Source organism: Aythya fuligula, chromosome 4 (assembly GCF_009819795.1).
Source record: "Aythya fuligula isolate bAytFul2 chromosome 4, bAytFul2.pri, whole genome shotgun sequence".
Lineage (NCBI taxonomy): Eukaryota > Metazoa > Chordata > Aves > Anseriformes > Anatidae > Aythya > Aythya fuligula.
This window is the reverse complement of record NC_045562.1, coordinates 14,012,069-14,156,247: the sequence shown is the minus strand read 5'-3', so window position 1 is coordinate 14,156,247 and position 144,179 is coordinate 14,012,069. Positions and strand designations below refer to the sequence as shown.

General features: G+C 42.0%; 1 protein-coding gene and 1 long non-coding RNA gene across 2 annotated transcripts; one reads left to right on the top strand and one right to left on the bottom strand.

Moving 5' to 3' along the window:
- Nucleotides 1-60,610: 60,610 nt before the first annotated feature.
- TECRL (trans-2,3-enoyl-CoA reductase like) lies at nt 60,611-118,917 on the top strand. Its single transcript, XM_032187546.1, has 12 exons — nt 60,611-60,844; nt 74,463-74,514; nt 93,741-93,785; nt 95,126-95,229; nt 106,436-106,551; nt 108,820-108,925; nt 110,640-110,712; nt 112,077-112,120; nt 115,250-115,307; nt 116,603-116,688; nt 117,094-117,139; nt 118,790-118,917. The coding sequence occupies exons 1-12, from the start codon at nt 60,611-60,613 to the stop codon at nt 118,915-118,917; spliced, it is 1,092 nt and encodes a 363-aa protein (XP_032043437.1).
- On the bottom strand, nt 60,709-68,520 carry LOC116489301. Its single transcript, XR_004253266.1, has 4 exons — nt 68,435-68,520; nt 64,073-64,260; nt 61,385-63,307; nt 60,709-61,023 (listed from the first exon to the last, which is right to left on the bottom strand). It is a non-coding gene; the product is annotated as an uncharacterized LOC116489301 (long non-coding RNA).
- Nucleotides 118,918-144,179: the final 25,262 nt, after the last annotated feature.

Here is a 144,179-nt window from a genome sequence, read left to right as displayed (position 1 = left end):
TAACAAAGTGATGGTGTTGATGGAAGTATTTAGGTCACTATTTCATTAGGAAACATTTGCTGATTATGCTTTACCAATTTCTGCAACAGAGGCCAGTAAGACTAGCCTGATTTGCACCAGCATAAAATTGGTCTGGTTTCACAAAAATTTGCTAGTAGTCCTGGGTGCCTTGAGTCCCCTTGAGTGCCTGGTACTTCTTGAACCCATTGAAACTGAAGTTAACATCCGCATCAACTTCTGTTGAGCATATACACCATAAAGAGCACTGCTATGATGAATCTTGACAAACCTAACATTTCAAGATCTACTCCCTCTTCAGCAGTGGAATATCATCTTTTATTAGCACCTGTTCTATCAGCTCTCAAAGGGTTCTGGGTGCTCTGCACCTCTGATGCTTTTGGAAATCTTGTCATGAAATTATAAGACTTACTGACCTCTTGACTGAATTTTTTAAGCACCTAATTGTTGGAAGAGTTATTCCTCCACCCCAAAACATGATAATCTCTAAAAGACATTTTAAAACCACTGGTCCTCCATGAGCCGTCTGGTTGTGATTGGCATTAATAATCTAGCCAGAAGATATGGATCCTTCTCCTTCTCACTGAAACTCTTCCCTTCAGTGTTTGGTTTGGCTGTCATTACATTAATGACACCTCCTACGTATAAACTTAAGAGTTCTCGTTAATCACTGCTTGCAAACAGTCTTGCACTCAGGCACATAGAAAAGTTAAGTTGCACTCAAATCACATGATACCACCTTCTCCAAAATGCCCAAATCACTGCTAAAAGGGGCCTCACACTTCTCAGTATTCCCAACACTTCAAAATGCTGCTTTTAACCAAGGTAACAAGACATCCTTTTGGATGTTTTCTACTTACCACCACCTTCAGCTTTACTAACAGTAGAAGTTACATGTGTTACATGTCATCATTGTACTCCAACAAAATGTGAAAGACAGATTTTAATTATAGCATGACAAAGCATGACACAGTATGAACAGATTCAAGATTCAAACGAGCCTTAGCAATTACTTCATGTAGGCTGAAATATAGCTGCAGAAAATATTTGCTTAATAATTCGGTATGATGGAAAAACACAGTCTTGTTTGCAAACAATGCAGTACAGAAGTGTAAAGAGGCTAAATTAATCAAATGAATTATTAATTACACTTAGCTCATCCATTGGTGTTATAGTAGCATCTAAATACACCAGCCAGCATAAGGGCTCTTTGCTCTGGCCCGCAAAAGAACTTGCACAAAGGCAATCCTCTAGGTACTAGGTGACAGGACTGTCTGTGACTGAAAGCCCCACCACTGGTCTGTCAAAGTAAAAAAATAAAAAATAAAAATAAAAATCCCTTCTTACCTGGCCCAGTAAATGATTATTTTATGTATGCGAGAACACTCACTCAGCAAGATTGGCTGAGAACGTTGCTTAGCCAGACCCTGCAACCCTGAGGTCAGGCATATTCTGGAAATTGGAACAGGGAGGGCAAGAAGAATAATATTTCAGGCAAGATCTGAACTGAACTGAGCCTGTTCGTTGCTTCTGTAAACGCTTTAACCACTGAATTGGAGCAGTTATGGGGGAGTGGGGTGCTTTCTTCCTACAACATGCTTCAGAAGAAAAAGCCTTTTGGAAGGGAGGGAACAAACATTTCTCTTCCAAATATTGCATATATAGAGTGGGAAGATGTGCCCTGGAAGCAGTAAGTCACCCAAGACCTGTGAAGGCTGGGTTCACATGTTATTTCTCATTCTGACATCCTTGGTTCTCTGCAACCAATACACGCAGCCAAATGACAGGATGCTGCATGGTGCCCTGCGAAGGGATCTCAAGATCTCAGATCTCACAGTCAGCATTACAGCATTCGGCCTGGAGGAACTCAGAGCAGCAGCTCAGAGTTTCAATGACAGAGCAAGGACCAGGGTGTGGGTCCCACAAGTCACAGTCCAGTGCCTGATTCACTGGACCACAAACCAGGTTGCTTAAAAAAGCCTTAAAATATACATAGCATGAAGCTATTACCTATTACTCTATCAGGATCAATAGGACAATTCCATTCTGCAGAACTATGGTCTACTAAAACTCAAAAGACTGATTAGAACAAAAGTTTCAATAGTATATTTTTGTGATACCATTTATTATCCCACATGGTTTGACACAGTGTAGTATATTGAACCTATAAATCAGTTCCAGCAAATTATTTAATGATGCATTAACTGTGGAATTTCACATATATTACAGTTCTTTAGCTAATGTTGAATGCTTTTTCAATAGCTTAATCCATCCCAGAAGTACCGAAGCAGGCATATTCATCCATCATCAGAGTGCACAGAGTCTTCTCTTTGCTCTTTTTATTTTATTAAAGCCCTCGATCTACAGGCATGGCATTAAATAATATCCCAGAGCTTTTTCTGCACCATATTCCCACCACTACCCTCACCCTTCTCTTGCAAAAAACTTTTCATTCTCTATTAGATGCTTGCTGTCTTCTGACACAGCTTAAGCCTGGTTTAGCACTGACTTGGGCAGCCCTGCTGAGAACTCAGAGATGACACCACAGTGTCATCACCATACCACACGTGTGAAGGTGTTAAAACAAATTACTTTCAGATTAGAGAAATGACATGCTCAAAAGCTTGAAAATAAAAGCAGTGGGTCTACCTAGAACAGGACACCGTGGAGGAAAAGATCCAAGAAGGGATGATTATAGAAGGGATATATGAATATATATTTAACTTCCATGGTAAACCTTGATGAAGATTCCTCTGAGGTCCTGGAGACATACAGAATTGGGATTTTTTTGGGGGGGAAGAGAATTGCTCTCTAAGCATCCCAGACATCAAAATAACCTTATTTAGTTTTATGATATTCAATTTATGGTGCTGAATTCAAACAGCACTCTCACAGGGAGAAACCCAGACGTTTTGCTCCTGAGCACTACATTAGACACCTACATAAGAGGCAGAGCACTCCAGACTTCCATGGAGTTCTAACTTTGCACCTCAGCAAGTTTCTTCATTTGGGGAAAATCAACGGTTCTAGATGTGCCCTAGCCGATCATTCCTTTAATGTACTCAGCTTGCTGAAAGGCACTGAGATTATTATTGGGAAACTTACCATTTGAGTCATCTCTCCCCCTAATAAAATGACTTTATAGTTCTGCAAACAGGAAGATTTAGTTTCCCCTCAAGATAAATATTGATAGACCTACTTTAGTCAATATTTACTATCTGCTTTTGGGAAGGAGCAAAGAAAGCCTAGCCTGAAGTTTAATAGAGTTTGAGAACTGATTTTTATCTACACTACAAACAATATCATATTGCTGTCTTGGCAGACAAAGGAAAACTAGTTTTTATTCATATTACTGAAATGCTACGGGGCTTTTTGTGCTAGGAGAAGGATGGGAGCCTAGGGTTTGTGCACCAAATATAACCACATTGCTTACAGCTGGCAGTGCTCTGTTGGATTTGGTTTTGAGGGGACTACTGTGGTGCAGCTTAGATGTGACCTGCCACTTCTGTTATAAAAGGCTGCATCCCCACAACATAGAGGCTCTCCTCTAACTCTTAAAGTAGAATTAGCTGCTTTACAAGCACCCAAAATGCAACAGCACTCACTTAGGGAGCTCTTCACCGTGCTGTGTGAAAATATGCATTAATTTGGCTTGGCATGAATTGGTAATTCTTGACACTTAGAAAATTAACATATTACCTTATTAAATGCTGTTCACTCACGAATGTGCAGACCAGCTGTTTCCTCCCTCCATTATTGAACTGTAGCAAGCATTTTCTAGAAGAAAATTAAAAGTAATGATTACAATCCATTTAAAAAAAATCAATTTAAATTCTTCAGCTACAGAGGGAGCCACAGCATATTTTCAAGAACGTTGTATTCCACTTTGTCAAAAAGTTCCTACATGTTATGTAGGGCCTCCTATAGATAAAAATTCCTCCTTCAAAATTACCCGTTTGCTTACTTTAGACAATGTGCATGCACCCAGGCAGAAAAAGAAAACCTGACCAGAGATATATAGGACAACCCTCATCCAAAAACACTCTGAAATTGTGCTGAATTATAAACACAAATGTTTCATCAGGCAAGGAGGTGGATGACAACTAAACTCTCTAAAATACACTTGGAATTCAGACATCCCCTAAACCTGACAGTTCCGCTCAAATTGTAAGGGAAAATTCAAGCCATGTCAGCCAGGATGTAGTAATTACTCTCCTTCGCCAGCTCAGGTAGTTTTCCATGGGTCAACGTGGAATACTAATTTTCCCTGCACATGAAGTGCTCTTATACACCGCTTACATTGAACTGCACCCAAAGAATATTTTCAGTGAAGGCATGGGATGAAAATGACTCTCTTTTAGGGTTATTGAAGAAGACAGGCAGCAGGTACCATTGCCTCCATTTTATCTTGCACTGTAAAGCACTTGTTCTTATTGGTTACTTTTCCTCATGTATTTTAGCAGCCTTGATTGCCAAAAGCAGAAAGCAAGCCTTGATAAGCATGCGTTCTGCAAGAGCGTTTTACCTGGCAGAACAAATCACTAGCACTGGAGCGAGCATGAAAATCTTGATTTACGACCACCATCAACACTTGTCAAGTGAAGGCACTGATGAAAGGAGCCAGAACGAGCTTTGTTTGCTGTGCTGCCTGAGACACAGCCTTCCTTCCTGCTGCAATTTTGCTTTTGCATGCATGCGTGCATGAAAATGTGCATTCACTAACATCTGTGCTCCAATTATTCATTGGGTTCCTCTCACGTAGTGATCACTGCTGGTCCAGAATGCTGACAGCTTCTTCTGGGTGCTATCTTCCCACTCCTTTGACATTTAGGTGACCTCGGCTGCATTGGTATTCAGTCAGTGTCAGAGATGTGCTTGCTTCAGCTGCTTGGGCCTGGGTGAGCAGGTGGGGGAATGACCGGTTGAAAATGAGTTGTTAAGACCACTACAGCAAAACGATTGGTGCAATTAATTTTTCATTACGTACCGTCTCTCTGGATTGTAATCAGCTTGGATTCTTCTTCCTCTGAGGCACAAATAAAATGCAAATGTTTTTTGAACGAAAGAAAATGTTATGAGCTACTGTGCTATTGAGAGCAGCAAAATGGCTTGAAGTAAGTGGGGATTATGAGGAATGTTTTATGAATCCACCTAGAAGAACTTAATATAAGCTTCATGCAGGGAAAACCACAGGTGAGTTTTCCATCAGATGATCATATTACTGCTCAAGCAACTGGAAACAAGGAAGAGCTGAAGGCTTTGAGTCTTATTTAACAATACTAATACCTAGCTCTTTTCATGAGGAGATTTCAATGCTCTTTACAGAGAAGACACTTATCTTACAAATGGGTTTAAATTAATTATCTTCTTCAAGGCTTCTCTTCCCATCTACAGCAAAGACTAGGAGGCATGTTTGCCAAAGCCTTCCCCAACCCGTAGCCATACATTGGATCAGAACAGGGGCCAGATCAGTTCTGAACAAGGCTGTTCACACTGCGAAGCCTTCAGCCAGACAAAGCAGATGCACCATACAGTTGTTTCAGAAGTCTGGCCACACAGTCAGCAGGCAAATGCTCTCCAGACCAGGAACGTGGTACCTAGAGACTGCTGTATAGCACACCTACCCTTCAGAGTCAGAGCTCCTGCTGTACAGAGTAGACACCAGCTTGGCAGTAAGGCCAAGTTCCAGCTACTGAGTGGTCCCACACCCCAGGCTAAATGAACTATTTCTCAGCTGGGCCAGTAGGCCCAGGGCTCAGCCCACTAACAGCTTCCCAAGTAAAGGAGGATGGAGTTTAACTGCAGGGAAAAAGGCCCTTGGTGTTAGCAGCAGCACTGAAGGCCTGTGTGTCTCCTGGAGGTTGTGTGGTACTAGTCAGAGGTGGATTGAGAGAGTAAGGTGCTAGATCCGATAACAAAACGCAAACTGGGGATTTCACCCAAAACAGAGTGAAACAGAGATCCAGGTAGCAAGACACAGACAGTTTCCCTCGTGGTTTAACTACAACTGTATGCAAGAATGGGCTCAGCATCTTATGACCAGTCGAGACCTAGGCTGCCCCGTATGTGTAAGACGGCACACCACTTGAGTATCTTCATCACTCGGCGAAGCCACTTCATTGTGAGGCTTCAAATCCTCTTTCCAGGTCTTTTCCATTACGTGAGACACAGTCCTCAGGGCGTGTGAGGTAACCAGTGTGCTACGACCAGAACAAAGGGTTCCTCGCCCCTACCTGCCCGTTATGCTTACCCATTGCCTGCAGAACATGATGCCATACAGTCAACAGCAACAAAACAAGGGTCTTTCTTCATTTCCACAGCAGGGGTCTTCTTTCTGGGTATCATTGTAATAGATGTACACGTTATGATTCCTATGGCAGAGGGACCACAAGCATATACCAGTCAGTTCTGAGTGTCCCATTACCAGTGCCCCCAACAAATGCCACAGGAACCCCAACAAATGCTGTCGTTGCACCTTCAGAACTGTGAAGTGACAGGATCCCCAAAGTCATATGCTAGCACATGTGCTTAATCAAGCCCTGCTGATAATAGTGGCCATGCAACTTGAGTCCCAGGCTGGGGACTGTCTTCTCCTTTAGCTTTCTAAGAATTAAGCTAGGCTGCCATGCTATGAGATGAAGACTCTGACAGCTACATGCACCAACGGCTCCTGCCGGAGAAGCCCAAGTTGTATGCCATTGCTCAGGTCAAATGCAACTGGCAATGTGTACTCAAGTGTGCAGTAAGGGTTACAACTGTTCAGCAGTAACCGAGACGTCTGATCCACTGAAGTCAGTGTTAATTTTGTTGACATGATTCACAGAACGGTTCCACCAAAGTCAACTGACTTGGAAAATCTCAGCCCAAGAATCACAGCTGTTCCCTGGTTTTCATTTTAAGGCTCTGCTGCTTGGCAGTTCTGTTTTGTTTGTTTCTTTTTTTTTTTTTTTTTTCATTATTATTATTTTTTTGTTTTCAGTGCACATCAATTTAAATATGAGGATTTCATTTCAGGATGATCAGGCCAGCTGTTTACCTGAAATCTGATGTTTTATGTTTCACAACTGCAGTAGGAACATTTAAACACATGAACACATTGCAATGCTTTGCTGCCCTTGTTTACATTCTCAAACCCTGATGCAAAAACATGGGTATCAGCTGATACCAGGAGACATATTTTCATGAGCCCTTAATGCCTGTCAACAAAAAGATTGCATTTGAAAGATCTCACTTTACTGAGCAGACTTATCCTTTGGGATCAGTGTTACTTCAGCTCTTGTTAAAGTTTGAACAAACCTAGGAACCAAAACATACCCAGGACATTTCAGCACAATGCAGCCCTCTTCTGGTTCAGAATCTCTAGCATAACAACATAACATATAGACTATCTTGACCAAAAACGTAAACATCTAAGCACAAGACTTTCAAGGTGCTTTTGGCTTGCATAGTACACATTCTCTAGCATATCGAAGACTCATCACGCTCTACATGCCAAAACTATTCTATGTCCTGCAAAGGATGTGTTTGGCAAAGTCAGTTCACTGCTTAAAAAAAAAAAAAAAGAAAAAAAAAAAAAAGAAAAAAGCATCTATTACATAGATCAAAGGAAAGGGGATGGGCAATAAGTCTGAATTGCTTCATGTTTTCATCTGAAACTGCGCACAGCATACGTTTTTTCACAATGCCCTTGCAGGATATATGGCATTGTGCTAAATGGGAAGAAATGAACGTTCAGGAGAATAAAGGCAGTATGAGCCAGATGAAACTGTTAATGGCTTTGAAATCGGAAAGGCACACTGTCAGTCAGCCTAGGTCAAGTCAGGGTGGTAAAGTGTGACAAAGCCCCACCTCTACCCTGCTAATCAGTCAGTCTCTCAGCAAGGCCACTGGTCTTTTCCTCTTGGAATTGGTTTTTAATGTGCTGGTCCCGATTTTATTTTTTAAGCACACCTCTGACCATCTGAAATTTTCCTTCCCTTCACTCTCTCTCCACTTTCTTTTATGCTCTCCCCTTTGCCTTTCAAAACCTCATTTTATCCTCTTTCTGGTCTTAACTGGAGAGACTTAGAATAGCTTTTTCTTGATGTGCCTGTTCAGGAGGCACTTCCTAAAAATCTTTTGTCACAGTGTCTGCTTGTACGATATTAATTCAGAGCAAGCATGCCAACGTGCATGAAAGTCCCAGACCTGAAAGGCTAAACAGTTAAGAACTATAAGCTCTTCAGGGCAGGAAGGATATTTTGAGCGGAGTTTTCCCCAAATTGGAAAACTCCTGTGTCACTGCACTGTTTTTGAAATTAAGTCCAGAAATCCTACAGGAAGCGCGTGGATTTCACCCTAAAGAAAATAACATGTTACACTGAATAAATAAATAAATAAGAAACCTGGCCCTGCCATTCAGTAATCCTGCAGTTTGCATGAAGAATTCCTGACTGACTGCATGTAAAATGATTCTATGTGGCATGAGTGTTTACTTTTGGTTTAAGGATCTAACTACACAGCAAATATCTGTGAAGTTCCTTGCTCTCTCTGATGCAAACACTGTGCCCAAGGATTGCTCTGGAGAGTGGCCAGTAGCAGGTGTCTCTGTAAGAGGGTAAGACCAAAGCAAGCTCAGAGCAGTACTTCCCAGCTACATACTTCAGCAACCCAAGACATAAGGCCCTTTGAAGGTGATGTGTTGATAGGGACTAGCACTCTGGAGTGGCTTCCTGTTTTGCCTGAGTTTATTCAGTCACTTTTTGAAGCCTTGCAAGTTTCTAGCATCCACACCGCCCTATGGTGACAAGTTCCACAGACAAACTGCATATTGTACAAGAAAGCATTTCCTTATGCGTGCTTTGAACCTGCTCATCTGCCAGGTTGCTGCTCCTACAGCACCTGTTCCATACCCTGATCAGACTGTACACTTTTTCCTGCCTGCTAGATTTCAGAGGCTGGTACGTCAACTGAGCTCTTGCTACATCCCCAGGCTCATGATATTAATATTTATTAGTGGCATTTCTGGTTGGGCTTGGCAAATTTGCTCTGAAAAGACAATATGCCAACACATCTTCCTAAAACACAGAATACGTTTAAGTGCCTCGCCCTGATCTGACAGTGTCAGCAGCATAAAGCACAAGAAAAAAAGGACACTGTTGGCAAAACAGCCAATTGCCAGCAGCTTTAAAAGATATTGTCTACAGTCATATTCCTACTTTATTGCTTTACATGCATTCGTAGCCCTCCAAACTGATAAAAGGAAATGTAAGCCCTCAATGTCACAATCTATAAGCTAATCTTACTAACAAAGAACAGAAAAGGACGAGTTCAAGAGGATCAGAACTTCTCTTTCTGTTCCTAGGAAGCAGCCAAGCAGCATAGCTGTGACCTTTCCCTAGCCATTTGCTTCTCTCTGCTTCTCCCTCAGTTGTGTTTCTGTGTCACTTAGCAGTCGCATACATAATGTCAAGAGGCCTCAGCCATGGAAAGCTGCAGTGAGCCATGAGCCATTCCAGCTTTAATTAGGTACACAAACTAAAGCCAGCAGTAATGTGTCTGAGGTACCGCTAATATCACAATCACAAGTGCTTGTAGTTAGTGAGAGCAAAACATTTCATGAGACATAGGGAAATCTACTATGTCATAAAGAAGCAGATTCAGCTTTCACTGGTGCTGTTTCAATTGGCAGATGCCCACTCTGTTCATCAAAGACCTCAGGGTTTTCCTTTCTCCACCCTGCCTTTCCCACCTAACAGTTCTTGAGGTTTTCGAAAAGGTGCTGAGCTGCAAACATGATGTAACTATCCAAGCAGCTCCAGCAGCACTCTCTGCATAGGAAATACATGTACTTTGGAAGAGTTTCTGGCTTTGTGAATAATTCAAATATGCATAATTGAATAATTATTCTAATAACGCACGGAATCTTGATGATATATCAGGCTAGGCAGTAAGGTGCTCAGCTAGGCCTCACTCTGCTCACAGAGAAATAGTAAGCCAAATTCAACCCATGTTCAGTTATCACAGATGGTAACTGTTTTTAAAACCATGGCTCTATAGCATATCTTTTAAAGGACATTTTTAAGAGTTACAAAGGAACTTCAGGCCAGCTGTCGTCCCTGTCACTTGTCTGGCAGGCTGCTGGCCAAATGCTTTTGGAGATGCGCTCTCAGATGGCAAAGAAGGTGGCGAAAGGGAAGTGGGTAACTGAATCCATTCTCCTCAGCCTCCAGCTTCAACTAGATTAAGGTGACAAAAGCAGAAAAGTCTAGACTTAGCTCCTGGCTAGTCTGTGGTTTGGCTGCACTTCCAATGAACTCATTAGAGACGTATTCATATGAAATAGGCTCTTTGGTTTGGAACGTCACTAGCAGTTTAATCAAACTAGTTTGGCATCTTGCTAATGATAAGCTAACTCCTCAAACCCTCAAGAGGGTGAGCAGATCAGGTTACCCTCATCTCATAGGTACGTACAGCCAAAGTTGCTCCTGCTCAGCTTCATTTTTTCCCAATTCATCATTCATCCCTTGTGCTTTATCTTACTGAGGACTCTTTATCTCATCTTTGGTACTGGGTCACAATCAGATGCACATTAGGGTCAAAAAATATAAATACTGAGAAACCATTCTCTGCAAAATAATTTGGGGCTTCTACAATACTTCATGTTAGTGGAGAAAAGTACAATAAAATATATATTTTTTTTCAATGTTGCAGCTGTTTTTGCCCACGGAAAAACAGCCTGAACTTCCAAGAGATGATTTGAAGGTGGACTCACACTGTGGCAGGAGGGACTCAGAATATAAATGTGTATTCTTGTTTTCCAAAACAGTTTTTCATCTTAGCAGTTTTAGGATTGAATCAGTTCTTGTACTTTTGCAGAATTTTATTTTTTTCAAAATGAGGCATTAATGAAGCATGATTTTCCTTGTTTTGCTTTTGTTTTCCTGAAGAATTTTGATGCCAAGAAATTTTTACTCTGTAAACAATGATGCAAGTGAGGACAATTCAGATGCTTTTGTGAATTAACGAAATTAATTGACAGGTGTGGCCAATACTGACACAAACCTAATGGGTCCCAGCAAAAGCAGCTGAAAAAATATCCAGAAAAGTCTTCACTAGTCCTTTCATCATTTTTGGTAGCCCATAGAAGATTCTTAAGCAACAATATTTTAGAGCTCATTAAATGGCATGGGGTTTATAGTTTCTGTAAAAGCCATAGACCATTTTTAAAAAATCAAAATCTGAAATACCAATGAAAAAATCTTATTTCAGTGTTTGTTCCTGACAGGCCTAAGTGAAAAGAATTGAAATTTCATGACTCACTGCAGATGAACTGCACAATGTTTCTTATCCACCAGATTCAATTCAGATTTAGCTTCTATGGTTTGACCAGACATTCATTCCTGCAGCTGAAAAACACAGGTAACATTACAATTTTTCCACTTCATTTTCCTGGTCAGTTGCGTGTGTGAGATTTGGTCTCAGTTGTGTGTGAAGGACTTGTTTGCGTACTAAACTGACTTTTCTGTCCAGGTCTGCCCCTCTGGAATTCATCATGAGTCTTTAGTGATACACAAAGAGAATATAAGAAGTGACACAAGGGGGCTAGGTGCACAAGGTAGGAAGGAGACTCTACTCTAACATCCTCTATACTGTGATTCAGGACACAGAAGGCTAGGTCATATATTCTTTTTATTTATTTATTTATTTATTTATTTCCTTCCAGAAGTGGAATTTAATCACATTTAAGCCATGGCATGCAGCACATGTTTAATAATACTGTTGTCCAAAAGAAAGGGTTTCACTGAAAAATTAGTTTCGCATAGGAAAAATATTCCTGGTGAAACTGCTTATAGAAGGGAAAGTGTTTAAATGTTTGTTGTTGTTGTTGTTTGTTTGTTTTGTTTTTAAGCAGAAGACAAAAAATTACATGAAATGATGATTCAGCATTTGGAAACACCAAAAAAAAAAAAAAAAAAAAAAAAAAAAAGCTATGTTTAGAAGCAACTGTCTCTTTATTAAGATAACAGACTTTAAGCGCATTTTTTTCTCTTCCCTTGCAGAAAGGTCACAATTTAATCTCATTTTGGATTTTTTTTCTCAGCTCACTGAACAGATACACAATATACCACCTCAGCTTTCTATGTTTAAGGATCAACACCACTTACTGTTCAATGTAATCTCAAAGGCTGAGCATGTCTTAACTGATCTGGCAAATTACCTGCCACTTCCCACCAATTTTCTATTAAAGCAAATCCTGATTCAGCAAGGTAATTAAAGCTTGTACTACTAAGCACATGCCAAACATTAAGTATTTGTCAAGTTCCACTATGACCAATAGTGAACTAGGGTTTCAGAGTACAAAAACATTCTCTGATTTCAATATAGAAACAACCAGTCTTTAACAGAACTTCTCTTTGGTATTGGTTCAGCTCAAAAACTGAATATGGATTGTCACAGAACCAAGTAACAGAGCTGGTCCTAATCTCAGTGAGAAACCCACTGCTTGATAAAAGGCATCAGGAGAGAATTTGCCTCAGCATTGGCTATGTAAGAGGTGCACTCTAGCGGCACAGACACTGAAACACATGCTCTGGACTGCCTCCACACCTCAGCCCTGCTGCTTGCACGCAGATCTGCCGAGATGTTTTGGGTGCCTGGCAGATTTGACAGGCTGGAAGTCACTTAGCATGCCCTCCAGCCTGAGGTCATCCCAAATGACATTCCTGTGTGTGATTAAGGCAGAAGTCTGCCTGCAGTTTCTACTGTATTACTTCTATTTATTCTTATATTTATTACTGTATTATTTTACTTGCCTCGCTGGGTCAGAGAGCAAAGGCATGCACAGGCTGCACTGCAGACTGTTAAACCACCACAAAGTCTGGGCTGTCAAGATTACAAACAGCTTATTTTCTCAAGACAACACAGCTCTGCAGACCCCACTTCTTTTTAGACCACTAAAAAGTTACCACTAGTGACCCCTGACATCTAAAATTTTCCTAGATATTAAGTGCCTTAACAGGACCTGAACCTCCTAACATCTGTCCCAAGAGCACCTGAACGTCAAGCTAGTTAAATCTGCACTGATGCAGAGAAGTCATCAGCAGAGCCACAGCTGGAATTACTGCCCATAACAAAGTTAAAGTGAGGCTGAAGATCAGTCCCTGTATTTGAATAACCCCAAAAGGACCTTGGATAAAGTCCAAATCTCCCCTGATAGAAGAATAAACTAGAAATGAAGGGCTTCTGGGTGCCACATATAACCAGTAGACACCAGAAGGAACTCATTCACGTTAGCTTAACCTACTCACATCGACTGCACATCCTGAACCAAAGCCAAAGGTGATCTGAGAACATTACAGAACAAGGTTTGTGGAGGTCATGGCCCGTGCCATGTTTTTGATGCTGGTATGCCCTCACTGTGTAGAAAAGATGCACCAGGCAAGTCATGGTTGCCTCTGATTTATCCTTGTCATCTGCTCTGCAGAGACCTTCTGAATCTTCCCAACTAGGCGTGTGCACAGCACCAAGCACAAAGGGACTATGACCTTGGTTGAAAGGTCTAGGATCCACATTAGACAGCTAATGTTTGTTTATTAGCAGTACTATAGCAAGACCTCATCTTGTGTGTAACATTTTAACCTGCACACTGAAAGCAGATTTTATGATACAGGTAGCACTTCAAGATACTTGCTTCAAAAAAAAAAAAAATTAAAAGCCGTTCACAAATGATTTGGGGAAAAAAAATAATGCAAAGGACCACTTCTATGACAGTCACCTGCATCTCAATTGTCAACGTGATTCTGCCACTGCTTTCTTTTCAAAACATCAAAACATCTCTTTACGGGGTAAGCATTAGCCATCTTTTTGAAATGGCATCAAGGGAACATGTTCTTCTAACTTCAGTTACCCCAGGGAAAAGCTAAGGTTGAACTCTTCTGCTGGCATTCAAGAACCAAAGTGACCTCTGTCTTCTGCTTCAGAGAAGACTCTCTTTTTGTGCTTAGTATTCCATGGTCGTGATCATTACACTTTAAAAACAAACAAACAACAGCAAAACAGATTTTTTTTCCTATTACCATACAGCTGTAGATCAAACATCAGTCAGGTGCACAAACAAAGCATTCTGAAGCAATTCTTCACGCACCTTGTACTGTTTGCAACTATTCAAGCTGTTGGCTTCAGGCAATAATTTGCTTATGCAGGTGCATCAGGTTTTCCTGGGACTGCACAGGCTGGAAAGTGACTTTGAATAAAGGAGAGATGAAATCCTACAGCTGTAACAGAGCTGGGCCAAAAGGTAAGGCTCTGGACTGACAGGGACTATCGCCTTCCAGCCATGCCTGTAGAAAGACCTATCTTCAAATATCACAGGAGAGTTTTCATTTCAGTAATTGATTGATACATAGCAATGCATTCAGTAGAGGCAAAGGTGATAAAATGGCTGAGGATATAGCTTCATGGCTGTCGTACTAATCTAAACACAGGTATTTTTCCCTCGAAGGAAGGAAAACCGTTGAAAGAAAATAGGAGGAGAAAGGGAGAATATCAAAGATATCCCCATTTAAATAAAGCCTATTCTGCAGATGCTAGAGTGAAGGTGCATAACAATCCGGACAGCTGACATGTTTTCCTCTAATTGTCATCCTTGTTGTTCTTTTATATCAAGCTCACATGCCATGAGAAGCAGTGAGGAGAATTTCATATCTGCTAATTATTACCATGATGTTATTAATTTAGACTAAGGATAATAAGATAGGGTGTGTGCAGGAAGAATTCATTATGAAATTAATTGCTCTGACTAGGGTCAACACATAAGATAAGGTTTATAAAGCATTTCAGAAACAATTAGTTTTGAGGGCTATTTGGCTTCCTAAGACATGTAAATCTGCAGCATGTAGTTTACATTTCTCCCCCTCCCCATTCATATGCTAAGTCCTCTGATAAACGCCACTTGTTCAAAAGAAAATTGAAATCAGTGGATTGAAGCAAAGCTGGATAATGAGGTATTATTGATATATTCTGTAAATGCTTCAATTATTCCTGCCTTCGGTTTTGAAATTATTTCACAGAAGCAAAAAATAAAAAATGGCTTTTTACAAAGTCAATTTTAATCTCTCCATTGCATTTGTGGTTGTTGTCTTTTCCCCTTAATAGCCATGGAAAGGACTTGATTATAGTTATCTTTCTGAATATACTGTGGCTCTTTGTAATTTCTTTCTCTTGACTCTCAAGGGCTCTCTCAGAATGGTACCCCTCAGTTATGTGAAACACCTGTTTCCAATTCATCTCCATAAATGAAACTTAACATGGCTTTGTGTCCTTGCATCTCAAATACACTTTTCTTTCACTCCTCTCAAGTCTTAAAAAAAAAAAAAACTGACAGAAGGAGTTTGCAAAAATATACCTTACACAAGAGGTTGCGCATTCAGGATGTTCTTTACCACGATGTCTGCAGCACTCTGACTCCATTCCCTCCCTAAAGCAGTCGAGGTTGGCCCCCGATTTCCCATGTGATCCCATTCAGTCAATCCTGACAGTGTTCACAGAGCCTGTCCCAAGGATGGGCTGCTTACAGCAGGCAGACAGTTTAGTTAAGTGGCTGGTTCTGGCCCAACAGCAGTCTGCTCTCTGCCACGACACACGGGCACGACACAGAGCAGCAGCATTCCCCACAGAGTTGCCATTCACCACATAGCTGCCCATTCACCACACAGTTCCCAACCATCACCTTCACCCACCACTCTGCCTTCCAGCACTGTATGAACAGCCTCGAGGCACCAATGCTGTGCAAAGAAAGCATCCCTGATATTGCATTTCATTATTCTATGCCACAGTTTCTCCCTTTGTTTTTTCCACCTGATGTCACCCCATGGAATCTGGAGTACCCATTCCAGCACTTGGCAACATAAATGGGGGGGGATGAAGCCCCAGTGCCTTCACATAATAAAGGCAAAATCACCTTTTGGGATGGATCAGCATGGGAGTGACTGATGTATCCCCATGGCACAAGGAACACCCCCCAAAACTTCCCATGTCAGTGCTCTGTCCTTTGGATGCGATGGGAATTTTGGAGAGCAACAGCAATGCAGTGCACTGCAGCAGGGGATATGCCACTCAAACAATGCCCCATATCACAGCAGGCTAGGCTCTTTTCATGAGTCCAGTACAATGAAAAGAAAAGAAAACATGGCTTATACAAGAGCAGGCAGCCCTGCCGCTCAATACCAAGCAATAAAAATCAACTGAATGATCAATAGGCTTTTCTGTCCACTGGGGCTTTGAAGAGTCTGCTGTCGTGCTTTCTGCTATAAATAGCACTCGACAAACTTAAAATGGTTAATCACTGTGAAATAGTCTCCTACAGAGACAATGCACATCTGGAATAACAGCATGCAATTCAGGGTCTGCGGGGTCCCATGCCATTAAACACAGAACTTCAAATTGAGTTTTCACCGCAAAAATGGAGCCGTCTCTTTGACATGCTCGCTTCAGCTCTGGTCCACTTGCTTCCCACATTGCTGACAGCAGACAAACTCCAAAGAGCTCAGGGCATGCCTTAAATCAACCACAGCGTTTGCTTGTTTAGGGATGAACGTATTCTCCTGGTGGTAGAGAAAGAGTGCTGGACCACCCTCACCTCAACTTCACCTTCAAACCCAGAATGAAGGCTGGATGGCATACAGGAGAGAGGGAAGAGGAAAAAATGACCAATCGACCCATTCCAGGCTATGAGGGCTCCAGCGTAAACTGCTTTGTGACATAGAGCAGAAAAGAAAATCTTCTGCAGGGGAAGAAAAAGGAAGAAATTAATTGCAAACATGACCAACTCCAACTGACAGCTTTGCAAGGCTGAGGATGCAATGGAGATGTACAGGAAAGTAAATGCATCCTTTGTTATCAAGGCATTGTTCACCGCACATATTTCATCCTTGCCTGCTAAATGAAAGCAGCAGTCTTGCCTAAGCTGGGGACACATACCTGAAAAGGAAAAACTGAAACAACAAACCAGGACAAAGGGCAAGGAGAGGCTGATGTTTTCTCTACCACATTCTTCAAAAGCTTGGCCGTGATCCCAGTTTAGAACCGATACCTTCACAGGGCCAGGATAACCTGGACTAATGCTTCTAGCTCAGCTATTTATAACTCATGCTGGCAACCACCAGCACCAGAAAAGAAGACCCCCTTGTATCAGACTGCTATTTCCAAAGAATATACACACAACATGGATCAGATGGTGCCATCAACCTTGCTTGAAGGGCTAATGCCACAAAGACAATGTACTTGACTTTAACAAAACATTCACCCTGAGGAGTTGGCCATCTCAAAAAGAGGACCCATGGCACAGGAGCACTACGTGGCAGCTCTACCTGGCCTAAGTTGCCTTACACTCTGTGAAGAGTCTAACAAAGGAAAGCATGCAAATAGATTTTGTCCTTTGGGGGCCTTTCAGGGCCAGTCCTCAGGACCAAATCCCACCTTTTTTATGCTTTCTCTTCAATTTTTGAAAGACTGCTGTGGAAGTCTTGCCATGAACTTGTGAAGAACTAACAGTAGATTTGTTAGCACTATGCTATCTTTCATTATGTGGACAAGAATGTAAGATGTGAGGGCTGGAAAAGAATCTGTAGGGCATGATCTCAGCATTCAAGCTGGGTTGCTTAAAAGCTAAGCCTGTGCTGACACTGCCAGAACATGCCAAATCACTCCTGTTTCCTATCTGTAAGGTCTGGGAGCTATCAGTGCTCTGCAACACCCAAACACAGTAAGAATTGTTTGTTGCTGAAACGGAACAGTATCTCATTAAAAATGCACAACTATGCACAAATGCAGATTAAAAACAAAAATCTGAGAAGTACCAGTGGGCATTTTCAGTCTGCTTTTGTAAGACGCATGTATAACCTTTTAAAGCAAAGGGTTAAACATTCGACCTTTACTTTGAGCTTTCCCATCTCTGAAGTGTTTCCACAGACACCTAATACATGAGCCAACCTGACCTTTGAAGAGTGCCCTATTGAGTTTTCAAATATTATCTAACTGCAGCACTTTATCCCTAACCTGTTCTTGGCTTCTGTTTCCTATTAGTATGATGAATCCAGAGTTCTCTCACTGTACAGGCAAGGTCTTTGCATTTTTCCTTAAAACTTCAGGAGATCAGCAATGCAGCCTGCCTTTGCTCTCACCAGTCCTTTGGGCACCTGAGCTCTGACAACAGAACCACAACAAAAGCACAAGCACTACAACAGCTTTTTCAACCAATTCCCTACTGCTCTTAACACCCCAATCTCCCATATCTGTTTCTAGAAAGACTGCACGTGTAATAACCTTATCTTTAGCATTTCAGTGATGACAAGCTGGAAGACAACCCAAACACGTGGGAGAGCTTTGCTCAGCTACCTCTCAGCCTGCTACATGGGTAGCAAAGGCCATGACAAATTGCTCCCCTGACCTACAAACATATCCCAGCACACTGCCAGGGATTTCACCTCTACAGGGACATTAGATCTACTGGACCTGTGTTGTTATTCACATTGAAAACGCCTGGATTATGGTTTACATTTCAGGGAAACACCCCAAGTTACAAGAGCTGGAAGTGCTGGGCCAATGACCTCAAATGAAGAGATGATAATTTACAGCAGCCACAGCAGCAGCTTGGCAGAACATTACTGATTTAAACCAGTGGAAGATTTCATCCATTATCCCTAGAAGTATTCCACAAAAATACAACATTCCCTTTGGTCATCATCATCTCAAGCAATTACTGCACTAAATTCCCAAGAAAGGATTTAGCAATATATATTTTAATCTCAAGGTGACTTACTGCCTGTTTTTCCATAACTGGAGATGAGCAGTTTACTTCAACAGCTGTTATTAGTGGTGAAAAAGAATAGGCAGTGATCAGACTTTGTAATTGAATGGAGAAGGTAATTCACACTCCAGTCATCTTGGAAATTAAGCTTTTCATTAGAAAAAGGAAAAGGTCTGGAAGGAATAACTAGCTTCTGTGCACAGTGATACATAAAGTAATCTGGAGAATAATAGGGGCTATTCCTTTTTCCTTTGTTTTGTGGGGAAACAGAGCTAAACCCCAGCCAGATCTCTGGCACTTCCCGGTTACTTGGCTTATTTTTCATGACATCTGATTTTAGTAGGAGCACTGTGTACTCTGGCTATAGATCAGGTGACTGTCTGAAGAAGTAGAAAGCCTAAATTTTAAACAAAAGGCTTCGATTTCGATACAGTCAGGAATTTCAAGGGTGAGACTGAAGTCAGTGGCCCACAAAGCTAGGCTTCCAAATGAATAGATGGGAAGTTGTTTCAAAGCCCAAAGATTTGTTTCACAAAGAAAAAAATAACAGTTTTGATACTTTTCAATAAAGTTCCTGAATAAAGAAAGAAAGACCACTTACATTTTAAGCTCCACTTCTGTACATACAAAATTTTACATTTTGAAGTAACTTGGAGGGGTGATCTTCAAGGCAGGAAAGGAAATTGAACTGTGGATTTTCAGAAACTGGTGTGGTTTAGTTTCTTCTTCTACTTTATCTGGTTGCTAAGTTTATGGCAAGAATAAATGAAGACGGATAACCTAAGGGGAAAAAAACTGCATTGCAAAAACACTTGAGCCAAATGAAAAAATAAAGTTTGTCTGAATAAAAAGCTTCTAAACTTAATATGACCTAGAAACTGCACATTCCCCTGTAGTCCCAGCAGCTCTAATTAGTTGAAGAAACTGTGCATTATACCACATAACCTTCAAATCATCTCTTTGAATTCACTCTTTGCCTCTAAATCTCAATGGTTTCCCAAGTGTTTCCTTGTCTCATTTCATAGAACTAATGAAACAACTCAATCAAGCAGTAGGCTTTCATACGTGAGCAGGTTTTGCCTGGATTCTAGACTGAAATTAGAAATAAATTACAACTCCTTGCTTTGTTCCTTGAAATAAAATAAGCGTCAGTGCCACGTCCTCTTTCTGACTCATAAATGTTTTGTCAGGTACTCCTCTTTACTCAAAATAGCATTTTCACATCTCAGGAAAAGAGTTTTGGCACGGGAATCCAAAATACTTTGTTTCTGATGCACAGCTATTTGAAATGTGTAGCCCCTCTCCAGCTTTACTTTTGGAGAGGGAGTATTTTGCTTTGGAATTTGTGTGGCATTTTTAGAGTTTCGTCTGCCCTTCCCCTTGTTTTCTTCCACTCATTTTAATTAAAAGTAGTAAAGTACAGTTAAAAATCACTATTTATTGGAGTTATTACCATTGCCAAGTCTTCTTCTGGGAAAGAAGCTCTGGGAGTTTAATATTTTTGAAATATCAATCAGTAGGATTCAGGTTGTTAGGGAGACATAAGGAACCTAACTTCCTTCTAAATTTAGGATCTAGGTGGCTCAGTTAGCTATCCAGAATTGTCAGTCTCATCACTGTTTATCTTTCTCCCTTACTCACCAAAAATTGACCCTAGTTAACAACAGAAAGCAGTCGTAGAGATTTGTCAGCTTTACTAATCAGTGGCTTGAGAATAGATGTTAAGTGAAGAAAAATTAAGTCTGCTTTTCCACAAAAAATAATTTAACATCGCTTCTCTAAAAAATAGTCAATTAAATGCTTTAAAACTAAGGTTTTAAAACACCACTAGGTTTTTGCTAAAAAAAAATAAAATAAAATCCTGCAAAATTTGTGATTTTTTACTTAAACTAAAGAATACCGGGCAAAAGATTCACTGAAAGAATGTGGTCAGCCCCAGATGCCAAGAGAACTTCTATGTTTGTCTTACTGTTACTGATGTAGGGATAAATACATAATAGGGTAAAGGAATTATATATCAGCAAAGACTTGTCTGTCTGCTTTCTGAAACAAACAAACATCTTGTAATGGATGACAAGAACTACAAGAATGCGAGCTCACTGTCTGCAGCATTATAACCCATTAGTGCCACAGCAGAACGAAGAACAAAGGAAAGCAGAAAAGGAAGAGATGAAAAGTGCACAGAAACCTGAACTAAAGGACCTGCTAGGAATTTTCCACCAGGAGAATTCTTCAATGGAAAGCAACTTCCACAAACATCCAAATTGCATTTTTAAAGTAACTATTTCAGCTCCACAGTAAGGGAAATCGCCATGAAGTTACCCAATTTTGCCAATTTCAGGCACACAAAGGATCCTTGTTTTAACTTGTATACCACAATTATTTCATTTTAAATCTGTTTTTGTCAAAATCCATTCAGTAATATGTCCAAACAGGCCAGGGAATTCATGCTGCAGCCCAAGAGATACAGCTCACTTGAATACTTCAGCTGGTGGCACTGGGTCTTAAGTTCCCAGAGGGCTGCACTCAGGTTGATTACAACTCCATGCTCCTTTAGTTCAAGAGTATACTCATCAATTATCTCCAAGAACACACCACGTTATTTTAGAGAGACCAAAGACTATTTGGCAATTTATAACTGCAATACACCAGTTTTGGACTCAAAAGTTTTCAACATTTCAAATTCTACTTTAGGGCAAAGACAAATGCTCAAAGACTGGAACATCCCTTAGGAAAAAAAAAAAAAAAAAAGCAAGCAAGCAACAACAAAACCAACAGATTTTGCTTAACCATACCCTTAATTTGACCTTCTTGGGTAAGCTTTTCTTTTGACAACCAAACACCCATCAAATGGAAGCAAACCCAATGGTTCAGAACCAACTGAAATGCACACAGCTTTGACAGCTTCTGCTTTCCTCAACGTTCTTGGAGGAGTGTTATTCAGAGAAAGTGCAGAGGGTAAATTTGCTCCAGGTTGCATTCATTTCCTTTTCAGATTAATCAGAGATAAAGTGAAACTGACATCACCATCAATAAACCATCTATCCCTGTTACTCTGTACCATGTTCTGACTCCTCATGATGGGGGTAACAGAGCAGGTGTTTTGCTGGGCCTGTTCAGCATCACATATGGATTATATACCTCTTTTGCTCCAGTTGTCATTCCCTTCGTAACAGCTGCTATTTTTCCATATGTGAAGTTTTACAGCTGCTTGAAAATCCTAAGTGCTATGTTTCTGACAGTGTTTGCCTAGCTCTATCTGCTCACAAAAAATAGACACCTGACTCAAGACTTAGCTCCTAGCTAGCCTTTGGTTTGGCCATACTTCCAATGAACACATCAGAGATGCGAATACAAAATAGACTCTTCATTTTGCAGTGTCACTAGCAGTTTAATCAAATTAGTTTGGCACCTCACTGATAACACAAGCTACTCCTCAAACCCTCAACAAAGCGAACAGATCTGGTTACCGTTATCTACTAGGTAGGTACAGCCAAGTGTGCTCTTGCTAGGCTTCATTTTTCCCAACTCATCATTCATCCATTCGGTTTTGTCTTACTGAAGACTCTTGTTATCACAAGATTATTAGGGTCTAAAAATACAAATGCTCGAGTATATTGCCTGCAAAAACAGCCTTGGGCTTGTGCAAGTTACTTCATGTAACTACATGATATTTTTTTTCTTCCTAAGTTGTAGCCACTTTTCAGTCACAGAAAAACACATGCATGAAGAAACAGCCTGAACTTCCAGTAGATGATTTCAAGCTGCAGTCTGCCTATGGCGAAAGAGACAGAATACAAATGTGGATTTTTGTTTTCCAAAACAGATTTTCATTCCAGTGGTTTTAAGAATTAATTAGTTTTCACAGAGTCACAGCTTCTGCTTTCCTCAGTGTTCCTGGAGGAGTGTTTTTTCAGAGAAAGTACAAAGGGTAAATTTGCTCCATATTGCATTCATTTCCTTTTTGGGTTAATTAGTGACAAACCAAAACTGACACACCATTAATGAACAACCTATCCCTGTTCTGTACCATATTCTGACTCCTCATGATGGGGGTAACTGAGCAGGTTGCTTGCTGGGCCTGTTCAGCATCACATACATGCATCATATACCTCTTTTGCTACACTTAGTATTCCCTTCTTAAGAGTTGTTCTTTTTCATGCACACAATTTTGCAGCTGCTTGAAAATCCCAGTAGAAAATATGTGCTCCTGTGTTTCTGACTCTGCCTAGCAAGATAGGCACTGTCACCCAGCTAGCCAGAGACCTGACTGAGAATTTTGCCTGAAATGCAACTGATTCGAGGTTGTTACCTTAAAGAATTAAAAATAGCAGATGTTATCAGTCATTTCACAGGCATATCTAAAAACTAGCCTCTCCTGGAAAGTTAGCTGTATGCTGCTGAGCTGATGATGTACCAGATGGTTAATTGATAGACCACAAGGCATTTCTGCAGGGCAATAAACTGCTCATGCATTTCCAGAGCTCACCTTTCCTCTGCTTGACACTGACACCTTTCGAGCTAACCAGAATGTTTCTTACTGTTTCACCACGAGAAAACTTCTGCAGAAACTTTTTCTAACCCATTTCAAAACGGATCTGTAGTGTGAAGCAGGACCAATTTGAGGGTACACAACACCGCAGTTTCTCTTTCACTAATTCAAAGCACTTCAGCTTTTCCTACCTGTGCTGCTGCAGGCTGGCCCTGGTGTCTTCCCCCAGGCCAGCCCTGGGAGCTGTGCACTCTCCTGGCTGGGGGAGCAGGGCTCAGGCTGGCGGGCGGCGTGCACCACCTAGGGATGGCTGCAGGCTGGCAGCTCCTCTTGCTTTCCTGCAGTGTCCGGTGCTGGGGATCTCTGGAGGAAGGAAGGAAAAACAAGGAAACTGCTTATCACTAAAACAGTGACAAGGGCTAGTGCTCTCTCCTCAGCATCACAACTTTTTAATGGGCTTTTTCCCTAATACATTATGTAACACCAGGTTAAGGGCATCTGCATCACATTTGTATGGATAACACATGGGGTTTAGAGGGCACAAGGCACTGGTACTGGCCTCACCTAGAGGAAGCAGGATGCAATGGGGAGGGCCCTGAACATTTCCACATGCATTTTTTTTTCTGTAAATCCAAAGTTTTCAGACAAAAAGAAAGTTCACGAAGGTCATTTATATTCCCCAGAAAATAAAAACAAACAAAAGAAACACAACACCTTCTAGTTCCAGAGGCTGGTGACATTTGCTTCAGTGGTGAAAATCAAGTGCCTAAAGGGGGCCTACAGGAAAACTGGGAGGGATTCTGTACCAGGGAGTGTAGCAATAGGACAAGAGGTAATGGCTTTAAACTGAAAGAGGGTAGATTTAGATTAGGTATAGGGAAAAACGTCTTTACCATGAGGGTGCTGAGGCCCTGGCACAGGCTGCCCAGAGAAGCTGTGGCTGTCCTGTCCCTGGAGGTGCTCAAGGCCAGGCTGGATGGGGCTGTGGGCAACCTGGTCTGGGGTCAGATGTCCCTGCCCGTGGCAGGGCAGTGGAACTAGAGGACCTTTAAGGTCCCTCCCAACTCAACCCCTTCTGTGATTGTATGAACAGAGCCCCCTTGCCCAGCAGGGCACAGCTTGGCAGGTCCTGGGACATCTCTGCTGGAGCCTCAGCGAGCTCTCAGCCCCGCTCCTCACGGAGCACCCCCAGCCTGTTCCCCTCAGCACTTTTCTGCCTGGCACCAAGTTCCTGCCACACACACACGCTTGTCCTGTGTGCTGCCAGAGGTCATCTTTGCATCTCCTAAATACCAGAGCAGGTCTGCAATAACCCTAAAGGCCAACTCCAGATTTCATGTGTGGAAATGACAACAGAGTTGGGCTAAATAGTTTAGTTTCAGGTCCTCGCTGCAAGCCACTAAGGATTGACCAGCAAACCCCTTAACCGTAGGGAAGGCATTATCCTTACTCTTCTCACTAGAGAGCCAGATCATTGAGCAACGCTTCAAAAAGGCCATAGGAGGAAGAATTGCATCTTTGGCAAGAGGGTGCAAGGGACACAGTCTGGAGGTCAGCTACTCATCCAGCCTTCAGGAAGAATCTTTGTTCCTAAACATCCCCGCAACTTTATTTTCCAAACAGAAAACGTCCTGCCAAGCTCTCTAGACAGGATGATGGGTGTTTTAGCATCATTCACAAATAACTGCAGATGAAGTACTTCTAAAACCTTTGCCTCTCAAACAGCCATGAAATAAAGAGAGGCAATCACAAAAGCTGCCATAGAACTGAACAGTTCAGTCAAGTGTCTTCACTTTTCTCCAAGCGTCTGATGATGAAATAGCAGCAAAGAATTGCAGAACTGACTGTAATGGATGTCGCTAATGGCAAACAGAGAAGGAACTCTCAAAGAAGACAAAAAGTGGCAAAAAAGGGTCATTTATGGTTCCTTGGTTCTCTGTATAAAATATTAGTGTACTCTAGATCAGTAAGGCAATTGCAGAAGGAAGACAAAAGGATGAAGCCTGGAAACTCATGAGCATTCAAAACAATAGAACTATCCAGGCTAAGCTTGTTAAAAGTAAAATTTCTTCATGCCTTGCTCTTTCTGAACATTAGTTAGTGCCATTAACTCAGTCCATCAAAATGACATGGTGCTTCACATCAGTCTGAGCACAGAGCAAAACAGGAGGAGCCCCAAACACAACTGGGTCCCAGAGGTGCACTGGGAATGCAGATGACGGAACAGGTAAAGAAACACTGCATTCAAAGTGGAGTTGGTCTATAAGAGGAAGAGCAGTTTAATAATACAGCTGGTGACTAGCAGGGCAGACTCTAGAATTGTTAGCTGATTTGGCACTGCTGAGCTGGTGAAGCTGTCTGATGAGATGCTGCTTCTATTTTAACTCGATGCCATTTTAGGATGGGTTTAGGACATGCATTAATGTGAAGTCAGAAAAAAAGTTTTTTGAAGCTAGAAAACAGACCGGGAGGGAAGGAGGGAATTAATAGAAAGAGCAGCTGGCTTATTTTTCATTGACTTTTCTTTGTCTTTTCTGCAATGCACTGTGATCTGGACTGTTAGAGAAAAACCAGGAGCCACCATCTCAACCTCTGAGATGCGTTGTCATGGTTTTAGAAGTGTGAAAGTTTGTATTTCTGTGGTATTCCTTACAATTTCTTTATGTGATACCAAGGAGCTGAAGTTCCACACAAATTTCAAAATAATTTTCACTCTTTAGAAGTCTTAATACATCAACACAAAAAGGAGGACTAAGGAGAATCTCCATCCTTTACTGGATGCGGGGGGAAACTTAGTTACAAGAGATGAGGAAAAGGCGAAGGTGCTCAATGCCTTCTTTGCCTCAGTCTTTAGCGGCAATACCGGTTGTTCTCTGGATACCCAGTACCCTGAGCTGGTGGAAGGGGATGGGGAGCAGGATGTGGCCCTCACTACCCATGAAGAACTGGTTGGTGACCTGCTACGGCACTTGGATGTGCACAAGTCGATGGGGCCGGATGGGATCCACCCAAAGGTACTGAGGCAACTGGCAGAGGAGCTGGCCAAGCCACTGTCCATCATTTATCAGCAGTCCTGGCGATCGGGGGAGGTCCCAGTTGACTGGCGGCTAGCAAACGTGACGCCCATCTACAAGAAGGGCCGGAGGGCAGACCCGGGAAACTACAGGCCTGTCAGTTTGACCTCAGTGCCAGGAAAGCTCATGGAGCAGATCCTCCTGAGAGTCATCACGCGACACTTGCGGGGCAAGCAGGCGATCAGGCCCAGTCAGCATGGGTTTATGAAAGGCAGATCCTGCTTGACGAACCTGATCTCCTTCAATGACAAAGTGACGCGCTGGATGGACGAGGGAAAGGCTGTGCATGTGGTCTACCGTGACTTCAGCAAGGCTTTTGACACTGTTTCCCACAGCATTCTCCTCAAGAAACTGGCTGCTCGTGGCTTGGACTGGCGCACGCTACGTTGGGTTAGAAACTGGCTGGATAGCCAGGCCCAAAGAGTCATGGTGAATGGAGCCAAGTCCAGTTGGAGGCCAGTCACTAGTGGCGTCCCCCAGGGCTCGGTGCTGGGGCCGGTCCTCTTTAATATCTTCATCGATGATCTGGACGAGGGCATCGAGTGCACCCTCAGTAAGTTTGCAGATGACACCAAGTTAGGTGCATGTGTCGATCTGCTTGAGGGTAGGAAAGCTCTGCAGGATGATCTGGATAGGCTGCACCGATGGGCTGAGGTCAACTGCATGAAGTTTAACAAGGCCAAGTGCCGGGTCCTGCACCTGGGGCGCAATAACCCCAAGCAGAGCTACAGGCTGGGAGAGGAGTGGTTGGAGAGCTGCCAGGCAGAGAAGGACCTGGGAGTGATGGTGGATAGTCGGCTGAATGTGAGCCAGCGGTGTGCTCAGGTGGCCAAGAAGGCCAACGGCATCCTGGCTTGTATCAGGAACAGTGTGACCAGCAGGGCTAGGGAGGTGATCGTCCCCCTGCACTCAGCTCTGGTGAGGCCACACCTCGAGTACTGAGTTCAGTTTTGGGCCCCTCGCTACAAGAAGGACATGGAGGTGCTTGAGCGGGTCCAGAGAAGGGCGACGAAGCTGGTGAGGGGCCTGGAGAACAAGTCCTACGAGGAGCGGCTGAGGGAGCTGGGCTTGTTCAGCCTGGAGAAGAGGAGGCTCAGGGGCGACCTTATCGCTCTCTACAGATACCTTAAAGAAGGCTGTAGCGAGGTGGGGGTTGGCCTGTTCTCCCACGTGCCTGGTGACAGGATGAGGGGGAATGGGCTTAAGTTGCGCCAGGGGAGTTTTAGGTTAGATGTTAGGAAGAACTTCTTCACTGAAAGGGTTGTGAGGCATTGGAACAGGCTGCCCAGGGAAGTGGTGGAGTCACCATCCCTGGAAGTCTTCAAAAGACGTTTAGATGTAGAGCTTAGGGATATGGTTTAGTGGAGGGCTGTTAGCGTTAGGTCAGAGGTTGGACTCAATGATTTTGAGGTCTCTTCCAACCTAGAAATTCTGTGATTCTGTGATTCTTAAGAAGCTTTTCAGCCTCCAATCCAATGCAGTAATTTTATTCTACAATGTAATTCTGATGAAAAAAAAAAGAGTTCTGTGAAAGGAAATATAATCCCAGCCCGTGTCTTAAAAATATCTGCTGCAATGAAGAACAATTTTGTAATATCCAAGCTATGTCTTATTAAATTCACTGAATATGTATAAACTAGATCTGTAGATATTAGCATAAGTAGCATACTTGACAAATAATTACTTAGTATGCAGTTAATTGTTCAATTATTACAAAATCAATTTGGAAATTGGAGAAGCCTTGTGAGTTACAATAAGAAGACTGAAGAGCAGATAAAATGAAAAGAAAGTAACTTAGATGAAATTTTAATTGCATTGAACTCCATCCTTTTTAAGATAGTGTAGAGAGGCAGGCAATTTCCATCCTACTGCTCAGAGATATCACTTCTCTGCCATTCGGATTTCTAACCCCATTAACCCTGACCCTCTGAACCCTTGCTTGCACAGTGGCTTGACCTGTTGCATAGAGACTGTTAGTCTCACTGAACAGTGGGGACACTCTCCTTCAGAGAAGGTTACTCATGCATACAACAGGGATGCTTGAAAGCTTCTCCCTTCAATACTACATTATTGGGAAGCAGCTTTCTAAGAACTGGAGTCTTCTCCTTCATTTTTGCAGGCTCAGCATAGGGCTTGCAGCAAATATAGCTGGACCATAGGCTTGTCTCTGCTGCTGCCTGTAAGACCATGTTCAGCTTTAATGACCCTCTGTCGTGGTTCCGCTCGAGTGGGCAGCCGAGCTCTACCACAGCCGCTCTCTCACTCCCCCTCCTCAAAGAGGAATGGGGAGAAAATATGTGAAAAGGGCTCAAGGGTTGAGATAAGGACGAGAAAATCACGCAATAATTATTGTAACGGGCAAAACAGACTCAGCATAAGAAGATAGTAAGATTTATTGCTCATTACTAACAAGCTAGAGCAGTGAGAAACAAAGGAAAGAAACCAAAAGCACCTTCCCCCCCCATCCACCCTCTTCCACCTCCTCCCCCCAAGCGGCGCAGGGGAACAGGGGAATGAGGGTTATGGTCAGTCTACAGCGCTTCTTCTCTGCCGCTCCTTCTCGGTCACTCTCGTCCCCTGTGCTGTGGGGTCCCTCCCACGGGATGGAGGCCTTGATAAACTGATCCAGCATGGGCTTCCCACAGGCAGCAGCTCTTCCAGAACTGCTCCAGATATGGGTCCGTACCACGGGGTCCATCCCTCAGGAGAAAACTGCTCCAACCTGGCTCCCCTACGGGCAGCAGCTCCTGCCAGGTCACCTGCTCCTGCGTGGGCTCCTCTCCATGGGCTACAGGTCCGGCCCGGAATGTGCTCCGGCAGGGGTCTTCCACAGGCGGCAGCCTCCGTCAGTGCAGGGCCACCTGCTCCACCGTGGCACTCCATGGGCTGCAGGGGGACATCCTGCTTCACCATGGTCCTCACCACAGGCCGCAGGGGACTTCTGCTCTGGCGCCTGGAGCACCTCTCCCCCTCCTTCTACACTGACCTTGGCACCTGCAAGGCTGTTTCTCACTCCCTTCACTCTCCCGGCTGCTGTCTGGTGCAGCGTTTTTTTCCCATCTTAAATATGCTCTCACAGAGGCACAAAATAACATCACTTATTGGCTCAGCTCTGGAAAACAATGGGGCCCTTCCCAAACATGGGGCAGCTTCTAGATCTTTCTCACAGAAACCACCCCTGTGGCCCTCTGCTACCAAAACCTAGCCACGTAAACCCACTACAACCTCCTTTCATGCAGATGTCAGTCTAAAGCTTGCTGCTGGTACTTCTACAGAAAGCTAGAGCTTTCTAGGCCAACTAGGGTGTGTAGAACAGTACATCTCACTGGGCATTATGCATTTCACACTGAGGGAAAGGTGAAAACTTTTTTTTTTTTTTTTTTAAGAAGAAAGGGAAAAGGCAGGGTTTTAGAGCAGCAGAGCTGAAGAGCAGAGGGTAAACAGTTCTTTAGGAAGCAGCACTGCAGTTACTCAAGCTTGACAAGGCAGAACTGCCTTGGGGAGAGGCAGCACCTTGGAAGAGGCCAGTAGGATCTGGTGTTCACTTTCTCTGACCACCTTAAAGCATAGCCTCTCCTTCTCACATGCTGCTTTCCAATTCCCTTTTATCTTAGCTGTACCTACACCCACTAGCAAGCTTCCTTTTCAAACAGCATTTCAAGTGAGAGAGAGTAACTGCAATTTTAATGAGGGACACTTTCAGATGGGTATTTATTTTTAGTGAACAGCCTGTTCCTCCCTCCTCTCCTTTCGTCCCCAGGTAATGGGGTACACACCTACTAGATTACCTTTCATTCTTTGCCATTTGCTTATGATGACATTTTCCACATCACTCACTTCCTTCGTAGTCAAAAATGTTTGCCAAGATGCAATGTGTTCTACTGTTTATGATGCTAATAGTGAAACTCCCTCCCTGCCTTCGCCCCCCCCCCAATTACATAGCATGCAAATATAGTCATTTACAATATTTGCAAAGCCTAGTTTTTTTCCTTGTCCATTTAACTATTAGCAGCTGCATTCATCTCTTCCACACATCATATTGCCATTTCCTCACTTCCTCTGCTTTTCTCCAGCTTCATTTAAATGCTGGTAAGGACAGTAACTCCTGGACATTTCAGAACATTCCAGCATTATGAGCACTCCCCCCCGAGTAAACAAGCCCCCTTTATGGTCCTGTGACCCTTTTTTTCAGGGGAGGTTAGCTGTGGGTGAGAAGACATACACAGCTCAGCTGGCCAGGGGTAACTGTACGAAATCTAAGTCTTCACAATTAGTGAGATAAAGAAACCTTGATGTTTCCTAATTCTTTTGACAGTGAGAACAAGCTGCTTTGGAAAGGAGCTTTGTTTTGTCAGCTTTTGGGGAATACATCATTGTGGTCCTCATTCAAACACCTACATGTTGCTAACCACAGATGACTGATACTCAACAAACAGTTATTGGTTGTGTTGTTCTTACTCATACTGCTCTCTTTCCTTGGCATTCTTCTATTCTGTCACTTCAGTTTTCTGCTTTAACATGGCTGTGGTTACCCAATAAGCACACATTTTCTCTCTCGGAGTTGCACTACATAACACAGTTACATTACCTTTTCCCATCAAGGCAGCAGGCAGTGTTGAGATGTGTTAGGCATCAGGCATAATGCAAAGAAAAACTTGTTTGGGAATAGAGTTGAAGGTAACCATAAGAAAAACTCAGTGTTTGAAAGGTAACTTTGTCCCAGATGTTTCAAGGACTCTGAGTGTTAACAAAAATGACTTGTTATTCTTGGTGCAAGGTTGTACTGAAGTGCTGGATGCTTACTCTTCCTCAGAGTTTTTCTGTTTCACTCAGCAAATACTGGAAAGTTTTAATTAAGATAGACCAAAAAGAAATCAATGAAACTTGTGCCACATTTATCTCAGCTGCATCATACAAATGCTGTAAAAATCTTGAACAAGTGCAATTGCCAGTAGTGCTTCTGCACAGGATAATATCTGCTACTCAGCTTGCCAGAACAGAAAATGCAGTGGTAACTCATAAGCACTGTGTGTGTATGTATGCATGTATATACATATCAGCTAAAAGCTTATGTATGTCAAGCTAGTCTAAGTAGTACCAGGTCTGCTTGATGCTGCTATTCGTCTTACCATCCTCCACTCACCTAGGGCTGGGGAAACAGTGGTTTTGTGCACTGGTGCTGACTTACTGTATGCTCAGAGGCAAACCACCTAGGATCATATCTGTAAAGATATTCAGGGGCAGAGAACATATATAACAGTAAAATGTTCCCTCATTGATATATTAAAGTTTGAGGTGATGAGGCAGTTTGGTGATGGAAGGAGTGGCATGTAGGTCCTTAATAAATGCCTGAAAATAGCCCATTTGCATCCCTCACCCTAACTGGACATTCCTAATTTATCAGCTCCAGCATGGCTGGAAGCAATGTACAGAGAATGAAGAATCTCATGTTATGCCCACGTAGGTGAACAGGTACATTACTAACCAGGCAGACTCACAACACCTGCACTACCTGCAGGTCCCAGATGACAGTGGCAGTTGCCCTTCCTGGCTGAATTGACCTGCAATGAAATCAGCATCCTCTGTCTGAAAAAGCCCTGCTGATTATCAGTTCCTTACAAGGGTCATTCAAAAGCTGTTCTTGTAATGTGGGATATAAACCATGCTGTATAATAATTTACAACTTGGCCAGGTTTTGAAAAAGGTTTTATATAAGCCAGTTATAAAATCCTTAAAGCCTGCAGAATTAAAAAAAAAAATTGCCCCTGTAGCTACCTGCCTGGTATCAACAGCCACAGAGGTCTTCCTTTGTAGTGTTATGGTGGCGTGTCAATATTTGTCCCTTGTTATTTACACTTAAAAAGCGTCGCTTAAGGAAACACCAAGTTCCCTGTATTTAATAGGCGTAAGCTAGAGGATCCGTTCTTTGCCAAGTTTTTTTGCTGCACCACTTGATGGCACACTTGCCTAAGCACACAGCAGCCTGAAGTCAGCAGAAATCAACAAGCAAATCCTGTCCAAAGTTGTTCTACTTAATTTGTTTTGCATGATGAATGTACCTGTTTAATTGATTAAATGAATCTAACGCTGTAGTATTGAGTGGAAATAAGCAGGGCAAACAAAATAATTATACCAAGAAAGCCCTGTATTTTGCAAATTTAATCCCAGATATTGCCTGGGTAACTCATTACTTTTTAATTCTTTCAGCAAGTTTGGTAACAAACTTGCTTTTACCTTACTGAGCCCTTTTCAAGGGTTTCAGATTTTCCTTTCCTCTTTATAAGAATGTTTGCAGCATCTTTGTTCAGTGCATATGTTCATGCACTGCTCAGGGAGTTCTTCTGTCCTTTTGGTTCAAAAGCAGCAAAGCAGTAAATTCCTACCGAAACTATACAAGGATACCTTCTGTTTGGCTAGAGAGAGAATGGAAATTAATTTTATTGGTCAGAGGATATGAATTATGATCCAACTTCATATCAAAGAAATATTCTCAAGGGGGTTATATGAGGTTAATAAATGAGTATGTGTTGTTACTACACATGCTACTTAACTCTAGGTAGTTGTAAATACATGAGTGAATACTGCAGATGGTTGCAAGCCAGAGATAGAAACAACTTGCTGGTCAGTTGGATTTTATGACTTTATGGACAATGTATTAAAACATGCATTAGCTCTTTATATGCAGACTTTTAATGGAAATTGTAATTTACTGGGCTCTTAAGTGAAAAGGTTTTAGAGAATGGGGTGAAATTTGCAGAGGGTGCTTGACTGTCTTAGGAGCATCTTCTATTCAAGGGCTTGGATCAGAGTTCCAGATGAGAACATTACTGAAAGCAATATAAACAACTGGGTACCAAATGAGCCCTAGATTTATCAAGGCCTAAGTCCCACAAGCATTTCTGTTTTAACTTTACATGATCCAAAATGCAGTTACTAACATAATCTTACCTGCCTGTAACTGTCTGATCCCTTCCTGTTACTTCATCAGTTCTCCAGATGGCTGAATTAGCAAGATTAGTGAGTGCTTAGCTTTGTTCTGTAACTATCCTCATTTAACTTTTGACTCTCCCCTTCTCCCACTCTCATTCACTACTCCTTCAAATACACAGATGAAAGATGGGTTAGCAGCCTAAATCAGGGTGAACAGATGTTTTTTATCCCAACTGGAACATGATATGCCTGCAACAAAAGAGGAACAGAGTGGGAGCATCATAAATAAATGTCATTATCAGGTAGCACCTGAGAGTTTTTGAAGCATATACTTCCCTGACTTCCTCCATTACCCAGTGAATTGCATTGGCAGTGATAATTACAGCTTTAGTGAAAATAACTGCTAAACAATGATAGCAGTAAAGCCCTACAGCCTTCCTCAATTATATGAAGTGGAAATTTAGTCCTTGAGTACTACTTCTGCAACTGGATGAGCAGTGCAGGAGCATGTTCTGTGGTGGGTTGGAGGACAGTTTGCAACAGAAGCAGATTGCTTGCTTTGCTCTGTGAACATCCCCCCTATACCACATCCGAAAACTCAGTAGCCACTTCTGCCCTGTGTCTAATATTGGCACGAGAATGAAAGCAACACATTGTAAGTTGAATCTACTCTAAGACACCATGTAAGCTGGTGAATTTAGAAGAGGGTCACTAACATCTCTGTAGCCATCATTTCTCTCCTAGTTTTGCATCAGCAGCTCGTACTTTCACTGTTATTCATCTGTCTCAGCCTCAACCTCTTGATCTTTGAAGGCTATTTTGGTATTGTTAGCCTGTCCTTTCTGCCTTTTCTCCTTATCCTTGCGTACTTATGTTTGTCAACACCATCTGCACATATCTGACATTTACAAATGGGTCTTAGAAGCTTTTACTCTTACAAAGTAGAATTTTTTGTTGCTATGTGAAAGGAAACTAGGAATATTTCCACTAACAAAGGAAATATCTTTACACTGATTTGATCTAAACTACTGTTGTGGTTTAAGCTGGCAGGCAGCTAAGTACCACACAGCTGTTTGCTCAATCCCCCTGACCCACAGTGGGCTGGGGGAGAGAATTGGGGGGGAAAAAAAAAAAAGGTAAAACTCATGGTTTGAGATAGACATATGATATAAATAATTATATAATTCCATATTATAATTATATATAATATACAACATAGAACAGAACAGAAAAGGAAGGGAAAATAATGATAATAACACATAAAACAAGTGATGCACAATGTGATTGCTCACCACACACCACCCTATGCCCAGCCAAGCACCAGTTGTCCCACCCTGGTCCATCCTTGACACTGCTCTGCAACAACTAAAACTTTAGAAGGAAAATACTGATGACACACTGAATTCAAAACATAGCACATACCAGCCACTATGAAAAGAATTAACTCTTTCCCGCCTGAAACCAGGGCAACTACACAAAGCGAAGAGAATGAAGCAAATAAGAAGCTGTGAAGTCTTTGTCATAATACCTAGTCAAAGTAGGAGATTTTCTTCAGATGTGTCTAAGAGAGCATTTACTTTAGCTTCCATAAAAGAAAGGGAAAAAGAAAGGGAATTTTTTTTGTTGTTTTGAAGTGAACAGCCTGCAAATTGATACAGCCTTTTAACCTTTCTGCTCTGCTAACAGTACTTTAAATAAGTAGAATGGTGTTTAGCTGAGCTTTACATAATGTAACTCTTTAAGAGGTTCTTTCTCAAAGTGATGCTTTTACTGTAGTACCTATTAAATGAAGACCATGCAAAGAATAAACAAAAATGAGATGAATTTAACGCACTTTCCATAGCACAGAGGCTGTCCCTAGTGGTAAGTAAGGAGTTACTCTAACAACATTTTGTCAGGGGACAGTGTTACTTCCTTCTTATTGACATGCAGCAGGCCTTCCATGAAGCACAGAACTGTAGGGATGGATGCTTCTTTGCTGCTCAGTGCAAAATGCAGGGTGGGGGGTAATGAAGACATGACCTTACACTTTCTCTCAGGTTAGGAAATCCTTACATACTATATTATGGTTCTCACATGAATTACTTGGGCACAGATTCGCCTAACCAAATTGTTCACAGTGCTTGGAAAAGGTATGTAACTCTGGAAAGCATATAGGCACAGCACATGACTGATAGAAAAATGATTTCAGTTGTGCAGAGCTTGTCCATTGTGCAGTTCTCCCCATAAGGTGACCAAGCTCCTAGCAGTGCTTTCTCCCTCTCATCATAATTTCTTGTGCCGCTTCCCTGTTACTTTTAGTGTATTTTGAACAGCACTTAACCCCAGCACTCTGACAGGCACTTTATCAGTGTAACAAAGCATCCCAAGCCTTGTGGGAAACAGAAGTAGTCATCTGTCTGGAAGTGGCTAAGACTTACTACAGGTTGTCATGCAGAGTCAAAGGCTGGGAAAAGAGAACTTGTCAGCTTTACCTTGATAAACCCATGAGTGTTAAAGACATGCCACATGCAATTTCCATTACAGAGATCACCAGGAATCCAAAAGACGCATGAATGAGTGGAAAGAGTCAGGCGTGTGGAAAGTTATTCCAACCAGAAACCTTGGGCAACTTCAAGTGCTCTTCCAGCTGTACTTGTGTTCAATTGGAAGAAAGGGGATTCTCAAACTGGTCTTTAAAGGTCAAAACAAAATAATCCATTACAAAGTACATCAAGATAGCAAGATAGCTTTTCCAGATCACTCTATATTCCCTCTCCCCTCAAGTCAAAAAGAAGTTCTCTCACAGTAGGAAAGCAGTTTTAGTATCATCCAGAAATATTCTAGTGCTTCTCCATTTTGCTAGGACCATCTTCCTGGTTCACTTCAGAGCAGTGTACTGCATCCTCCCCTTTTCTTGTCCTGATACTGGCAACTTCACCCACAGATACAAGCATCCTCTCCCTTTGTGCTGGAGCAATAATATGGACTGTCAGAAGAGCTAGCTTCCAGAGATTGTTTGACGATCTTGCTTATAAGGAAGACTAGCTGGGATCCTACTCTTTAACAGCATCTCAAATTTGAGGCTGAGTGAGAAACTCAGGAAAAATAAATTAGTATATTAGGCCAGTGAGGGGGCTAATGCAGTTGTTGCCCCCTATGTGCACAATATATCCATGTCGCACTGCTGACCATTGGACCCTTGGAATGCAGCCACCTTCTTGCAGCTGACATGAGTCCATCTAGGAGACGAATGCTCATCTTCCCAAAGCTGACTGTTTTGTGTCATCTGGGAGTGTTAGAAGCAGCAAGGAGCCATGCAACTTGAACATGTGTTTGTCACTGGCTGAGTTCACCTGCATAAGGAAAGGGGCTTCCTTTGGCACATGCTAAAATGTAAACCAGGCAACCCCTGAGCTCAGGCTTGTCTCTCAGCAATGGGGCACGTATGAGTGCTACAACAGGTTTTGAGCAGTACCTAAAATCACCAATTTAAGTGCGCAGAAACACATTTTTTGAACAGCTGACTGTCTCCAGAGCATGAGTGCTTGGTTTCCAGTCAGCAGCTGTGTTTTTAAAAGTAATTGCAGTTCAGGAAGGAAGCAAGTTTTTGTTACTTGCATTCACCCCCTCACACAAAGTTTTCACACCTGAAAGCTAATAACAGCACAGCATAATTTTGTAGATGTTAAGAATACTCTTTTGCTTAGGAAAAATAAAGTCTAAAACTCCAGTTAGTTGAAAAAGATGTGATAGTCGCATAAGACCTTTCAGACAAAATGTTTGTTCAACCATACAGTGCTAAAATAGCATCATTCAGTAGTTCAGCAGCATAGTCTGAAGAACTAAAGTGAGAGAATGGTTACTTTGGCAAGACAAGTAAAAGCAAAAACAAAACACCTGAAAGACAGTGCAGTCATTGGTCACAGACAACATGGGTTCATGAGAGGAAGGTCCTGTTTAACAAACTTAATTTCCTTTCATCACAGAATGGCCAGGGTTGGAAGGCACCTCTGAAGATCATCTAGTCCAACCCCCCTGCCGAGCAGGATCGCCTAGAACACATTGTACAGGATGGCATCCAGGCAGGTTTTGAATATCTCCAGAGAAGGAGACTCCACGACCTCTCTGGGCAGCCTGTCCCATTGCTCTGTCACCTCACAGTAAAGAAGTGCCCCCTCTCAGCCAGAACCTCCTGTGCTTCAGCTTGTGCCTGTTGCCTCTCATCCTCTCACTGGACACAACTGAAAAGAGACCTGCTCCATCCTCTTGACACCCTCCCCTCAGATATTTATAAATATTAGTGAGGTCTCCCCTCAGTCTTCTCTTCTCAATGCTAAACAGGCCCAGCTCCCTCAGCCTGTCCTTGTACAACAGGTGTTCCAATCCCCAAGTCATCTTCATAGCCCTCTGAGCTCACTCCATGAGCTCCATGTCCCAGTTGTACCACAGAGCCCAGTATTGGACATAGTACTTCAGGTGTGGCCTCACCAGGGCTGAGCAGAGGAGGAGGAGCACCTCCCTTGACCTGCTGGCAACACTATGAATGCACCCCAGGATATCGTCGGCCTTCTTGGCCACAAGGGCACATCACTGACGTGTGGTCAGCCTGATGTTTATAACAAGGTTACCCACCTAGTTGACCAAGGTAAGCCAGTTGATGTAATCTTTCTAGATTTAAGCAAAGATTTTGCTACTGTTTCTCCCAGTATCCTTCTGGATAAAGTGTTCAGCATACAGCTAAATAAATACATGATATTTTGTGAACAATGGGTTGATGGGTTGGACTCAAAGGGTTATAGCAAGTGGGGTTACATCAGGCTGGCATCCAGCCACTGTAGGACTCCATTACAGGGCCTTTTTAATGCTTTCTTAAATCACTTGGATGTAGGCATTGAAGGTATACTAAATAAGTTTCTGCATGTCACTAAATTCAGAGAAGCTATTCACTCCATCAAGGGTAGAGAGACCTTGCAGAGAGATCTTGACAAATTAAAGAGATGCACTATCACCAACAACACGAAGTTCAACAAGCGCCAAGTGCTGGATTCACCTCCTGGAACAGGCAAGCCTGGCTATACGTACAGACTGGAGAACAAGAGGCAGGAGAGCAAGCTAGATATGAGCCAGCAGTGTGCCCTGGCAGTCTAAAGAGCCAACCATACCTCGGAGTGCACCAAGCACGGCATTGACAGTCAATCAAGGGAAGGGATTGTCCCAGTCTACTCTGGGCTGGTGCGGTCTCACCTTGAGTACTGCATGCAGTTCTGGGCACCGCAATTTAAGGAAAAACTATTGGAGAGTGTCTACACTCTCCAGAGACTGAGGAAGGCTACAAAGATGGTGAAGGGTCTAAAGGGGAAGATGTATGAGGAGAGGCTGAGGCCCCTTGGTTTGCTCAGCCCCGAGCAGAGCAGGCTGAGGGGAGGCCTCATGGCAGCCTGCAGCTCCCTCACGAGGGGAGCGGAGGGGCAGGCGCTGAGCTCTGCTCTCTGGGGACAGCGACAGGACCCGAGGGGACGGCATGGAGCTGGGACAGGGGAGGGTCAGGCTGGGGGTTCGGGAAAGGGTCTGCACCCAGAGGGTGGTCGGGCACTGGGACAGGCTCCCAAGGGAAGTAGTCATGGCAGCAGGCCTGCTGGAGTTCAAGAAGTGCTAGGACAACGCTTTCAGACATGTGGTTTGATTTTGGGTGGTCCTTTGTGGAGTCAGGACTTGGACTTAATGATTGTGGTTGGTCCTTTCCAACTCAGGTTATTTGGTGATTCAAAATCTGCTTTTGTCAATCAGTATGAAGATGTAATTCAATTCAGTGAAACAGAAAACAATTTTTCTCTTAGGATCCAAGATAACCAAATATCACACGGACAGCTTAATTAGTTTAAGATCTTTGTACAACTTCACCTTTAAACTCCGGAAAAAAACACAGTCCATGTATTTGTTCTTTATAATTCCTTTTTCCTCTGCTTTCATGCTTAGGAGCAGGAGGAGACTTGGTGAGCTTCATAGTGACAATAAAATCTTAGTCAAATTCCAGCTTGCTTTCTGAGACCAGGAGATGGAAGCAGTGCTCCATCAGATCCTACAGACTATCTCAGTATCCCTAAAACAAGCTAAACACAAGGAAGAACACAAAAACAGGTTTTCAAACCTTCCAAAAAGCACTTACCCATCAGTAGCCTTCCCTAGAGAGGAATATCAGCACATAAACAGAACAAGACCTTCATTTAAACAGCTTTCTCTTCTCCAAAAACGTACAGCTATCCAAATCCTTTTCAGCATCAGTGGCTTCTCTTAAAGCCCCTGTTCTGCCATCTTGCAGTCCAGGGACTGCCAGGTCCTCACACTGGGGCTAGGAGCTCTCACAAAGCAACCCAACTCTCTCTAACAGACAACACAGAAGCCTTAAGAGGCATCCCGCACCTTTATGTTGCTCTGCCTAATGCATTTCCCAGGTACATTTTTTTGGACTTTCTCACACACTGCCATGCAAGAGACATTATGCCACACACACTAGAACAGGTCTTTGGGCAGGCCCTTGCCCCAGGGATGCAGAACCAGCCTAAAGACCTGTTCTAGCGTGTGTGGCATAATCCAGCCATCAGAGCACGCAGTACTTTGGAGTCAGGAGGCCAGCAGCCAGGTGAAGGAAAACCAGGGCTGCTCCACCCAGGAGAACAAGCAGGGAACACAGAGACCCACAGAGCAAGCAAGGCAGCAGCTTCACCAGCATGGTCATGCTGGCAAGAAGGGCAGTGCTGGTAGCAGTATCAAGTCCCAGCAGCACTCCAGAGACCATCAGGCAGACATGCACAGATGAAACAGCTCCTACAGCAAGCTCAGAAACCCAGAGAACAAAAGGGCAGGACCCAATTTACCTGCAATACAGCTCCCAGGAAGAAGGGAAGGGCCCAGACCTCTCCAGGCTTCCATTAGGCCATGGGTGGAACCTGCAAGTAGGTCCCAGAAAAGGCTGATGAGGGCAGTTAGGGTCTTTTATCACCCCCCACCTTGCCAGCTGGCTCTTGTTAGGCTAAATTTATGGCAAGGATATTACCACTGGTCCTCCACGTGCCCTTGAGAGATAGTGGATTCTTCGGTCATTGAAGTATTTGCTCTTTCAAAAGAGTTTTACTTGTTCTGAAAGTTGTAATCACACAGCTGTGCTCATCCCAGATGAAGTCTGTAGTGGCTGAGCTAAGGTGGCTTTTGCACTTGGGTCTATGCCTCTGAGTCTGAGGGAAGGGCTATTTCTGAAACTCCTGAGTGGTCTCTTTTGCAATTTGCCCTGAAATACTCTGCTCTGTTCCTTTCCCTCATCCACCTTGCTGGCTCTGAAGTGCTTTTGCAGGTTCAGGCCTTTGCCGTCAGCACTGTCCTCAAAGAACAAAGCCAGGCCTGTGGGATTCACCGGCCTTCGGAACAGGCACGGTCCCGCTGTGCCTGTAACCCAACCTGAGCAGCCCCAGGCCAGGCAGGCAGTGTGGGACGGCACAGAGATTTATTAATGATTAATGTTATGTTCTCCAGACCATAGTAAGCACTTTTATAAAACCATGTTCAGTGAAGGGGGATTCAGTGAGAGGGGATGGTTGCTTTAGCAGAGCTCCTTTAAGTGCAAAGTCATGATGTGATGAAATGAAAGATAGAAAAAACGCGTGGCTGTGCAACGTGCAGTGATAAAGATGATTATAACCTCCAGTTCTCTTTAAACTTACCAAGGGCAATGGGGTGAGGGCTTAGTTAATCAATGCTGAGGAATCCTTTCCTGCTATCTTTTCCATCAGTGAAAGAATGAAATCACAAATGACGAAGATGATTCATACCCAGCAAACAAAGGCATAAGAAGCTCAAAGTGCAGGTGGTTCAACACAGCTTAATTAAAACAGGCATTGCGGGATGCTGTTGATAATGCCTTCTCAAATCTTTTTGAAATGACTGCATCCCAATTAGATAAGGTCTTGAGATAAAACTTCTCTAAAACTGAAGGCAAAGAGCTTATTTCCGTGTCACTGGCCTACCATAATATTTATGTGTGCTGTGGCAGAAACTGGGAACCCCAGCTGAGAAAGCAGAACCAGTGTTGCAGGCACTGGACCACCAACCTTAAGTTGTGTTGGGATCCCTTTGCTTTTACCACACATGTAGCTGCCTGAGGCTTTCAGAGGGGTTACCTGAGTGAGAAGCTGGCTGCTGGCAGAAGCTGAGGCACAGTATAAAACCACAATCCATCCCTCAGAAGTGCACACTTTGGAGCTTCCTTATTGACTCTTGGGTTAGTTATGGGATTGCAGAAGTAAAGATGTCAAGAAAGGAGTGTATGTGTATGGATTGTGGAGGGAAAGAGAAAAGCATTAAAAATATTTGGACTGGCAGGGGAAGCAAGTTGGGGTGAGACCAATCCTTTGTGGCACATCTGATTGCCCATCACGGCAAGAATTCTTTGCATGGGTGAAAATTTTCATCTTTGGATTCCCGTTGGAATGGGTCACATGTAAAATTAAGCATCTTTCCAGAATCCTGCAGCTTTTCTCTGCTAAGATAGACAGTGCCAGCCTTGCCAACACTGACATTAAGATCATCATGCTTTGGGCTTCAAAGATGAGAAGCTTAAACTTTCTGGTAATGAAAGCTGATATGCTCACATAACCTCTCTACTCCAAGAGGCTGATCTTTCCAGGAAACCTCAAAAACCTCCAGCCTTACAAGGTTCATGCTTAAAATCTCTGCAGGTCTGATTTACTGCACAGGATGGTTTAGGAGGCACTCAGTCCTGTGGCCATGTTGGTGCATGTTACTGTGAGCAGCAGAATTAAACCAAGCAAAGCTGGGGGAAAAGAAGGGAAGATCCTGCTCAGGAAGGAAGAGTTCTCCAACAGAAAATGTACTTTTCTCTGTGTTTCATGAGTTGAAAAGTTTGCTGGGTAGTTTCAAACTGCAGCCCAGACCAATGTGTTGTGCAAAACAACCAGACCAGGGTGCTCAAAGCCCATCCAGACTGGCCTTGAACAATTCCAGGGAAGGGACATCCACAGCTTCTCTGGGCAGCCCGTGCCTCAACACCCTCTGAGTGAAGAATTTCCTCCTAACATCTAATCTAAATCTGCCGTCTTTTAGTTTGGAGACATTACTTCTTGTCCTATCACTATGTTCTACGAGAAAGACAAATATAGCGAATCAAGGAGAAATTACAAAACTGTATGTGTAAATAAGTTACTTTATTTATTTATTTATTTATTTATTTATTTATTTATTTATTTATTTATTTCCCCCCCAGTGAGTTTATTGAAAACTTACAAAACCTTAAGAGAAAAAAATCTTGAAAGAGACAGAGCTGATAGCATCTAGGATTAGACATCATTGGTTTGCAGCCCATTTAGAAAAGGCAGTGCCATTCAGAGCTGCCTGTACAGAAATACTCTGGTGCAGTCATCTCTCGAATGCCGTGCTGAGTCTGGGCCTTGTGTTATCAGTGGGCAGAGGTCAGAGCTGACAGAGAAAGAAATTGATGAGCAGATCATTGACTTGGAATGAGTGACTTGTACAGTATGAGAAGATTAAAAGTACTAAAGTGATTTATGCCATCTGAGGATCTGAGCTAGCTAGTTTAGTTTTGGCCACTAGCCAACCCAAAGGGTGAGAATGGAGCTCAGCAGTCTGCAAATAACCAAAGGCTGTTAAATACCAAGGAGGAAATGAAATGATTTAATGAAGCACACAAAGGTGTAACCAGAAGTAGTTGGACTTAATTAAGGAAAAGAAAATTGTAAATGAGTATCCAGAAAGATTCTTGCTAATGAAATAGTGTGATCTGCAAAATCACCTTTGCCTGAGACTTTTAAAATGGGGTGTGATGGAATACAAATATCCTGCAGGTCAAGAGAGGTTTGTGTGTTTGTGGCATATGAATTTACAGTTAACGTGGGGCTGAGCCAGTTGAGGGTTAGCAGTCTTGGGCTCATCACATTTAATACTTCCCTATAGTTATAACAAATAATATGTGCATCTAAGCCAAAGAACGGTTTTATGCCATGTATTTTTGAGAACCATAAGCAAGTATCTATATGTTTTTCCTACCTTTGCTCGTGTGTAACTGCTCCTTTCACTTCTGAAAAAAAATATATATAAAAATCCAACCCCCAAAACCCAAGCACAAAACAGATAGTAATGAGTTTTCTGGTTAAAAAGTGGCAATGAAATCAGTATGTGAAGAAAAACAGGCAGGATAGCCTTTGCCAAAGTTCTCAGATCAAAAGACGTTTTCAGATCTGTCTTAGAAAATGTCTACTTTGCAGTGAAGACATTGTGAAGAGTCTGTGCTGTCCTGTCAGGAAGGAAGGCTGAGCTTGGCTGAAGCGTTTAGGCATCCCTACAGTGCAAAGAAGAGCTACAGAATTGCTACTGCTCCCTTGACATTAAAACCAGTAGCAACAGACTAGGGGAGTGACATTTCCATTTGTGAACAAACTGTGAATCATTAGCTCAGATATTTGAGAAATGGAGATTATTCTGAATTTACTAAAATGGCCAAATCTGAATTTATTTCACAGCTCATTAGGGAGCTGTGTATAATAAATTACCCAGCATGTTACGTTCAGCTAACCTGCCAACTCCCTGGTTTATTTTATGCTCTTTTATGCTCTGTGTTGCTGAATGTGAATAAGTGCCTATTTGACCACCAGTGCTTCATTGTGCAAATGACAGAGACAGTGACTTGTTAGAACTTTTTTTTTTTTTTTTTTTTTTTAAGTCTAGGTTGAATTATATTATTATTTATTTTCACTTAGCTACTCAGTCTCCATGTGCTCTGTGGTCCCACCTTGTCATCTCTAGAAAAGGTACTGTTGCTGATGTAGGGGAGAGGGGCAGAGAAGGGGTTCCTGTGTGTATTCTTTTTTTAAAATGTGATTTGGCTTTTCAAATAAAAAGTTTTTTTTTCTTTTTTTTTTCTTTTTTTTTTTTTCCTCCAGTTTTATGGCTATTACCTAAAATAGGTCTCTACAGAGTAAGAAAATGCTTCATTAACTTCTTTGGTGTTTCTAGTACAAAGAATAATTTGTTACTTGAAGCACTGAAATATATATATATATATGTAGAATTGTAATGTATTTATGCTTTCTAATAGCAAAATCTTTTGAAGTTGAGCTTTCATGAGATGTTTTCCTATGGAGTACTTCCATTTTCTGCTAATGCCCTTCATCAGTGGGATTGATTTTTTATGTCTGGCTGTATGAGGCAGTGTGGGGCAATTCCTGTTTCCTCTGGGATGTTTGCATTGAATCTGGTCTAAACACAAATACTGTACCAATTCTGCAGATTTCCCACTCCTCTGTCTTGATTTCTTTAAATCAGCAAAATCCATGACTTTAATATGTATTCTAGAGCGGCCATTGATTTTTTTTCAGTGTACCCTGAGTTGTTGAAAATAAAACAAAACAAACAAACAAAACAGACATGTATTGAGTACTCTTTTCTTGTATAAAGAGCGCCCTGTGAAAGAAACACAAATTTCAAACAAATGCAAGTAGATTGGTGCTCAGATTGACGAGTATTCTTCCATAAAGTAAGTCACAATGTCGACTTCAATTTACAGGCTGGTATTAAAGGATCAGTGGCGTTCACAGGTACATGAAAACACTGCAGAGGTGTTAAGCCACCTAAATCCAGTGGCCGCATTTTTAACATCGGCCACTTCCCTCTGCCAGGACGAAGCTGGGATTTTGTGAGCTGCCATCTGAGACCTGCAGATGCCTTGCAGCAGGCAGGAGCCATGAGCTTCACTGGAGACAGACTGTGCCATGCCGACTGTGTACCACTTCTGAAAAAACAATTCCCTTCACCTCCACCCCAAATACAGCTGCAAACTTCTGACCAATATTTTCTGACACTGACCTGAGCAGGGAACGGAGAGTACCTGCTATGTGCGACAGAATAGAGGTGTTTCCATTTTCCCCAAATCACACAGTCTACTTTAATTGCTTTCCTGTAATGATACAGCAATATGATGTTGGATTTGTATGAATAATTCAGGACAGTAAAATGATAAAGTTATCAACAAAAGATGGCTTACAGTGATTATTTAATGCATTTCATAGATGTTTCAAAGACAAAAAGATACATCTGCAGGTGGAATGTGAAATACCACATTGAGAATGCATACAAATGTATTAACTCTATTACCGGGGTAGAGGAAAAATAAGAGTCAGCTGAAGATAGTGAATAAAACATTTTTATATTCCCCAAATGTATGCTCTCTTGTTCTATTAAATAATGAACAGAAGATCTTCTGAAAAATTCAGATAATCTCTTGTGCAATAGGTGCACTTTATTTTATGAAAAGGCACGGGAAGATGTAAAGAAGATACAAGGAGTCTTTTCTACTAGGCTGGTTAGTAAATGTGGCACTGCGGATTTTATGTGTAGGCTACACATAACAGGGGTTGTTAGGGCTTTACCTTAGAAAAAATTATCTGAATGCTTCTTTCTTTGCCATCCTCACTCCCCGAGCCCCCACGCATTGCATGGTGTGGGAATGCTCAGGTTAAAAACAAAACACAAAATGTTGCAGCTCTCAGTTTTCAGGCTGGGGCAGCATTTTGTGCTGCCTCTCCTGCCCAAGCGAGCGCTAGAACCAAAGGAACTGAGGGAAACTCAACTCAGCTTTTCAGTGCAAAACCCAGTGGCTGCTAAAGCCTCCTGATGGTTTCAGCTGTGCCAACAAAATGTGAGTGGTGGGGTGAGGAGAGCCCACCGTTTCACTTTTTCAGTAGTAAAGCTGGCTTGCATGCTTGTTCCCCAGCTTGGAGCACAAGGTTGGGTACCTCCTTGGTACTAAGCAGGGTGGCTGTGGTCTGTGCTGCTGTTGTAAGCCAGACACCATGAAAACAGGCAAAGCAAGCAAGGTGTTTGCATGCTTAATCCCCGTTTCTGCACCTTCTCTTCAAGAAAGGTGTTTTTCCCGTCTGGTGTGATATAAGCATTTGGGGAAGGGGAGGACATGTAGATGCACATTTGGAGAACTGCCTGAGGCTCCTGCCAGTTTGCATATTCAACTGCTTCTGCTGCAGAGACTCCAAGGACTAAGCTGGCTCCATCACAGCCCGGGCAGGAGGCAGTGTGTGCACAGCCAGCCTGCTCAAAGGGGCTCGAGAGTTTACGGCTTAGACCTTGAAGGCTGTCCAAAGACCACTGCTTGTCATCTGCCACAGAGAAAAAAGGCTGTAAAGGTGCAGGCTCTGAATTACAGGGACAAGTCCTAAGTCCCTCTGAAGATCAGATCACAGTTTGCTTTCTGCAAATCATTTGTCCATGCAGTGAAATCCTCCATGTCCACCTGCACTTCTGCAGTGCAAGCACCTCTGGACATCTGCCCCTGAAATAACCTTGAAGATTCCTCCTGTGTCAAGTGAATCACCTTGTTAAATAAGACCCCCCCCCCTTTTTTTTTTACATTCGTCCCCATTTAAAGACAAGTTAAAGAGAAATCTTTAGTGTTAGAGAAAAAAAAAAGGATCTTGATTTAATTGTCTTGTCTCTTTTTTCCCCCATTCTATTACCCTTTACACTATTCATTTACTCTTTTACTATTAAAATAGCTATCTGATGGTGGCATTACTGAGTGAAGTGATACAGATATGCTAAGTGGAGTGTGACAGATGAATTCCATAATTTGAAAACCTGCTAGCTATGAGGTAGCAAGCACTGCCTTTTTCTGGCTTTATTGACTATTAAAGCTCCATTTTGCAGTGCATACTGTTCCAATGACATGATTTTCCATGCAAAAAGTCTTGATTTTTTTTTTTTCCTGAAACTAAAAGGCTTCCCTTCTGAGATCAGATGGACTATGTAATTTTGGGGTCATTTATTCAGCCCTGAGAAAATACTTTGTTTAGTTAATAAAATGGCTTTTCATCAGCTTTCTAGAATGTGTTTTTTATAGGTAAATTAAAACCTTGCTTATTAATTGCAAGGCACACAAGTACTGTTGGCTTTCTCTCAGTGCACCCATGCCAAGGCTGTTGATGGCCAGGACGTGGCAAGGCAAAGGGAGAGATCCTGGGCATGTACAAATCCATCTGGTCTGAGCGATCCTAACGGGAGGTCTGACCACAAATCCCTCTTAATTCCTTCCTGTGATTGCCTTCTGCTCTAATTGCTCTGTGGAGGGGTAGAGCAGTTGTCCTCTCGATAAGCTGACAAACTTTTTAGATTGGAACAGCAAAGTGTTTTCTGTCAGAGGAGGCTTCCACGTAACGGGCTAGGAGTGCTCACAAACTCAGTTAGCTCATCTCGATTTTGGCTCAGTTCAGTTCAGCAGCAAACAGCTGAGGAGTAACTTCATTAAACGTGTGCTGTGTGGCCAGGGACCATTGCTTTGCCTAAATCCATGCTTACTGTGGAGTGTGTTACTTTAAAGAGGGAAGGCTAGGATTTCATTACGCATTTATTCTTGTGGTAAAGATAATTGTATTTGTCTCTCATATAGCAACTCTCATGGCCTTCAATATAAATGAATTAAACCTAACCTGACCATTTGCTTTGCAAACAAAATCATACACACTCGTCTTTAAAAATCATCTCTCAAAATAGGCTTTTATTATATATACAAATTTATTGTTAACAGAACTATGTGCTGAAAATGAAAGACCAGATTTTTGATCCTGGTTACCCACTAAGCAATGGAAATAAATGTGCTGAGGCTAACAGAGATGCATGCAGATGTTTTCATGATAAAACAAACAAACAAACAAACCCAAACCTTGTCTGACTGTTAACTTTGGAATGGCGGCCTTGTCCTTTGCTTTGTGGTGGCAGTGTGGTAACTTGGCTTAAGTCTGGGGGGAGTCCTCTCATACTGGCAAGTTTTTTAGGAGATGACACCTCAGGTACAGTTTCTGATTGTCTACAGTTTGGATCCTTGCATCCTTTTTCTGAGAAGTTTGCAAATCCCCAAATTTAGGCCATGAACTAACTGAAGTGGATCAGAAAGCAGAGCTTTTATTCCTTGTGGATTTCTCAAGTTGTACATTTAGAGGGATATTCAGAGAGCTCAACCACAGGCATGCAAATCCACATTACAAGAAAAGAGTGTTTCTTTCCCAGGACAATTAAGAGAAGATGACCAGTTTAGAGGCTTTGATTTGCATTCTATCCACCGACTATGTAGGAAGGGTGCAGCAAGCAGTATCCTGTGCTGGATGGTGTGAGCAGCCGTGTTTTACTCATTCCTAGGCTTAAAAACATCTGAATGAGGGCTTTAAAAATAACTGAATTAAAAACTCTTTATCCCATAAAATGTTACTATCTTTTTTAAGGTTTTGAGAGATTTACTTTTTAACTGCTTTATCATGACACTTTTACTCAAGGACACAAACATGCTGGTGTTATTCAATCTAAACCAAGTTCCTTCTGGCTGCTCCTGTTGCTGAGCCTCCAGGTCACCTGCCTTTGAGCCCCCTGAGGGCTCCAGTTTTTGGTAAGCTCCCTCTGGCCAAACGCCCAGTCCACATGAACGCACTCGCTATGATTTTCAAAATCCTGCCCAGATGGTCTTTGCCTGTGGAATAGTTACGATGCTCGATCTCCCATTTTCCTCGGGGGAGAAATACATAATTTAATTTGTGGGTTTTAGTAGTCTTACTAATGACTTTCTGCTTGTTCTGTTGTTGTAAGTAGCTACAGATGCTTTACTGGCACTTTTATATTGTCCCGTATTGTTGCTACCCGTTGTTCGATTTCAGGAGGGAGAGATGTAAACTGTACTTCAGCTTCTCTGGGACCAAGCTGACAGAGCTCCTGAAAATAAGGCACATGCTGCTGCTGAAGATTTTGCCTTCTTGCGTAGCATTTCTCAACAGACAGCTATAGAAAGTAGTTCCACGTGAGAAACTATCAAACCTGAAAACTTCGTCTCATGAAGTCTAAAGATTATCAAGTAGGAACCGGCCAACTTTTGGCTCAGAACTTGCCCAGTAGTGACACACAGCACATTATTAAAGCAACCCCTAAGTATTTTGCTGGGGAAGATGCCTGACTCCTTCGTTATCAGCATCTCAGCAGTGCTGACTTCAGACTTGGGCCTGAGGAGCCCAGTTTGTCTCCTGACCCCAGGGGCTGGCAGGTCTGTGCAGCATCCCCCTGGTGATACTCCCCTACAGCACAGGATGCACTGGGTTTGTCTGTAGGGTTCCAGGGGCCTCCTCTACTCTTTGTAAAAGAACCTCTCCCTTTGTTCAGGAGTGTTTTAAAAAGCTGTGGTGCACCAGTTATCGTGTAAGAACAAAAATGATAATGTCATCAGTGCGCACTGGTAGGCTGTGCAAAAGGAAGATACAAGAATGCTGCTATTTTCCTCTTTGGGCACAGATTCTTCTTTACCCTTGAGCACATCTCATATTATTCCAGTGCTACAGCTAGCTGAAAACAGAAATGTTTTCTGGGAGAAACTTTGAGAGAAACTTTTTTTTTTTTTTTTTTTTTTGGCCCTATTCATTAAATTTTTATTTTTATTCTGGCTGAAGAACTAAGTGTTTAATTTTAAATTGGTGTCAGTCTGCCAAGGAAGTCCTCTGAAAGAAATATTTTGAGGCTGAGCCTGTGGTTCCCTCTAGTTAGGTAGTCCCATGCTTAACTTAACCTAATTCATACACCAGGGGTCAGTCTGCTTTGCTGTAAATGCTGTGAATTCACATGCTTATTAGAAACCCGAGGCCATTTTTTATTACTGAAACTGTATACACCAACAGTTCACCTTGAAGCTGGAAGCTCTGTACCAGCTAAATCTGCAAAGAAAAAAAAAAAAAAAAAAAGTGGACTGCAATCGTGTTCCTTTACTAGTTATTTTCAGTGTCCATTCTTCGCTGTTGTGCTTTTGCATGCAAAATCAGCTTTTGGAGAACAGAATGAACCCCCCAATTCCTTTTTATTGACAGCAGCATCAGAAAAGCAGGTTCTTTATCTGTAAAGAGACTTGCAGGCACAGCCAGTTCCTCTCGGGGCTGACAGAGTGCCAAGAGCTCTGGCACACAGACCGCTAAACCGGGTGGGCTCTCACACAGCATCTGCGGTGCTCGTACGTGGTTTTCTCTCCGTGGAAAGTCACAGCAGAAAGCAAACTGGAGCACGGTCTTTTGCACAGCAGCGATGCCCGTGGTCGTCTGCAGCTCTGGAAAGAGAAAAAGGCAGAGGATGTGAGGGTGCAGCGGGGCTCTGCCATGCATGCACAGCGAGGAGCCCTCGTCGGCTCATCCCTGCCAGTCAGCGCGGTAGAGCATCACACCAGGATTATGTCTGGTACATCTGCAGCACTACATGGCTTGCCAACTGCCTGACAGCTTGAGGTGCTGGGCATACGGAAAAAGAGCTGATGGTCAGGAAAGGAAGAGCAAAGCTGTATTTCACCACTTTTTAGACAGGGCAAAGGGCCACTTATTTAATAAAGTTGTACAGGGTACCTAGCAAGTGGGCTGAAGGGCGTGCGTCCTTCCAAATGTGGGCACTTTGGTCTCCCACTGCAAGGTGGCAGAGGTGAGCCAGGGTGCTTGGAGAGCTTCCTTGTTGAAAACAAATTCTGTATCTCATCAACTTAGAGAACTAACAGTAACTGCATCAGACTCCACTATGCAGATGTTGATTTTCCCTTTCCACTGGCACATTTCTAGTCCTAGAGGATTGCAAATGTGATGCTAAATCCTCCCTCGTGCTCCCTTTACATACAGGCAGCATCTTCAGCCATTTAGAGTACTCCACACAGTGGGGTGTATTGTTTCTACCCAGGGGATGTATTTTAGAGCGTTTTTGAAGGTGTTTGTTTGAACTGAGTTGCCTTCTGCAGCAGGAAGGCCTGGCAAAGCACGCTGACAGCTTACAGGTAATCTGCCCATGTTGTTTCCCAGGCTGTTAAATGCCACAGCTCTCCTTGTCACATCTGTCTGTATGACCCTGTCCCCAGAACGGTTACGGAAATTGCAAGAGTGCCTTATAGAGACAGTTGTCAGCCTAACAGCAGATTTGGCTATTTTTTCTTTTTCTTTTTTTTTTTTAAAAGCAGAGATAATTCTGACAGCTGGATGTAACCACACGGTAGCTGTCCTGAAACTGCTTGCAAGCTGGTCCCAGCCGTTCCTGACTAGGAGCTGTTAAACTGAAACTCGGACTCCAGAGGTGCTGAGTGACACACTGTTGTCCCAACATGTCAAGCAACAAGTGCTGTACTTCTGGCAGCCCAAGCTCACATATCGGCTCCTGTCAAGGTTTTAAAGTCTGCTGTGGCAACCGTCTGCTTTAGCTTTGCTCCTCCTCAGAGCCAAAGTACTTACTGCTGAGTTGTCACACGCCAACTAATACAAACAGCAAGCCTCCCTCCTCCCTGATTTGCTAAAGGATGAGGGAAGTCTGCGCATCGTTAGCTTCACGCAAATTAGTGCATTCTTCCCTGCCAACTTTGCTGTACAGGCAGCAATTTTGGGGGCTTTAAAATGCTTCTGTGCAAACATTGTTTGTGATAAAGAAAAGCGTGAATAAACAGGTATGTGTCAGCAATAGGAAAACAGGTGGAAAATGCTTTCTCACTGTGAACACAGGTGTTTCACGAGAAGCCACAGAAGCATTTCTGGCGCTAACAGTACCATTTGCACATGGAGCTCGAGTTTAAAGCCCTGTTCTTCTCAACTTCCACGTTCAACTTCCGAGTTCCAGGATGCTGTGTGGCCTAAAACCACAAGGCACACTTGTTGGTGTCTGCATTTCTGTCTGGTGATTAGCAGTGGCACTGAGGGAGGCTTGGAGCCCATACAGGCAGGTCGTGGAGGGGCATTCAGCATTGTACCTTGCGCAGGGGAGGCAGCTGTCTCAGCAGGCTTTATTTCAGGTTACGTGGTGGCCTCAGGTGCTGCGAAGATGGCAGGCTTGATGAGGTGGTAATCTTTAAAGGGTGATGCTGCCAAATTGCAGGCAATGCCTGGGCTGTTGTCACCTACTTCTGCTTCCAGCAGAACAGTCTGAACACTGCTTCCCATGCTGGACCGGGCCCTATACCTGCCAGGAAAGCGGTCTGATCTCAGGAGAAACATCTTTTTACATCCGATGTGTGTGCAACAAGAAGAGCACTAAGCTGGGGGGCAGGTGCTGTAGCTGTGTAGGTAGAAGAGACTAAACAGGAGGAAAAAAACAGAAAAAAAAACACAACACACACAGAGTTATTCAATTTGATGAGCATGTTTGCCTTTGTTTTTTAATTTTGCTGCATTTTTCAACCATTTCAAGCCTGAGAAAAACTGGCACTGGCACTGCTTGAATGAAATAAATAAAATCCTCTTTTGTTCGCTTGTCTAATTCCAAGTTTTCAGGAATTCTGTTGTTTCTCAGAATCCTCCTGCTTTGAGAGAAAAATGTCACAAGAATATTTTTTTTTTTTTAGTCAATGCATGTAAAAGTAAAGGACTGATCATTTTTCTTTTAGCTCAAGATTAATTTTCAGGCTGGGACTGAATATTAAAAATGTCATACTAAATGGCAACTTTTCTGAAAACTTGAAAATTTGTGAAAGAAGGAGGTTACGCTGACAGATGTTTCAGAAACCCAATTAATGAAGCCCTGAAATGAAAAATACTAAGAACGATTTGGCTTCTTCTGTAAGAAGAAATAACAGGTAACATTTCAAAAAGCAATAAAAGACCAATCACCCCAAGAACTTCAGATAAAAAGTAAGATTCTAAAACAGGAGCTAGGTTTCCTTTTGCCATTGTAAACCTTTTAACACATCTATGGATAGAGAAGTCTGAAAAAAAAATTGATTATATTTTGTGCCAATTATTGAGGTTTCAGGAATTTTCTACATTCCACATTCTACATTAGCAAACAAAACCTTTTGAATATTTTTTGTTGCTGAAATAATTCCTTTTGAATGCTGCAGGTGTTCTAGCCAAGGCTTTTCTTCTCTCTTACTGGTCAGAAATTATTAGAGAGACCAGATTGTTCGCACCATCAAAATCTTTCCATCCGAATGAATAAATCTTTGGAATTGCTTCAGCGTCAATGCAAACTGCATATTTGAACAACATTTTGTTTTCTTGAAACTATTCCAAGTAACTCCAACTTCACGCTGCACATAATGGCTTTACACAAAAGAAAGATGCATTTAATCTCAGCCGTAAGAGCCTGGATTTGCCAGTGTTGTACGGCTGCCATTTGTGGGAAATGGCTTTGCATTATTGTATTTCTTTTCATCATCCTTACTTAGTGGCTGATCAGCTTCTGATAATGTGGTTACTTGATCTTACCCTGTGAAATTACAATCCATTATCCAGTCAGGATGTGTTCTCCGAGGGGGATTTAAAAAACGCTGTCAGTAATATACTCAGTTGAAATTAAGTGAGGCCACGAAGGAAGCTTACACTGCTGCAAAGTACAGGGTATCAGCACCTGTCCTACATTAATCCACTCAGTCTTCTCCATTTAGGCCGTGGTGTGGCACGATAGCTTGAAACTGCAACGAAATGCAGGGAAACTTGCTGTCTGTCCACGCTCTGAGGACTCACATCAACCTAGGTGCTGCTTTGTTGCTTGCTTTGCTGCTGGGGTGCAGGCTGGCAGGGAGCTCATCACACCACTGAGTTACAGGAGTCAAACCAGTGGCTTTCCTTAAGGGAGCAACTGCACATCACAGTGCCCAAAGCCTGCTGTGAGACCCTGAAATGAAGTCAAACAGTTGGAAGTAAGTTTCTAACCTTTGATAACGGAGGTGCCTTTTTTTTTTGTTTTAGGTAGGTTGACAATGGAGTAAGGAAACATCACACCAGTATTAAGACCAATGTACAGTAACACTTGTTGCCACTGAAAGGGCAAAGGCTGCTTCAGGAGATGCTAAAGGCTGTGGTGTAATGCTGTAGAGAACACACTGCAGGTAAAGGTCAGCACAATTTTACTCATAAGTATTTATTGAGCAAGCTTAGGTGACATTTCTTTATCTCCCCAGACTGCTTTCTAATCTTTGTCTCGAAGAAACTATTAGGACAAAGCATATTGTCAGCATAAAACTCAAAACATGAACAGTGCTGAATCCCCCAACTCCGACTGTCTGCTATGTGCCAAGACCCAAGACCATACACACTTTTAAAAAAGCATCCTTGTTTTTAGACCATTAGAGGCCAAGTTCTCAAAACATTCATCTGTTTCTAAGTGCTACGCAGTGACCCAAGTGAAAAAGAGTAACAGAATGGATAAGTAAAAAAAAGATGGAGTATTTCACAGTCACATACTTCCAAAAACCTAATATTTTGGGGAAAAGACCCTCTCACAATTCAAATTATGAATGAGTAACATCAAAAATATCATTATTTGCATTGATTTACTTGAACTACAAAAGAATCAAAAATCCTAAACTACACAACTGTAGATGTTGATGTAAATGAATAATTTCCTATTTATTGTCAATAACATCAAGAGATTGATCTAGCAGGTTACCTACAATAATTCCTTTGGGCCTCTTCATCACCTGGAGCATCTCCTGAGGCTTCTCCATCACTGCAGCCCAACAGCTGTCTTTTACAATATATCCTGACTGCCATCGGATTTGAGCCCTGCATATTTTGGTAGGGAAGTAGGTGTGTGTTTGTGTGCAAGGGGCTGGGGGCGGAGGTATCACTTTGTACTTCTTGCAGATAGGATTCCTGTACCTGTCTGTTGGCTGTCCTTATTTCTCTCAGGTCTGTTGCGGATGTCTGTGGGGGACAAAATGAGTGCCGGGTTTGGATTTGATTTATATTGCAGATTTGCTTGTAGCTGATACCACCCACATCAAAGTTTGAAGTCAGTTTTCAAAGCCAGAGTGGTAAAGCCAAGCCACTAGAGTGAGATTTTAAACAGGGAGCAAAACTCCATTGCTGTGGTTGTGAGTCATAAAAACTCCTCCTCCTGCTGGGCTGGGACAGCACTGGAAATCTTCAGGCCCTGCTGGCAAGCTGGTCCCTGGGCTCTCCCTTCCCACAGCCTCTGAAGGATGCACCGTGAGCCGTTTGGCTTTTGGTCGTGTGATGTTTATGTTGTGCTGCTCACAGGGTCAGAAAGGTTGGCATCATCTACTGCAGAGCCCCGCCAGCTTAGCTGAAGGGAAGGAACGTGGGGGTGTATCACTTTTGCCCCTCCCTAGCAATAAAACTAAGGTCTGGTTCAGACTTTAGAATTATTTAAAATAGCCTTAGGATTATTTTGTGTTCAAGAGTCAGTGCTACTGTGCTTTTCTTTCCCGTCCATTTCTTATTGGCTAAGAGATTTAGCTTCAAAATAGAAAATTTAAGTACCAAGTGGTTGTAGCAGTGCCACTGCAGCGCTTCTTCTAAGTGTCTTTGCATGTGTGCGTGTAGAATATTTTAAACTCAGTTTGAGGCTGCAAACATAGGCATGTGCAAGCACAGAAGTCCCAGAGCTTCTTCGTGCAGGTTTTTCTTTTTTCTTCCTCCTCCCTCCCCCCCAAACAATGCAGCCTTTAATTACATGAGAAAATGGCACTTGGGAATAATGGTATCAAATTTTCTGTACAATACACTGCAATCTTAGACCTTTGTTTCTAACAGCCAGGCTTAAATGTGTAAATTCCTACCCTGCTTCAGAGGCGCATTCTAGTTGTTACTAATGTGATATAAGTAACAGAATCAAAGCAATGTTTAAAAGCATTATCTCCCAAAATAATTCAGTACACCGATTCCTAAACTCGCAGCCAGATGAAGCCAGGAGCCAGACGAACAAATTATCGTTACTGTTTTTACAAATGTTTTTTCAAATGTTCTTTTGCATCAGGTCCTTACATCCTTCCTTGGACGGCTGAGCAAAAAGAGCCTGCACAGTTACCTTCCTACCTGGCTCTGAGCACATCAGACTCAAGATGTGGAGCAGCTGTAATGAGATCAAGCACAGTACCAGGCCTATGGGCTGCACGGCTGCCAAACGAAGGTGGTGAGGCCATGGAGCACCTGGACATAGCAGTTGGGATCTCCTTTAGAAAAGAGGTCTTGCTGCTTGTTTGCGACACAGTTGCTCTCAGCACCTCCTTCCCCAGTAAAAGGAGTGGTAGAATCTCTAAAAATGAGGAACCAAGGTGTGTATGTGTGACCCTGGGAATCTGCTTCGAGCCGCATGCACCTATAGCACCGAATACTTGGGTCTTTGGAGTCTGTGACTTGGGCACATTGCTCATTTCTTTGGCATCATGAAGCCAGTTGGAAATGAATAACCTTGCTTCCACCAAGCATGCGGAGTGCACAAGATAACAAAGTGACGTGTGAGGGGCTGCTGACAAGCGCCTGGAGTGACAGAGATGGTCCTGTGCTGCTGACTTAACAGGCGACATTTTGCAGACCGACAGGGGGTGATCGGTTCTCTGGGGAAGAAGGGGTACAAAACATGACCAAAAGTGAAAAGGTACTTGAGAGGCACCTTCAGAGCCCATCTGAAATCTCATGAGATCCCTTTGTGCCAGGCTGTCTACAAAGGCACAGCTCAAGGGAGCATCACAAGAGAAGGAACATGGTCTGAGAAATGGACAGCAGAGAAACAGCAGCTCGCTAACCACACAGGACATCCAGTGTCATAAACAGAAACTAAATGCCAAGTCCTAGCCCCTGCCCAACACTTTGTGACCCATTTTGTCATGGCCTGCACAGCCTGATGCTTGTTTAAGATGCTGTAGGAGAAGTATTGCAAAAAGCCAACTGCAGCTGTTGCTTGTGTTGTGAAAACATCAGCAGTTCAGTAAACCAGAAATAATGGCCCTGCCCCATCTGGAAAAAAAAAAGTGCCTTTCAGAGGGATGGCTTAACAAAGTGCCTGCCCATCTGCAAAATGGCTCATGTCAGGCAACTGCCAAGTGAGGAGAGGAGGTAGAGCCACAGTATGAGAGTTACGCCCTTCTGCGTGGCCCCTTGAAAATATCGGCCCCTTATATGGCAGGAAATTGTGCACGAGTTGAAGCTGTCAGAGATGATATAATTCTTGCTGAGTGCTCTTTGACTCCTCTCAGAGTCCCAGAATGAAGCTGAGGTCAGGGAGTCAGGGTCTGTTGGCTACTAGCCCTACCAGAGCTTCCAGAAGCTGCTGCACCAACAGCTTGTACCTATGTAATGCTGATCAGTAAATCTCACCATTGGGCTGATTGCTGGCCCCTCTGCACGGAGACTCTCTGTCTCCAGCATTGAGGTCTGAGGCAAGGTACATCTACTGCACTGAAAGTGAAGATGTGCCTTTTGTCCAATAATTACCATTTCCCTTCTGTGTGCACTTATACATAGAACAGGCTGAATTACTTCACATCAAGCCAGGAAAACCAAACCCATTGATGACATGCAAGCAAGTGCAGTACTTGCACATCGATGGCAAAATATCCACTGCCTTTATGCACCTCTCTTTTAGAGCTTAGGTTAACGGTGGTAACTCTATCCCTGATTATTTTTGGTAGAGTAGCTCTCACACACCTTATATGCAAGTTTTATATTTGCCTTCAGTCAGTTCCCACTCACTGTGTATAGGAATGGTGCTACAGTCTACCCCTAGATCCATAATTTAATACAATGAAGAAAGGGACAGTCATCTTCAGGGAAACCCTACTAGTTACTGTTAGCTAAGGACTTGGCTCTCTAAAGATTCTTTTTAATCAGAATATTAAAATCGCATATCATTAGCTTAGATTGGAAAAAAAAATCTTTTTTTTTTTTTTTTTAAATATCATTTTCCTGGAATTGATTCATGTTCTTGAAATCTTCATTGGTCAGTAATAAAATTCTGACCATTTAAATGTCTGCAGGAAATCAATTTTTTTTTCTCAGAAGTTGTCATTTTAAATAACGTTATAAATAAACCCACAATAATGACTGCAACACCAATTCCTTATATGCACAGAATTTAGTTTTAATTATCAATATGGTTCTTTTTTGCTTTTCAGTTGAAATAAATTTAGAGATATACTAGTATCACAGAATCATCTAGCTTGGAAGAGACCTCCAATATTACAACTGACTGATTCATAGATTTTAAGGCTAAAAGGGGGTACTATATCAGTTTGTGTCATCAGTTGTTCAGCAATTTATACTGTTTCCTTATAGTAGTCTGTTGAAATAAGTGTACCTCACACTTCAGGACAATTTAGGACCTATGTGTTCTGTGATCTTACCTGTTTTTATTAAGGCCCTTACAGTCAGCCAATAATTTGTCATTCTCCATGCTCTGACCAATTTGTACCAAAATTTCTGCAAATTTGCTCAGCTTGCTATATTAGATCTACCAGGGTTGTGGTTCCTTTCACTCCTTTCATCTAGACTCAGAGACAGGCATACTTCTTTGATCACAACATAATCTTGTACAAGTCTAATGACAACGTTTTCTTTGGATGCTGATTTGTTTTCCATCAGTGGCAAAACACTAATTGATTTCAGTATAGCCAAAATTTCATCCTTATTGATACTGGGTAACTAGTATTTTATTTCTGCATTGCCATAATCAGCGCTTTCCACTAACAGAGTCAACAAAGGCATTTCAAAGGCTGCACGACTGCATCAACAAATAATAGGGCTTTTCTCAGACCTTAGCTACCCAAAAGTTTGCCATGTCATATGGACGTGTAGCATCTTAGTTATAAGTTGGGGCCAGCCTATTTAGTCAGAACATCTGGCTAAAGAATCATAAATAAATTAGACTACTGCTTGTTGCAATGCCCAGTCCTGTCACCACTGAACTCAAGCCTGCTCATGAGTTCAGCCTTTGCTAATTTGCTGTTTCTTTCTCATATGTTTTTTCCATATGTCTATACGCAGCACACAGGTTTCGTGTATGCAGGCGGATCCTCCAGCACTTTAGCACATTTATAAATTGCATGTAGTATGGATTATTCCTTGATGTAGTAACAACTAGACTCATGCAAATGAAGATAAGCATATGTGACAATTTTTCCAGGAGAAAAGCTTCAGCTGGGAAATGGCCTTCCCTGGGGAGGATCCCCTCACTCTCTTTTTTAATTTCTGCAAAAACTTACCAATTATTTTTTCAGTTATTTCAAAGGACTTCTTGTCATGTGCCGCTGGAAAAGATGTGGTGACCACTAAACTTTCTGCAATAGCAGAATCAAAGATAAGAGACTAGTTCTGATTCTACCCCCATCTCCCAGAGGGGGTGTAGTTGTGTAGTCCCCTTTATCTTGTTGAAGGTTTTTTTTTCCACTTAATTAAAATTCCTTGGTGTCATGAACCTATATGATTTTTGTGATAGTATTTTTCCTGAGGTTTTGCCATATAGAAATGTATTCATAACTTACTCTATGCTTGTCTGCAGAAATCTGTGGTGGCCTTCTAACACTGTAATCCTAGGCAGCTCAGGGAAATTTAGGGAGAATCTCAGGATGCAAAAGCGCTGCTATTTATCATTAAAACATATAAAAAGCCCTAAAAGGAAAAATAAAGTTTAAACAAGGCTTGGGAAAGCCCTTTCAGAGAATACATGTTGTTTTAATTAAATCCTTATTAATAACCATTAAGGCTTTTTTTTTTTTTTTTTTTTTTTTCCTGCAGACTTTCATTGTGAAAAGTAATAGAAAAGTGATCAAAGCCCTGAATTAGTGTCTTTATGGTTATAATTTCCATTACTTCAGCTGAATTTCCCTGGTGGAGCTACGAGGAAACCTCTACACTATTCAGTAACAGCCAGTTCATGTACTAAATACAAACAGGTACAAAATCCTCTCAATATTTGCAGGCAACCCCAGCGTTTTGCTGATCAGCTCCTTGCATTTTGTTATTGCAAGTGCTTGGGGCCTCCATGAGAAAGAGGGAAGATTTTCAGAATAGATGATTTCTGACATTGCTTTACAGCTACATATTATGGGTGTGCATACACACACAATATATATATATATATATATATATATACACACACACGCACATACCTATACATATGCCTATCTGTGGGCACTTTTAAACAGCTGTCTCAGTTGATAACAGTGCAATTTGCTGCACTCATTTCTGATTTCTCCAGGGCTCTGGAATTTCAGGGTCAGACTTCTCACATTAGGGAATAAATACAATGTGTTGTTTTAAATGATGGTTTAAATAAAAAGGAAAAAAAAAAAAAGCAGCAATACAGCACATCACAATAGTCGGTTAAATATAGACATGGATTACAGAGCCATTGTTTTCACTCCTGCTAAATAAGACAGTACTCTTAAAATGGAACGCCACTTGACCTTTCATGTCTCATCAGTCTGTGATTGTATTTAACTGATGCGGGGAGGAAACATTTTCCCCCTGGAACTGTCCCCTGTTGATATGACGGTCACTACTGCTGGGTCGCACAATGCTCAGAAGGCAGAAACTCGGTGCCCCCGAACACAAGAGGGATCCTGCAGCTCATGGAGGCACTTTGTCCATGTCCCACAATAACACACGCTCTTTTTTCAACTTTTCTCAGCTTGTGCTCTCTGCTGGCAATCTCAAATCACCACCAGTGCTCAAACATTCAAAAATTACTTACTTTGAAGTGGAAATCCTTGATGTGCAAAGCAAGAAGCAGATCTGCATTGTGGACAAGGTGAGTGTATTATTCCAGCATGCTGGGGATGTGCCTAGTACATGCAGTGCCACTTCAGGGATTCTGTTTTCTCTCTGCTGTGATCTTCTTCTGTAATGGAAACACTTTCATTCCTCCCTCTGGGAGATACTCAAAACTTCTGCTCAGTCACGATCCTTGTCTGTTTTCTTCTAGGATTTCTACAAATGAACCAACACTGATTTCTTTTAGATGAGACTGTGCTTTGGACTCAAAATATGTCCTTTGCATGTCTCTGAACGTAACACTTAGATTACACTGATGATTTCATAGCATGATACTTAAATGTCTGCTTCAGAATAGATATTAAAATGTAATACATTTGCAAAGCTTAGCATTTCTGTAATGTTATGGGTTCTTGCTGTATTTTCTATTTTTAAAAAAGTGGCTTAGCTGAGTTTTTTTTTTTTTTAATGTTGTGAATCATTAAAGATATAAACTACATTCAAATTGTCTAAGCAGAATGAGATGACTGGGTAGGAAGGAACTTTACAGCACAGTAAACAGCAGTTGAAAACATACCTCGTATTTACATTACAGTTTTGATTCATTGTCTCTCAGCAGAAGAGCTGGCCTCTTGCATACCATTGAAAATGGGAATCCTAAGCTGTTTAGATTGCAGGAATTTTCTGTAACACAGTAGAATTTTGAGACTTACTGTTTTGCAAAAAGAAAAAATAAAAAGTCCCTTATTCTCACTGGCAACAGCTGGAACTGGTGGATAAGTTTTACTTTCAATGTTTAATTCAATGGCTTTGAAACATTCAGGGTGGAATACTACCAGATTTCTAGTGCTCCTGGTCACTTAAAGGGTGTTTTTGCAACATGTGCTTAGTTAAAGGCAAATGTCTGATTTGTTCATTCTTAAAAGGCCAACAATTTTTTGATTTTTTTGAGTTTAGCTAAAGGGGCAACATGTACAAAATGATCAAACAACTATGATGATTGTCAAAACCAGTTCTAATGACAGCATCTGTATTATTTGATTTACCAAGTAATATTTATACAATTATAAAAAAGGGCTGTCTAAACACTGTACTGAACGAGGCTTCAATCCATGAAAAGAGTGACCATTTTTCTTATCTTAAACTTTTGTATATTCTCATTAAAAATATATATACTAACAGAAACAGAATTAGGCCAAGAGTGACATTTCAGGAATCCTTCAGCAATCTGCAGTCTGTTTTAATTTTTATTCAGAATTTTATGAGCCTGAGCATTTTCTGCACCTTTCCCAAACATAGACTCTGCCTCTGTAGTGGTGGCAAAAAGAGTTATGAGTGGTGATTGCAAATTACTCTCCAGATGGAGGTAAAATACACACAGAGGAGCAATAGCAACTGTAAGCTGAAAGCGTCTGCTCAGGAAGCTATGTTCAATTTACATGGCCACGGCCAGCCCTTCTGGGCATCGACCTAATTTATGGATGTATTTATTTATTTATTTAGGCACAGTACCCAAGGGATTGGTACAAACATAGTGTAAGGCAGAGATTTCCAAGACTGCCTAAAGAATTTGTATTTTGAATGCTGATTCACCTGGGTATCTAAGTCCCTTAATTTGCTATAATAAGCCCTTTCTAAGGCAACCCTGAAAGCAATGCAGTTGAGTTCCTTACTTCAGTGAATACTTGTTAGTACTGGTGAACCTCATTTCAGCTGATTATTAGAGCAATCAAGAGACCATTTCACTGGATTATGCATAATCTTCTGCTTAATTAAATACAACATTGATACAGACCCAACTTGACACTTCTAATGCCTCTTTTCTGTTTGTAAGATAATTATGATTAGCTTCATTTCTCAGGGTTGCATGTAATTAATTCTTCTCAGGATGTATAACAGGAGAGAATAGGAACCATACATTTTAAAATGTGTATATTTATGCTCTTATTGAATATTGTTAGTAGTTTAGAATATTATGATTTAGCAAATGTATTTGTAATATTCTCAGATTAATAAGTCTGAAAGAAACAACTAAGTTAAAAAGACCCCTTTCTTTCTCCACCTAATGGAAACTCAGGCAATGATAAGATGATTAATGAACTGATTAAATACCAGCCAATGCTTTCAGAGGTTCAGTTTCTACAAGACACTTGCATATTCATATGAATCCAGTTCAGAGTAGTAGAAGCTCTGTAAAGTCTGCAAAGTGATGATACACCTAACTGGTTTTGGTATTTAGAAAGAAAAGTTGTCTCGTGCTCAGTGCAGTGTCAGGGATTTGGAAGAGGCGTGTTCAGCTATGTGAGCTCAAGCAATCAGTTGACATGAGAAGGCTCTGGATCAGGCATAAGTAACTGTGAATTAATTCTCCAGCTGTAAAATGATAATACCATCATCTCCTTTGGCTTTCTTACCCACCTTACACTTTGGGGAAGGATCAGCCATGTAATATAATTGAGCTGAGTGGTTAGTCTAAGGTCCTGATTGTCTTGAAGATTGGCTTAAAGGCACAGAATAAATACATATTAGACTGGTTTTAAAGCGTGTAAGACACATTTACTTCATACTGCAGGCTTTTCCAGAGTCAGGAAAGCCAGAAAAAATACTGAAAGAAAGCAGTAGAAGAGGAAAGCCCAGATATTTTATCACATAGTCATTCCCTCCAGGAGCTGGGTCTTGAATACCTAATCCTGCAAAAACTGATGTAAATTCACTGTCAAGTCTTTCTGCACTTGTGTGCTCGTACATAAAATTCTTTTTAAAACTAGCATTACTTTAATATTGTCAACCTGCTCTGGCGACTTTCTCTGCAATGGATATACCATTATGCATTTAGTTTGGTGCAGATGAACTTTTCTGATGAGTTACTGAAATAATTTAAATGAGAAACAAAACCAACGTAAGGTATTTTTCCCCAGAATTGCTCTTGGTACTAAAATGAATTCTGAGGTGAGAAGTCATGGAGAAGAGGCTTCAGACTTTGGGGGCATGGAGAGACGTGAGGAAACACAAATCTGTTTCAATTATTTTTTCCCCCCAGTTATTCTTCAAAATGTACCCAAACTACTTCTGGCAGAGAGCAGGCACTGGCAGTATGTAGACAGAAAGGGCTACCCTTGGGAGATGGAAAGAGGACTCATGAAGACGTAGGAAAAGCTAATTTAAACCTGAGCTAACAGGCCCATCCATCTGTCCTTAAAAGTTAAATGCTCAGACCAGTTACCCTAGGACCACACTTGTGAGCAAAAGATATCTGCACATTTACATGATCGCAGCAGTGGCACGCAAAGCACTGAGGTTTCAAGGGTGCACATGAGCAGCCCCCTGCACTGCACGCTGCCTGTGAAACAGCAGGAATCCAGGAGCGTGGGTCCATTTTGTTAACAGTCACAGCTCTTCCTTCTGTCCCGCTCCTCAGGTGGCAGGCTTTCTCTTGAAGAAATTCCCATCTGTCTGTAAAGAACAAGAGGGCGTGTATTTAGAGTTGATGAATATTTTTGTTTGAAATATTTTCAATGAAAACCAGTTTGCGTAAGGATTATGGGTCCCATTTTTACTTCCAAAAAGTTAAGAAAACAACAGAACATGAAAAATTCACAAAGTCCTAAAAATAAAAGAAAATAATTCTTTTTGCTGTATTTTTAAACAAATAACCCACATTTTTCATCGCCAGCCACAACTTATGAAAGATACATAGCTACTCAAAAACTGTTTTACTTGTACATTATTCCAAGATCCTGAAGTAGGTTAGTTTTAAGGTTATCGATGTGCAGTGATTTGATTTATAAATTCCGTTAAGGCAACTTGTAACTGTTTCTGTTATAGCATTCATTGGATAATATTTTTTTCTTCAAATTAACTTGTAGTAAAATGTATTTTCCTTCAAATGTAGTGCAATGTAATTAATTTTGCATGAGTTGCTTTTAAGGCAGAAAATGTTGCACAATATTGTTTTACAGAATAAATCACCTTTGGGGAAACCAGCAGAGAAAGCTTTTTCCCCATCAAAAGTCTTGGAGCTCAGTAGTTTTGTGCTTCCTGATTTTGCCAACTAAGCTATAAGTGGAGGTGCAAACTCAGGTTTTGTCAGCTGCACAGTGGCACTCCTTTCCAAAAAAAAAAAAAAAAAAGTTCTTAAGGCCTACAGAAGAGAACTTGCTTCCTAAGATGTGCAGGAAGGAGTCTCTTGTCTTGGTGTACTGCAGAGATTATAGGGTAGATTCGTTCTCCACTGTGCCTTGCACTGGTCCTCCATGCATCCTGTGCCTTCTCCCACTGGAATCTCCTCTCCGCCACCTCAGGTACCTCCACATTTGATTTCTTTATATATTTCAAGCACAACACTGTCACCTCTTGCAATTTTGCCACAGCTCACTTTTATTTATTTTTTAAGTCACCATCTCTTGCAACCATGGAAATCCCAAAATATTTTATTTAGATTTTAGGTACACTTCACTTCTCTATTCTGACTACTGGACACCCAGAAAACAAAGTAAATAAAAAGAACTCATGATTTACTTCTATTTTTTTCTGTTTCACGATTCATAAATTCACAAATCAGATGGCAGACTTCGGAAAGCTGAGTTACTGGTAGGAAATGCTTGTGGTTAGCAGTATATACTATAGGAGCATTTAACTGTCTGTCTGTGAACATAGACATGCCGTGCAATGTCTGCAGTAAAAGTGATGTGAGCATTGTTATTTTTCTTAAATTAAGAGATCTCTGTGTAGGGTCTGTCCCTTTTTTACACATTTTTGTTGCACCCAAGCATAATACAAGCTTATACATCAATCCATCCATTTATATACACAACTTCTTGCTGTTAAATATAACACAGTATGTAGAATCACAGGATGGTTTGAGTTGGAAGGGACCTTAAAGTTAATCTAGTACCAACCCCCCTGGCCTTGAATGCTTTCAGGGATGGGGCATCCACAGCTACTCTGGGCAACCTGTTCCACTCTCACCACCTTCAGAGTAAAGAATTTCTTCCTAATATCTCATCTAAACCTACCCTGTAGGCCCCCTTTAGCTACTGGCAGGCCGCTGTAAGGTCTCCCTGGAACCTTCTCTTTTCCAGGCTGAAACACCCCAACTCCCTCAGCCTGTCTTCAGAGGAGAGGTGCTCCAGTCCTCTGAGCATCCTCTTTGCTCTTCTCTGGACTCACCCCAGTGCGTCCATGGCCTTGTGCTGGGTGCTGAACGCAGGGCTCATATTTTGATTTCTTTGAAAAGTTGTCTGTGCCTGAAGATGTTCACAATTTTGGTTTGTAAAGCACCTAAAATAATAGCACCCTTGTATCTGCACACTACAGTTTAACAATAAAATGGAGTTTCTCTTGATTTACACTGGAATGACAACAAAATCAGATGCACGCAGAAATAATACCTGCAGTATCAGAAATCTCTTTTTCTCACCTGCAGGTTGCATATCTATCACAGAAAGTGGGCAGCCAAAAGAGCAGTCATCACCAGCTCTTTCTTGCATACTCATATCTAGTAAATAAAAATAACTTCTCACATCACAACTTGGAGGCTATTCTTTACATACCACATTCATATAAGGGGAGCAAATGCAATTATGGAAGTACGCAATGCAACTCAGCAAAGAAACTCACTGCAGTACCAGGGCACTGCCTTTCACATCAGACTTTTCTCGTTTGCTTCTTACTAGGGAAGAATAGTATTGAAGTCCTTTTCCACAAGCGAGATATTTAATTGCCTTGTATACTTTTTTTTTTTTTTTTTAATAAATCTTGTAATTTTAATATTTATAAAATATCTCGTAAATGTAAATTTTTTTCTTGTGGGGAATGAGCTGAGCCTATGCATTTCCACAGCTGCCTCATTTCATTTCATGGGCAGGATTTTTGAGATCATCATCTTTCTCATTCAAGCAGTCTCTCTTTACAGATGCCCTGCTTCTGTTTGGGGCTTCTTTTTTGTGCCAGTGCTGCCCAAAGGAATTCAATAACCAACTGTGTCAAAGGAGGGGGGCTTCTTTGAGAAGACTACATGTTGATACTAAGTCCCACAAATTAGGAATTCCCACAGCAATGCAGGTGAAGAAGCAGAGACAATAAACTGGCCGAATGCAGACTCATTGCTGTATAAATCCTCTTTTTTATTTTCTTTTGGAAGGAGGCTTTTGTGGTGTCGGTGTCTTTTGCTGTATGCTTTCACCACATCCAGCTCAACAGGGAGCTGGTCCCTGCTGGTAGGCACCGCAAATAAATACATTACATTTACAAACATGTTATGAAGTCTATGCATTTTCTTGCCCGTAAGAATTGAATCTTATGCCTGCTCCTACTGTTGGAGGTGCTGGTAGCAGTATTTTCTTCCTCAGCTTTTAGTTAAACATATTCAAATTCTATTGAAGCAATGCATTACATTAATTTCTTCCCACTCTACTAGAAATTCACATTGGTTTTATGTCAATATAGCTACAGAGCTACAGAGAGCTTCACATGAAAAGAGGCAACTGGGTATGTTAATTTCTGTTTGTAATTACCACTCTTATTTCAGTACAGTTTTTTAGAGGCAATACCTGGAGAAATGGCCTTTGGTTTGACTAGAAGAGGGAGACTGAGGAAGGAAGAAGCTGGTAACTTCAGGCATTTCATGTTTTAAAGGGATGGTTTAAAAAATTAGAGAAGCCACTAGTGAAGACTGATGCTTCAGATGATACTAATTTTCAACGCTTAGAAGTGCCTTTAAATGACAGGTTTTATGTACCTCTTATTTTAGTTATAAAAGTCTAAGCCTGGGCGTGGGGGGGAGATAGAGTGAAATACAATAGATAATCCAAAAAAAATTAAAGCTATATTCAAAGCTCAGTGAAAACAAGAGAATGAATTCTTGAGGCACCAATGGTGCTGCAGCTCCTCATGAGCATTAGCCATTCTGGCAATGGAAAAAGCCAGCTATTCTACAAGAGCAGTGAATATTGCCAAAAGTACATCTGTAGAGACAGATTCTAACCAGTGTGAAAATGTCCTCTTTCCCCACAAAGTTATGACATTTTACCCCAGCTGCACATTTGCCTTATTGCGTCAAAGGTAATTCACAGATAATTGCAAATTATGAATGTACGGGAGCAATATAAGACCATAGGGAGCTGTAGGTGTTTTATTAGTCTAATAGTTAATCAGCACAGCCCATGATGGAAATTTAGGTGTATAATGGCATCTCATATAGGCATTATTGTAGCATTAAAATACTCCTGCCCATGATTTATCAGTCCATTAGAATATGCTTCAGGTTCTTTCTGAAACCTTAGTGCTGTGATTCTTCACAAAATACCCCAGCCATGTAGTAACAGATCTATAAATATCTAACAGTATATATTAATGCTATAACATACATGTCTACATTTAAACACTTCTGCATTTTTAGAAGTCCTTAAAATGCAAACTCTCCTTTTTAGATATATACAGCTCCATTACTACAGGAGAACAAATTTTGGCAGTCAGAGAACCTGTACTAGAGGTACAGCAAATATCTCTTCACAGCACTTGACACTGTGAAAAGTATTTCGATTTCTCATTACCCTCATGATATCTAATTGTTCTTATAGATCACCTTCATTTCCCATTCTTTTCTGCTTCTCAGCTTCATGCTTACCCTCATGGACCACAGGGGGCTGGCTGCCTCTCCATCTTTCTGTCTGATCTCACCAACATAACTTTGGACCTATTGGCTGAACATAAATACACCTGAAAGAGAAGAAAATAGTTTAAAAGATTACTTAGCTCCTTCTGGTATATTGAAAGCTGCTGGTTGGGTAGCACAGTGTTTCAGAGTGGGGAGGACAGGCCGAACCCAACCATCACCAGTCATCTTGCCCAGTGGGAACATTAGAGGAGACAGGGAATGGGTAATGGGTCAGCTGGAGAAGAATGGAAAAGACTTATAAAGCTTCATGAGCCCTGCTACTTCTGTAACTATTTACCTTGCCAATATGCATTCTGTGAATTTTCCTTTGAGTTGGTTAATCTTGTTCCTGTTTCTGTTTTCATACAGTCCCCAGTATAGTTCATGACCATCCTGTGCTAAGTACTGGTTGAGTTTCTTGGGTGCACTGCTTGATTATATACATTCGCAGTCTGCATAGGTATAAAGAAGCAAGCACAAGCCTCTACAGCCATTTGATAGAAAAGACAGAGACAGCTATCATATCATAGCTGGGCAATACGCTTAATACTGACAGTCAAAATCCAGACAAACCCTAAATCCCACCTTTTTCCTGAGAAAAACAAGAAGAACTGGTCAAAATTGGTGTTTTGTTTTGTTCTTAAGTGCATATCACAAATGTTGTTTTCTTTGCAAATTACGGTGAAAACAAATGAGTCTTGAATTTTCAACTAGATAGAATTTGTGAGAGAAAGATGGTATTACAAATTAATTTTGGGATATTTCAATCTGTCATGACACAATAAATATTTCAAGTGCAATTTGTTTTACAATTTAACAGTGCATTCATTTATTTGAATGTTATTTCCTGTCAGGTGATTTTCCATAGTTTTAGAGGGTGTTATATTATTTTACACTATCATGATTGATGTGTCATAAAATAATGCAAAAGTAATGAAAGTTCTGTATGGATGAGAAATAAAAAAAATTGAAAATAACACAGTGAGATGAATTTTCAGCATGTTTCTGAAACAGAATTTAAAACAACAACAACAACAAAAATCAAACATTTTCTTTTTCATTTAAAAAATTTAAGTCACTACAAATTTACACATCCAAAGTTTTGCCAGAACAATTCCATTTTCATAGTTGAAAAGTGTTGTGATAGAACTTTTCTGACTAGTTCTGCTGTTGAGCTCTCAAGGTGAGTACAGGAACTGTACTCAATTCTTTTTAACAAAAGGTTAGAAGGCATGGAGGCATGCCAATGCTGGTCAGATTTGCTCAAAAAATAGTTGGGCATGGTGAACTCTGTAAATTGAGGGATGGCCTGCAAGCCCTCTATCTGCTAATAGATTGCTTTTTCTTTACTTCCTCACTCATTTTAACAGAAGGTGAAAAAGCTCTTACCTGTGTCTGACGCTTTTTTAATTTTTTTTTTTTTTAAAGGGAGAGGATTTATTTATTTATTATAAGAATCCAGCTAGACATATAAAAACAATGTTAACATGTTCAGAGACAAACTTAACTAGTGTAAATTGACATGACCGCACCTAGTAAGCATGCAGTTATGTGCATTCATAGATATTTTGACCTGTGGTCATTGGGAATGTTAGTCAGTTGGCTTATCTCATATGCCAGAGTTCAGGTAACAACATAAATAATCTCCAGGAGACTACTGAGCAATATAGCTGTAATAGGCTTAGGCTAAACCATAGTTCTGAATCTCTCCAGTTTGTGGAAATACAGGTCTGAGATCAGAGCTGGCTCTTTAGTATAGAGTTTTCACTCCAATCTGTTGAATAAAATGCTGCATTTCATATAACTCCTTTGTGTAGCTGCTGACAGCACTTGCCTATATGTAGTTACTTGTCTAAATGTCGTAGGTATTTATATCCCTTTGGACATGATCAGCACTCTGGTTCACCAGGCTAACAAAAGAGCCCATTGTGTGACATGCTGAGGGAGGTTCTCATGCTACCCATTTTTAATACTGTCCTTGAAAATTAACAGTAAGAAAAATTGGAATTAGAAGCCAAACTCACAAAATGTGAGATCAATTAGAAGGGGTGTTTTCCTGATTAACTTTCTGTGAATGGCTGCAGATTTATAATAATACAGCATGTTCCCCAAGCAAGGACAGGGTGTCAGAGCGGTAATGATGAAGTATTTGTTGACTGCTGAATTTGAAAATGACCTGGCTTTCCCACCAGCTTGGTTATCTGTTTTGGAATCAAATCCTCAGCTACAATAAGCTGATGTGACCCTTTTGAACAAATTTACCTGGCTGCAGAGGGGACTGCCTGCTGTTAACGAGTAGTTAGAGACACAGAATTTCTGAATTTCTGCAGTCACAGAAGATGCCTGTTGGAAAGCAGGTGGTTCAGCAGTGCAGTCAGACTGGCATGTCCCAAAAAGGAAAAAACCTTTAAAAGGAAATGTTGAATGAAGGACCACTTATTTGCTAAAACTGTATTATTCAAATTCTTATTGATATTCTTCTAAGCTGTAACTGCTGAAATAATTCCTTAGTACGAGAACTGTGATGCAATTACATACAGATAACCATATTAGTAATTCCTTGACTTACAGATGTGAAAGAGGTATGAAAGTGGAAAGCTATCTGATTCACCTGCATTCACAAAAGGCAGTTTCAAATTCCCATAATATCTTCCATTTCGAGCTCTTCCTTCAGTCATAGGCTAAGTTTCCAGTGCAGTATTTTAAATCTTAAAAAGAAATGTGATACTTTGTGCATTGCTGCATAGAGGAAGGACAGAAATGGAAAAGATGACCCAGAAGATCCTTTCATTCCTGAACTCCTAAAAAAATAAAAGTTGCCCTGACTGGAAAGGTTAAAATATTTTTGCTATGAAGATAAAGGAAAAACAGGATATGAGGTTTTAAACTCAACCCTTTCTGAATGAAAATTGTAATGAATGCAATCCATATCTGTAAAATCTGCATTTTTTTTTTCTTGGTGAAGAAAAAGTACTCTTGAACCCTAATTACAATGACAACATGTTAGGAAGCTATATATGAAATCTGGTGTTATACTTACAAGTTAAGAAGTTAGAGGCAAAACTGGCTTGACCATCAAACGTAGAAGATAGATGCCAACTAAGAGGTGCTTTTACAATGAAATTCATCTTGTTTTAAATAAACCAAGGGTGGGCTTTCACTCTGTTTTCCCTTTGCATATTTGAAAAGCGCTGAATTAGAGGAAAGGGAAGGTTATAGCACTTTCATAAATAATTTAAAAGGATAAAAGAAGAATAGGACTAATAATTACAGTGAAATGTTTCAGGGTGTTTTATTCAGATAGCACAATGGGTAATAAGAGCAGATGCTGTTCCAGTCCATGCAGTTCTTCAGTTTGTATTGATGTACAATGAAAAGAACCAAAGATAATTAATGGTCTATGAAGAGGACACTCTTAGTAGTGAGCTGATGTCTCAGCATCCATCTTCACATTGATCAATATTAGAATCTATAGCTTCGCCCATTGTTTTACGAGGTCCTTAAGGAAAAGGACACAGAATTATCAAGATCATAAAAAAATGTATTTCATTCTTTTGTGGCTCTAGCCTCATTATTCTGCCCAGGAAAAGACACTGCGATTCCTCTGTGTCACAGCCCATTCTGAAGAAGGAAGGTATTCGTGTTATTTTTCTACTTGTGGTCCGTGCAGCTTGCCTCAAGTGAAGAGAACAGCCCTTGTCCATGCCAGCGGGCTGATAACACAGATGTCCTCCTGCCCTTTTGGCTGAACGTGTGCTCCAGGCCTGCCCCGGGCACACGCAGCCGGCAGAGCACGGTGCCACCCGGAGCCACCAGGCCATGACAGCCCAACCAGCCAGCCAGAGCTGGCACCATTAAAGCCAGATGTCGCCTCTGGCAGCTTGGATGTACCCACACACAGCAGTGCTCTTGCTAATGAGCTCTACATTGCTCAAAGATGTAGTAAGGGAGCACCGTCCCTCAGCTGTAGTTGTTCCAGCACCAGCTCTGCATGTGGTGTCTGGTGCGCACACCATGCCCTGTGGGTAGGCTCACTGCAGCAGGCCGCTGTAAGCACAGATCCTCTCAGGCACCCAAGGCTTTTAACTTTCCTGTGGGTTATGAGATGATCAGCTCTCTAGAGCACTGGTTAGCCTTGACTATCCCAATATAGCCGATCATCTGTGGAAGGCAGGCCCCATGGTAATGCAGCTTACTCTATTTAGAGAGCCAGATGACCCTATCTCACACCGGAGAAGACCAGTCCCTTCCCTGAGCTGTTATTGCCAGCTCTGAAAACCTCCAAACCTGTACCATGCTAGGACATCTGACACAGTTTCATCTGCAGCCTTGTAAACTCTGTAGTTGTTCCTAGCTAAGAGCACTTGAATCCATATCTGACAGATTTAGGGCTCCAGACTTTACGGGTGTAAAATTATGAGGTGTAAGAAAGCAATTTCAGATATTTTTAGAGGTTTTGAAAACAGACAAATAAAACCACCACCACCACACCTTCTTTTCATATTCAAGTCCACAACAGTTGTACACATCACAAAAAAAGGCACATGCAGATGTGCTTTTCTACTGGAAGTTGCGTGGCATGACTGCAAATACGGACTTCCATAGTGCTCAGTAAATTCCTCCATAACTTTGGAAAAGAAAGCACTCTCATCTAAACTCAGAAAAAAAAAAGAGCTAGCAAAAATCTGAACATTGCATACCACTTTAGCACAGGTATCAACAGAGAGCTTTAGATCACTGAAATTTGTAACATGCTATCTGCCATATTGTCGATGGAAAAATGTTGGCTCGCTCCTAAGCATTAATGGCATGTATATTGGATACTTGTATTGGGTGTCAAATTATATAAGTGCAAAACTTCCTATTTGGTATTGATTTCTAGCTTTTTTAGCCAGTGGCTAGATTTGAGGCTACAGTGCCTAAAATCTCTGCGGAAGGCAGCTTTCTGCCATCTGCTGTCTGGCTGCAGCCATGAAGTCTCTTGTTAGAGCCAAAATGGATCCCCATGGTTAAGATACAGTTCAATGTATATTCCCCAGAAAAGAAAAAAAAATCCCTTATAGTTCCAGAAGGTGGTGACATTTGCTTCAGTGGCGAAAATCAAGTGCGTAAAGGGGGCCTACAGGAAAAGTGGGAGGGATTCTGTATCAGGGAGTGTAGCAATAGGACAATAGGTAATGGCTTTAAACTGAAAAAGGGTAGATTTAGGTTAGGTATAAGGAAAAATGTCTTTACCACGAGGGTGCTGAGGCACCAGCACAGGCTTTGCAGAGAATCTGTGGCTGTCCTGTCCCTGGAGGTACTCAAGGCCAGGCTGGATGGGGCTGTTGGCAACCTGGTCTGGGGGGAAGATGTCCCTGCCCGTGGCAGGGCGGTGGAACTGGAGGAGCTTTAAGGTCCCTCCCAACCCAAACCATTCTGTGATCCTATGATCCTCAGACACTTTGAACAAAGTGTGTTAAGAAACTAATAAGCATGACAAAATGCAGCCTAAAAGACCTCTAGACTGCCACCAAACACTGTGACACCTGAAGTGCTTCAGTGCACAGGAATGACAGTGTGTGGAACCAGACCAATTTCAAGCAGAAATAACAGAACCTGACACCTCTACTTCTGGCCCCTGAAAAAAAAAATGGCTAAGAGCCAGGTCCTAGCATGCTTGAACCTAACCTTAAAGCTAATCCTTGAAGCTGTCCCATTGGTTTGATCTTGGGGGCAGTCACTGTATCAGCAGGGCCAGCAGCTTTGCCTCTTGCCCTTGGTATTTTACTCTTCTATTGAATAAGCAAAGGTGGCCCAGGTAATACATTAATCAAATGTGAACAATCCTTAATACTAACGTATCAACATGTGAGGGAAGAGTTTATTAATTTTCTTTGTTATTGCCTAAAGAACTTGCAGACAAATTGAATCATGTCTTCATTAGAGGAGGGTAAAAGCAACCTCAGTTTGAGAAGGCAGAGCAATTAATCTGCTTGCATTTTGTTTTCTCTTTCAGGTACCTCCATCATCTACTCTTCTTGATGTGAAACACAAATTTCACAAAGCATGTAAGTACTTTGGCTAGCAGGCTGGAGGCATGGTTAGAAGCCTTTCAGCATGGAGAAGTAGTCAAATTTATTTTTCATGAAATCTCACACAAAAGCTGAGGCTGGCTTGACAGCTCCAGTGCTAAATTAGAGCAGTATTCGGAGTAAGGTTCTCCTGTAGCTATCGCAGACATGAGAGGCTGGAAGGAGAGGACTGCATAATTCATCACTGCTCGCCCATAAGGGGCGATACTTTTTTATCTGTTTTTAACATTACAGTGTCAATTCAAGACCTCAGCTGCATTCACTCTTCCAATGTTATATTAGATAAGCTTCGATAACATTAGATTGCTTCAAGCTGGCTATAAATAGACCATGTGGACCAAATAGTTACTGTAGCAGGGAGCTCAAGCACAGAGTGATTAAATGATTTATCTGAGATCGTGGAAGCAATCTGGCAGAGTTCTCAACTGACTCAGCATTGTCCAGTTCCTTAATGGTCAGGGCAACCTCCCTTTGTTATTGCTTCTTTTGTTTTTCACACCCATGAGGATGAGAAAATAGTATAGGGGAGGGTAATTTTTGGCACATATGCACAGCAGATGTGGACCTTGTACATGAGAAGAGACAAGAGCAATACTACTTGAAGATCCCTCTTTCCTTGCTGTCAGAGAACAGTTTTGTTGGATGCTCCTTTTCTGTCACAGCCTAGTCACATATATTCTGCCCTCACTAGGGGTGTTGGATAAAAAGGAGAGAGAAAGAACAAGACAAGCAGCTGTGTGCCAAGGTTTGATGACATTTTCATTTATCCTTTATGAATTGCTGTGTCAGTATTTTGAGGAGTGGGGCTAAATGTACCTGAAAGCTACCAGATGTTGTATATGTGTATATGGCGTGCCTTGAGTTCTGAAATGCTGTAACCAATGTTTGTAGAGAGCCCAGTTTTGTGACCTTACTCCTAGACCAGGAAATGTGTCTTCTGCTTCTGCCCATGGGAGGTAAGGTGCTACTTGTGATCAGGACTCGTACCTTGAGTGTCACTCACATGGGATATGCAGGTCTACGCAAGGCCTCTTACACTGAACTGGGGTATTTAGTTGAGTATAAAAAGTTGCAACAAGAACCGAGGGTTGGAAATGAGGACCAGACAAACTCAAATTAGGAATGAGGCATTTGATGCCAAGATGCAGGATGGGTTACTGCTGGAGTAAGAGTTCTAGACAATGGACCTTCCATTATTTTTACCAAAAAAAAAAAAAGAAAAAAGGAGGGATATGCTACTAAAGACTAGATGCCTTTTGCAAAGAAATGCTTTAGTCAGATGCTAATATCAAGTTCAGAGTAGGATATGTGGAAGAAGCATTATACTTCTCTGTCCTTAGAATTTTATAAAACATTGAAGCTTAAGGCCTCTGATTGCACAAAGGTTCAGTTAATGAAGCAAAATGTTGACACGGCTGCTCCAAAACCACTTCTTTTCAACCCCTGTAAGAGCTTGCAATATGCAAAAGGCTAAAAGTCTAAAAACTCAGCACCTGAATATGTGAAGACTGAGTGCATAAGATTTAATATTTCAATAAGGATGTGTCCTCCCACCACTTTGTGAAATGCAGTGATTTTCTGCTTAGACTCTCTTAAATCATTTGAGACTGGATTTATATTGATGCAGCTTAAATCAGCTGAAGATCACTGGCACAGAGGCTTATGTCAATATAATTGTAATAAGGTTTTTAATTAATTTGGGATAAAATAGTGAAAGTTTGTGTATAAGCCATTTTATTGGCACCTGTTTTCATATTTAGAGGTACCTCACTCCTCAAATACATCCAGGCATGTAAGTTGAGCTGTGTATGGAGGAAGACAATAAGTAGTACAACAAAGCATGACACACACCGTGAACTGAACCTCTGACAGTGTGGCCCTTTACAACATGTGGAAAGGCTGGCATGTGCCTTCAAAGTTTTCCTAGTCCCCAGTTTCTTAGTTCTCAGGAGCACACTGTGTCAATGTCCTGTGTCATTTCTTCCCATTCCAGCTCATTGCTTTGATCTCTCTTTTCCAGCTCAGCCTGGATGTTGCTGTCTCATGAGGTTCCCCCTTCCTCCTTTTCCTCTGGCAAAGAACAAACCTTCCCTTTTTTCCTCTTTGTGTAGTTTGGAGGATGACAGCTTACAGATTTTATATTACAGTTCTTTTAGGCAAGAGCCGAGAAGTGGCTGAAGCTGATCTGTGGATGCCTTTGGTTACTGTGCTATTTGTGCTAGTTCATGCATTCATTTCTGTCATTTCATGTGTGCCAGACTCACATGTCTCCTATAATCTCTTGCTAAAACACTCCTACGCACACGCCCTTACAGTCTCCCTGTCCTCGTGCATCCTCCTTTGATCACCCATGCAATTAAGCTTTCTCCTCAGCTGGTATCTTGTCAGCCCTTCAGTGAGTGAGAGGAACCCCTGTGCAGCAATTTCACAAGCATCATCTCTGTCACTGATCAGTTTTTGCTGCCTGATTCAAGAAAAGAGGAAAAAAGACTGAATTATGAATTGCAGCAGGAGACTGCTAATCATTAAAATAAAAGAAATGGGATGCAAGTGGCACATAGCATGTTACCGTTCAGTAGTTTCTAAGTCAGTCAAACATTAGTTTGGATCTGTGTTTATATGAAAGAATACGGACTCAGAAATCCAGGAACAAATACTGAAATATTCTACGGCTCTCACTTCAGCAAAAGCCTCCTTGTGGAAACAACCCCAGCAAAGGCTAACACCGTGTTTTCTGCGGCACTGAGTTCAGCGGGGCGATCGCTGGGGATTCGGGGATCCATGAGCTTTTAGCAGAGGTACCACCTACGATAACCTGCCATTTCATGGGAAACAAGAGACTTTCTCCAGACAGAAGAGCACAGTTTTAGATCAGCCCCTGGCTGCTGTAGCCACCGTCTGTGGCAGGGACTGCAGTTTGCCTGTTGCAGAGCTCCAGCCCTAGCTCTGCAGGGGCTTTCTGTAACAGATGCTAGATCCAGGCTGCCATGCTTAATAGGAAACATCACACCTGCCCACCATGAACCCGTCTAATCCTTTCTAAACCTACTTACAGTTCTGACCTTAGCAAAATCCTCTGGGAAGGAGTTCCGCGATACGTGCTTCGTGGACAAAACCACACTGTTCACGGTGGCATCATCCACATGCCTACACTTCTGCTGCTTGTTTTCTGCCTGAAATTGGGTGGCAGCTGAGTGCCTGGGTGTTACTGACCTTCACGCTGTACCATCTAAGGCATGGCCACAGAAGCCTTAATCAAATTGGTGCTGTGCACCAGGTGACTTTACTGCTGTTTTCCTCATTCCTTTGGCTGGCTGGCAGAGGTAAAACCACACGAGTAACTTAATCTACCAGAAGGAATCCTCTTGCCCCATTTTTTCAGTTGCTTATAATGAGTCAGGTACCTGACATTTCCCATATCTATAAGGATGATGTTTTCAATGGGGAAAGAAATACCTTGTAGACTAAACTTCGCAAGCTCTTGTCCTTGGCAATAACTCTTCACCTTTAATTTATTTTTATCTTTGCAAGATGTATTGGGCTGGTGGAGGAGGAAATCTTACAGATAGAAAATGAAAAACTGTAATAATAATGCTAATCCAAGTATCACATAACTAAAATAAAATACGTCTAGAACAGGTAGTATAGTGGAGTCGGTGATCATTAAATATTTTCAAGGTTACTGCACACAAAAGTTTCTGGAAAAGCTCTTGAAAATGGAGGAAGAACAGAAAGGAAATAAGAGTTCAGCAATAACCTAACAAACTCTTGGATACAGCATCCTGCACGAGGAAGTAGCACAACTGTAGCTACTCTCTGAAGTCAGAAGAGCGAGTTTAGGGAAGCCAGAAACTGCCCCTGAGGCAGGACCAGCAGGCAGATAAAGAAGGGCAGATGGGAGGAAGCCTGGCAATGGATGGAAGGAAAAAGGGAAGCTGAATGGAATGAAAATAACACATGCAGAGCATCCCAGCCTGCAGAGGGGAATGAAGTACTCAAGGAAAAAGGAACATAGCTTCCAGCTTTCCCAATGAGATATTAACTCGTAATCATTCAGCTCCAAAACTGCAGGCCTCCCTCTCCAAGTTAGCAAACATTACATAGGGTATATAGAATAACCAATGTTAATCAAAGTAAATCATTAAGAAAGAAATTGTCAGTAGGTGGCACTCAAGAATAAACATCATAATTTCTGGACACTATGAAACTTCAGTGGTCTGTGGTACAGTCTTACAACTGCTTGTTGCAGGTATTTCTGTAGACATCTTGAAAGCTACATCAATGGAAATGACTGAAAATGACTGAAATATTTTTGCTTTGCTTTCCTCTAGAGAGAGGGCAAGGAGCAAAACAGTGCAATAACATACCTCATGCTGATTGCCCTTTATAGCCCAATGCAAGGAGACACCTTACCATCCCAGAGGAGAAATGTAAGCAGAAGGACCATAGCACACACTCCTTTTCCAGTGGTATGGGAGGCTTGTGCATCGTCTCCCTCCTTCCCTTCTCAAAATGACCCGTGGCTGCTGCCAGCTCTGCTCCCCCTGCAGTTGCCTGCCAGTAGTGCTGAGCTCTGCCAGCGCTGGGCAGCTGGAAGGAGAGCAGCATTTTAGAAACATCGGTTCCTTGCTTGCCCAAAGCCCTGAAGCAGATCGTCAAAACACAGAGCTGTGGAAGCCAAGCTGGCCCGGTGGAGAGGAAGGAGGAGAATTTCTCATTGCTTAGAAATGACACAGCCAGTCTTGTGAGAGTAGCTTAAGGCATGTGAGGTACTAAAACTAATCCTTCACTGGAGGAGCGGGTCCTCTTTCTTTTCTCCTTCCTAGCAAGTCTGAAAAGGGTTTTCAAGTTCTGCATCTGCACCTTTCCTGTTTTTAACGACATCTGAGAACTAACAGCACGATGGCAAGAGCAAGGGCTTAAGGTAAAACTCCACGTTTGCCAGCCTGGTGCTAAAATGCAAGAGCTGGATGCAGCACCGTCGCTGGAAAGGATGAGTTTCCTTACTGCATCATATAATTTCCATCTAGAGGCTGGCCGTGATATTAAACTGCAAGGCTCAGAGAGGTGAGAAAGGATGCTGTGGGGATTAGTCATTAAGAGCAGTACCAGTGAGAACGGTGACTGCTAAACCAGTGCCTTGCCTACCGGCTCTATGTAATCAGGAGTGTCTGATAACACGGGCTTGCTGAGAACCTGCAGTTCCTCTGATTTTTCCACGCTGCCTGTTACAGCTGGATTCTCAGGTTGAAGAAAGTTAATGAAATCTGTCAATTCTGATGCCTGGAGAGACTCATGTGCCCAATGAATACACCTGCTGGGGACACAGAGAAGCTGAATTATGCTATTTATGGCTCTCCCAAGCTGACTTCATAGTCCTTGCCTGCCAATCAACCAGGAGCCCTTCATGTGTCTCACAAACTGAAGAGACCCAAATAAGTTATATCTAGGGCACACAGCCTTCCAGAGGGATCTTTCCTCTGCCCCCTATTTGGAGTCCAGGCTTTCAAAAAGCCAGCCTTTTGGAAACAGAGCCACGATCTGATCCTGGCATGAGTTGTCTTGAGCTGGATGCACTCCCCAGGCAGAAAGGCAGCTGCAAAGTACAGTTTTAACCAAATCTCCAAGTCCTTCCTCCCTGTTTTTATCCTGAGCGGTTCATGCTACCCCGGAGTCACGGCTCATATATGAATGAGTTTTCAAAGGGAGAAGTAATATCTTCCTGTGCAGAACTCTTGGGCCCAGCATTACGCCTGCGTCACACATTCACAGGATGCATTGGGTTAACAGTCACATCCAATGATTGTTTTCAGTAATTTTTCCCTTCTCTGCATTCATAACTCAACTGGAAATTAACAATGAAGGTGAGTCGCTAGGGACGGGCAGTTACTGCAAATGGGCACTATGAAGTACAGTGATTTCATCTGGGTAAATTGCTCATTCATCTGTGTTGACTTTCTAAATGAGAATGACTAGATTAGGAGGAAACATGATGAGATTTATTTCATTTTATAATTTACTTTTCTTTTGTCTTAGCCAGACAGCAGATAGTAATAGAAGACTAGGTTGCAGTGAATGTAAGTATCCATCAAATGACACAGGTCTAAGGACTTTTTTCTTCTCTATGCCCGTTGACATAACTCTACCAGGAACTCGAATTTCTTGTTACTGCCACAGCGAGGCTCGTATATATTTAAACTCTTTACTTTCTGTTTTGCAACGCTAAGCAAAGTAAGCAACGAAAATCAAATGATCACCACAACAAATGATCACTACCATATTCCTCCCCAGCTCACAATCAGATCTAATCCATGAATAAATTGCTTCCTGGCCCTCCTGAGTGTGCATGTCCTCCGGTGACCTGATTTCTTGCCTTAGCGTACTGATTTAGCCAGGAGGCCAGTCTGTCTGGTAGGCTTCATTTCTGATCTATGCAGCAGGAAGTTTCAGGAGGGTGACCTTCTATCAACTTCTTTGTGGCACATCCATGCAAATCTCTCTATTCAAAATACAAGAGTCTGGCTGTTGGCACAGGTTTGTGTAGCTTGAATTTATGGCTTACCCGTCAAAATAATTGAAGCATACCTTTAAGAGCTGGGAATACTTTCACTTTTATAATGGCCAGCCAGGAAATGAGGGTGGCATCACTGACCTAACATGGTTGGAAGAAAGCAGAAGCCACACTGAGTTAGCCTTGTGATTTTCAAAGTGACTGAAAATTTAGAGCTTATACCCCACTCTCAGCCTTCATGCATTCTGTGTTGGAATTACAGAAAACCAATTCTGGCCTTTTTTCCAAAGGGAAAGGCAAGGCAGGGAGTGTTGCAGCTGCAGTCACAGTGCAGGCTCCCGGGTAGCCCTCCAGAAAGTGGTGTGTGCTTCACTGACAATCCTTTTTGCAACCTGAGCTCTGGGTCCTAACCTTCCATTTGAGCCCTGACCCATGTGTGTCTTGCTGACACTGCTGAAGCCCAGAACTTGCATTAGGACATTTGTGGCTGGGGTGCTAAGTCTGGCTTCTTGCTTCCAGCTGTCTGACTAATAAGGAGAGCAAACACCAGGCTAGGCACCCGCATTCCACTTTTGCTGAACACTTGAATCTCATCAGTTGTGGAGGAAGAGATATTAAATCAGTCTGAGAAGTGTCTGATCGTGTGTCCCTGGAGATTTGCTTTCTGAAATGTACATGTGGTTATAAAAAATGATTTCAGTGTGTACTGCATTAGGAAACTATGGCTGAGTTTTGGCTTACCCACCTAGTGTAAAAGCAATGCACTTAGCCCTGTATGACCTTAAGTAGGACTTTTAGGGTCAGTTATTTAAGGCATTTTGGTCTTTGAGGATAACAGCAAAAGCTAAAGGGCTGGCTGAGATTTTTGAAGTTGCCTAATTCACACTGAACTAAACGTGATATTTGGGACATAGTTCTTCAAGGCTTAATTCAAAACTAGTGGGAAGCATGCTATTGACTTGGGTGAGTTTTATGCCAGACGCTTTCTCCTTTTTGAGCTTAATTTTCTCATCCATAAAATAAGAACAATTAACCTGCCTTTCATCCATCTTGCACTCTTTTGTCTGTTTTGGCTGTGATCCCTAAGAAACATTTGGGACAATGAATGACTTAAATATATGCCTAATGACCTATTGAACCGAAGGCAGTGAGGTGTCTAAAACACAAAAGCTAGGCTATCTATTAAATGCTTGTGAAAGTAAGCTGGCCTTCAGGAAAAAAAAAAAAAAAAAAAAAAAAAAAAAAAAAAAAAAAGTGATACTCAAACCAGAAATAGAAAAAGTGAAGATCAACTCAAAAACTTAAATGGAAATTCACATTATTTCTCTTTTTGGCAGATGCTGCATCTGATGTTATTGCATTTCATTAGCAGGATTACAGATATCATTTCAGATGAGAAATATAATAAAAGAAAAGGCAATGAATCTATAGAGATGTAGCTTGAAGCAGAACTGGTCCTCTCTGCTCTCTGGGATATTGTTCCCAGCTGAGATTTACAGGACTCTAACAATGCATCACAAATGACATCCTATGTAAACAATTGGAGAACAAATGTGAGATGCTATTTAAATGCCTCATTAAGAAAAGGAAATTTCATAGCTAGATTCTTTGCTTTTCTTTCCTTTGCAGTAGATTTAATTGACAGATCTAGATGAGAAACAACAAAATTTGTTTATCAGAATTGCCTGTTATTACTTACAATGTATCTTATTACAGTGCCTATGGCTCAACTGAGAAAAGGGCAGTATGAGGCACTACAGAAGTAATCCAGGCCCTAGAGAACGTGCATTCTCTGATAAAATGAAGAATTAAAGCCTACTGAACTGTTAATAGAAGATGCCAAAGTAGTTTTTGTTCTTAAGGAGTTCCTACATCAATGTAAATTCATGTATTACATTTTTGTCTGAGTGACTTCCAACCATAACCTGGTGTTCACCACCACATTCACATGGGCTTACTGTTCATTCAGCAGGTCTTCATGACTGTGAAAAGAATCTCATGTCCATTAATGAGAGATGCCTATTGATTACGGTAGGGTAGAGATCACTTCAGGCCTTCAAATATGCCTTGCATCTGCATCAAGGTTTTCACAGAGGTCCCCATGCCTTTGGATACCAGCGTTGGGCAGATGGCTTTGCAAAAAGATCCAGTAGTTTCTTTTGGGAGGAGCTGCATGGAATGGGTCTGCACGAAATGTGCCAGAGACTTCTTGTGAAAGAGAGCCAACAGGCCCTGGGATGGCAGAAGAGGAAGCAAATCTCCCATGATAGAATGAGAGGAACCTACCTCCTTCTTGGACAGCTTTAGGAAGATAATGAATAAAAACCAACAAGGTCCATGGTATCTCATCTGCTCAAGAGGTCACAGCAGAGGCAGCAGCTCCTGCTGTTAGGTTCAGATTTTCCCCTGGGTTTGCCTTGTGACAGTGACTTGTTTTCCATTCATTTACTCTTTCTCTTTTGATCCCAGCTTGCCTATTTATTTATTTTCCTCTTTGGGCATAGAGGGAAAGAAAGTCTAAGAACAATCAAAATAAGAAATCTTTCAAATAAAACTTGATATTTACCATTATTTCCAGTTAATGAAAGCAATGCATCAAAGACAAGAAGCTGAACAAATGATTTACAATAAAAATAATGCGATAGAGGAGAGTTCTGCCTCTTTCTAAATTGTCCCCACATTACAATGATCCTGAATATATTTGCTGCTGGAAATAATTCACCATTGAAATAATCGTCGTGCGAAGTATTCTGGGTCTGCAGCTCATTCATAAGCTGTGCTCATATAAAATGTGGACAGGCCTTGCTCACTGCTTGACTCGCATTGTTACTAGTGTAAGCTAGGTGCCTAATTCTAAATGCTCTTTGCACACCTACCTCTGTATCCTGGTCTTTCTTTCGTTTATCCCAGCATTTAGTTCTTTCCAGCATGCGAGGGAAAAGTATTTGTCCTCTGTCATAGAGCTGAGGGAGGAAGAGCAGTTTCACAAGCTTCATGGCAGTGCTTCAGAGGCACAGAAGCCTCTGCTTAATTCAGGTGCTGGGATGGGAGAATTAAACCAGCCCAAATCAACTTCTCTCAGGAAGGACGCAGGAGCATGACAGGGCCTGTGACTCACCTGCTGGTGTCTGATCTGCTGCCTCTTCCTCATGGCCCACGGAGAAACTACAATTTAGCCTTCTTATTAGCGAGGATTAACTTTCAGTGTGGTGAATTTACCAATGAATTTATGAGGATTTAATTTGCACAAAGGAAGAAATCATGTCAGTTCAAATGCGTTCATTTAATTGGTGATAGCATTGGTGCGGTCATTAGATAAAAACATAAAGCACTACGATTAGGGGTTAGCGAGGGAATGCATCTTGATTAGATTAGAAACTGGAGGAAGAGCTGTCCCCTGGACAGTCAGATATTGAAATTATACTTAATTAGCATATTTTATTAGCTAATTGACTAAGGAATGTTTTTAAAGAAACACAGCTAGGGCCTGGGGTAGGACTCTCCTCTGCCCAGTACACCTGGGGTGGAGGGACAAATGAGCTTTTGAGCCATCTTTGCCCTGTCAGCTGTGCTCGTTGAAGCACCAGGTGCTTTCTGATGCTGCAACATAACTCAGCACAGCCCCAAGGCTGCTCCATGGCCCCCACGCTGTGTTCAGGCAGCGGGCACGTAGCATAGGTTAAAGCAGGAGTGCCTCTGAGGCCTGGGGGAGCTCAGCAAGCATGCAGGGCACTCAGCAGCTCATACGGGTGCTCAGCACCCCCAAGAGAGTGAAAAGAAGAGGGAGAGGCTGAGGGATGCTGCAACTCCCTCGTCCTCACTGAATTTGAGCTTCCCACCTGAGAGAGGCAAATGGCAGCGAAGGCCTCAGTGCCACTGCCCCGTCTGTTCTCTGCCCCGTGTGTTGCTCTGTGGAGAACTGCTGCCCAAATGTGCCCAACAGGCTTGCTAATTGTGGCAGTACCCAAAATAGAGCTTTCTGAAGTGAGGAGGCAATGACCTGTGTTATCAGTGCCCTGAAACACGGCCTGTCACATAATATGTTCGTCATAAGGCACAGCACGGGTTGGTTCTCTCACAAACAGGCACAGGCTGAACATGAGCAAAGGTTTTGAAAGAAAAGTCATTCTGAAACAGGCTTTTATATCTTTTATATCCTCTATATTGCTCTTGTTTTCTGAGACTGCAAGGATGTTCAGATACCTGTGTTAAATGCCCTGCTTTACTGCCTATGAAACCCTTAGGTGGGTTGGCTAATGCCACACCTGAAAAGGTTTTTGAGCAGTTAAGGACACAGACAGATGATAAGCGATTTCATAAACCACCAAATATTAAGCTGCCTTTTTGAAAATCCCACGCTATTATATGAACAGGCAGATAGAGAAGGAAGGATATCTTGTAGTTCCTGAAACACATACATCATTTGCCAAATGCATGTTCCTTAATGTGCAGTGTCTCATGTTTGGGTCACCCTTTGAATGAAGGCTTCTCTGACAGCTTGTAACGAGGAAGAAAATCCTGCTCGAGTTCTCACATCCCCCTGATACCTCAGCAATTATCTTTGTTAACCAATTCAAACTTGTACAGAGAGAAGAATCAAAGGCAAAGATAACTGCCAGAATTAAAACACTCAATCGGCATAAATTACTAAGTCACTCTTTTCATTGGCATTGACATTTCAGAGCCAGGACCCAGGTGTCTGCAAATAACACCAAGCAAGCTCCGTGCTATTTTAGTGCATGGATCACAGGGCGCAGTTCTCCCTGGGGGTCCCCTGCTCAAAAAACTCCCCAAACCCATTACGCAGAGCAGAGTGCAGTGGGTCCAGCTTCACGGACTGATCCCCACCGCTGCCACGGGAGCTGCAGCACGATGCCCAGGTGATGGGAGCTGCTCGGGGCCAGGCAGTGTGTGCTGTGCTGCTGCAGGTGGGTGCTCTCAGCCTGAGCGCTGCTGCAGTGCCGCAGCGCTGTGCATCCAGCAGCTCCTCACCTCCCCGCTCTGATTTAAGGGCATTCATTCCCTTCTGGGAACATTGCTTCGAGCTCCATCATTGTCACAATATCTGTTTGCTTGTTTCTCTGTATTCTGCTCTGTGGTTGTTATTAATGAAATAAAAGGTGAGCCTCATTCCCTTCCCTTGCCCACACACATTAATTTAAATGCAAATCCACACAAAAAGATCAAAATTAATTATACTTTCTGCAGCAGGCTACATGGGAAATTGAAATGCACAGGGCTGGCTTTCCTTTTCCCTTTTTATTTATTTATTATTTTTTTTAAGAAACAATGTAGCGAAACTATTCAAATATATATATAAATGTTGCTTACATGCTTGCCTGCTTTTAGTTTCTGATGCTTTTTGCTTGTCTAAATTTCCAGTTGTTTTCAGCACCAAGCTGTTTGAGATGGAAAATTGAAAGCTTAATCTGCTAGTGCCAGAAATCGACCTCTAAATGACAAATAATATTCTGTTTGCCACTAATAACAATTGATCTTCATTAAGACTAGCTTTGCTGACTCTTAAGAAATTTGTCCATTATTGCCTGATCAGAATATAGCTAAAGTTTATTTTATTTTTTTTTAGGAAAAAAACTCGCTGAGTGAGTGGCGGCAGGGGGGAGCGCTGTGTTCCTCGGTGGGTTCAGGCATTTGTAAAAGTTAGAAGTCGATGAAAATGTAGTCAGGTGAATTTGTGCTCCAGGGTGCAGTGCAGAGCCACGCAGGCTGGTGTTGCACAGCCGGACACAGCCACAGCTGCTTCCAGCTGGATGGCGCTAACCAGCTTTGTCAAATCCTGGGTGAGAAAAGTATAATTATGACACTGTTTTTTAGGGAGTGCCTGCAGAGATTGATGTAATGTAGTACATTAGTTGTTAGAGCTGGTAGGTGTGCTCTGAAACACCTCCAGGATCAGGCCTTGTGAGGTTTTGTGAGGTGGGTGCTGGGGTAACAGCAAACAGCTCTGAGCACAGGCAAACACTGCAGACACATGACTTCATGTAGGAAAAATGGATGCTCATGGATTTTAAGCATCTAAAACCAAGGGGAATGGTCAAACGGACAGCAAAAAAGGAAGCACATGACCTGACACTTTGTCAGGCTGGGACTAACTTGCTTTGTAGGCTTTGGGAAGTGTGTTTGTTGTGCCTCTTGGCCAGATCTATCCATTATTAGCACTGATGGTTTAGCTAAGTACTGGAGGCATCAGTTCGCCCTCCCCACAGCTTGCTCTCCATGTGCAAGCAGGATGTTTGTAGCTAGATGCACTCATGTATTACAAAAACAGAAGAAAGAAATGGATGCTAATGATAAAATGGATTCTCTTTCAAATTTCAAGTAATTAAGAAAGTGGGTATTTGTGTAGGCATAGCAAGTAGAGATCAAGATGCCTTTGGAAAACACGTGGCCAAATATCATCCTCAGAAAGCTTATAGGTAACTCAGGTAAGAGGAAAGAGAAGCTGAGAAAGAAAAGGGATATATTTTTTAGCTGTTAAAACCAACATCCCTTTCTTTCAGTGCCCTGCTGAGATTTTACCCAACAGGGCACACTGGGGCTGCTCTTTCTACTGGCTTGCCATAAAAACATTGATCTAATTCAAGATCTTGCTCCCTCCCAAAATGCTCTGATACAGCATATCAAAGGTCCTACTGAAAAACACAGGCTAGTCAAAAGATCCCAGATGCAGCAGGTACCTTCCCAAGGACCTAGCAAGAGGTGGAAGCAGGATTTTGTTGTTCAGCTGGCCCCCATAAGCTCAGTATGGTGCCAGGCAAGGACAGCTGTGCTGTACCTATCATTTATTACAGCGAAAGTAAACACAGTAATAACTTCAGGTACTTTCTGTCTGTGTCTTGTGGCCCAGCTTAGTTTTACTGTGGTTTCTTAGGTGTGCCTTACTTACAGCCTTCATGCTCAGGAAGCTCTCAAGTGCACAATAAATCCCACAGAAGCAGAAAGCTACGGTTCCAAGTCAGTGCAGCATCCTGCTTGCCCGTCAGCTCTGTGAAGCAAGAGTGTGCAAACTTCAGTCCAGCAAAGGCTGTGGCTATCCGCACGGTGATCTCTTTGTCTTTACCTGCCTCCTCAGAAACATTGAAACAGTGCTCAAACACGCCTGCTGCAGCCGAGAGAGATGATGTTTATGACCATTGCTGCTTGAGGTCATGGACTCGGAATAACTGTATTTGTTCAGCATTTACTTGTCAAGGAAAGAGCCCAGCAAGTTACTTTCAAGATAATCTGTGTGTCAGTATGTCTGTCTGTCTCTATGTATTATGTACAAAAACACCAACCCCCCAGCAATGCATGAGTCTTTTTTAGCAACCTTTTATTACTGCAACACAGATACCAGATCAACAGTCTGGTTAAGGTGGCAGAGTGCATTTCAGCTGTGCTCAAGTCATACAGGAAGGTGCTGTTACCTTGCTCAGCTACTGCATGACCCCTTGCGATCATGTGAGGGACATCGGTACCGCAACGTTCCCCAGAATTTCCCATACTTCTGCAAATTTAAGCAGCATGCTGCTGCTGATTGATTATAGTAATTTTGTTGTTCATATCATCCTATTCATATCACAGCAGGTATTGCTGGTAATTATTAAGCCTATTTGTTATTAGAGATGCATGGGTGGTGAAAAACAATGAGAAGCAAACAATTTAACTGATAAAATTAGTTGTTCATGGAAAGTCAATCTGATAATTATCTCCAAACTATGTCTGTCAGCTCTGCTTGGCATTTCTTAGACTCCTTACCCCCCAGAGGAACAGTTTTTGCATGGCTGAGTTCTAAGGAATGCACCTAATTTCCCAGCAGGAGAGATCTTCATGATTTTTTTTTTTTATTTTTTTAACCTTTGCTCTCATATAGGTTCATGTAACTTCATAAATACTACGTGACAAATAGGCATTTGATCGAGTAATTTACTAAAGAACAGGCAATGCGCTGAAGAATTTTTACGAAAAATAATAAAAATTAGTGACCCCTTCAATTTCATAATTATTGGAAAATACCTAGCACTTACATTTCCTGGTTGTTAATTTTTCAAAACCTCCTGTCATATTTAAGCAGTGGAGCACACATTAAGGTCAATTTAAATTGCGTGGATACAGAGTACCCTTGCATGCTTTTAAAACTCCATATGGGCTTTTAAAAGTGTCCTCAGCTCTTGTGACTGTCCACTGATTCATTTACTGAAATTCTAGTAAAAATGCAGTGAAAAAAACAAAAACAAACAGTGGGACCAACAGAGCTTGGTTTCCTGTGCATCTTTGCATATATGGTACTGAGGCTGCCATTTGATTAAGTGTTTGGATTGTATTAAGTGTACAAGCAGTACATCTCCTTTTATCTCCAATATTATCAGGTGGTTATTAGCTGGATATGGCCAAATTAAAAGTGGCTGTTTTTATTTATTTATTTTTACGTCCTTCCTTCTAATGTGTCAGCTTGCTTAGGTTTAAATTTTTGTTTTAAATACTGCCATGTACAACAAAAAACTTGGCTAAAATTAAATATTTTTCTTCACTTTCTTATTTTAAATATAATATAAAGAGTAAAGTCAGTGTTTACTTTCTTTACTGTAGTGTCACTTTCCAAGAAAATATCAACTTCTCGTGTTGGAAAAATTAAAATGCTTTAAACATTTATACTTTTTCATAATGGATATATGTCTTTTTCTGTTTTGGACTAAAATATTCCACCAAGTTGGAACAGATTCCTGACAGAGAAGAAGGAATATGGTAAATGGCTTAAGACGCATCATGAATTGCTTACACTTCCAGAATAAAGAAAGCTTGCACGCACAGAACAAACATTTTTTGAATCACAACAGTGAAAAAAAATCAAGCAATTTGTGAATATCCTTTCAGCTGAGGAATGGAACAAATTTTCAAGTACCTATGTGCATCCATTTGCGGATGATGGTTTTAAAGACAGAGACAAACACTCTGTATCCTCTAGGATAAGTCAAAAACATAGAGAGAATCAAATAGGGGATGAAAAACCAGGAAGCAATGTCAATGGCTGTTTTAAGCACACTGCAAGATGGGCTAAAGGAGCCACAGCTATTCCACACAAATGCTAGAAATCTAGGGAATACGATGGAGGAATCACAACATTGGCTAAATGTTGGCAGATTTAGTATCAGCTAAACAGACCCATGTTTTGAACCATGATGGCCATTCTTATGTTCTGGCCAGCCTATGCCTTTTTATTTATTTATTTATTTATTTTTAAAGTTAAAACCAGTCTGGGATATAAGTGGGCTGAAAACTTCGTTATTTTTACAACTTCCCTCCAAGCATGAAATGCTTAGCCAAAACCATAAACCCCAAACGGGGGAACTGAGCAGCTCTGCTGATCACAAGGAGCACACAGGGAATAAATATGACCTCCCCAGTACAATGTGGAGCTCACAACTGAGCTCTGATGCACTCTCAAAATATTAGTGAGTAGATGATAATAATACATGCTTGAACTTATATTCAGCAGGAGTTACAAGATAAGCTTCAGTCTCCTATGCTCTTGGATCACCATTAATCTCTACAGAAGGCACCAAAGGAGAGTGTTAATAAGAATAAACTGGGAAGTAAACCCTACTAAATATAAATCCCTGGAAAAAAACAGAAAGCCTCCAGCTTCAGCAGGAAGCAAGGGGAGCTCTGCCAGATGTGGGAGTGCAGAGAGGCCTATGAGCACCGCCCGCAGCTGCAGCTATGTCTCCGTCTTTAATGAGTGCTTGTTTGCTCTGCCTGGAGCATGCACTTTCCATGGGCACTTGTGAACTCCTGCTGACAGTAGGTGAAGCTCATCTGCCAGCTACTGCTGGCTCGAGGTATCAGAGAGAGCCATCCACCCCGTTTGACAGGCAGCAGCAAGAATTAACGGGGGTGATGATGAGACACTGTGGTTGGCTTCTTTGCACTATCAAAAGAAGGCTCTTCTCCTACAGGGTTGACAGAATTGTGTGCTTGCCAGAGCCGGGCTGGACTGGAATGGCTTCCCAAATTTCCAGACAGAAATCCAGAGTTGTCAGAGCTCTTTGGAAAACGCTCGGTCACGGGAAGGAGGCAGGTGGCAAGGGAAGCCAGGGTCCCCTTGGTTGACCTTCACGCAGTGATGAGCAGGCAAATTGCTGAGGCCTAGAAACACGTGGGGTTTGCTCCTTGAAAGGAGTCTCTCGTCAGGCTGGGAGAACAGACCAGCCAGAGCCCTGAGAGAGACCTCCCGAGCAAAGTGGAGTCGCACTTCCCCCCAGAAAGCAAGGCTGTTTTTTGCAGGATCCCCGGGCAGCCAAGACTGCGGAACAGCCTTGCTAAACTCTGCGGCCAATAAAGACTAAAAGCGAGAAACCTTTCTGTCCAGACTAAAACTGGCATATGTACAAAAAGAGATGCGTTTGCACTTTGTCCCCCCATTCCATCTGCCTAACATTTCCACCTGGCTTTAGCTAGCGGGCCCTTGCCAACATACAGAGCTGGGAAGAGACATCCCGACAGCTAACCCCAGGTCCCCCCAGCAAAACACACACAGCACCCCACAGATGGCCTGGAAATCAGAGACATGCAGTGGTGTAATGACAAGGTCACTGCAGACGAGCAGCAGCAAAGGCACATTCCCATCTGTCTAAATCTTCGAGTATGCTCAAAAATAATGGCGTGCTGAGGCTGGAGGACTGGAAATGTGGGATGACGTGCTTAAAACGCACGACCTCTGCTTGCCCTTGTGCAGATGATGAGCCATACCTAAAAGCACTTTGCCACAGGATCAGGTAAATTGGCTTTTATTGAAACATACTGTAAGATGAGTTGGGGGGGCTGAGGGAAAGATTCCAATTTAAAGCAGGTACATTGCATTTCAGGCTCCCAAATAACTATTGATATCTGCTGTCCGGGAGCAAATCATATCTTCCTTGACAAGTCAGACAGCTGCTCTTTCTCTATCTTCCTTTTGTTATCTTTAATAGCCATGAATTGTTTTGGTACCTTGAAAAAAAATGTTTGCGCCTTACTTGATGGATGTGCTTCACCTCCTGCTATTAGCCCTGGTTCAAGGGGTTCATCTAATGCCTGTTCTTGCCTACAAAATTCATGCCTAGCCCAAGTGCTTTTGAAATGGGAGTGTCTGGGTCGGTGCTGTGCACTCTGTGTGCATCCCCCCTTGCCGTCCAACTGGAGGGGTGAACCAGCTCTCCTGACCATCGTGGCACGTGGCATCATGGAAGCAACCTCCTGGGCTCATCTGGTGCAGGCTCCTGCTGAGATCAGGACCAACTTCAAAGTTGATTTAAGACGACTCAGGGTCTTCCCCAGTTGAGTTTAGACCATCTCCAAGGAAGCAGATCCCACAGCTTCTCTGGGCAACTATTCCCATGTTTGGTTACACTTATGATGAAGATTTTGTTCCATTTGTTTAAGGTACATGAATACTGGTATCTTACATACAGCAATACCAACCATCGTAAGGTGGGTCTAAAGAAAACCACAGCTATATTTGACCAGTTTCACTCAGGCTTTGAACTGAAGAGACAAAGCAAAATTCCTTCAGGCTATCTGCTGTCCTAAGGCACATCAAAAGCAACAAAGACAAGCACCGTGGAAATGGCTGGGGGATGCCATAGCACAGCTGTCCTTTCCTTTCCTCTGTCACACTTTGCTGCTCCCAAAGCTCAGTCAACAATGTGGGCTGTGTAAGTTTTCCCAAGGATGCTCCAATGCCAAGTGTGCCAGATCAGCCCAAAAACCCTTCGGCAGCAAATCTGAAGCAGGAGGAGGAGGCAGTTAAAACTATGTTATATCTCTTTACAATGCAAAGGAGGTGTGCTTACCCTGTCCCTTCAGCCAGCACAGCCACTGGGTCACAGCCTCCTGCATACAGGCACTACACAGAGCTGAGCAAGTTAACAATTTGGATGGACACAATCTTTTCTGCAGTCCTTCCCTGGCATTTACCCACTCGCTCTGGCACTGAGAAGCACAAGGGCAGCTGGAGATCTGTACCTGTTTGAACAAACTGACTGGTCTCCATCTAAAATAATCAAAGGACACCTAACATTTACAGGAGCAGCCTTTAAACTAGACCATTTTAAAAGCTGCTTCTAGGAAACATCCACAAGGTGATGAGTACCATGGAAATCATATGTGGCCTAGTATTAGCTACCCAGATGTCTCTGCTTTCTGTTCACTATTTGCCTAAAAGATTACCAACTGAGCATCTGTGATTAAGAAGTAGTGCTAGCTGTGTGTCCCTAGTCAGATTTTATATTCCTAAATGGGAAAAAGCAACCCCCTATGGACCAGACTGTACAAAAAGCATCATTCTGGGGGTGAAGGCTACACTAACAAATTTAATATGGTGTTTTGACAAATATATTAATAAATAGGGTCCTATTTATACTCCCCAGTGGTGTATGCACATTGTATTTTCCACGTACTAATGGAGCATTCAGCAATGAGACTGGCCCATCCAACACTGGACCTAGGAAAAGGGCTTTCTGTTTTACCTGTACGTGCTGTGCATCCCTCCTAGCTCTATTGTATTCTCCTTGTATAGCTGAGACCCAAAGAGAGGATTATCATTATTATTTTACCTCACATTTGTATCCGTCAGCTAAAAAGAATACTAGCAAGAAGATAAATTTAGATCATCCACCATGAAATTAACAGCTGTGCTTTGTGATTTGAGCAGGTCCCCAGTGGTACCCTTCCCGTGTTGGCCTGCAACTGGAACGCAGTAAGTTTTCATGTGGATGTTAAAAAGACCCCTAACGTATTACTAAACCTTTGGCAAGTTATCCTCCTAATAGTATTGCTCTGATGATATGTGTTAGTAGGTGAACTTTTAGTACTTTTTCATTAATTGATATAAATCATGGAGTTATTAGCTTCCTCATCAGTACAGGAGTCTAATGGTTTCCATAACCATTGTGTAAAAATGTTTCAGAATACAGCATGCGCTCAGATAATGAAGACAAAGCACTTCTAAAGCCATTCATGGAGAAATTTGCTCATGTCGGTCCCTCACCGTGATTCCAGTTGCACTTCTTGTTTGCAGCTTCATCAGAAGACACAACTGGAGGCTGCCTCCTTTTTTGGGCCAGCACACCAGTTCTTGCTGGACGTGGCCATGGGAGCTGTAGCTGCCGCTGACCAGGTGGCACTTGTCTGTGGACGTGCAGTAGTGCAGAGCCCTAGAAAGTGAAATCTGAGCAGCTGGTAGAATTTGGCACCCTCCCTGACCTAAACAGTGAACAAACATACCGATGCAGAGGGAGATGCAAAACGTAAATTAGGAAAGAGAAAGAAGTGTTGCAGCCATGGCAACACCCCATGCCCGTGGCTGTTGGGGTTTCCTAATATCCAGCTCACTGCCTCTCTGAAAAAGAACCATGTCTTTCTATTTTATGTGTTTTCTTGTTCACTCCTGGTTCATTAGGATCGGGAACAGATACTTCAGAGTGCTGTGAAAAGGAACGTAATGCTCAGATACACATGGTCTGCCCAGGTCAGAGAGTTTACAAAGAAATCCTGGACTGGGGGATTTTGCCCAAGAAGTTGCATTCATCATGATGGTGCAACCTATTGTAAAATACCCTGAGAATGCAAATACTCAAGCAAAAACTATCAAAAGGCATCAGTGACCAAGAGGCTGTATAACATCGACTTTCCCATTAGTCTTGCAAGACAGAATGAAAAGTGATCTGTGAAACTGCATGATTGCATGGCATGTCGCTAATGATCCAGATGAACAGAGATAGCATCGTAACAATTGCTGTGCATTGCTGCCCAGCAGCATGTCAGCCTAATGCTTTTGTTAAAAAGAGAGAAGAATAATTCCCACAGAAATGCTCTAAGCTGCTAACCTGGAGAATAAGGACCAAGTCACCAAAATAAATCACAATATAATTTGTGCCTTTTACACGTAAGGCATAGGCGCTAGAGTGCAATGCGAATTGAAGAAAATGGTTTAACTCTTTGACTATTAACAGGGCAGCCTACACGTTATGCAGAAAGGATCCACTGAGAGGATGCGTGCTGTTCATGCCATTTGCTCTTCCCTTTTTGTCCTTACAGATGGGCCCTACCTGAAGGACTCTGTTAACATTCAAAGCCTTGCAGTGTCCTCCATCATTACACTGTATTTTACAGACCTGGGTCAGCAGGTTGGTTGGACTACAGTAAGTATGTTCTTGTAACAGTAAGCTTGACATCTGAGTGTGCACTGTGTTTTAGCATCAAACTGCTCCAACTTCCTCAGCCTGCCCTTCCCTATGTCAAATAGTGTAACTAGTATATTAGCAATCAAAACAAAATTAAATTGGTAGTAAACCAAGTTATCAACATGCTAACTCTAACATTCCAATTACAGATTAGAAGGTGGACGTAGCAATATTGCCTGAGGAAAAAAAGATCAATTTTTAAAAACATTTTTAACTTATCCAGGGTTTATATGCCTGTGCAGGACCTGTAGCCAAACATATTCATTTGCTGCAAGGCTCCTCAGCTTTGAAATGATATTAACAAACACATAAAATACGGATTTCTGGTGAACCTGTTACTAAAGCAGGAAAATTACTGCATGGGACTGTCCTACAGCAACGTCCTACAGTGGGTCACTACGGGTTTTATTAACTTCTATTGCTAGAAGTTGCTTAATATAATGGACATGCTATTACACAGCTCCTTTTCAATTAACCAGTACAGTCAAGGTGGGTGTTTCTGCCAGAATTGCTTCTGACTTTGGGAAGAAACAGCTTCTGGATCAGCACTATGAAGTCACGTATCCATCTGTCCTGCTTAAGGTCACATTCATTTCTTACTAGCCAGGTCAGCATGTAGCCCCTAGCAGCACAGTCTCTGGGAAGCTTTAACCCCTAAGAGTAAGAAGGTGACTTGTATCTGTCTTTCCCAGCCCCAGCACAGGACCCAAACCTCCAGGCTGCAACAAGAAGGTTACTTCAGTGGAGTTAGAGCAGCCCACACTCTGTGACTGTACCCCTTCAGAGATCTGTGTGTTTGCCAAGGCTGAGGCTTTGTCCCACTGATTTCCATGCTGCCATACTAATTAATACTAGTTGAGGTCCTGTGTCCCCTGCTCCCATCCCATCTCTGCTCCAGCATTTTAAAATATCCCTGATGGAAAAACAACTGTGGAATTTCCCTGAAAAGCAAAAAGTGTGATTAGCGTGGCCTCCTGTTTGCTGCAACTAAGTAATCTGCACGAGCCTTATTTATTCTCTCCTTTCCCGGTGGTTTATGTAGCCTAAGACAGTAACATAACTAAAGCTTAATATCCCATTATAAATAGTGCAGTTATGACTAGGCACTGATAGTGCAGGCAGTGGCATTTTTTTTACGATTTGATCTGTGTGTGCAGAAAGTTGTCTCCACGAGTTTCTGAATACTCATCTTACCCCATCCTGTTCCACATGCTAAATCGTCTCTATTCTCAGTGGGAGAAATCTTCCTGGCCACATCGTTTAGTTTAAACAGTGGAGAGATTTTATATTATAGCTAGTCTACAGCAACAGAGGAAAAAATTCATAAAAGACTGTATTTTAACAATAGCAATTAAGAATGTATTTGCACACAGGATGTACAGTTTTACGGCTATTTTTACTGTGCTTAGAGCTCCCATTCAAACCCCCTTGCTGTTCCGTCAGATTTATGCACACAGGGAGGGACACTTATGATTTAAAGGGTTGACATTTAAATAAACAAGGCAGAGAATAAAAATATTCTTATCTCATCAGCAAAATGATAGCTGAAGTACAAAGGGCCACATTCAGTTCTGTAAGCTAAAAATAGGCACAGGAGCATATGGAGATGTGCTGTTGCTCCAAGGGATGATGCATTGGGCATGGATCTTGCTGGGGGAAAACTAAGCACAGAGGTCTGTGTGCTGGGGCTTTTCACCTCACTGGGGATCATACTTGAGATGCCTACTTGAGGATGAAGGACACCAAGTCCTTCAGTCTTGGGGATTTAAGCACAGAAGAGGAGCTCGTGTTTTTCAAAAGGTAGAGGCTAGGGGAAAGGGTTACCCACTTTCACCTCCTAGGAGCAGTACCCTCTTGCAGGCATGTTGTAAAAGAAAAGGCGATGCCGTTGTCCATTCCCAAGTGAATACAGTTTGGGTCCCTATGTCTAGGAGCATACATCTCTGAGTCAGGAAACCTCACTTTCTCTTGTGGGGCATGCATGGTCTCTGATTTACAGTCCTTGTCAGACATCACCTTGATGACTCAAGGGCCTGTTGTCTCCTGTTGCCTACTCTCTTAGGTGTTGCCACTTGGTAGGACGCTTCCTTCTCAGCCTCTGCCTTCTGAAAACACGGTTGCACGGTGGCTGTGCAAATAGGTTTGGTTTGTGCTGTGAAAGGTCAGACATCCCCTGGGCTCAGGTTGCACCCCAGCCCTGATGGGCTACCCAAATGTCAACAAGTTCCAGAGGCTGAGCTGCTCTGAGGAAGAGAGGAAAGACAAAATGTTGCGAAGGATTTACGGTTGTCCTCTGCTGGAGCAACTAAGCTCTGACTCTCTCGAGAATGAAGCCCTTTCCTGGGATAACGTGGGTATAAAACCAGCCTCACTTGGCTCTTTTAGAAGGATTCAGACCCTCAAGGTGCATCTCTAGAAAGCTATTTAGGGAGAAAACAAAAACGTTCTTTGCATCATAGATGTTGTTAGAACTATCCCTTTCATCTGTCTTCTTTTTAGTAAAACAAATATTAGCAGAAATACCTAATTTGCTTCTGCACAAGCCTTATCAATTCCCTTACTCTGGGAACTGATATAGTATCAATGATATACCTGGGTGGCACGCTTGAGGTTTGCTGACTGATCTGCAGAGAGATGAATGAGAGCTGAGTGTACAGATCTCTTCTGTATGCTCCCTGCAAAGCCTGCACCCCCAGAGGTGCTTGAAATTCCCACCACTGTGGTGATGGCTTTTCATTTTAGATCTCTGTCCAATATGGGGCCTAAGCATGTTTGATAGAGACCTCTTTTTATACACTGCGATGCAGCATGTGACTTTTGAAACATGGTTGGCATTTTACTGCTACAAACGTGTACAGCTGCTGTAGTCAAAAGGAAAAAGAAAGCCATTCTTCCTGCCGAAATTCAGACCAGTGTTAAAGCTTTCCCTGTTTGAACAGTGATTGCAGCTTCTGATTTATCAGCTTCTGTTGTCTAGTTGCTATCCAGGCAGGCTACCAGAAGGATCAAAATAGAACTGTGAAAACAACATGGAGCTGTGAAAAATATATTATGCCTCCAAGTCTGTGAATTTTGTAAGAAAGATTAATCCTGAAACACAGTGCTTCAGTAAATATTTTTTGTAACCGAGTTAAAATTAGGGATTGCTTAAATACTTTGACTCTTGGGAGCCTTAAAATACTGAGGCTGGCAGCAAAACTGCTCCATTTGCTTATCCTAGTTCCTTAGGTTGTTTTTTTGCTTTGTGTTTGCACAGCCCTCCCCTTCCTGCCCCCCATTTGCATGCACAGTTACCATTTCAATAGACTTCTGCTACTATAAACCATATAGCTGGCTGAAAAAAAAAAAAAAAGAAGGAACCATATTTAGTAGGATTAAGATTGTATTAAAAATATTTACATATTTTTAATGAGGTGTGCCTGTTTTCTTGGGGGTAAAGGCAGCGTGGTCCTCTACTCTTACTCACATAGTAAAAAATGTTTGTTTTTTTTTCTGCCCTGTGGGTGTAGGTGGGTGATAAATAGGGGAGGAGTAGTTTGCTGTGACCATTGCTGAGAACAAGGAGTTGGTCTTGTGAATGTGGAGTAATCCCATGAAGTCTGTGGGATGAGGGGCTGTGAAGCAATTTATGAATATCGGTGGGTTTGAAAAAGAGGTTGCCAAACTGCTGTAGACTCCTTTCCTTAGCCTCCTCTACACCAAAATCAGCTCTGAGCTTCTAGTGGGGAAGCTTAGGATGCTTTCCCTAACTCAGTAACAGGGGAAGAGAATTTGGTAAACGTTTATGTCCTCCTCATGGGATTTAATAAGTAGTACAGACAATTAAAATTTAAGAAAAAAGACAGGATCTGAGGAGTTTGGAGGAGTGGGAGGGCTGTGAGTCCCAGCAAACCAGTGGGTCAGTGTGAAGAAGGCAAATGTAAGAATACTCATATGATTATTGCTTTGGAAGGAATTTGGGATCAAGGTAGGAGAGAGAGCTGAGGATCTGCAGCATGTATAGGTAGAGAAGGTATTTCTCACTGGAAACATGTTAGAGCTTGTGTATTTTGGGGCCAATTCACATGCTGTTGCGGGACAGGACCCTTCCAACTGAGTAATGATTTAATTGAAGTGTGGGGTGCCTGAAGGACTTGGCAGCAATGCCCAAGATACAGAACATGTGACTCTGTGTAAATCCTTGAGCAGCTTAAGAATGACTACAGCACAAACTGCCAAGAAATTTCCCCAAACTTTTCTGATTGCTTAAACTCTTGGATCAATAGAGAATTTGATCACAGGCGATCTCCAGGAAAAAAAAAAAAAAAAAAAAAAAAAAGTCATTATTTCCTCTACAGCCACTTTTCCAACTATAATTATTGGTAACACAAAGCACCTCCGGTTTACAGCTAACAGTTTGTACTTGGCAGAGATTTCTGCTTGAGCACACAATATTGCACACGGTGAGAGTTGCTCTGCCGGGGTACAGCTGGCCAAGTCTTGAGCTGATCGGAGTCAAACACCGCAAAACACCGTAACCTTTCACTAAGACAAACTACATACATAAGATCGGTCTTATTTTTCATTTAATTAAGTCTAATAGTTTGCAACCTCCAGGGTTATCAGGAGAGAACAGCTTGCATTTGGCTGATTTCTTGCCATAGTTTTATATTATTTATGCCTTTCCTTGGGCCACATACACTTTTGGCTCTTTGTTACTGCCCAGTGGCAGCGTGAAGTGAGCTGATAAGGCAAGAGGAGACCTCTCTTTTGCTGAGGCTGCCCAACTGGATGATTGGGATTGCTCAGCCTCTGTTTCTAGTAAGGCAAACAGCACTGCAATTTTATCTCCCGGTCTCGGCAACAAATGCCACCAGCTCGTGATGAACCATGCCAGAAGATCCATTCTTCAGGCGCCAAAGGGAGCTAGGGAGCTACTAGAAAAACTAAATCTAAGAGAAATTAATGTTTTAGCTGCTGTTGAGCAGAGCACAGGCTGCATAACCCATGTATTGCTGTTCATAGTAATACCCTGGAGTTTTTACTGCTTAAAGTCCAAAGTGAAGGTAGAGAGAATTCAATACGCATAAACAGAGCAAGCTGGTTTATTTTTTTCAGTTACACACACTTTGAACCAATTCTGCTACTAAAGGAGCAAAGGGATACTCAGTGTATGGTGCTGATAAGTACAGACCCTGTCCTGGGTGCATGCAGAAAAACAAGGGACATTGACAATTTGTCGATCTTTACACATATTTGTGAGAAGCTTTAGGCCTTCTAAAACGTAGAAGTCTGGCAAAATTATTGTGGATGGGGAAGTTTGGTCCAACCTTACACTGTGGGTAAGGTGAACACAAAGAGAAGAGTGACCCAGAGTTTTGGAAGTGAGGCTCCTTGCCCACCTTGTGGGGTGACCTTGACTGAATGTATCTCCTGTTCCAGCTCTGTGGCAAGAAAATAACAGTATTTCCCTCCTTTACAAAGTACTGTGAGGCTTCGAGATGAAAAGTGCTGTGCAAGAGCTGGTTGGGGTTATTAGTAATAGCCAGGTGTTTAAAAGCACCATTTCATTTAGGTGTCTACATAGCAGATGACGGATACGCATTTTGGGGCAGATTATAGAGCAGATCTCAAAATGCTATTGAAGCCTTGTAAAGACTTGGCAGAAAGTTTGAATTCATAGAGGTCTGTGGTTACACACAGAACGTGAGTGCTTCACTGAGTATATATAGGCACAAATATACATAACGTGCATGTGTACGTGTGTTTAAAAAGAGCATTTGTTAGTTTCCATTTTAAGGAGAAACTTGTAAAGCCACATGCTCTCAGGGAAGAATTTTGTGCAGGGTATTAAGCTGTCTTGTGCCCTGCTGGATGTTTCAGACAGACTCAGGAGAAGAGATGGGAGGAAGCAGTGATTTCCCCTGCCTCTTTCCCCAGAGGAAGCACAGGCCTGGCTCAGGAAGAAGCAGAGTGTATCGCTGTTGGCTCTCCAGCTCCTGCATCAGCTGCAATTTGCCTGTAAAACCCTCCAACAAATCCATCCTATCTCTGGTATTTGCAGTAAATACTGCAATGAAACCTTAAATACTCCTAAATACTGAGTCACTGTAAAATCTGCCCGGACAAGGAGAGTTTCAGGTGCCTCTGTTTGCACCGTTCAGATCCTGCAGAATGGGTCATCCAGTTCCATGAAAACTGGACAAAAAATCATTGAATATTCAAAAAGCCCTTAATAATTTTACTACCTGATGCAAAACTGCTGCCGCCAAGGATTTCTGCAGACAGGAAAATACAACACTTTTTAAAAGGTGAAGATTTAAAGACGCTGCTAAAACGATGCCATTATCATCCCCAGGTAACTATACGACCTTTAATGAGGTACCAGAGCACATGAAGTAGAAATTAGTCCAGAAATAATAAAGTTCTTTAATGATCATTAGCTCAAGCATACTTTGGGCTGGGATTGTAAAAAGAGTCTAAGAGAGTTTAGATGTGAAGTTTAATGTGATGTGGGGACTTGGGGGGGATTCAGTTGCCTGTTTCTTGTGGGTTCCTCAGAAATCCCAGCTGCTGTGTGTACACCCTCCTATGGTAATGGCCTGTCTGGTATCAGGAGATCCTCCTCCTAACGTGGCACGTACTGTCTCAGTCTGACCCTGGCTCAGACCTGCATCTAATGCCTTTGTCTCACATTTATCAGAGAAACTCGGCTCCGTCTGTTAGATAATTTATATCCTGCAGCTGTTTTTCCATCAAAGTTACCCAGGACACACATGAATTTTTTTTTTTTTTAATCTCCTGCTGTGCTCAGAGTTTCAGGCAGTGTCCCCAAATCCTTGTCCTGGCTGCAGGTATTGCCCTCACATCACAGCCAACGCTTCCCCTGCTTGAACCCAGACATCCCGTTGGCACTGGGAGAGAAACCATTGCAACCAGCACTGACCAACTGGGAAACTGCCCCTACATGGCATGGAAAAGGCTGCAGGAAGGGATCAGCGTGGACAAGGCTGTACAGCCTTTCCTCAGCTCCACTCTCCAGCTTGTCATAAATGAGATAATGTGAGACTATGCCAAAAGGCAACATGATACCAGCTCGGGTGCGCCGTATGGTATTACAAAAAGGGCACGTTGTAAACATTACAGAGAGGAATTAGCTGATGCCCTCATGTGAAGATTGCTAATCTGTGGGCTGTTCATTTATAAAGGTTCTCCTGGACTTTTTTCAGGCTCCTTCTAGTCCATCCCCTCTATTTATAGCTTCCTTTTGCCCTTTTCTGCCTTTTCCCAAGCTGTACACGCAGTCCTATGAGCTCACATCAGAAATCCTTCCATCGCCCGCAGTGGTCCTGTTGGGATGGTGTCAGGCACTGCGCCAGCTGTCCCTACAGCCAGGAAATTCACCTCGCCTTCCCTCTGCGTTACAGGGAGTGAAACACTTCAAACACCTCCTTTCACCTCTGCTGCATTCAGCTCTCCCTAAATAGATCCTTTGCCTCATCAGGTCTGGGATTATAATTCTTGACCTGGCTGTTACTTAGTTTAGCTAGGTGTTACTGGCATAATAACCTGAACAAAGGATTTAAAAAAATATATATTTTTTTTTAAATTGGGAAAATTTTTAAAATTTGGCCTTTGGAAACTCTAGGGAAGCAGGTACCATCCTGCTTATGTAGGATGAGATACTTTGCTGTCTGGAAAGGAGTTATTTCGTATTGCTTTTCCCAGTTCTCTCATCAACTCTAGGAGACAAGGTTGGAGGCTCGTGTTAGCTTTCTTTCACCATATTTCAATTGTTTATTAGTAGATGCTTCCCGTTTAGGTATTACTGAATCGGGTTCCCAAGGTCCTGAAAACTAAGGTGATTACAAAAGCTTGGGTTCAGCACCCTGCATGGAGCTCATGCCTGGGAGAGTCTTGATTCAAGAGCAGCACTTTACCTGTGCCACTGAGTAAGAGGTAACCAAAGTATGTAAAGCCAGACACTTGAAAAGAGAGAAGGAAGATAAGAGAAATGGACACTGTGCATGGTATGAAATATGACATACAGAGTGTGCAGCTGTGGGGAAAAAAAAAAAGGCAGTCTCCTCTTCTATTTCTTCAGGGGGTTAATGATGAATTAAATTCTGTTGAGCTATGTAATAGAGATGTAATGCTCCACCAGGAAAAGATCTTTGTGTTTATTATGGACTACCATATCTGGCTGCACCAAATATATCAAAATAATCTAGGCAGGCCCATGAGATGATAAAGAAAAAGTAATTTTCTTCTGAATATTGGCTGTTTTGGCAATTTCTGCAGAGCATACACGCTGTATGTTTTAAATCATCCCTTTTTTTTGTCTTTTTTTTTTTTTTTCCCCAGAAACCACAAGTTACAATGTTATCTTTTTTTTTTTTTTTTTAATGTTTAAAATTTAATATTTTTTTCAGGATTTGTCAGCAAAAACTAGTATCTTAGTAATTTTTCAGGGTTTTGAGAATCTCTGAGAATAATAGCTTGACTGATCCTTAACATACAACTAACAACCTGCAAGCCCAGTTATGAAAATACTAGGTAGGCTTAGCTGCATCTATTTATTGAAAATCAACAGAAAAATAATAGTGCTTGTCTTTGATTGCCTTTGGTTCGAACTGATTGCAATTTTGTGTTAATTGAAGACCACTTTCTCTTCCTCCTGCTTGAACCAGGGGGCTCTGTAGCAGAGTTTCTCTGGAACTCGCTTCTCACTTCTGGTGAATTTACAACCAATAGGGCAGAGAAGGAGAGCAGAAATTGGATCACGGGAGATGGAGCAGAGGGAAACAGACCGAAACTCACCCAAAGTGTCAAAAAGAAAATACTCCACAGCAGTAAAACTGAAACTCATCTTCTAAAATTGAACGCTACCAATCGTAGCTACAAGCCAGAAATGTGAAGCAGTCATGACAAAGGCAAATACAGTCCTGCCTACTAGACAATACCTACTTTGATTGCAAATCTCAGAGTGCATGCCTCTGCACGGGTGATTAGCGCTTTGTGTGAGATGTGACGGGCACACAGACGAGGCAGGACGCTGTCCCTGGCCTGCACAGCACCTCGAGCATGCTGATGCTGCTCAGCTCCAAAACACTCCAGCCTGGGAGCTGCTGTCGGTGCTGTCAGCGTGGCAGCTGCTTCTCTGGGTTGCTTGAGGGGAGGCCCTACATCCCCCTTCCTATATCAAAATCACCTTATCCGGCCACCTGGTTTCAGCTGCCTGTAGCCTTGGCTGGATTTATTTATTTATTTTTAATAAATGCTGAAGCTCTCCTCTTCCTTTCAGCACCTGAAATGAGACATGGGGTGAGGAGGGGACGCTTGGGGCAATGACAAGTAACCACAACCTGGTGCTAAGTCCTGTCAGTCTTTTCCTGGCAGCTTTGTTGCGTGCTCATGCTAAGCAGATGATGAAAGCTGGCAGCTACGGGCATATTTCGTGGTGCATCCCATGGCTGAGGGAAAAAGCTACACTGAAGCAAGCAGTTCACTGACCTGTCCAGAGCATATTATCTATACATCTCTTTCCTGTACTATCATTGCCTATATTTAGTGCACTAGGTTCTAATGGCAGAGGCAGTTTCTTAGTGTTTGCAGAATGCCTAGCACAATAAGCTCACAAACTGCTAGGAATAGACCAGTACAACTGTTACTGACACAAAAATCTGATAATTCTGTGGCTGTGGTGTGTTCTACAGCAATGTGGGTTCTCAGACACTCCTTGCTCTCACGTTTCCATGCACACAGACACGTTACTGCTCTTGGGCTCATTCAGAGTCTAAATTCCATTTTTTCCACAAATGTCGTGGCGTCACATGGAAAAAAGAATGTGACATTTCTCCTCTAAACAACACACAAGTTTTTTACTTTTGGACACAGTCTTGCTATTAAAGGCTGCTGTTTCCAAAGCTTCCTCCTGCAGTAGGGGAAAAGAAACGGTACTAGGGGTCCCAAAGCAAGGAAAACTACATGTAGAGTATTTGTGCCAGAAAAACTTTCTGTTTCAAAGCTCTTCTGAAGAGAGGTAAGAGGAACAGATGAGGGTCAGAGTGCGGGCCAAATACTGTTTTTGGGAAAGGTAGTCTAAATTCAGTGTTGCTTCCTTAAGCCGTGGGTACTTACCTGTTACAGTTAATTCTACAGCAGTGCAAATGGCCACCTTAAAGCCAAACAGCCCGTTAGTTAAAAACCTTAAGCAATACTATGCACTTGAGTTGTGATTTACCAGCTACTGGCCCTCATAAACATGTAGGACTGTACTTTTTGTACTGCTATTTCATTACAGCAGAGATGGATGATCAAATCCAGACCTCACGTCATCCTAACCATGCTTTACTTCCTCTAGCTGTTTTTAGCTTAATGATCTGCCATGACAAAAGGCGATAGGACTGTAGCAAACCAGAGCCAAAACATAAACCTGAAAGTGGCTCGTGGCATTGTATGTCCCCCTTCCCTCCCCTGCTTCTTCCCTCCTCTCAGCTTTGGAGGCTACCTGAGGTTGCAGAGGAGAGATGAAATCGTTGCTTTCTGCTCTACAGACTGACTTTATTTGTCCAGTTTGCCCACTATGGGATGCTTCTAGGGATGCCTGCATAGGGCAATCCCTTTTCAACAGCAAACAGAGGCTCAGAACACCATTTTCCAGGCAGGCTGGCCCTGCTCTTCTACCCACTGCCAAATTTCAAGCCATGATCCCTCCCTTCCAGATGACTCTGCTAGCAACCAGGATTCGAAGCTATGTTTCCTTCTGTCGTGCTTGGTTGGCTTTGGACCAGTGCATTGCATAATTGCAAAAAACACTGGTGCAATGCAAGCTGCCTTCAGCTTTCGGGCATTCGATTTAAATGGTATTTAGATTCAAAATAGGGATCTTATGGCACAGTCAGAAGTAGAAAGAGGAGATAACTGTGATTTTGACCATCTTTCACAAAACCTTCACGATTGGGTTAATGTTCTGCACAGAAAGCTTTCTCATTTGCTAGATGGATTTTACTCCACTGCTAAAGAGACAGCAGAAAAACACCTATATGTCATTTAAATCCTCAAAATGAAGCTGAAATGACACTTGAAGGATGAATGGGTGTTGTGGATGGGGTTATTCTTTTTCTCATGCCTTTATTGGCACAATTTCCCACTCTGATTTGGCTATTTTCTTTTTCATTTCTAGTTTTTTCTAACAGAGTACACCGGGCCTCTTCTAATATATCTGCTCTTTTACATTCGCCTCTCAACTATTTATGATCAAGTGGAAAGTACGAAGAACTTCCGCCACCCAGTGGTTCAGTAAGTGACACTTGTGTGAGCTGTGTCCTCGAGGACAGGGAGCCAGAGGGGTGGTGGCTGGCTTTGCAGGGCAGGGTCCTGGAAACTGGTCCCCAGAGTCAGTGTTCAGAATTTCAGATGGCTCTCATCGATAGCAAATTGGAGTTTTAGCAGAACTCCTAAGCCTGGCTGAAAATACAATTCCAGTTGCATCACAATGCAGTATTTGCCCCAAATTGTTTGCACTCTAGCCACGCAGCCTGAACAGAAGGTAAAATAATGAACGTGGGGTAGTAACCCAAAGTCAGGCTTGACAGAGAGGAGAGGACAAGACTTCAGGTGTCCCACTCTCTTCAGGTGTCTCTTCACAGTGCCTTCCCTCTCACACAATGGGGAGCCCTCCTGCCAGCTTTCAACTAGGTGCTCACCTTAGTTTTGAAGCTAAGCTCTTCAAAGAGTAATTGTTCTCCAAGGCCATGTGCCACATATTTGAATTTTGAGAGTTTTAAGAAATTAAATTTAAACAACAAGCAAAAGTAAGAGCTTAGCTACTTCTATGGAAGAGTGAAAAGCACACATTGTATCTAGCTCTACAGAAAGAAAAAAAAAAAAAAGAGGAGCTCACACAGACGCACAAACCTGACAATTTTGTTTCTCTCCATCACTGTAAGAGTACCCCTAACAAGAAAAACAAAACACCTCAGCTATGATACAATAGTTGCAGACCACAAAGAAATGCAGCCTGGTTAATCTGCTAGAACTGAAGAGCATACCAAAAAGAAACGAAGAGATGACAGCTGACCAAGACAACTTTTTAGGACCTATGATAGTCCCTGCCATGCCCGAGCCTTTTGCAAGACTCTTGAAGAAACAAAGCAGATCTGATTATGTGAGTGATCAAGAACTGCTGCAGATGAGAAAGTAGCAAGCAGCAAAACACCATAACTGCCTCAGAGGCTCCTGGCTTTGCTGCCACCTGCCATGACCCTTCTACAGGATGGTGGTTTGTGCACCAGGCTGGGAACTTTTCACATTTAAGGAACGTACCTTCAGTCTGATTGTCCCCACTCTGGGGGTGTTAGTGAGAGACATCAAGGGAGTTAGTGGAGCTGGGAACGAGAACACAGAATAGATGAATTCAAATCCAGAGTTGCAAGATATTTGCCTTCCTTCTTTTGCTCACACACTTAAAAAGAGAGAGTTTTTGGAGGCACAGAAAAGTCAGAAATCCTTTTACCTTCTTTTAAATGGGCACGGGGTGTGTGGAATCCTTCCAGTGACCCCTCCTTAATGGGTTCATCATCAGCCAAATCAGTTATAAAATTCCCAACAAAGCTGGAAGTTTGCTCTAGCCTTTGGTTAAGTTGTTAATCATTTGAAATTTTCCTAGCTCAAATCTCTCTGGTTTAATTACTTTGAAATTGTTTAATCTTTGACTCTGGCTACCATACAAGATGCATAATAGAAGTATTTGAGATTTCACATGCTGAAAGCCACTTTTCATTTATGCCTTATAATTGGTTTGCAGTGAGGTAGGCTCTGGTAGCATGGTAAATGTAACCAAGATAAAATGCCACCAGGAATCACTCTTGACATTTGTTTTTGAAACTCAATCTCTATGAGCCGCAACTCATTTTCTGAAGCAAATCAGCAGTGCCTGTTATTGTTTCATAATCTTCCTCAAAAGAGAATCAGTATAATAATTCCTACAACAATTACCTCATTTCTTTGTAACGGGGAACAAAAAAGCCATCAGAATGGATTAACTTTGCAACAAAATCTCATTTTGTGTCCACAAGGAAATGAAATACAAACTACCTCCATGCAGATACTGGAGTTGGCAAAGGACAAGGAAACCATTCAGAAGCAATTCAGAATGTTTTTAAATGTCAGCCACATCCTACAGGAGCATTAAGGTAGCCTTAAAACATGGGAGACGTCTTTTGGAAAAGCAGACGTCTGCTTGTATACACAGCTGTCCTGTTTTAATGCCCTGTCAGGGCTGTGTATCACACTCAGAGCTTTAGGAGCTCTTTTTGATTCAAGGCTAGTAAAAATAAGCTGCTTCCCTACAACACAAAAGCAACTTTGTATAACACTGAAAATGATTCTATTAATCTTTGGTTCCAGATGCTTCAATTAAGACAAAATCTTAAATCCCACAGTTTCACTGTGACTCTGCAGTTTTGGAATATTAGTCCTCGTTCTTTTCATGACATTAAACTGTGAAGTAATAAAAATAAATCTTTTGCTTACCTTCATTTCCTTTTTTTTTTTTTCCCCCTCCAGCTTGGCCTGCTTCTGCCATTGTTTACACTACATCAGACATCTTCTGGAGACGTTATTTGTTCACAAGTTTTCTGGAGGGCACACTCCTCTGAAAAATATGATAAAGGTGACTGTGCTTATTATTTTGGCAAGAGAGAATATCCTCATGTTGAAGTAGTCCTTGGAAGAAGACAGGAAAAAAAAATATTTATTTTCTAGCCCCAGCGATTACGATTAGTCAAAATATAAATATGAGAAAAATCTCAGGGTCATATCCCCAAGGACATGAATTGAAATCGATGTCCATTTTAGCTCCTGCGTGTCAGTGTCCACTTTGGCTCATCCACCCAAGGGGCTGATTGTCATGTCCAGGATATTTTTCAGACTGAATGCTATTTTATTATGAGATATGCTGCTGCAATAACTAGCAATGCTGACAGAAATCACAGTCCACTTTCTTGGTGCAATAGGAATACAGTGCAAGAGACAGCTGTTGCATTAGGAAGTTAAAAGCTAATTAAAAATACAAGTATATATATATCTCATTCTATAGATGGAAGCCTCAGTAAAGCTACATAAAGTCTTCTGTCTCCCAAAAGCCCTCCGAATTTCAGCCATGTGTCATTATAAGCTCTCCTTCCTTTCATTTCACTTACTGAAACTCAGTCATTTTGCATCACCCCACTCTCTGTCGAGCCTCTCTTGCAAAGTTTTGCAAGACATTTAACATTTCTGTGAAGAAGATAAACATACGGTCAGGATATCTCCATTTCGGAGTCAGAAAGGAGCTAAGAAGATATGCACAACTAGAGATGCTGTGTTACAATACACGTTTTTGAAAAATAAAAAGGAATATAAGCTACAGCACCTATTTGGCTTAGGAGCCAGAGTGCCATTTCTACAGTGATCCATGCATGTGGGAGTTAAAGACCCACAGTAACTGTTGTCCCCTCACGTCTGTGGCACATGCACCAGAGTGGCATTGTATGGAAAGGTTGAGAAGAGTCTGACTTGCTGCCCTGCTTTGGGATGGGGCTGTAGCCAGTGCCAGCACACTACCTGAGAAGGTACAAAGTGTGGGACCTTTAACTTTGACACGTAGAAAGGCTTTATCCAGCCTCCACAGTCTTTTCAGCTGGCTGGCTGGTGAGTTTGGGTTTTTTCCTTGTACAGAGGATGGGAGCAGTGACCCTTAAGAAGGGCAGGAACACAATGAAATTATCTCTGCTTGAGCTTTTCCAAGCCCATGGCTTTGGTCACCGAGCAAAGGTAGCTGGGGTGCTGGCTTTTCACAAATGGATGGAGCCAGGCTGAATCTATGGTGATAGGTGCAGTACATAGCTTAAAGGCACCGAGGGCCTTTTTTCACCAGGTTTAAAACAGGCCTATTTGGATGTGCCCTTTATTATCTCAGCTGCTTTAGCGTTCTGTTTGGCTAGCTCTATCTTGCCTGGAAATACTGAATTTAAGGTATTGTCACAGCTCAACTGTTTTAACCAGCCGCAGGCTTTTAATAGTTCAACTCAGAGAAACGTGCCCTTCAGTGCTGGAATCAAATAATAAGAAGAAAACAAATGTCAGTCCCTACAACAGGAATGAAAAACATTCAACAATGAAAAATCTGCACTGTGCATCCTTTTCTATTTATTTATTTATTTATTTATTTATTTTTAGTGGCTTCATAACATCTTAAAAGATCTATATTCTGTAACTCACAAAGCCACTGCAAAGTCTTTCAGTAGTCATCTGGGTTTTGCACTTATGAGAATTTATAGTTGCAGTTCACACTTGCTTTGCATCCTTTCTAACAAAAAAAAAAAAGTATTTTTTGTCCATTCCAGGGCTGTGCCTTTTACTGGGGATTCACTTCTTGGATCGCATACTACATCAACCATCCGCGATATACGCCACCATGTATGTATAAGTAGAGTGCAAAATTTACCTTTGTTTTATGTAGTTTTTGGGGTGCAACCTTAAATCCCCCAAAATCGGTAGATGTTTTGGCCCTCACGTCAGATGACATGACTAACCTGGACAGAGACTGGCAGAAGGAAGGTTGGTGTGCAGGTGACACTCCTCTTGGGTCCCTGATAGCTAATGTGCAAGGCAGTAATGCTGCAAACAAGGCTGAAACCTTCTGAGACACCATTTTTATCAGTCTGGGCCATTCCATCAGTAGGTACAACTTTATTTATAAGGAAAACTCTTTGCTCAAGATGCAGCTTGAAGCCAGAAGCTGTGTTTATTCCTTTAACTTGCCACTGCCTTAAAATGACAATTATATAATGGGTGAGCGCTGGAGATCACCAGCCCTCTGGCACAGTTAGCTGGATAGAGTTATTTTGGATGTAGGAGAAGGTGACCTCCACAGCCACATCCAAAGATAGTTATTTTGGCGACAGGTAAGGAAAGCCGAGCAGATAGTTACAGGGGGAACGCAGAAGTGGTAAATCAGACCAGGCTGACAAAGGGCCCATGAAGAACATCTGCTTAGCAGCTACATACTCAGCTGTTGACATGCGCTGCCCATTCTGGGCAGGAGCTTTCGCATATGCCCTTGGCAAACAGAGCCATGCACCAGCCAGAGAAAAAACATTCGCAGAAGTAAAGGCTGGATGAGGCTTGGTCAGTGAAGTGAGGGACGTACATATGGTTTATGGCCCTCAGCCATGACCACGGTTTACAGGAAAACTGTAACTTTGGAGATGAACATGGTACTGCACTAGAGTGGTCTGGGGACGATAGCGAAAAGGAGATGGCAGGTGAAGGGCAGGTAAAAAATGTGAAGGATAAATACACCTCTTGTATGGTGAGACTGTGAAGCAGATACAGTAAAGCCTCACTACTCAAAAAAATAATGTCTAGCTTATGTCCTGGGTTCTCTGCTCAAGTAGATAGAAGGGTCTGTGGACAAAACATAGGGATAAAGATGTAACCGCCAGCCTGGTTCTCCCACTGATGTTCACTTTGTTCCTCCCCTTGCCTTTCCAAGGATTATAACCACCAACTGTTTTGACAAAGTACTTGGATGAGTGAAGCTGACAAATGATAGGAAAAGTTAGGTGAAAACCACCTTGAGATCAGTGGTGGAAAGACTGGCATTTCTAGAGTGCCTTTGCTATTTGCATTGTCTTCATACTGCGTGATAATATCCACTCCTTCTTGCAGAGCCTGTCAGGAAAGAAGTATTTCTGCTCCTCAGCACTAGATTAATTTCACCCATAGCAAACCATGTGCATACTGTAAAACGCAATTTATCATTTCATTCTATTTTCTAGCATTTGGCCATAGACAAGTGTCTCTTGCTGCCCTTGGTTTTCTGGTAAGTACAGAAAATATATATATTAATGATTGTGTAATAGGAACAATTCATGATTTAGCAAAATGCAGTAATGCTGCTATGCGTGTGTGTATATATGTCCACTCTCCCAGTCCTGTGTCATTTGACCGGATTTAGTGATAATCTACCAAGGTTTCTGGGCCAGGAGGTCTCCTCGTATTACGTGCCTATACAGAGCTTAATGTAATGCACTGCATCTGCAAGCTGTGAGGACTACATCAGGATTATTACTACTCACAGCCGTGCAAGTATTTGTAAGAAACAATTCACCTGGATCATTCTGAGGATGTATTTCAAACAGGCTATTCAACACAGGTTAAAAAAAAAATTAAAAAAAATCTCCTGAGAGATATAAAACCTTGCAAATTAGACGGAGAGTCAAAATAGTCTTTGCTGGGAAGAGAGGAAAATGCATAGTTGCACCCACAGGTGACTGCTGAACCTGATGTTTCAATGAACATAACTATATCCTAGGGCAGAGGCTCAGTAAGATAAGAAATTCTGACATGAAAATGTGTATTCTCTTCCATCTTCTGTTGGCATTGCAGCTGGAATGGCTGAGTATTAACTTACCCAAGCAAGCATGGGTAACTGAAGCAGCCAGCCTCTTTGAAAATCAGTTGCAGATCAATTTCCAGAAATACAATAGTAAGAGAAGAAAGCAATATATCTTGTCCTTCAGACAAACACTATTCTGAAAAGCACTCAAACAGCTCCTGTGCGAAATTTAAATGCTTCCGTAAATCAGAACCCTTAAAGATCACAGTTTTGGCAGTGCTCATCTCTGGGGTTGGCCATGCAGTCCTCAGCTTTTCCTGCCCAAATAAGGCACAGCAAAGACATGCAAAACCCTCACATGAAGAGGCTTACTTCATGGGGCTGTGCAGCTGGAAGCAATAGTCCCATAGTGTGGTGCCAGGAGGCTGTGGTGGGCAGTGGTGCACCCAGAGCCTGACCACCTGCACCCTTCCGAAGCTCAGGGATTACTTGAAACCAAGCCAACTAGTTGCCAGTAAAACTAGCCCTTGACAAGATCTCTGCAAAGGAGCAGATATCTAAATGAAACATTCTTGTGACATGCTCTGCTATAACTTTCATGGAAAAGGGTGCCATCAAGGCAAGCCAAGAGCCCTGTTGAGGATGTTTGCTGCACAATACAGCCATCCGCTCGAGCTCTGCATCAGAAGATCTGTGGTCTGAATTCCTACAGCTCTTTAGAGGAATTCATACCCAAGGAAACTCAAAACTTTTCTCTTTCAGACCTCATGCTGGCAGATCCTCTGACAACTTAAAACAGCAACATACAAAAGTAAATGATTTGAAGCTGTTTTCACAAGGTTCTTAAACATATGAATAAAATATTTGTAAGACTTATTTTTTCTCTTTAAGGACTTGTCTTTAGTACATATCCTGATTTAAGTGTATGCATCCATAGCTGCTGTAAACAACAGTACAGAGTAATTTGAAGAGTGTCAGCAGGCCCTTCTGAAAGATTTTCCTATTTAGAGAAATTGCTCAAAGCTGTGCAGGGATGGTTATCTTCCAGGGTACACGTGGAATGCAAAGAGGGGAAACAGGATGTAGACTTCAACAGTTCAGCCTCATAAAGATGCTAAGGCTTCTGTCTGCACTTCTCCACTGCCCCACTTTTTATATTTCTGAAGACTGGCTTACGTTTAGCAGTACTTTTCAATTTAGAGCATTACCAGCCACGTTTCTAAAGAGTGACATAAGAGCTACTTACTAGCTGAATGCAGCTGCAGAGCCAAAGGTGATCCAGAGAGAATCCCAGCAGAAATGCCCTTTCCCTGCTTTAACTTACAATCGATTATAGAATTACTACGTGTTATCTATAGTGTATAAATCTGTTTTTCTCCACAGTGATATAGGTAGCACATCTTTCAATCTGTGCAGTGTTTCACAAAAACTCTTTAAACTTTTAAACATTTTTCTTTTTTCTTTGAAGCAATTGTAAACGGAAACAATCATGTTCCTAGTTTGTAATCAGAAGCACCTAAATTAAATGCACTTCTAATGCTGTGGCTAAAATTACAGCTCCTGATATAATGTTTTATAGTAGAATTTCCTTTTCTGCCTATTTAATGTTTTACATCTGGTGTTTATGATAGATGACAGCTAGGTAGTTGTAATTAAAACAAAATAAAAGGACTGCAGGATTTGACCCATGACTACCTATCCATGCAGAATAACAGCTTTGCTAGTAGGAGAACTGATTTCAACTTTCCTAACAAAAAACACAGAAATCTCTCTGCCAAAAAGAGGAAAATTCTTCAGCAATGCTATCTGCAATGTTCTTTCAGGTAATGGCACATTTCAGTACAAAATTAACTTCTGTATTTCTTTCAGTTAGCTTTCATTGAAGTTTGTTATGGCTGCCTTTTTCATAATTGGCCTAAAAAATCATATTTCACTTTTTTTCTGTATTAATTTTGTGACTTTACACTTTTAATGTCTCTAGCTTTTAGCAGTCTTCCTCCTTATTATTCTAATTTCTTGATTTTTGCCAGCTTAAAAAAAAAAGAAAGAGTGATAAACAATACACTAAAACATAACTTTTTAACACTGCATTTTTTCAGTGTGAGAGGAGAAATCGGTCTTCAAACCCAGAACTGGATAAAAAAGTTCAGTCCGAGATTGAAATGTCTACTACCATTTTGATTTTCTTCATAAAACAAGGGAAAAATGAAAAATACAAAATGAGGTTGTTCTACTGATTTACTTGGTTTTCTTCTCCAGACAAACCTGAAGCCACCTTGTTCTACATGCTATGTAACCAAACAGGGAGACCTGGTGCCTCTTCTAAAGATTTTAACCAACTAAATATTAAATATCAAGTGTGAGAATTTGGTTAGGCTGGAAATGGCATAAGCAGAGAGTAGCAGAACAAGGAATAATGTTGGCTCCCTTTACTTTTAAATTCCTGATTATTATCCATTATCCACTCCCATAGGGTGGCTGTGGAAGTCCTTCCAGAGTATATTTTGGAGACAGAGACAAAGCTGTAGAGGATGGGGGGGACTCTGGTTATGCACTGTAACACAGCTAGCATTTTAGGCATACAACTGAAAAGATGTTTTTAATGTCTTGCAGATGTGTGAAGCTGGAAATCACTTTATCAACGTAGCGTTAGCTCACCAAAATCACTCAGGTCTGTTTCATATTTGTCTGTTTAAGACTGAAGTGTGCTTAACCCATCCATCTTCTGCTGGTATATAATAATTTATGTATCTACAAGCATGGAATAAAGAAAGATTAAGTAGGTACCTTGCCATCAGTATGATGTGCTCAAAATAAATGTGATGACAAGGAAATATTAACAACACTTGTTGTTGTTCTAAAACTTGTAGCAAATTTATCTTAATTATACACACCTACAATTTAAGTGTGAATTTAAGCATGGAATTCCTCTAAAGCATCCTGTTGACAACAGAGAATTCAATTGTAAATCAGTTTCAAAATTTTAAAAGCGAAATTGCTGGGGTTTTAGATATACCCATCTCATGCACAGATACACATCCACATACGTACAAACACACGATAAAATCATGAATACTTACACAGACATCTATCTAAGTGTGCATGTGTATGCTTTTAAAGGCTGCTTCAGGTATGTTTTTCGTTCAGGATCTTTTATACCTTGCGAACAAAACCTATATATACTGGATACACTAGAAAATAAAATATATTTTCAGATAATAATGGTGTAATTTCCCACAATAGCATCCTGCTCAAGAAAATACTTCACCATGGTACAATCAACTTCACACACTGAAGTCAGTTTCTTCTGTTCCAGAAAGCTTTTGATGTACTGTGGTTAGGCAGGTGCTTATGTTGTTTATTGCAAGGAGTCTAAAGCAGTTTAAAAGCAGCAAAATCATTTTTTTTTAAGCATCCTCAGTGCCTACAAGTATTAAAGACAGAACTGTTGCGATAACTCGAAAAGTGAAATGTCGCAATTTATATGAGCGTTATCAGTGGCTGCGGAGAGTCATGCTGTTAGCTCTGGAGTTGTTTTCCTGTTCTGCTCAGGAACAAAGGATGAGGATGCAAGAGGGGACAGGTTCATGGCCAGGAGTCAGGCTGAGTAAGATACATCTGCGTCCTTTCTATCCCAGAAGAGTGCCCTTAGCACTCTCCTGCTGGCTAGTACACATTAAACTACTCGTTTCTCTTTTCCTCTGAACAAAGGTCTTATCCTTTGGACATGCCAAACCTTTCCTGTACAAACGGATACGTGGCTTGCTAAGCAGTGTTCTCACTGGGATAAATGCAGCTTTGCTGTCTCAAAGATTTCACAAAATTTCCAGACTATAGCTATACTTTGGAAGCATTGACCAAAGTGACCCTTGTCACATAGTTAGGTTGTTATAGGGCCTTGTTCCCCTCCCTGTAATAAAACCACGGGCTTGTCTTTTTCTTTTTTCTTTTCCCTCTTTTATAAAGGAAGTAAAGCCTGTTTTCCAAGTCCAACCTACAACCCCTTCACATGGCTCTTCTTGCTGGTATCCTGTCCCAACTATACATATGAGGTACGTGACTTTCTCCTGTTTCTTTGCTAAGGGCGGGTTGTAAGGTCCTGTAAAACTTTCAGCCTGTGTCCACAGCAAGTCTGCAGCTCCTCCACACATCTCCCTATACATCAAGCATTATATTTTTTGTTTCAGAGTCTCCTTGCTCCCACAAATGTTTCTCCACCAGCCCTTCTCTTCCCTCACATGTGTAGCGTGACTTTTGAATATATTCTCCTCCATTGCAGAGTCCCCAGCAACCAAATGATTTACCCCCATCTCTTCACCCTCACACAGCACACCGGGTGGCCCCTTTCTAGCTGTTTTTCCCCTTCTCTCTCCAGTGCAAAGTGTTAGACTCTTCTTGTGAAGATTTTCCCTTCTGTTTTGTGCATACAATTAACAATGCCTTTACCTTTGCGACAGGTTGGCTCTTGGATTAGTTTCACGGTGATGACACAAACACTGCCAGGTAAGTTTGAAATAGAGCAGAGAGAGCTCTGAAATTGTTTGTGGAGGTGAATTCTGTAAAATTAAAAAGTGCCCCAAATTTACAGCACACAAAATACTGTCATCAAATCTCCCCAGTGACATGACTGTACAAACCTTCAAGGCGCTACCCTCAGAAAGTTGTGGGGGGCACAAACACTACTGAGACACCCCCAGTCAGCTTCTTTGGATCTAAACCTGTTTTTTTTTTTTTTTTTTTTTTTTTTTTTTTTTTTGTGAAGTATTATTGTTTCTTCACTTTTCACAGTGAAAATTAACTTTGAAATTTAATTTAAAAATACATATTTTTTTTTCATTTGTAGTCAAACATGATACAGGGAACTTTCTTTTCACTGTAAACCTGGAGTGATACTTTTAATAGGAAGAGCTAAAAAGACATAGAATCATAGAATATCCTGAGTTGGAAGGGACCCTTAAGGATCATCATGCTGAGTAGTTCCAATGAGCAAAGACACACAAAGGTGCCAGGATTTTCCCACTTGCTTTTATCAGGCACCCAGCTCCTAATATCAACCTGCTTAGCAGTGTTTGCAGATCTTGCTCAGTATTTTCCTGAATCCTTAGAGCCCTAAATACCCGTACAAATATGGTCCCTGGGACTGAACTCCCTGGGACTGAGCTCTCCAGAACATTCACTTTTTAATTATCTTGCCATTCCAAAACAGAAAACAATAAAAATTACTTGCAAAAAGTAGCCCCACGTGGTTTACAAATGAAAAAGGAAGGGATTTCAGAAGCAGCTTAAACTCCATCATGACAAAATAAAAATAAAACTTTTAATTTTGCTTGAAAGATAAAACATTTTTTTGTGCTACAGGTCCAGGTATGGAAATGATCTGAAAGTTCAGGGGCATTGTAGGGCTGCATTCCTGGGGGCAGAAAACAGCAAAGGATGCTGTGTGCACATCCTTTCAGTGACTGTCCCAAACATAACTTGGCCAGATGCCAGATGAATCTGATCCCCCAGCTCATTTTAAGGGAGAAAACGGGTACTGAATTTGGAGAGAAAAAAAAAAGAAAAAAAAAAAAAGGAAAACATTCTTTACCTCTCAGCCTGAAAGAATGGGAACCTAAAAGACCTCTTACTGAGCCTTGATGACCACAGCAGGGGCCAATGCATCTACACTGAGGCTTTTGTGAGACCTCACTTCTGGACAGCTTCATCTGTGGCTGTCTGCTTGCTCCAGGGTCCAGCTGTACAACAAGACGTTACAGCACAGCTCCCTGTTGCGGTTGGAGGCTGAGGGTAAAAATGAAGAAGTGTTATAGGCCAGAAGCAAATCAGAGAAATAGTCGTGTGTGGTCACAGAGAATTCTGTGCTGCGACTGCACGAGGCCCAAGGAGGCCGTGATTTATGATGAGGCCAGAGGTGTTTCAGGGTGTCTCTAGAAGATGTGAACATCTTCTGCACACGTTCTGACATGGCAGCTGTGAGCCTCAGGACACGTTATCACAGCCACTGCAAGGCTGAGAACGAGGGCAGGGTTAACTTGTCTCTGCCCACAGAAGAGACTTCAGACTTTTCCCTAAACCCTCCTGTGTTCACAGAAACAAACACTGAAAGAAAACACGATCCTTTTTTTTTTTCTTTGTTCCCTTTTTTCTTGATAGTCGGCATTTTTGCTTTCCTGATGGTCATCCAGATGTCTCTCTGGGCCCAAAAGAAACACAAGCTGTACCTGAAGAAATTTTATCCAGAGGTGCGGAGAAAAGCAGCTATGATTCCTATCATCTTCTGAGCCCTTCACAAGAGTTGAAGCCTAGAGTGTACAGCTCAATAACTAATGCAGAGCAAATGAGCCATTTAATTCAGTAACCAAAGAGGACAAACTTTAATGGAATACACCTCAACTGCATGCATTCAGATCTGGTGATTTTAAGGTTTGGCGTTAGATGTTGACCAGATGCATGGATTTTTGCATCTATTAAACTGCACAGAAACAGCATGTCCTGCCTCAACTCCTCTAAAGCATCACATCAAAGGATGACTTGCTAAGCTGTTAAAACAGTTTAGACTACTTTTACAACTTTTTTTTTTTTTTCCCCCATCTTTCTTTTTTATTTGATTCTGATAGCAAAATGTTCAATACAAATTGGCTTAAAATGATTCACTGCAGAGATATCTGGTTTTCTTTTATTTTCAGGTAGGCAGATCAGCCCCGCAGTCCCTGGAGGGGACTGTTTGTGAGCTGCTTCCCAACTTGCTACTAATTTGCTGCATGACCTTGGGTACATCATATATATCCATACCCCCTTTCTCACATTAAACAGTTCTGGAAATGGCAGAAGACTTTCTGGACTAACAAGCATGTTAAGATCTTCTTGTTCAATGCCCAACTGCATCTGGACACCGTTCACTTTAACTTGTATCAAGCACTGTGAAATCCTTGGGCACAAGGTGAACCAGATTACAGCTTGTTATCAAAAAGGAGAGGGATTTTGACAAAATTTCAGTCCCTATCTGAACTGCCACAGATGAATGGCTTCTGCTCCACTTCAATTTGGCCAGTAAGTTCTCACTGCTACTTTGCTTTCCAGGACATTATTTTCCAGGGGATCCTCTAGAATCCCCTGGATTTGTTATTCAAGTCCTGAAAACTCTCTTTAGCTCCATTTGCACATCAGTGGATCCTTGCCATGCAGAAGCACAATTGTAGTTAGAGACAGCAAGAGAATCAGAACTGTTTAAGCATGCATTTATGGCCTAACTCAGTATATCTTAATTCCAGTTTCATTCTACTACCATTGCACATTTATCAAGGTCTTTTGGCTCCCTTAAGCCTGTGAAAAAGATTGCCAGAAAACCTTTAGTTGTTAGAGAAATACCAAAATGCAGATGCAAAGTAGGCAGTTTGTCTCCTAGAGGCTATGTTATCTTAGCACCAGCCCAAGTGTTCTAACAAAGTTCATTTGCCCCCAAATTTGTGTTTATATTCCTCTTCTAATGTCTAATCTAGAGTCTCACAATTTGCCCATTAGCAACAATAACTCATTTTCATCTTGGTAAATAAATCACTTTCCATATTTTTTTATTTTTTAAGCTGATAACACCTAATTTTATTTTATTTTTAATCCTCTCAATGGAAAACCTGAGTTACAGTGAACACCCAGTTGTCTAACCCAGACTACTAATAAAGATCTGTTTCAGAAAAAGTATTTTCTGTACTCTTTAGTCCCTTATACATAACAGAAATATTTTGAAACTTTTTTTCCAACTAGTGTTAGACATGTGAGTCATAAGACTGTTGTCTCTTTTTGTTTTTCCAGTTACTGGGATTATTTTAATTTCAGGTTAATTAAATGTCTCATTTTGGCAGTCTTGAAGTTTGAATAGTTCATGAGGAAGGGTAACTTGGTAAAATTATGCATTTATCTAGTAGTCTCTTGGTTGAGATTATTGCAGCTTTAAGTCTGTTCAAGGCACACTACTGGCATGACTCCAACTGCTGGGAGCACAGTTCCTCTTCAACAATTAGTTTAAGCCAAGTAAGTACTTCAGGAACTGTTTACCTCTCTGCTTTTTAGTAGGTCAATTGGTATGTGAGGGTAGGGGAAGAAGGGTGTTGGCTCCCTAACTGAATGACTGAAGTTTTAAAATCAGGGTAGGAGCAAATACTAGGTAATAACAAACGAAGATATACTGCAACAGGCTGTCTCAGAAAAAAAAAAAATAAAAAATTGGGATTCGTTGATGTGATTTTGACTAGCTAAAATTGCTCTAAATTGTGTTAAGTCACTTCACAAATAGCAATAAATCCAACTTCCTGCACATTCATGGATCTTTCTCTATTACTCTACCTTCTGTGATTTTCAGGGCAAGTTCTGTGTTTAGAACAGATAACGTATCTCCCTGTATTTGCCAGTAATTTTTGCCACAAGCATCATGTATATTCTGAAACAAAACAATTGTCTCCACACAAACATTTTCTTGGGAAAGTTTGTCATGACTACTAATTACTTGGGAAAAAAAAAAAAAAAAAAAAAAAAAGATTTCTTATCGAGCTCAAAATACTCTGATATTTTCTTGTATTAAGGGCTAATGCGGAAATAAATGGTTAACTGAAAACATGTTTGGCAGTATTCTCTCTTAGGCACAGACCTAACTTCTTCAGAGCCATCAGTAGGAGGAAGACAGGGGCAGGGTCACCTGAGTGCCAGAATATCATCATGTTTCAAGGTCAGAGGGAATGAGCCAACATTCAATGTGATCCATTGCTCAGGTAGTTGCACCCTACTTTAGCCCCTTAATACAGAGTTAGTTACTCAACAGACATTGTGAAGGATCTCACCAGCACAGCACTCTGCATGCACCGGCATACACAGGAAAATAATCAGGAAAACGTGAACAAAATTTTTCAGTCCTGCTCCCCTGTGGGGGCCGTGAAATCTACGACTTACAACAAACAAAGCAGTTCTTTCCCTTTGAGCTCACTCCTTTTTTTTTTTTTTTTTTTCTTCACCTGGAAAGGTGATGGACTGTAGGGCAGTGAACCCACAGCCCTGTGGTGCTCAGGATGTTCTCTACCCTTGGTTTTTGCTCCAGTGGCCAGCCTGAGCTTCCTTGATGCTGCTGCCAGCCCTCATCTTAGATGCAACATAATGATGTTTGTCACAAGAAGCAGGAGGCAGAGCAATGCATAGCAGAAGAATCAAGTGGTCAGAGTTGGAGTGAGACAGATTCAGGTTAGATGCAGGGAGCCAGCACAAATACTGGCACAGGTAGGGCCTTTATCTACTGGGGCAATTCCTGCTCAACACGCTTCAGAAGCTAGGCCATCCAAGCCAAAAGACCACAAATACAGCAAGGTACAGAGACGTGAGCCTACTAGACAACAGTTCTGGCGGGGACAGTGTGAAAATAATCAGCTGAAGTCCCATGGAGTCCTTCCTGGCCTGCCCAGGAAGGCTGGTGTGAACACCACTGCTCAAAGCACTGCTTTCTCTCCCATCGGTGGAGACTCCTCACACCCAGGTCCCTTTGTGTTCACCCAGCAGCTTGGTGCTGGTTTTCTGCTGTGATCCTCCAGATGGGTAAGTCTCATCTTTCTCAAAGTCTAATTTCAAGACTTTCAAATGGGGTAGCCTAAAGTTGAGCCTTTGGTTACACAGGTCTACATTTCTGTGGCCTGCTCTTGCCATGAAATGCTGACCTTGACAAGAGCAGGCACCAGCTCAGGCTCTCTGGTGATGCAGTGAGGCGTTGTGATGGGGAACCAAAGTGGCAGATGCTCCTGTACACAGCTTGGCAGCCTGCGTTTGGATGCCCAGTTTGAAAAAGCCCTTAAGACCCAGCCATATGCTTGTCTTATAAGACAGTTAACACATCTTCCCAGTTGACAGGACTGAAGATTGTCTCAGTGATTTCATCTCTCCATAGAACACTGAAAACAGGAGAAGTGAATAGGCAGATGGTCATCCTTTTTTAAACATGCTATTATCATCAAAATATCTTGTACTTTCCATTGTTTTGTATAAAGAAAGTGACTCTAAATTGGCTTTTATCACACTAGGAACTGAGATAAAGCAACCTGATAGCAAAGTAGTTCTCTGAAAGAGAGCCTGCAGTGATAGCTAAATATAATAAAAGAAAAATCACTGAATGTGAGGACTTCTAAAGTACACTATAAGAGGGAGAAAGCTATAGGAAAGCAAGAGACTATTTATCTATTTATAGTTTTAACAAGTGCTGCTGAACTAAAAATTAATTCAAACCATAAAGAGTTTTTCAGCAAGCTAATATTTTCCACATGATGCTTTATTGGCTTCCCTTTTCTGTATTTTCCTAGGCACAAGTTTCGTCTCCAAGCTATATTCTCTGTCATTAACATTCATGAAAGCTTTTAGAGAAATGTACTGTATGCCAGTTCCAGCGTTCCACAGATAAACGTAAATGAAGTGTTGTGTTGTCACTGCACAGTGACAAGTACCCACATGAATAATATTTTACTATGAAAAGCCTGGTTTATCACAGGTGAGTGTATAAAGGCTGCTGTATAGCTACAATTAAAGGCAGTTTTCATAACACATGGATTTAGCACCATGGAATAATTTTTTTCTAATGTTCTCTGCAGACGTAGTGTTCAGCTACGTATGTAAATTGGACATGTAACTCTTTCTGCAGGTGTTAGAGCCAAGAGTAGAGCTGCCCTGGGCCTTTATCATGGCACCAGTGGTTGGCTATTTATTTGCCTAGCTCACCAGAGACTGGCTTTTACTCTGGCACTGCCCTGTGAGGATGGCTCTGAGAAAATATTTCCTTGTCCGTCTGGACAAGAAGTGGCCCATGTGAGGGGCGTCAGTCACCGTGCGACTGAAATACTCTGCACTGAATTGCCTTGCAAGATAATGGTAAATCTAAAACCTCTTTTGTCAAGTGAAAAGACAAGCTAATGGGTCCTGAAGTACGTGCATTTGGATTAAAAAAACCTACCACATATTAACACCTTCACAACACCTAGATTTCTAACATATATCTACTTTTATCCAACTTCTGAAGCATTTGAAGGCTGAGTAACCAAGCAAGAGGAAATCATTTATAGATAAAAGAAATATGATAAAGAGTATTCAGCAATGCTAATGAATTCCTTATTTAAAAAAGCAAACTTCACATCTTTTGTTGAAGAATTCTGATCGTTAGCCAGCTTCCTCGTAATACATGACATTATTCCTGGGAAGAAGTAATACAGTTCTACCTGTGATCCCTTCTGCTGTTCCAAATACTCCGCCATTCTCAACAAGGAAGGCTTTTCTTTTAAAATCACAGCTCCCACCATCTGGGGGCTCTTTCTTTTAAAGCACTACAGGGCAGGCTCAGAAGAAAACAGACCCCGTCAAGCATTCTTTTGCTCTTACTCATACTGAAAAGTCGATGAATTTTCAGTTGACTGGTGGAGCACCATGACACTGAGTTACAAAATAAACAAATACTTTAAAAAGTGTCCCTCTCCTGAAGACAAGAAAAGAAAAAAATGTTATTTTTTTTTCTAGGACATAATATGAAGCCATTTCCTAGGTTCAAGGGCATCCTTGCAGAATGAAACATTGATTAGAGAGCTGGAAGGACTAGAATGTGGCTGCAGTGTGCTTTTAGGGATTAACAGATATGTCTTTTTGGAGAGAAATTTCACTCTTTCTGACAACAGAGCTTGACAGAAATGGATTAAAGATGACATGTCCAATATTGCATCTAATGAAAAACAAAGTACCTGTTCTGAAACCAACAGGGAATACTGTCACATAAGAACACTGTATTCTTCCACCCTCTGGTTTACGTCATCTCTTTGCAGAATGTGCTTTACGTTTGGACCAGTATGGCTTTCATTCTAACTCTTACTATTTATCTATTAGAGCTTTGAGATACAGAATCACAGAATCACAGAATTTCTAGGTTGGAAGAGACCTCAAGATCATCGAGTCCAACCTCTGACCTAACGCAGTAATGTCAAAGGAAAACCAACTCCTGATTTCAAAAGGCTACGGATGAAATATCTGTGTTATCTATTTCAGCCCTGTTGTCCCACACACCCTAACTTCAGAATGACTCTCCTACACATTTCCTTTGCTCCTAACCTCTGCAGCTGTTCATGGCCTCCTCCCTGCAAAACACAAGAATAATTCTTCCAGGTCTAACTAATCAAGTTTGTAACAGCATCTTACTATTAAACCATAAATCTGTGGAATAAAAGCTGCAACATAATCTCACATATGTTTGAAATGTTTTCTTATGTAGAGAGCCCTAGCAGGTAAAAGGAAAAGATATTGCAGTAATACAGACACAAGGACGAAGTGAATAGGACCATAGTAATCTGAGAGCTGCAGTCTCCCCAAGGGCTCAGTGCCTTGGACATCTGTCCCAGGAGAGGGAAGCACAGATATAATAAAGATTTACTGCAATGTAATAAAGGCAGTGCTGATCTTGCTTACAGACCTGAAATTAACTTTAGAAGACATAGTACCCTGAGAACACTTAAATAAACAGGTAATCTATTTTGATAACATGCAAATATTTGTCAGAAACTGTACCTCAAACATTCTTGCACTTGGTTTGGAAATGACAATTTTACAATAATTTTCACACATGCACTATGAGCACACCATGGACTTGCACAGAGTACTGCAAGTTACACAGGGAATTACTGATAATGACTAAACAAAAGCATGCTGTTTTATTATGTGCAGTTATTTGTCTTCATTTTTGTCAGGGAAATAAAGTGCTATTCCTACCAGAGAAGGCGGTGAAATTTCTTGCACTTATGAACTGCGACGCCAAACCCTCAGGGCAGCCACACGACTGTGCCAGAGAGCTTGAGCTTGAAAGAGGGAATTCAGGAGTCATTGGTAGGTAGGAGATGACAGCTCTCCACAACCACCCTGCTCCTGTGCTGACGGGCCTGAGTCCCTGATGAAACAAAGACCATTTCAGCCACTGCTGCTCCTTTTCAGAGCTGAATGCCCAGGGGCTGTGGCCCCAGCCAGCTATTCCAGCACCCAAGTTCTCTTTGAGCAGCTCAAGGGCTGGGATGCCACAAGCCTACCGCATCTCTGCTAGAAGATGTGCCGTGGACTCCAGGCCAAGGTGCTGAAGCCCGATGCAAGATGGGTTTAGCTCTCTCGGTAAGCCTGCCAAACAGCTAATGCAGTTTGTCATCCTTGAAGAAGCCACTGATGTTAGTTTCTCATCCCTCAAGCAACTCGTGGTACGTGCCAGCTGGTGGTTCGCTGACTGGCTCTCAGTGGCACAGGGCTGCCCAGACCAACAAAAACAAGCACAGCAGCCGCTGCTTGCAAACACTTTGAAAAATTACTTTTATTTACTGGCACAGTTTGTGTAAGGGCACTAAATCTAGGCACATGCAACAGGAGGCAACCTTGCCTACTGCAGTTCTGTAGCCTTGGGACTGCAGATGCATATGTCATCCAAAGGGCATATTTAAAGCAAGCAAAAAAGAAAAAAGGAAATGCCTCGTGTAATCACAACGTCGTGTCGCAATTATTTGTGAATAATGCATTATAAAACATGCTGACAAGATCCCCACTTCTCAGCAGCCCTTTGAGCAGTCATTTTTTTTTCAGATACCATTGAGCAAATAGAAATAAAATCAGATCCTTCAGCATCCACAAACATATGGTTGACACACACAATCAATAGGCAGTTACAAAGAGAGAAAAACTGCAGGAGTTTTCTTATTGGAGATACGGAGGGGGGAGAAACTCCCACCCCCCACTTGGAGCAGAGAAAATAAAATTGATTCATTGGTTACAGTGCAAGGAGATGAGCATCTCCAGCAAGAATTAAGGACACAAACAAGGTCACGACAAAATTTTCAAAGCGGCAGCCGGCAGGATTGGCCAAACTGCCTTCCATTTTAACTGCAATTGTCGATAAAATAGGCACATTATGAGGCAGGCTGAAGGATGGTCAAAAGGTTAAGCCCGGCGAGCTGGTAGAGAAAACAGACAAAACCACCCTCTGACACAATAAATCTCTGCAGACGGGGCTTCTGCTGCTGCTGTCCTGATGGGGAGAAGGGCAGAGAGCTGAGGGCAAGCAGATGTCCTAACGCCTTGATCTCAGGCAGTGATTTGCAGTGTCCCAAACAAAGTCTGTGCACAGGGTCTCACCAGGTCTGGGCTGCTGCTCCGGCACTTTTGGGCAGGCTCAGTCCACTGCTGTCCTTGCTGGGGAAATCCCTGGTTATCTTGCTGAAGGAAAGTCAACCTCTAAGCTGAAGGAGCAGCCACCAGTCTACTGCAGCCCCAGGTTCAGTCCCTTACCCTGATTCAGAGCAGAGCGATTCAGGGCCCGTGAGCCTGCAGCAGGCAATGAAACCAACAAAGGTTAGAGGGAGCAAAGATCATGCCTGTTATTTCTACTGCTTACCTAAAGCTGCCAGTGAGTTTCCCTGCAAGATTTTCTCTCCATTTCAATTTCCTTCATCCCCAGAGGAGATGCTGCATGCCTTTATGTTGCAGCAAAACACTCTACAGCCGCAAGAAGTGAAAGCCATCTGTTCTTTGAAAGTAAAGTGTTAGTTTTTTTTTTTTCTATTTTTTCTAATTAATATAACTAATCTTTCAGTTTGCTTGCATTTCACAGACAGATGAAATACTACGTATTTCAGCATAAGCTGTGAGAGAAATAGTTCAATCAATCCAAAATGACTTTTTTTTTTTTCTTTTCTGATTTTTGATTTACAGAAAGTGTCAAATATTTATGTTTTCACCAGAAACCAAAATTTACCAATTCCCAGCGGGGACCTTGTTTTCCAAATCTCCCTTTTAAGACCCAGTTTCTCACAGTGCTTCTTTCCCTCAAACCAAGCATCACTTCATTGCTAATTCCTGTAAATTACGGGTGTGAGGGACAGCATCCCCTTGCTTTCAGAAAGAGAACCAGCCAGGCTGAATCCTGCAAGCTGGAAAACATAAAGGTTGATTTCCCCAGCAGAGAAAACCTCTGACCACCATGCACATGGGAGTCTCTGACACAGCTTGAACTGAGAGTGAACCGAGCCTGATGTATCAGACCATGGAAAAGTCAAAGCAGCAGCAGGAGTCAGCATGCTGCCAAGGGGGAAACGTGTAGCACTGTCTGGGGATCGGGAAGGAAACTGATGGTGCAGAAGCTCTCTGAGACCTGCTGGCTCCCAAGGATAACCAGGCAGTGCCCCGTGCCTTGCTCATGCTTCCAGCCCCCAGATGTTTCCCCATCTTTGAGCCTGCCTGGCTTAAAGCAGCCTTGGGGCAAGAAGGGAAAAAGTCACCAGAGACCAAGGTGTCCCTACCCTGGGCTCTTGGAAAGCCTTCTTGCCCTCGGCAAGCTGATATCCTTGAAGCTCTGCCCTGTCCCCCACGTCCCCCTGCCCTCAATGGTGCCGCAGTGCATTCCTACAAAACAAAAGCTGTCCACGGTTGCAGATGGCTGTTGTAATCTCCCTGACTGACATAAATAAAATAGATGGATGTGAGCAGACTAATGATCTACTCTAGGAGGCTTGGTTATGATGCACTGAAAAGAACAGCTGGTTGTCAGCAACATATTTACCAGGAATTTAAAAGACAACAACAGCCATATAATCCAGAGGATTTAATGACAGAGTGGAATGAATGCTGAATAAATGCTCCTTTTGATAAACTCACAAACATTTGGGGGATGCAACAGTGATTTATATTCTTATGGGAGAAATAAACAAATTAAGGATTTCACGGCCTTGTGGAGACTGGATTTTGTAAATGTGAATTTCAGTGTACTTTCAGATTAACCTTTTCTCTCTTGGTATTAGAGGGAAACAAAACACAGAATTTTCAACTTGCAAGAAGCTCCAGATTTTTGGTACACAGTTGGCTTGTTATTCGGCCCTCTCTAAATCAAATTAGAAAAAAAAAATGTTTCACATTCAAAATGTTCTGTGGAGCAGGATTTCAAGATTGGTCTATACTGAAACCATCAAATTACCACACCAAAATTTTAACTTTCTGGGTATCAAAATGTTTGAGTGAAAAGTTGGATTTTCATAGTGTTGAAATGTTTCCTTGCAAGATGGCAAAAATCACTGCGATTCCCAGCACAGAGTACAACAGCTGCATTTAAAAATGTCTGTTATCATCTGGACTAATACAAACAGACAGCACTACTGATGGGTGAAATGAAACTCTTCAAAACAAAGCTCTCCATATGAATTCAGCTTTTGACAATCTTCCTACAGAGCTTTCAGATATCAACGAGAGAGCATTTTCCAAGAAAAATCACGCTGGAAAATGGCTTTGGCCAACTCCAAGGAACGTGCTGAATAACTGAGGGTACAAAGAGCACAAGGCTTTGGCCATGCTGTCTCTCCAGCATCAGACCTCTTGCACCTTCTCTACCCATTCCTTGCATCTCTGTACTCTCCAAAGACAGGGGAGAGGCAGCATGGCATGCCTGATGTTCAGCCATTTGGACACTTCTGCTGATGTCCTTCCTGAAACGCGGCTCTGTTCGTCCTGCCTCACTGCGTGGTACAAGCCTTCAGCTGCAAACACGCTGGCATTATTACTGTGCTGTCAATGCTACTGCTGTGCTGACTCTAGTTACTCTGTACTGAGGCTAACTCCTTCCAGAGATGCTATTAATCTGCCTGACGCGAGTCTTCAGAGGTTTCTGGGCACTACCCTGAGCCAAGTCACAGGCACATGCTCACCGAGCCCTGTACGAACCGATGGGCCAAGACTTCTGCAGCCCTCAGTACATCACATTCAACACTGAAAGGACTATTAAGACTGTTCCACTGCCCACGGCGTTCAGCTGGGTGAAAAGGCCATTATTTTAGCATTGGCAAAAAGTTCAGGAAAGCAGCAGAGGAATGTTGCTGCAGGTTCACTGGGGTGCCTACTGCTCTTTCTGTTGGCTGTTGGAGGAAGCAACAATCCATATTTCCTACCAGATATTTCCCCCAGCCAGTTCACAGCCTCCCCATGTTTCCCATACTTTCCTTGCTCCTCATTAGTTGTAGCATTAACACCTAAAGCAAAGGTCGAGACATCACCGTGCTAGATGCTGTATGCAAAACCAAAAAGGAAAGCAATCCCTACTCCCATCTGAGCATGAAGGGATGCAAGGGCAATAAGTCTTGAGTTATGGAGGATGGTGTGACAAGGAAAAATCCTTCTAGATTTTCATTAGCAAACTCATTTGAGATAAACTGGAGGAACGATAATTTCTTGGAGGGGAGATGAACTTCACACTGTTAAGCCTGTGCTGCCGAAAGCAAAAGATAAGCTTGACCTCTGCTTTTAATGTATTTGTCTTTCCATATCCACTCATAGACAGTCAACCCAGCCTATTAGCACCATTGGTCTAACACTAAAAGTCAATTTGATTTAACTGCAGTTGCTGGCACTGCAAACTGCCTGGCTATCACTCAGCTAGGAAAGAGACATTAGCTCAGGTGCTGCCTCTCGGATCTAGCTGCTCTCTTGCCTTTATAAGGTACCCAGGATCCTGCTTTAATTCAATCCAGGGTTGTCAAAAGCATATGGGATCAAATGAAAACGCCAAATTTAAAATACAAATAACCATCGAAGGTAGATTTTTAACTACTAACACTGTATCATTAAGCCAAAGTTGATGCCTTTTACAGCAACATTAAAGCAAGTGTTATTAAAAGAAAATGAGGCATTTATCAATAAACATTTTTAGTGTTATTGAAAGTCGCAGAATTAACACTCTTGCGATATTTTGACTAAAACAAGCTCTTTCAAAGGCTCTTTCTAGCACATTAACATCTCGTTAAACTTTGAGGATGTTTCAGATCTTCCTTCACTAGTAAAGGGACAAATTAAATTCCAATAAGAATGATACAAAACTAGAAGTGCATGCATTTGCTGTTGCTTATATGCTCTGAAATAAAAACACTCAGAATAGAAAGATCAGCCTTTTTGCCAGAAAGTATAGGAATTAACATTCATGGTCCCAAAAGGAAATATGAGCTAAATTCTGCCATCCTCAGCCATTACTGAAGAATTTTGGATGATATTAATTACCCATTACCTTTTATAGGGCTTCAGTGAGAATGCTCCCGCTGAGAATTTCAGGACTGTCTCCAGCATCGTAAGGTTAGAACAAGCTGCTAGTGAGTACCACAGACAGGCATACATTTATTGTGAGAGCATTTTTAAATATTTGATCACAGGACAAAACTTATGAGAAGTGACCTTTGTCGTCTGAAAAGCCCTTAAATATGTATTCCTCTGTTCTTCTCCAAATACATATATAGTATCTTGCACATGCAGATGTCTCAGGGCAGAAATAAGTATGGGAAACTCCATTGACTGCACACCATGACGAGAAGTACAGAAAATCTACTTTGAATCATGGTATAGAAGTAAGAGGGACCCAGAGGTCCCTGAATGAATTAGTCTGCTTAGTTAAGATGTAATAAAATACGTTTTGCTCTTTAAGATTTCCTCCTGCATGTACAGACACAAGGATTTTGCTCCCAAATCCTGGTGCCATGGCCCCAGCTGTTTGCCTCTTTACTACCTCCCCTCCGCCTCCCAGCCCAAATCCTTGTTTTCCACCCTCTTTAACACAACATATCTGGACAGAACTGCCTCAAAAACATTGCAGCATGCTGCAAGGGGACTTCCTTACCATGGGCAGACTAATAAAAATGTGTGCCTAGTTCTAGCCACTCACTTGAAGTCTACGTGTAGCAAGGCTGTGAGTGCCCTTCCAGTTGGCTTTTGTAGAGGGCAAGTGGGCATAAGGTACTGCAGTAATAAAGCTAAATGCTTTAAGTTTAAAAGACTCCGACAAAAGTTGTGCTCAAACACACAGTGAGCAGGCTCTATCCTGTCTCTGCAAGTGCCACCCCTTTCAGTTGAAGGTCTGGCTTTGATTATGTTCATCAGAGAACTAATTGAGCTTGGTCAGCTTGGTCTTTTGGGCCTTTTCTTATGGATTAACTTTTATTAGAGCTAACACAGAGGACATGAGGAAGGCTGGAAAGGACACGGAGATGATAAGCCTAGTATGTGAGAGGAATAATAGTTGTGTAACATGCTCGTGAAGACAAAATTGGGTTCTAGAAAGAAATACGACACAGCCATGTACTTTTTAATGCCCTGTAACCTGCATAGCTTCAGAAATCTTATGCTGTTTTCCTTTCTGTACTGTTCATTTCTGTAACTGTATTTCTAGCTTTTCTAGCCTGCTTGTGACAAAACAACGAGATTGGAAAGTGACCACAGGAGGATCGGCTTTTGCCCCATGGGAACAAGACATTACTGTAAACTAAAGACTCTACATGTCTTTCCACAGAACAAAATGGCCTCAAGAAGAAAACTGGTATCCACAGGATATTAAAAATGTGTTTATACTGGTATTTACATGAAGAAAAAAAGACAAAAAGAGCCCAGCAATAATAAAGGCTGTGCAGAGGTAGGATGACTTATTAAAGCTGCTGTTAAAAGGAAACTTGCGTTATTGGATGTAGGCTTTGAAATTACAGCACAAGACTAAGTCATACAGAAAAGCAAGAAGTTACAGTTCCTGACAATTTTCTGCTATTTTTCTTAAAATAATAATACTAATATGGAGAAAGGAAAAAAAAAAAAAAAAAAAAAAAAAGACAAGAAAAAAGAGCAATTAGAATATTTTATCTTTTAAATTTGTTTTGGAGAGCATACATTCTGTAAATGCCTTAGCTCATATTGAGTAATGACAAGCAAGCTAAAAAGCATTTCATGTTTCCTAAAATTTAAAGGAGGTCTTGTATCTTTCTCTTTCCAATGATCATCCTATGCTACAATTGCCATCCTTTTGGGTGTCTAAACAATAATCTTTTGAAGAAAAGGAACATGCTTATGAGACACAGGAAAAAAGTTTCTTATTTAATGCACAGTAGCCAGAATTCAAAGGGAAAATATAAGAAATTGAAGGTGCTCCCTGGACATACCAATTTTGCTCATTGGCATGAGAAGAGGGCTACTGACCAGGAAATACGTGGCTAGTGTGAGGCTCAGAGGTAGGTGTTGGGGCACGTACATTCGCTTCTGAAGGCCAATGAAAAATAGGTCGCTTCTGTGAGAGGAGAGCATTAATTCCCATACAGGACAACTTGGGGAGACCTCAGCTGCAATTCAGTGGACATTTCTTGCCAGCTCTGTGCAAAAAAATATAAACCTAGCAGGGCATAGGTGAAGGATGATCAAAGGAATAATGAGCTTGTTTCTCAAGAGTGAACTAAGGGTGTTTGTGTTATTTAGCTGAGCAAAGCGAAGACCAAGAGAGATCTGATTGGGCTCTATAAATACAGCGGGGTAAGCTTCAGGGAGCCAGAAGAGCAATTTAAACTAAAGAACAATGTTGGCACAAGAACAGATGAACATTAATTGGCATGAATAAATTTTGGCTGGAAAGCTGAGGGTGATTTCTAGCTATTTGAGGAGCGAGTTCCTGGAACAGCCTTCTAGTGGCGGGTAGAAAGAGCAAAAATAAAGAAAACAAATCAAACCAAAACAAAAAACAAATGGAAAGCAAATATCAGGGAGATTTAAGGCAGAGGCTGATGCATGCCTGGCTAGAATGAGACAGCATGGTCGTCTGTGATTGCAGCAGACAGAATTCAAGTGATCCTTTCCTGCCCTAGTTTTCCATGATGGCTTCCTTGGTGGGATTATCGATTGCAAAAAGAACTCTGCTTTGTGGTCTGGGATCTTGCTGACAATTTCAAAGAAGTGTAAATGTTTCCTAGGAGTGCTGAAACTCGTCCTAGAGATACAAAGCCTCTGGATTTTGGATGAAATCACCAGCTCCCATGCAGTATGAGTACGCACACCACAGTGATAACCTCCCACAGCCCCATATGAATCACGTACAGTTAAATCTCTGCACAGAACAAGCCACTGGTCCTAAGATGCTAATGTCATGAACAGAAATGCACAGCAGGAGGGACAGCTCTTTATTCTTTAATTAACTCATACATTTCTTCAGCCATATCGTACATCAAGCCTGGCCATAAAAGTGGCAATTTTATAGTGTGTAAAAAAGAATGAAATGATTCAGAAAGATTGAAGATCCTTTTATAGCGAATGTATATGCCTTTCAGAGCACAGCAGATTCCAAACAGATACATTACTGTCATCCATAAAACCACTTTGATAACTTATTTACTGTAACTTTGGGTGACATTGTCACAGATTAATGGTTTTGTAATATCCATAGGTGCTTCAGGTCATCACACTGTTCTTGAAGGGATTTTTTTGCCAGATGTGTGATGTGTGAAGTAGCGAGTCACCATTGCAATTGCTCGATGCCCACTGTTTTGTCTACGTACTGTTAGGATGCAAAATGGATGGATGAACGACAGAATAATCTGGGCAATTCAAGGCAAATATAATTAGAATATTTAATTTCTTGCCTAAACTTTTTACCCCCAAACCCTGCAAGACAATATATAAATGTAATGTAAATGTAACTAGTTAAAAAAAAAAAAAAAAAAAAAAAAGATAAAATTTAAAATGAAGATAGGAATAAGAACTTAAATGCTGTAATCTCCAAAGAGAACCAGCAATCAAAGTCTAATATCCTCATATTGTGCCAGATAATGAAACATTAAGCTGAAGATAATAAGATTTCTTTCCACTGGATAGTCTTCAGCATAGTTAAACTTGCGAATGAACAGCTGAAGTGTTTTACATAAGCAAAAGGTTAGATGTCAAGGATTCTGAGGGGTGAAGGAAAAAAAAAAAAAAAAAAAGCTCATTTACTACACGGTAAGTAGAACTCACTTATCACTCATTCACTTTTAAAATTGTGCCATAATTAAATGCCCTTTAAGACAGACAGCTTCACCATTTTATGCACTGATGGGCACCGAGGATGCAGTGGACATTTTCACCTAGCTCCCCTAAGGGAACGAAGCCTAAGTAATTGTGCTACACGTATGTGTACATCAATGCCTTCACCCTCCTCACTAAATTCAAAGATCTGCAAATTTCTATCAAATATGACAAAAAGGCAGACATCACAAACACAGTAAACTTCACAGCACTGGGAAAGCTGCATGCTAGCAGCGTATCCCACTGAAGGAACAGATAGGTCACCCAAATCAGCCTCCGAGAAGCTATCACAGCACAAGAAGTCAGAGGAAGCCAAGCCAAATTCATTCCACTGCCAATGGAGTTGCCAGCTCTGTAATGTGCTGCTGAGGTGCAGTGACACTGGTAAAATAATTACTGCCCTGTCTATGGTACTAGACTTGGCTGGTTATTCACCATAAGGTTTTTTTATCTTCAGAGATGTGAAGAGGGGATGAGTCCACTGTGGGTCCCCTGCTATGGGGCGTGAAGAAGGAACTAAGCTCTGTGATCTAGGTAGAAGTGCAAAAGAGAAATGAGTATTTCAGCTGGGATGTTACAAAAACCCTACGGGGCTGAGACAAGTACATCTCAGGGAAACACGGATACCTGCCTCCTTGAACGTTACCTGCAAATCCAAGACTTAATCATCTCAGTAAAAACTATTAAAATGCAGCAGTGGAGTTGCATACACTGAATTGAAATGTCCCTGCAGTGGGTTTCAGCCTCAGGGTCTTGCAGAAGAATGTAACAGAGGACACAGCAGAGCACCCTGGCATCTTCAGGCCATTGTCAGTGCCGAGGCTTGCATGCTACGGGTTACACGTGAGCCAGTGCACAGAACAGCTATCAAGAGGTTTCTCTTCTGCCAGCCTCTTCCCTGCTCTTCCTTTCTTCAATTTTACAAAACCTGAATAGATGTTTTGCCAATTTTCAAAAATGCCTTGAAACAACCCATCACTAATGCCCTAACACCATGCTCCGTACAACAGCAGCCTGCCACACAGCAAACGAAAAGAGAACAGTCTCCCATACTATATTCAAGTTGCATTGAATTGCTAACATATGCAATGAACAGAGTTTTCCCAAGGAATAGTTTTGAATAGATGGTTTCTTTTACACTCTACTCCCTTAACTATCACAAATATTCACAGCACATCTCCGCTTCATCCCACATTACAAAATCTCATCAGTATCTCTCTCACCTTCACTCCATTTTTTGTATGAACCTTTTTGTAGGCAAATTAGGGAGAAGCGAGGGCACGGTCATACATCCAACATCAAGGTCAGGGACGCTGAATGGGGCACCAAGATTGCAGGACGGGATTGCCAACAGAAATAACCTAGTACCACAGACAAATAATATGCTATTCATTAGCATAAAACAGATTTTTTCTTATCTTCTGCTAAACTTTGGGCGAGGTAGAATCTCACAGAAGTAATATTCCTTAACATACTTGCAAAACCGCTGTGGAAAATGTGCACAGAGATCGTGAACCGACACTCAGCATTGAACTACCTTTCCAGCAAAGGCAAAGCCAGGCTCTCCTGGGAGCATGTTTGGTCTTTGCAAAACAACGGATATGTTAGGGGTTTTTCTTCTCTTTCTAAAATAAACCACAGTAATGCACAAAGAAGGTGGCAGATGGTTGCTTCCTAATCTGCACATGAAATATCTTTCAATTACAGAATTTGTTGCTTAATGTCTCAAAGTCCGTATTAATTATACACACTAACAGAGGGGCAGTGCTGAAAACGACTGGATCTGGTTGTGAGGCTGAACGGTCTTCAGTGTGGAGTTTAATTGTTTTTCCCCATAAAGCAGGTGAAAAGCTCAGACAAAGAAATTTTGCCAGATGGCAGCTGATAACACAACATCTTGTGCTGCTTTTTCTGCTGCAAACTGCCAGGGGAAAAGCAGTCCACAAAGTCTCCCATGGGTTCGAGGATTTGGGATATTTTTTTTACAAGAATAGGGTACAATTCACGCTTGCTTTTGAGGTGACAACACCGTCGATTAAGCACCTTGTGAAACTTTCAGAAAAGCTATAGGTGTTATTTGAATGCCCTATAGGCCTTGTCCTGATCTTCTGCCAGGGTTAAGCACTTAATAGCTTGATATCAATCACTGAACTGCGAGAAAATATATTTGTGATATACACGGAGAGGAATCAGATTAATTACCCACCCACATCCTTGTGAAGCTGCAAGCTTGTAATAGAGAAACCAGCTATTTTTTTTGACGCTAAAAGGAAGAAAAATGCCATGGCAACTTCTCTGTGCTATTTAATCACATTTACTGAAATTTTATTAGGTGCTTTTGAAGTAAAATGGCAGGAAATAATCTATAAAAAATAATGTGCTTTTAAATACAAAGACCTTAAATGTGAGTACAAAAAGGAAACCAAATCTCTAATTTAGTGGAACCAGTATGATTAAAAATAATTACATTTGTAAAGTGAACATTTGGAGAAAAAATGATTAATGTGCTTAGTAATAACATCCATCTAATTTGTATAATGAGCATTTTCATTTAAAGCCATGTTTCCATTCAAAATATGAGGAGATTAAAAAGAAATAACTCAGAGTCGTTAGCATCATCTATCCGTATTTACATCAGCATCCTGATTCTGAGCATGGCACGGCTTAATGGCTCTGTTTGCCATTCAATCTTTACAAAAAACCAAAAGCGACAACTTCTAATTAAATTTTTTTAATTTATAAACTCACATACATGCCCTGAAACATTAATTGTGGCAAATCAAAAGAAATACTAGACATTTAAATACTGATTGCTCGCCATGTCAGCAAAAACACAGAAGTTAGTCATCTATGTGGGTATAAATTAATATTCATTAGAGCTCTATTAACTTTCCCTGATACCAACCTTGGAAAATATTATTTTGCCTGTGTGTGGTTATAACTTTGGATTTTCACTTTATTTTTCACTCCATGCCAGGCTGCCCCTTCTCTCTTTCTACAAAGGGCTTTGTTGTTATTTTCAGTGTAAGCAGTGGATTATACGGGATAATGAACTATATCCCTCAGGTGATGTGATGGTGTGTGCCTGCACCCAAGTCCCATCATGTCGGTGCTCTGCAAGCACTTTGCACCAAAGACAACTGTGACTCTGTCTCTAAGCTGGGTAACAAACCTGGTCCTTAAGTCTTTGGCATTTCACTATCCTTGGCCCTCTTTCAGATTATCAGGTTTCTACAAGGTTTGTGAGCAGCCTGAAAACACCTTACGCTGGCAAGAAGCCTGAATTAAAATGACATTTAAAGATCCACAGCACCTAGGAAGCCCACATGTGGTTGGGGAAAATGCCACTCAGCTCAGGCACTGCAGAGGGACTTGGATCCTCCTTGCTCTCCTGCTGAAGCCCAAGATGTGCTGCACACAGCACAGGACTCTTGGAGGTGCAGCACCCCAGGGAGCTCATTCATTGATGGCCACCGTACCCATATCTCACCTCTCCCTGCTGCAGGTAGAGCAAGAAGTGTTTGAAAGAGTTTTCTAGGAAAGAAGTCACCTAAATGCACTGAAGTTTGCCCTCGTGAATTCTTAGTGCTTTATTAGTTCCCGTGAGCTGCTTGAGTGAATAACCGATGATATCCACAAATGCAAACTCCAAATTTATCCAAGACTGGTGCCAGAGAGCAGGCACAGGTCAGCTCCAGCTGTAACTTTTTCATTCGTACCAATTGTCTATAATCCAATCATTCCTACCAAAGTGTATCTGCGTGCTCTAGTTCATTGCATTTCAGTTCAAATTCAAGAGAAGTTTCACAGGAAAACCGAACCTGCATTACATTAGTTCCCTAATGCATCAGTTAGAATAACTCCATCCTCCATGCAATCCCTAAAGGTTTTGCAGCAAAATGTTTTCGATTCACTGACTATACAGATGGAGGGGAAAAGAAAACAGTTCACTTTCAATACAAATCACTATAGAGCACCAAAAATGAGGAATCTGTTCGCAGTTCTCATTTTTCAAGGAGACTTCAACAGGAATTAGAAAAAAAAAAAAGAAAAAAAAAGAGAGAGAGAAAAGGTACTCCCCGCAAACTTCCTCTAGGTGTGCCACGTTTCGATGTTTAATAACACTTTCAAACTTATTAAACGAGACAAGGACATTTGAATTTCTCCTGTGTCTCTAGCCTTGTCTGTGCCAGGGAAGTTTAAGTGGTTTTTATGTCGGCTGACTGAGCTGGTTATAGCTGCCTGCGCTCCTGACGCTGAAAGAGCGAACGCGTACGAGAGAGTTGCAAAAACATAATCTGATAGTTTATGTGTTAGATGCCCAAGGTCAAGGGTGCAAATCCCTTAGTCTAAGTGGTGCATCAATTGAAAATTAATGGGGCCGTTAAATGTTAAGAGGAGCTTTAGTCACGTTATTGTGCTCGGTGCTGGGGCACAGGGGTGAGATGCTGTGGAGGGCAAAGCGGATGATCTAATGCGTCCGCCTGGCCTCAAAATTTATGAAAATGAATAAAGCCTGAACTTAAACTCTCATTTTGTTGTAAAAGTGCCTTCTCCAGTTTGAATCAAGTTCTGTGGAAAACGTTGCTAAATTTATCTGAAATAAGAAGCCCCAGTGCAATGATTTAACATTACCTTCCTAAGACAAACTCAATAAATTCCTCATGTAAGCAAATGAGTTAAACCTTCCCCTTTAGGGGTTGCTTTTGCAGCTGGGGGTCTCTGCAGCAGAGAGCTGCCTGGCTCTGCGACACCCAGTTTGACCAGCTGAGGGCTCTGGCAGATGCACTGGGGACATGGCACTGCCATCCTCCTTCTCAAGGGATGGGGAGAGCTGTCTGGTGATCCTTGCTGCAAGGACGTAACCCTGGGGAGAGGCAGGAGGAGCAGCATATATCTCCAGCCACCACGTGCCCCTGAGACCCTGCAGGGTGGCAGATCCACCACTTGTGACAGCAGAGCTGCTGGGACAATCACCCTCCCCTGCCAAAAAAAGCACTGCTTTTAACTCAGCTTGTTTCTATGATCCTTCTGGTAGCATAACCCAAGAGCTGCTTGCCTGCCTCACCTGAGGAGCAGCATCCTTTAGACACACTGCTAGACACACGGGGTGCCTACCACCACAGTACCCGCTAATTTTTTTTTTTTTCTCCTCTTCCCATTATCCTTTCACAAGGAGAAAGAAAAATAAAATAAAAAAATAAATAAAAAATCCCCCCGCCCCAGAGCTTAGTTTCGGGACCTGTTTTGCAAGCATTGTTCCCTTTAAGAAAAAAAAAAAAAAAAGGTCGGTGGGGATAGAAAACAAACTGTCATTTCTAAGGCAAGACAACGAAGAAGCTGTCACAACCATTATTCAGCTAATCAGGGATAACGTCGACGACCTCATTCTGTCAGCAAGTATGCACGGCAGTGACCTCTTCCTTTATCAGGAGCAATGGGATACGACAGCACAGCCACTAGTCCTGTGTAGATAAGGAGCCAGCCCCTGTTGCTCCCCTGACCAGTGATGCATGCCCATGGCTTTTTCCAGTGCCTCCCATTTCTCACATCTGGCACGCTTTGGTTCTGATATTAATAATTTATACGACTGTCCTGGTGATAATCTACAGGTATCCCTCCTTAATGAGAATTAATGGCTGACGGTGGGGTACGGCGATGATCTGGGGAGCCCCAGCAGCCCTGTTTAGTTAGGAAAAAGGCAACAGTAAGCGTGCCTGGCTGGGAAACCCACACGCAAGGGAGCCCAGCAGCCCTGCTGTGCAAACTCCACAGCTAATTGGTAGTGGCTTACGGCTTTATTGCTCCAGTTCACAGTCTCTGACCTGCGTTTCCAAAGTGATTAATAGGTGCTTTAAGCTATTTTAATAAATTTGCAAGGACCGCTCTAATTTTACAGACTTATGATCTGCATAAAGGCAGGCTGAAGATCAATATCAAATAATCTCTGCATTGACCGTGTAATTCCTGCATGAGCACAAGCAGTTGCTTTAGAGAGATGTCATGGGAAGAGATGGATCATCTACCCCAACTTGGGGTTAGTCATTCCTTCCCTGTTCAACGTTCCCACTTTATTGATAGACTCTCTCTGGCCAACTTCATTTTCCAGCCAATTATTTTCACGATGCCTTTTTTTGGTGGAGATTTTGAGTATTAACAATCCCAACTACAGTTCCCCTAGCTCTGAAGTCTTTCTGTGGTTCCTGTTGGTGAGAAGCTGAGTGGCAAAGCCATCATATGAAATCAGCAAGGCCCAGAATTTGGGAAAATGACTTCAAAATTAGCATTTTCTCTCTTTCCTTCTTTTTCTCTCTCTTTCTTTCTCTCTCTCTTTCTCTCTTTTTCTTTTTATTTGTGGACAGGAAAGCAACTGAATACCTGAAGGCATGTGCAAAGAATCCCTTCACAATTTTCACATTGAATTCCTTCAAACCGCTCTCATTAAAAAAAAATTCCTGCCAAGTGCGGTTTTCTTATGCCTTCAAACTGCCTGCACTGATGACGAATAACTTTCCTGCAAGGTATTTGCAGGTGTCTTGTCACTGCCACAGACAGCAAATTCATAAAATGTGAGAAAAAGAAATATGGAGAACCTGGGGAGTGAATTCACCAATTCTATACTCGCTGCAAATGACCGTATAATAGCTCAGCAGAAATGCTTTCAGTGCACAGGTTTGTAAAGCACCTTTGTGGGCCTATTGTAATGATTTGTCACAGGTAGGTTTTTGCAGGCTGGATAATCAAATTACAAGAGTTAAACTAGCTCGCGATAAGCATAGGTGTGCCTCAAAAAAAAAAACAGGTTTATAGACCATGAATGCTTTATGCTTTTCTCTGAACCTTTCTTAGCTCCCAAACATCCTTGGACACACCATTCACGTAACAGCTTCCATAACTCTGTACCTGGAAACAAGACAAGTTCTCTCAATCTCTGGCTACACCCTACTTTCAGAAGACAGCTTCTTGCATTGGAACCCAACAGGTCACCAGGAACTCACTGACAACTTCTCTTGAGGTGCTCAGCTCCTCTGCTGAGACTCCACTCTCTGAGATACTCAACACCACCCAGTGAGTGCCTACTACACCAGGCACTGATAGATGCATGGCCTTGTGCTGACTACACCAAAGACTGCATGTAATTCAAATAAAGCAATGACACCACACAGTCTCACTGCTTCTTATAACTTCATTATCCCTGTTGGTATTTTTCACTCTACAACTTTTATTATTTTTTTTTTTTCTCCTTCCAGCAAAGGCTGGACAGTTTCTTCCAGACCACAGGAACAGATCATGCAGATGACTTGGACCAAGTAGATTCATCCAACCAGATTCCTGGGAGACCCACCAGTTACATAACCCTTATGTTGCTGACTCCCTGTTTACTAATGCTTTTGGGGAACTATCGATAAACACATTTGCAATCGGTTCAATAACAGAGAAGTGACATGAATGAGACGGGCATCAGTGTTCTGCAGAAATCTGCAGTTATGCTGACACGAAGTATAATGATGGGCAAAATCACTGCCAAGGACAGACTCGGCTCCCTGGTGTGCTTTTGCCTTCCCCAGGCTTTCTCTTCCCTCCAGTGCCTGCCATACTAGGTTGGGCAGCACACAGGTGTTTGCCTTTGTCTGTGTTTCTAAGAGGCCTTATCGATTGCAGGTGCTCACCTCACACATTTGCAGATCAGTCCCAAAAAATCCTGTCCAGAGAAAGGATGAACTGTCAGTCACTCGTGAAATGGACACTGCAGGTTCTGTCTCATCCATCTGCGCTCTTGCTGATCTTTATATGAAATGTCTACTGAACAAGCTACACAAACAGTATTAAGCACTGCTTGAAGGACCATGTAAGAACCAGAAAAAACGAAGTCACTACAGGCAACAAAATCAGTTTTTTTCACATGAATTGCAAAGCCCTGCTCTACTGTGCAGTAACAACAGGTTGCTACTTACTCACACTTCAACACTGAACAGGATCTGAGGATACTTATTTCACACGGCTAGAGGTACTGACCTGAGAATCTGTGAAGAGGTTAAATACCTGGAGAGTGCTCCTTTGGTTGTTGCACCATGGGTGCAACTTCAGTTTGGCCACCTCTTTCTGGAAATTTGGGCTCATTAAGCAGAGACAGGAGGTGCCAGGCTGAAGAGAGGCACACACAGACCTGCCAGTGCACAGGCTGGTCCCACGCAGCACAGTGATTCTCCAGCTCAGTAGAAATGAGACAGGTCTGGAACTAGCAGCAGAGCTGCGTCCTGCAAAGGAGAAGCTGCAAGCTGAAGGACATGCTTTTCAAGATGAAATGAGCTGTCCCTGCAGGGTGCTGTGAAGTAGTATAATTGTAGTTGGAGCTTTGGCAGGCTTTGTAATACGGTCTGCTGGGTATACACATGCTTGGGGTAGGCACAAATACTCTCCATGGAACATCAAGGGAGAGATGGAGGGATGGATGGGCACACGGGCGAGAAACCTGTCTGGAGGCTTGAGTACTTGTTTGTACAGTGCACATTCATAGATCTAATGCTACTGATTTTACTGCCGACCTTAAAACTGAGAAGTTGCACGGTTCACTTGGAATACCAAGTATGTACCACCAAAAGCCATGTGGAGTAAATCCTGAAGAAATGAATTAAAAATGCAGTTAATTTTCCCATGTTTTAGAGGTAGGTTTTACTTGCCATCCAGATTCCCATAGAGACTCATTTGAGAGAACTAATGAAACATTAATGCCTGCAAAAGATTTTTAAGAGTGGTACTTTAGGAAATATTTGGCTTTGATAAAGGGTTTGACTGCGTGATAACCCCAGAGCCTGCAGTTATAGTACAATATTTATAAATGGAAGAGACATTTACAGCCTCATAAAAGCTTCTGTTTATTGTTATCAAATTGCAGCATTGCACTGAAACATTAGTGTGTGGGTTAACCTGTTTCTTGTAGCATTGCAGTGAGAACAGATTAAGTAGCTGAACAGGCATAACAGGCAAAAAAAAAAATAATAAAAAAATAGCAAAAGCCAAATGACAGCAATAACATGGGACAACAAAAGAAGATAGCCTAAACTGCTACCAAACCTGCAGCCTGCCTTTGGCTCTTGTGATATTTGGCACAAGAGTACGAACAGGTCTGGAGCAGAAGCTTGGCAAGGAGCTGTGCTAGATGTCTTTGAAGATTTCCAACAATCAGCTGGGTTTTGGCTAGGAATCCACTGCCTCGAAAATGCAGCAAACTCCACCACGGGACAATGCAAGGAGGATGTGTCTGTGAAAATTTTGTTTCCCCTGTTCCTCCTGATTAAGTAGCACATTTGACATAGATCAGCAGCCTCTGATGGTACAACTGCTGGTGAATCAGAAATAGTGTGATACTTTATTTTCCTCTGTGATGGATGTATACCCGTGGCAGTCTCTGAACAAATGTATTTCAATTTAAAACATTACGAGTTCATAAAAGAATGCAGAACTGACACTGATGCTTTTATTGTCAAATCAGCTCAGCGTATAACCTCTCTCCTTCAAGCAAAGTCTTGAGCAAATAGACCTTGCAATGCGATGTGAAGGTTAATGAGCATAGTCCTTGCCTGGCTAAAACTGGCAGAAAAAAAGCTACAGTGGCTGCTTTCTCCTTTGAGATCCCCAAAGTGGCTTGTGGAAGTTGTATTTCCTTGCCCTGGTTGTG

Bases quoted from the DNA above. Each gene is read 5' to 3' on its own strand.
- TECRL (XM_032187546.1), top strand. From the start codon at position 60,611: ATGCTCAGAAGGCAGAAACTCGGTGCCCCCGAACACAAGAGGGATCCT. The intron at 93,786-95,125 runs GTAAGTTTTCAT...TTGTCCTTACAG, and splicing joins TGGCCTGCAACTGGAACGCA to ATGGGCCCTACCTGAAGGAC. The intron at 117,140-118,789 runs GTAAGTTTGAAA...TTTTCTTGATAG, and splicing joins GATGACACAAACACTGCCAG to TCGGCATTTTTGCTTTCCTG.